This window comes from Coregonus clupeaformis, chromosome 14, assembly GCF_020615455.1.
Source record: "Coregonus clupeaformis isolate EN_2021a chromosome 14, ASM2061545v1, whole genome shotgun sequence".
In the NCBI taxonomy this organism is placed as follows: domain Eukaryota; kingdom Metazoa; phylum Chordata; class Actinopteri; order Salmoniformes; family Salmonidae; genus Coregonus; species Coregonus clupeaformis.
In genome coordinates this window covers 27,878,615-27,996,663 of record NC_059205.1, presented here as the reverse complement: position 1 = coordinate 27,996,663, position 118,049 = coordinate 27,878,615, and the positions used below count along the sequence as shown (strand labels likewise).

Genomic DNA, 118,049 nt, shown 5'->3' with positions numbered 1-118,049 from the left:
TCCTTACACAGCTCTCTGCTCTTGGCCATTGTGGAGAGGTTGGAGTCTGTTTGATTGAGTGTGTGGACAGGTGTCTTTTATACAGGTAACGAGTTCAAACAGGTGCAGTTAATACAGGTAATGAGTGGAGAACAGGAGGGCTTCTTAAAGAAAAACAAACAGGTCTGTGAGAGCCGGAATTCTTACTGGTTGGTAGGTGATCAAACACTTATGTCATGCAATAAAATGCAAATTAATTACTTAAAAATCATACAATGTGATTTTCTGGATTTTTGTTTTAGATTCCGTCTCTCACAGTTGAAGTGTACCTATGATAAAAATTACAGACCTCTACATGCTTTGTAAGTAGGAAAACCTGCAAAATCGGCAGTGTATCAAATACTTGTTCTCCCCACTGTATGTTTATGCACACATAGCAGCCTACACTAGCTTGTGGGCATACTTTATTTTGCTCATTCCCTATGCACCCAACCTGGTCCCAGAGCATTTTGTATTATTCTGTACGTAAAATCCGAAATATTACATTTAGTATGATATTGTCACGACTTCGGCCGAGGCTGCCTCCCCTCCTTGTTCGGGCTGACTTCGGCGTTCGTCGTCACCGGCTTACTAACCACTGCCGCCCCAATCATCATCACAATTGTCTTGTCTTGTCAATCACACACACCTGGTTCCTATCCCCTAATTAGTCTGTGTATAAGTATTCCCTCTGCCCCCTTGTCCTTGTGGGTGATTGTTATTTGTGAGAGTAGTGTAGCTCGGTGGAGCTACTCATAGCATATTGTTGCCAGGGTAGATTTCCCCCTGTGCCTATGTATTATTGGATATCCATTACAGTGTATTTGCCAGGGATGATAGTTTCCCCTGTGCCTGTTTCGTTGATCGCTATTTGAGCGCATTTGTGTGTCTACGAAGGAATAAACTCGGTATTCAGTGATTACCCTCCTGCGCCTGACTCCTTTCCATCACACTCATCACAGAATCACCCACCCGCTATGGAGTCAGCGGGAGAAGAGCACATGCCTGGAGTCGTGGCACGGGTCCAAGAGCATTCCACGATGCTGGCCAGCTTGGGGGAAGCGATGGATCGGGTTCTTCAAGTCGTCCAATGCCTGGAGAGGAGAGGACCCGATCTGTCGAGACCAGCTGGCCAACCGGATCCAGCCACCTACACCCCAGCACCCGGAGGGATCCCGATATCCCGACCACGGGCGTTTGATGGGACGGCGGCGCTGTGCCAGGGATTCCTCCTCCAAATGGAGCTGTACTTCTCCAGCATCAGGCCGGCGCCATCGGAGCGGGAGAAGGTGTCCGTCCTCGTTTCCTGCCTCTGTGGGAAAGCCCTGGAGTGGGCCAACGTGGTGTGTAACAAAGGAGGAGCCGCGTTGGAGGACTACGGGGAGTTCGCTCGCCTCTTTCGGGCGGTCTTTGATCACCCGCCCGAGGGACGAGAGGCGGGCAAGCGGCTGGTCCACCTGAGGCAGGGGACGAGGACCGCGCAGGACTTCGCGTTGGAGTTTCGGACGCTGGCAGCGGGGTCCGGGTGGATGAGCGGGCCCTGATCGTCCATTTCCGGTGCCATCTGCGGGAGGACGTCCGACGGGAGCTAGCCTGCCGGGACACCATGTTGTCCTTCAATAAACTGGTGGACATGGCCATTCGTTTGGACAACCTGCTGGCAGCCAGAAGACGTCCTGGTAGGGGTCTGCCCGTTTCCACCCCGGATGACTCGGATCCCGAGCCGATGGAGCTGGGTGGAGCCGCCAGCCGAGAGAGCGGAGGAGGACAGCGACAGTGCCACCTGGTGGCACGAAGGGACAGTACACCACACATCGTAGTCAACGTTCTTTTGGGCCTGGAGGCGGCAGGCAGGGCACTCACGCATCACCCCAGGTATCGAATACCCACACTTGTTCAGAGCCCTCTGCTGCACACTGTACCCTACCTATCCACTTTCCCGATCACATACTCGTTCCCCAGTGTAAGGCGCTAGTCGATTCAGGCGCAGTTGGGAAATGTATGGACAGGGCATTCGCACGCCGTCAAGGCATTTCATTGGTTCCCCTATCCATTCCATTCCCCATCAGAGCACTCGATAGTCGACCATTAGGGTACGGGTTTGTTACGGAAGTCACTATACCAGTCACCATGATCACCCAGGAGACACATTATGAGCAGGTTATTTTTTCGATTATTGAGTCTCCTGCTTTCCCTGTGGTATTAGGTATCCCTTTGCTAGCACTCCACAACCCCACCTTCTCATGGCCGCAGAGGGCTCTCACGGGGTGGTCGCAAGAGTGTCAGGGTAGGTGTCTAGATGTTTCCGTTGGTGCAACCACGGTGGAAAGTCCAGACGGTACCCCCCGAATACCTCGATTTGGCGCACACGTTTTCAAAGACGCGTGTGACAACATTACCACCTCATCGGGCGGGGGATTGCGTGATAAACCTTTGGGTAGACGCTGTACTTCCCAGGAGTAATGTGTACTCCCTGTCGCAGGCTGAAACGGAGGCTATGGAAACATATGTGTCCAAGTCCCTGGGCCAGGGGTATATACGTCCCTCCACTTCACCTGCCTCCTTGAGTTTCTTCTTTGTGAAGAAGAAAGACGGCAGTCTGCGCCCGTGCGTTGATTATCAATCACTGAACAAGGAGACGATTAGATTTAGTTATCCTCTCCCCCTCATTCCTTCAGTGATTGAGTCAATGCATGGAGCGCGGTTCTTCACTAAGCTAGATCTCAGGAGTGCATACAACCTGGTGCGTGTTCGGGAGGAGGATGAGTGGAAGACAGCATTCAGCACAACCACGGGGCATTATGAATACCTGGTGATACCCTACGATTTGATGAATGCTGCATCCGTCTTCCAGTCCTTTGTGAACTAGGTATTTCGGGACATGCTTGGTCGCGGTGTGGTGGTCTACATCGATGATATCCTGGTGTATTCCGCTACTGGCGCCGAGCATGTGTCCCTGGTTCGCAAAGTGCTGGCCCGACTGTTGGAAAATGACCTTTATGCCATGGCAGATAAGTGTATGTTTATCCAGCAGTCTGTCTCCGTCCTCGGACACCGCATTACCACCATAGGTGTGGAGATGGAGGGAGATCGCATTTCAGCCGTGAGTAATTGGCCGACTCCAACCACGGTTAAGGAGTTGCAGCACTTCCTTGGCTTTGCCAACTACTATCGGAGGTTTATCCGGGGCTTTGGCAAGGTGGCAGCTCCCATTACATCCCTGTTGAAGGGTGGGCTGTCCCGGCTCCGCTGGTCTGCTGAGGCTGACCTGGCCTTCAGGAGACTGCAGGGTCTGTTCACCTCAGCTCCGGTACTGTCCCACCCCGATCCATCACTACCGTTCGTAGTGGAGGTGGATGCATCCGAGGTAAAGATAGGCGCTGTCCTGTCCCAACGTTCGGGCACGCTACCCAAGCTCCACCCCTGTGCCTTATTCTCTAAGAAGCTCAGCCCGGCGGAGCAGAACTACGACGTTGGTGATCAGGAGCTGTTGGCTGTTGTCCGAGCTTTGACCGTGTGGAGGCATTGGCTCGAAGGGGCGAAACATCCTTTCCTCATCTGGACGGACCACCGCATCCTGGAGTACATCCGGACAGCGAGGAGACTGAATCCTCGCCAGGCCAGTGGGCCCTATTCTTCACCCGGTTTGATTTTACACTGTCATACATTCCGGGTACGAAGAACGTGAAGGCAGAGACACTGTCCCGGCTGTATGACACAGAGGAGAGGCCCAGAGACAACACTCCCAGCCTCCTGCATTGTGGCGCCGGTAGTATGGGCGATGGCCGCGGATATAGAGCAGGCATTACGCACAGAACCATCTCCACCGCAGTGTCCAGCTGGGCTGCGGTACGTTCCTGCTCTTATCCGTGATCGTCTGATCTTCTGGGCACACATGCCACCCTCCTCTGGTCACCCAGGTATCGGTCGTACAGTGCGCTGCTTGATCGGAAAGTACTGGTGGCCTACCTTGGCTAAGGACGTGAGGGTGTACGTCTCCTCATGCTCGGTGTGCGCCCAGAGTAAGGCACCTAGGCACCTCCCAGCGGATAAGTTACAACCTTTACCTGTTCCACAACGACCATTGTCTCACCTTAGTATAGATTTTTTGACTGATCTCCCCCTCTCCCAAGGTAACACCACTATCCTAGTCGTTGTGGACCGCTTCTCCAAGTCCTGCCGCCTCCTTCCTCTGCCTGGTCTCCCCACGGCCCTGCAGACTGCAGAGGCCCTGTTTACTCACGTCTTCCGGCACTACGGGGTACCAGAGGATATAGTGTCCGACCGAGGTCCCCAGTTCACGTCCAAGGTTTGGAAGGCGTTCATGGAACGTCTGGGGGTCTCGGTCAGCCTGACCTCTGGGTTCTACCCCGAGTCAAATGGGCAGGTGGAACGGGTAAATCAGGATGTGGGTAGGTTCCTGCGGTCCTACTGCCAGGACCGGCCGGGGAGTGGTTGGTGTTCTTGCCATGGGCAGAATATGCCCAGAACTCTCTCCGCCACTCCTCTACTAACCTAACACCATTCCAATGTGTTTTAGGTTACCAACCGGTTCTGGCAACGTGGCACCAGAGCCAGACCAAAGCTCCTGCGGTGGACCGTCACCGCAGTGAGGCCCCGGTCTTCGTACCGGGGGATCGGGTCTGGCTCTCGACCCGGAATCTGCCCCTCCGCCTGCCCTGCCGGAAGCTGAGCCCGCGGTTTGTGGGGCCGTTCAAAGTCCTGAGGAGAATCAACGAGGTCACGTATAGGTTACCGTATTAACCCCTCGTTTCATGTGTCTCTCCTCAGGCCGGTGGTGGTTGGTCCGCTCCACAAGTCTGAGGTGCGGGAGGTTCCTCCACCTCCTCTGGACATCGAGCGGGCCCCGGCGTACTCTGTCCGTTCCATCCTGGATTCGAGGCGTCGGGTGGGGGGGCTTCAGTACCTTGTGGAGTGGGAAGGGTACGGTCCAGAGGAACGGTGCTTGGTCCCGGTGAGGGATATCCTTGATCCCTCCCTGTTGCGGGATTTCCACCGTCGCCATCCGGCTTGCCTTGCTCCGCGTCCTCCTAGCCATCCCTGAGGCCGGGGTCGGCGCGCTGCTGGAGCTGCACGTCAAGGGGTGGTACTGTCACGACTTCGGCCCGAGGCTGCCTCCCCTCCTTGTTCGGGCAGGCTTCGGCGTTCGTTGTCACCGGCTTACTAACCACTGCCGCCCCAATCATCATCACAATTGTCTTGTCTTGTCAATCACACACACCTGGTTCCTATCCCCTAATTAGTCTGTGTATAAGTGTTCCCTCTGCCCCCTGGTCCTTGTGGGTGATTGTTATTTGTGAGAGTAGTGTAGCTCGGTGGAGCTACTCATAGCATATTGTTGCCAGGGTAGATTTCCCCCTGTGCCTATGTATTATCGGATATCCATTACAGTGTATTTGCCAGGGATGATAGTTTCCCCTGTGCCTGTTTTGTTGATCGCTATTGAGCGCATTTGTGTGTCTACGAAGGAATAAACTCTGTATTCGGTGATTACCCTCCTGCGCCTGACTCCTTTTCATCACACTCATCACAGATATGTATGTTACGTTTCGTATGGTAAGTATTAATTTGTGGATGTCCATCACCCATTTCGTATATGTTACGAATTACAATTCGTATTATATGTCATGAATTTGCACTACGTACAATATGTTACTAATTTGCTAAATGTGTTATATGTTAAGAATTTGCAAAAAGTACAACATGTTACGAAATTGCCAAAACGTATTATATGTTACAAATTCAAGCTAGGTGGCTAACGTTAGCTAGCTCGCTAAGGTTAGCTAGACTAGGGGTTAGGGTTAAATTTAGGAGTTAGGTTAAAGGGTTAAGGTTAGGGGAAGGGTTAGCTAAAAGGGTAAAGGTTAGGGTTAGGGGAAGGGTTAGCTAAGTAATTGCAAAGTAGCTAAACAAGTAGTAAGTAGTTGAAAAGTTGCTAATGATGTCTGTGATGAGAATCGAGCTCGCAACCTTTGGGTTGCTAGACGTTCGAGTTATATACCCACCCATCCATCCTACTTTCGTTTTTGCCTTAAGAAACCATCTGTCTTACACTATATATATATATACAGTGAGGGAAAAAAGTATTTGATTCCCTGCTGATTTTGTACTTTGCCCACTGACAAAGACATGATCAGTCTATAATTTTAATGGTAGGTTTATTTGAACAGTGAGAGACAGAATAACAACAAAAAAATCCAGAAAAACGAATGTAATTTTTTTTATAAATTGATTTGCATTTTAATGAGGGAAATAAGTATTTGACCCCTCTGCAAAACATTACTTAGTACTTTGTGGCAAAACCCTTGTTGGCAATCACAGAGGTCAAATGTTTCTTGTAGTTGGCTACCAGGTTTGCACACATCTCAGGAGGGATTTTTTCCCACTCCTCTTTGCAGATCTTCTCCAAGTCATTAAGGTTTCGAGCCTGACGTTTGGCATCTCGAACCTTCAGCTCCCTCCACAGATTTCCTATGGGATTAAGGTCTGGAGACTGGCTAGGCCACTCCAGGACCTTAATGTGCTTATTCTTGAGCCACTCCTTTGTTGCCTTGGCCGTGTGTTTTGGGTCATTGTCATGCTGGAATACCCATCCACGACCCATTTTCAATGCCCTGGCTGAGGGAAGGAGGTTCTCACCCAAGATTTGACGGTACATGGCGCCGTCCATCGTCCCTTTGATGCGGTGAAGTTGTCCTGTCCCCTTAGCAGAAAAACACCCCCAAAGCATAATGTTTCCAGCTCCATGTTTGACGGTGGGGATGGTGTTATTGGGGTCATAGGCAGCATTCCTCCTCCTCCAAACACGGCGAGTTGAGTTGATGCCAAAGAGCTCGATTTTGGTCTCATCTGACCACAACACTTTCACCCAGTTCTCCTCTGAATCATTCAGATGTTCATTGGCAAACTTCAGACGGGCCTGTATATGTGCTTTCTTGAGCAGGGGGACCTTGCGGGCGCTGCAGGATTTCAGTCCTTCACGGCGTAATGTGTTACCAATTGTTTTCTTGGTGACTATGGTCCCAGATGCCTTGAGATCATTGACAAGATCCTCCCGTGTAGTTCTGGGCTGATTCCTCACCATTCTCATGATCACTGCAACTCCACGAGGTGAGATCTTGCATGGAGCCCCAGGCCGAGGGAGATTGACAGTTCTTTTGTGTTTCTTCCATTTGCAAATAATCACACCAACTGTTGTCACCTTCTCACCAAGCTGCTTGGCGATGGTCGTGTAGCCCATTCCAGCCTTGTGTAGGTCTACTATCTTGTCCCTGACATCCTTGGAGAGCTCTTTGCTCTTGGCCATGGTGGAGAGTTTGGAATCTGATTGATTGATTGCTTCTGTGGATAGGTGTCTTTTATACAGGTAACAAACTGAGATTAGGAGCACTCCCTTTAAGAGTGTGCTCCTAATCTCAGCTCGTTACCTGTATAAAAAGACACCTGGGAGCCAGAAATCTTTCGGATTGAGAGGGGGTCAAATACTTATTTCCCTCATTAAAATGCAAATCAATTTATAACATTTTTTACATGCATTTTTCTGGATTTTTTTGTTGTTATTCTGTCTCTCACTGTTCAAATAAACCCACCATAAAAATTATAGACTGATCATGTCTTTGTCAGTGGGCAAACGTACAAAATCAGCAGGGGATCAAATACTTTTTTCCCTCACTGTATATATATATATATATATATATATATATGTATATATACACAAAAGTATGTGGACACCCCTTCAAATGACTAGATTGGGCTATTTCAGCCACACCTGTTACTGACAGGTGTATAAAATCGCAGTGGTGGAAAAGTACCCAGTTGTTATACTTGAGTAAAAGTAAAGATAACTTAATAGAAAATGACTGAAGTAAAAGTGAAAGTCACCCAGTAAAATACTACTTGAGTAAAAATCTAAAAGTATTTATTTTTAAATATTTAAGTATCAAAAGTAAATGTAATTGATCAAATATACTTAAGTATCAAAAGTAAAAGTAAAAGTACAAATCATTTAAAATTCCTAATATTAAGCAAACCAGATGGCGCCATATTGTTTTTTATATTAACAGAAAGCCAGGGGCACACTCCAACACAGACATAATTTACAAATGAAGCATGTGTGTTTAGTGAGTAAGCCAGATCAGAGGCAGTAGGGATGACCAGGGATGTTGCCTTGATAAGCGTGTGAATTGGACCCTTTTCATGTCCTGCTAAGCATTCAAAATGTAACGAGTACTTTTGGGTGTCAGGGAAAATGTATGGAGTAAAAATTATATTATTGTCTTTAAGAATGTAGTGAAGTAAAAGTAAAACTTGTCAAAAATATAAATAGTATGTGTCCTGAGTGGCGCAGTGGTCTAAGGCACTGCATCGCAGTGCTAGCTGTGCCACTAGAGATCCTGGTTCGAATCCAGGCTCTGTTGTAGCCGGCTGCGACCGGGAGACCCATGGGGCGGCGCACAATTGGTCTAGGGTAGGGGAGGGAATGGCCGGCAGGATGTAGCTCAGTTGGTAGAGCATGGCATTTGCAACGCCAGGGTTGTGGGTTCCATTCCCACGGGGGCCAGTATAAAAAAATAATGCACTAACTAACTGTAAGTCGCTCTGGATAAGAGCGTCTGCTGAATGACTAAAAATTGAGAAGTAAAGTACAGATACCCCCAAAAATTACTTCAGTAGTACTTTTAAGTATTTTTACTTAAGTACTTTAAACCACTGTAAAATCAAACACACAGCCATGCAATCTCGATAGACAAACATTGGCAGTAGAATGGCCTTACTGAAGAGCTCAGTGACTTTCAACGTGGCACGGTCATAGGACGCCACCTTTCAAACAAGTCAGTTCGTCAGATTTCTGCACTGCTAGAGCTGCCCCGGTCAACTGTAAGTGCTGTTATTGTGAAGTGGAAACGTCTAGGAGCAACAACAGCTCAGCACGAAGTGGTAGGCCACACAAGCTCACAGAACGGGACCGCCGAGTGCTGAAGCGCGTAGTGCGTAAAAATCGTCTGTCCTCGGTTGCAACACTCACTACCGATTTCCAAACTGCCTCTGGAAGCAACTTCAGCACAAGAACTGTTCGTCAGGAGCTTCATGAAATGGGTTTCCATGGCCGAGCAACAACACACAAGACTAAGATCACCATTCGCAATGCCAAGCGTCGGCTGGAGTGGTGTAAAGCTCGCCACCTTTGGACTCTGGAGTAGTGGAAACGCGTGCTCTGGAATGATGAATCACGCTTCATCATCTGGCAATCCGACGGATTAATCTGGGTTTGGTGGATGCCAGGAGAAAGCTACCTGCCCCAATGCATAGTGCCAACTGTAAAGGAATAATGGTCTCGGGCTGTTTTTCATGGTTCAGGCTAGGCCCCTTAGTTCCACTGAAGGGAAATCTTTAACGCTACAGCGGCATTCTAGACGATTCTGTGCTTCCAACTTTGTGGCAACAGTTTGGGGAAGGCCCTTTCCTATTTCAGCATGACAATGCCCCCGTGCACAAAGTGAGGTCCATACAGAAATGGTTTGTCGAGATCGGTGTGGAAGAACTTGACTGGCCTGCACAGAGCCCTGACCTCAACCCCATCGAACACCTTTGGGATGAATTGGAATGCTGACTGCAAGCCAGGCCAAATCGCCAAACATCAGTGCCCGACCTCACTAATGCTCTTGTAGCTGACTGGAAGCAAATCCCCACAGCAACGTTCCAACATCTAGTGGAAAGCCTTCCCAGAAGAGTTGAGGCTGTTATAGCAGCAAACGGGGGACCAACTCCATATTAATGCCCATGATTTTGGAATGAGATGACTATACCAAACGTAACATATCATACTTAATGGAGTGACTTGGATTTACGTACAGAAAAATACAAAATGCTCTGACACCAGGTTGCAACCATGCACATGCTTCCACTTCATATACAGTACCAGTCAAAAGTTTGGACACACCTACTCATTCAAGGATTTTTCTTTATTTTTTACTATTTTCTACATTGTAGAATAATAGTGAAGACATCAAAACTATGAAATAACACATACGGAATCATATAGTAACCAAGAAAGTGTTAAACAAATCAAAATATATGATTTATTTGAGATTCTTCAAATAGCAACCCTCTTGGCATTCTCTCAACCAGCTTCACCTGGAATGCTTTTCCAGCAGTGTTGAAGGAGTTCCCACATATACTGCTTTTCCTTCACTCTGCCGTCCGACTCATCCCAAACCATCTCAATTGGGTTGAGGTTGGGTGATTGTGGCACTTCATCAGTCTCCTTCTAGGTAAAATAGCCCTTACACAGCCTGGAGGTGTGTTGGGCCATTGTCCTGTTGAAAAACAAATTATAGTCCCACTATAAGCCCAAACCAGATGGGATGGCGTATCGCTGCAGATTTCTGTGGTAGCCATGCAGGTTAAGTGTGCCTTCAATTCTAAATAAATCACAGACAGTGTCACCAGCAAAGTGTCACCATAACACCTCCTCCTCCATGCTTTATGGATGGAACTACACATGCGGAGATCATCCGTTCAACCACACAGCGTCTCACAAAGACACGGCGGTTGGAACCAAAAATCTCCAATTTGGACTCCAGTCCAAAGGACACATTTCCACCGGTCTAATGTCAATTGCTCGTGTTTCTTGTCCCAAGCAGGTTTCTTCTTCTTATTGGTGTCCTTTAGTAGTTCTTTCTTTGTAACAATTCGACCATGAAGGCCTGATTCACACAGTCCCTTCTGAACAGTTGATGTTGAGATGTGTCTGTTACTTGAACTCTGTGAAGCATTTATTTGGGTGCAATTTCTGAGGCTAGTAACTCTAATGAACTTATCCTCTGCAGCAGAGGTATTCTCTTGTCTGATGAAACCAAGATTGAACTCGTTGGCCTGAATGCCAAGTGTCACGTCTGGAGGAAACCTGGTACCATCCCTACGGTGAACCATGGTGGTGGCAGCATCATGCTGTGGAGATGTTTTCACCCACAGGACTGCCGCTCACTGGAAGTTTTTTTTTTTGTAGCACCATTCTCTGTAAACCCTAGACACTGTCATGCGTGAGATACTGGAACTAGCGTGCCTGGCACCTATGATGATACCATGCTCAAAGTCGCTTTGGCCACTCATTTTGCCCATTCTAATGTTCAATCGAACAGTAACTGAATGCCTCAATGCCTGTCTGCCTGATTTAAATAGCATTGCACGGCCACGTGACTCACTGTCTGTAGGAGCAAACCATTCTCGTGAACATGGTGGTGTACCTAATGTACTGGCCACTGTATATCATAAGCCCACGCATAGTCCTACAAAGAGTGGAAAAACATTAGGCTAAAACAGAGGAAGTGCATTTAGGAAGAAATTGGAGGCATGCGTTCAATAAAATAAGTAATAAAACCCCTCGTTTTGCATTTTGAGAACTTTTGCATATTGCATTTTCAACATTTTCTTTAGCCCCACCTAGTGTTTTGTCAAATTACGCCACGAGCTAGCCCATTGTCGCGTTCATGTGCTGGTTGGAACAAGGAAACTCAGAAATTTCCGACATGGAATTGTTGTAGTTATACACGTGCCGCGTTCAGCGAATCAGTAAGTCGGAAATGTCCGAGTTTCCTTGTTCCTACTACCGTTTGAACGCGGTAAAACCCTCGTTTTCCAAACCAAACATCTTCGTCGTCAAACCGAAGATTTTTATAACTAAACCAAGATAGACCACAGCCTGTCCTTTCCAATGGGAACAAATGAGTCATAGTGGGCAGAACAAGCAAGGAGGTAGGCAGAGCCAAGCGAGATCCTATTGGCGTGTTCTAGCGTTATCTGCATGTTTACGTTAGGGAACGCCTACTCTGTGAAGTTCGCGTGTCAATAACTAAATTCGCCTTTGCGCACCTGCTTAACAGCGATTTTTTTGTTGACTTTTACAAAGGGCAAAGTCTACAAAACTTAGTCTACTCTGTTCATGATTCTAGTTTTGGGAACAGAAAACTGTATTGAGAAAATTTGCAGAATGTCGGCCAAAAGCCATCTCGTTCCATCTTCTCCCACTGCCCGCCAGTGGGCTTCCTCTCACTACCATATTTGGTAGTGAGTGGAAACACCAAGAGGATGCTTCACATTTATACATCCAATGAAATATCTGTCTCATTGTTATATTTGTGGTCAACCTCCATCTGCTCGATGATTGACAATAATGGCGACGCGTTTATAGTGAATTTACTTCTGCAAGCCATTTGACAAAAATAAAAACATTTCAGACAGAAATCCAATACATAGGATAAACGTATTTACGAATGAAACAATTATCCCAACAAAAAGGACACATCTACGCTAGCTGTTTAACGTTAAGTTGTGGAGGTGGCATTCTTGCAGAGGCACAAGCTAGCTAGCTAACTAAATAGCTAGCTAGCTAACAACGGTCTACCATTTCGTGACGATGTGGCTACTTTACACGCTCTTGGGTGACAATTTATTGTGCTCTTGGGACGAAAAGCACATGAAAGGGGATACTGAAACATACCAGTTATTTCCGTAACATTGCAGACGAACAGCTGTGGAGTGGAAAGTGCGTGCCATTCAACAGCTTACTTTGGCAGCTAACGTTAGCCAGTTGCTAACTGGCTAAGCTAGTTAGCTAACAGTTAACGTTAGTGAGTTAGCTTGGCTTTGAATTCCACTACATCGTGTTGTTGTTTTATCGAGCAAGTTAGCTAAACGTTTGTTACGTTCACACTACGATACATTTGACTAGCAATGTATATTTGCCTTTGCAACTAACTGTTGGCTTGTGTCTGCTATCTTGTTTTGGAACTTTACAGCAAGCAGGCTAGCCTAGGTAACGTAACGGGTAACGTTAGTGTTCTAGCGTTACTTACAAGCTAACAATATATTGCTAACTTGTGTTTTTCTGCACAACAGAACGGTTTTGCTTTTCAAAATTATCCTGCTAACACACAGGTAGTTAGCTAGTTAGCATATTCTGCTAGTTGGCTATATATTTTTTGTGTTACGTTATTTGCGAGACCTTTTCGTAAATGACTACTGGCAGGAATAACCGTGTGATGATGGAAGGAGTTGGTGCGAGAGTGATCCGTGGACCCGATTGGAAATGGGGAAAACAGGATGGTGGAGAGGGACATGTCGGCACTGTCAGGAGTTTCGAAAGTCCGGAAGAAGTGGTTGTTGTCTGGGATAACGGGACTGCGGCCAACTACCGGTGCTCTGGTGCATACGACGTGAGGATATTTGACAGTGCTCCCACAGGTAATGTTTCCCTACTGGTGCTGTGATCGCTAAACATATCGTATGTCCTGTTTTTGTTCATCATTTGTTTCAATTAGCCTATGCATTTGGGTGTTGATGTGTACAAGGTTGTTTGTCATACCGCCACGTTACACGTTATTGCATTGCATCAAGTGTGCTACTTGGAGCACGTTGAGTTTGATTGAGTTAGACGTGAGGTTAGACGTGAGGATGACTACTTAAGATATCATCATCAAAGCAAGCTGTGTGAATAACTTTTCCCCCTGAGTTTAGACCTAGTGTACTGTATGCTCACTTTTATTTTGTGTTGGTGAAGATGGCAAGTCAAGAGGCCACAGAGCAGCAGGCAGAGGCATCATTGCTTCACACTTGACACCTAAAACATTTACATTTTAGTCATTTAGCAGATGCTCTTATCCAGAGCGATTTACAGGCGCAAATGCTCATCGTCGTCTCTGGGATTTGAACAATCGACCGTTCGGTTACTGGCCACCTTTTTTTCTCCCCGATTTTGTGACTACGATCTTGTCTCATCGCTGCAACTCCCCAACGGGCTCCGAAACATGACCCGCCAAGCCGCGCTTCTGAACACCTGCTCGCTTAACCCGGAAGCCAGCTGCACCAATGTGTTGGCGGAAACACTTCAACTGGCAACTGAAGTCAGCCTGCAGGCGCCCAGCCCGCCACAAGGAGTTGCTAGAGAGCGATGAGCCAAGTAAAGTTTCCTAACTGCCTTGTTACTTCTCCATCTCAGGTATCAAGCATGACGGTACCATGTGTGACACCTGCCGTCAGCAGCCTATTATCGGTATCCGCTGGAAGTGTGCCGAGTGCACCAACTATGACCTCTGTACCACCTGTTACCATGGAGACAAGCACCACCTGCGACACCGCTTCTACAGGATCACCACCCCTGGTAGCGAGAGGTGAGTACCATCAGCTGCCCTGTGAAGCCAATGATTGCGTTCCAGGTAATCTTCAATGCAGTCACGTTACTCATTGTGAGATCTGATTATCTGCACAGTGTGACCGCAATAAAGACAACCTGGAACTATACAAATATGTAGGGATGCTTTGTCAACTCAGCCCCACCTCTATGACAAACTCTATTGTTTAGTGATGAGTTAAATGATAACAATTCTAATCTACATCCTTTGGTTGGTTATATGGTTGGTTATATTGAGCGACCCACCCATTTTCTCTCTGTTTTGCGGCTTTCTGTTTCTCCCTGGCTGTCTCTGTCTGACATTTGAGAAGTGGTGCCTGAGCCCAGCCTTGTAGGCAGACTCAACATGTGGCCACCGATCATGGCTCTCTGTTGCCAGGCGACTGCTCAGACTCTATTTCAGAAGCAGCGATGTTGTTGGGGCCTCAGCCAATCCCATGTTACTGGCCATGTGTCTGTCTTATCTGCTTCCATGGAAGATTTACAGATAAAAGACAAAGCACAATTGCATAAAATGTCAAATCATAACAACAGTCCTGTCAAATCATAACAACAATCCTGTCAAATCATAACAACAATCCTGTCTGGAGAATGTTATGATCAAGGGGCCATGATTCCAGTCTAGAAACACGGTTTTCGACTGCTCCAATAGTTCTGCTTCGGTACCGCAGTTTAACTGATGCCCGGCCCAGAAATACTATTTCCATAGACGGCCACATAGAGAAGTCAGATTTGAAAATTCCTAATAAAACACTTTAGTCATCATCTTTGTGCACAAAACATCCATTGTATTATTCAAAAAATTGTCGTGGAGGCCAATTTGTTTTCCATCACTCACAGCCGAAGATATTAACATTTTACCTCAATGGTTATGATAGGACAGGAATGTAAAAGTCTGAAATAATAAAAGGAGCTGAAAAGTTTGTTTATGAAAACAGCAATTAGTTTATTTCTGTGGTTTTCAAAATGAACTGACTGAAACATAACTGTATGAAACATAACGTGCAGAGAGTGCAACCAGGACAGTTATTGCGTCATTACATACAGTGGAGATATTTTCTTGCTATAGCAGTCCCTCCAACTGCTTCAAGCCCTTTGTTAGATCCAAAGGGACAAACCAAACGCATGGCGCAACCGCTGGCACCCTTTCAACGATGTGTGACTTCAGTTCCCCTGAGACCGTTAATGGTCCCCATCCCCCCACAGACACTGCTCTGAACTGAAGGCATGATGGACTTTATTTTGTTATGCCGCATTAGATTCTTTCACTGACTGTCGGGAGTTTGTGGCTATGAGTCTGTGGCTTCTCTCTTGACCAATTACCATTTCAAGTGGAACTGACAGCATTTTAGGAACATGAACATTAATAAAAAAGGGAGCACTTAGATATGGTCGTTTTCAGAAATTCATACAACGTTTGGGAGTGACATAGTAAGGCATTTGTAAAAATTCTATAGCAATATAGAGTGGGAAAGCAGGCGTGCGTTTGGATAATTAATAGACACTGCCGTAAATAAAACCTAATAAAAAAGTTTGTCTTGTCCAGGAACGAGTCTACGCAGACCGGTGTGTCATAGCCAATCAGGGCTACAGTAGGCCTATATGCAAATAAGTCATTTGCCACACTGGCCTGCCATCATTCACTTTGAACTGGACTGTGTGTTTACAGGCAGTAGCAATAGCGCGACTTCACATCATTAGAATGCATTAGCCAAAATACACCTGAATGGATTTCTGCCCATATGTAAATACCACGGAGTCCTCTTATGTTTGGGAACTTCAGTCCTATTGATCAAACAACCATGAAAAGGTAGGCTCTCTCTCACAAGATCAACAACTAATGCTAGCCAGAGCGAGATGAGCTAAAATCTAACAAGGGAACGTTTGTTAAACCCTCTCAAACCTTTTCAGCTAGTTGGCCGTCAAAGTTGCACTGATAAACGATGGGGAATAGTAGCCTGCTCATCCTTCTGCCGCTTGATTGCCAATGCATGCTTGTCCAAACCCACATTTTGACAACTGAATGGGAACTTCCCTGCCCGCCCATTTGATCGATGCCAAATACATTTGATTGACAACTAAGAGATGCTAACTGTTGATAAGTCGTTCAAGTTCAGCATAGCTAGCTAGCAAAGTGATTCACATTTCTTGCTAGCTAAACAAATGACACCTGCATCTCTAGCCACCGAAAAACGATATGAGGAGAAAAAGTTGGTCACTCAACCACTCCTCCAATTACATGACATCCTCCCAGCAGCTAGCTAGCTAACGTTAGGCTCCGTGTTTTTGCGTTGCTAAATAAATAGCAAGCTACATAAATACGATCAGTGTTGTCAAACTCAATCAGCGCACGGGCCATATTGAAAAAACACAACATTCGCAGGCCAGAGATAGCCTATTTGGTTTTACAAAAAAAAATGTGCTACTTTATAATGTCCACTTATGTACATAGGATGCTGTATATAGCATTTTAACATATTAAAACAAAGGGGATACATCCTATTTGTCCAGCCTTTGCTGCTATGCTTGCAGATGTGCATAATATGCAGCGACCATAATCAAAAGTATTTAATAACTCCAAAGAACAAAAACGTAGCTATAGGTTGTTGTAACATTTAAACTTAAAACATGTTTTTCATTTTTTTGCACTGCATGGATCACTGGTGCGGTTGAGTGCAGCATTGCTGTATGGTGCACTCAAAATGTCTTGTAGTTGAGTAGCCGGCTACTGCTCAAATGTTGCTGTAATAGGCCTACATGTTTCTCCTTTGCATGGTGTTGAAGGTTCTGTTTTTTGGTTATTCATTGTCAAGCTTTAAAAACCGAAGCCAGACTGTCACATTTTAGTAGCCTAGCTAGAACTGTGGCATGTGTCTGTACACTTTCCCTCCGCTGCACGCTGTAAACGGGACACACGAAAGCAGCGCAATTGAAGTCGAATTCACTGATGCATCAGGCTGTAATTTCATAAAGTAGATGACTCAACTGTTGACTCATTTATACTTGCTTGTGTGTCCTATTCGACCCGCAGGCCTTGTTTGACACGTGCGCTAGCCTATTTGCCACGTTATGACTGACTTGTCATCATTGCCCTTCCTAGTTTGATTGTATTGACATTCCCAGCCTTAGTTACAGTTGTCTGGGTTTTTTTGGTCAAAATATTGAGTATTTGAAACTGAAACGGTGCATCCCGAATGGGTGGAGGCAGCAAACAATGTACCAGGCCAGCTGTGATTTACAACTTGATAGCTACCAAGAAATGCATTGGTGAATTATGCATTGAACTGCATCCATCTATTCTGCCAACAATGCTTTACTGTACGTCATGGAATTTTGAGTCAAATATAACCTATTTTTAAAACCTCTTATGAAGTTGGTTTTGAAGCATAAACTGGGAATTTTATATTTTTTACTGATTATGATTGTCTGTTTCATATCTGCAAAGTAGTTAAAACGCAGTCAGTTCCACTTTAAAGGAGTCTGGATGCATGCCTCGTCGGTCAAGTAATAACAATTCTATGGAGCAGACAATTTCATGATGCATTTGATACTTTTCCATATATATGTGTTATAGGCTGTTCATTCTTTTGGTTTACTCTCAATAGACAAAGTGTGCAAGGGTTAACCCAGGATGACCCAGAGTCTGAAAGATGCATGCCAGCAACTAGTAAATCAAACAAGCCAAATCCTTTTTATTATTTTGAAGTGCTGGAATATCCAGGTCAAAGACGACAAGACAAGGTTTCTGGAAATGTGATTATCTGCTGATGCCCAAATAGAGGTTTGACACAAGTAATTGTGCAATTTTCTGAACCAGATGCCCTCAATCTTTTTGAAAATGTCTGTAGACACTATGGATTAGGGAACTTTAGGGTATCCTACTCCATTGATGGGCTGTAGAGTTAAAGGACTGTCATGGTGTAAAATGAAGTGTATAGCCTAGCTATGTTGGTAGTGTTGCTATGATGATCAGACGGGTCCATCTGGCAAGCCAGCTGCACTGCTCACTGTTTTTGTAATGCTTCAGTCTGTTTTCATGGCTAGCTAAGCATGGCTTTTCGTCCCCATAATCAAAACTGGGAACATTTTTAGTACATTGAGCAGTTAAACATGCTCGCTTAGTCTCCTCTCAAATTAGTTAGTAGATCTAAGTCTGCATCAAAAGAGATGGAGTTGAGGAGTCTTGATTTGTTGTTGACAGACATCTTGAAATATTCTACCGATCTAACGTTAGCGACCAAAGATGCTCAGTTCTTGAAAAGGTCTAAAATGGCATATCAACCAAATTAGTTTTGGGCTAATAACAGTGAATGAACATTTTAAAAACTGATATAGCTAGTACAGTGGCTTGCGAAAGTATTCACCCCCCTTGGCATTTTTCCTATTTTGTTGCCTTAAACAACCTGGAATTAAAATGGATTTTTGGGGGGTTTGTATCATTTGATTTACATGCCTACCACTTTGAAGATGCAAAATATTTTTTCTTGTGAAACAAACAAGAAATAAGACAAAAAACAGAACTTGAGCGTGCATAACTATTCACCCCCCCCAAAGTCAATACTTTTTAGAGCCACCTTTTGCAGCAATTACAGCTGCAAGTCTCTTGGGGTATGTCTCTATAAGCTTGGCACATCTAGCCACTGGGATTTTTGCCCATTCTTCAAGGCAAAACTGCTCTAGCTCATTCAAGTTGGATGGGTTCCGCTGGTGTACAGCAATCTTTAAGTCATACCACAGATTCTCAATTGGATTGAGGTCTGGGCTTTGACTAGGCCATTCCAAGACATTTAAATGTTTCCCCTTAAACCACTCAAGTGTTGCTTTAGCAGTATGCTTAGGGTCATTGTCCTGCTGGAAGGTGAACCTCCGTCCCAGTCTCAAATCTCTGGAAGACTGAAACAGGTTTCCCTCAAGAATTTCCCTGTATTTAACCCCATCCATCATTCCTTCAATTCTGACCAGTTTCCCAGTCCCTGCCTATGAAAAACATCCCCACAGCATGATGCTGCCACCACCATGCTTCACTGTGGGGATGGTGTTCTCGGGGTGATGAGAGGTGTTGGGTTTGCGCCAAACATAGCATTTTCCTTGATGGCCAAAAAGCTCAATTCCAGTGTCATCTGACCAGAATACCTTCTTCCATATGTTTGGGGAGTCTCCCACATGGCTTTTGGAGAACACCAAATGTGTTTGCTTATTTTTTCCTTTAAGCATTGGCTTTTTTCTGGTCACTCTTCCGTAAAGTCCAGCTCTGTGGAGTGTACGGCTTAAAGTGGTCCTATGGACAGATACTCCAATCTCCGCTGTGGAGCTTTGCAGCTCCTTCAGGGTTATCATTGGTATCTGTTGCCTCTCTGATTAATGCACTCCTTGCCTGGTCTGTGAGTTTTGGTGGGCGGCCCTCTCTTGGCAGGTTTGTTGTTGTGCCATATTCTTTCCATTTTTAATAATGGATTTAATGGTGCTCCGTGGGATGTTCAAAGTTTCGGATATTTTTTTTATAACCCAACCCTGATCTGTACTTCTCCACAACTTTGTCCCTGACCTGTTTGGAGAGCTCCTCGGTCTTCATGGTGCCGCTTGCTTGGTGGTGCCCCTTGCTTAGTGGTGTTGCAGACTCTGGGGCCTTTCAGAACAGGTGTGTGTGTATATACTGAGATCATGTGACACTTAGATTGCACACAAGTAGACTTTATTTAACCAGTTGTGTGACTTCTGAAGGTAATTGGTTGCACCAGATCTTATTTAGGTGCTTCATAGCAAAGGGGGTGAATACAAATGCACGCACGAAAAAAAGAAAGAAAAAATTAGCACGTTATTTTTTAAATTTCACTTCACCAATTTGGACTATTTTGTGTATGTCCATTACATGAAATCCAAATAAAAATCAATTTAAATTACAGGTTGTAATTCAACAAAATAGGAAAAACGCCAAGGGGGATGAATACTTTTGCAAGGCACTGTAGACCTAAATCATAGATGGACTAATATATCAACTGCCACCATAAATACATGTCCAGCTTTAACCTATATTGGTTGAATATTGCTAACTTTCACACCCATCAAATGACAACTACTATTCACCCACCCACTCAGAGTAAAATAAACGTACATTTTCTTGTTTATTTTGACAGAGTCCTGTTGGAGTCTCGCCGCAAGTCGAAGAAGATCACAGCCCGAGGCATCTACACAGGTGGCCGGGTGGTGAGGGGAGTGGACTGGCAGTGGGAGGACCAGGATGGAGGCAACGGCAGGAGAGGAAAGGTACTCGTTCTGTTGCAAAACATTTAACATGAAAAAATGTTTTGCTATGGTGTGCCTGTTTGAACCTGTACCTTGTTCAGTAGGCCAAGCTGTAGGAAAATGTTCTGCAAATGAAGATTGAAATCTGTGTTCCTATTGGACCGCAAGTTCAGGTTGCAGCCTACCTCCCCGTTTCAATTTTTTCTTCACTTTCTGCCCACTGAACATGACCCAGGCTTCTCATCAAATATAAAACGTATTACTATAAAATGTATGGGAGTGATGAGAATGAGCATCTGATTGGTCCCAGAAGGTGATGAGGAGGAAGTGTGAAGAATGTGGGGACCAGCCTAGTTCCTTTGGTCTGCTCTCTTGGTTCCATCGCAGTCAGTCCCCTACATTAGTGTAATTGTGAACAGACATGCATACTTCCTCACCACAGACTTCCTCACTACAGAATTCACTTCGAGGTTGCATTTGTTTAAAAAGGGATTCTGCAGTAGGGGAAACAGCACCACTGTCCGCCCCACGGCTGTTCTTGCATTTGTTTTGTTGATGGAGCAGAGCTATCGTGCATCGTGGCAAAAACAATTGCAGTACATATGATGCTGTTCTATCGCTCGTGCAAAGTGTTCGTCGTTTGCTAAAAATGTGTTGTAATATTCCAAACGACCGTGGCAGTTTCGCCATTCCAGCTTTAACATTCACCATGTAGATTTATAAAGGGAACAGCTCCGTAGCGCTCTAGAAGTTTGACTCCGGTCCAGGGCCGGCGTTATGGGCGGGCTTTAAGGGGCTGCCGTACCTACTTACCTGTCCAAATAAAATATTTAAATATTGATCATTTATTTGACCAAGACGTGCACAGACAGAAAGACTCATCAATCTCAGATAAAGCATCCAAGTGAGCAAAACAGCACCCCTCTGTCTCAGTATGTGTAGCCAATGTATGGCATGTCATAATCTTTTTAGCCAGACAGAATCAGATACATGGGCTACATATAGTAAGACAGAGGGGGGCTGTTTCACTTGCTCAGATGCTTTCTCCGGTGCAGGGCATAACATTTACTTTTTGGTCCACCAGCCGCTGTGGCAGGTAGATAAAAAAAATCTACCAGCCACTCCAATTTTTTTTTTTTAACCAACCAAAATATTTTTGGGCTGCTAAAATTACACCAACAAAGCACAGAAAAACTGATGAGCATGCTTTGTAATATTTCTAAAACAAGACATGTATTGCTAGTAAGAAGTAACTAATGTGGTATATTGAATAATTACATTTTTTTGTGACCGTAGTCTTTTAACCAACATTTCACCTGCCCCTTTAAGGGCGGGAGGTTACCGTGGTAGTGTGACTCAGTCATGTTTGTGCCTGACTAGTAGAAGCGTTGTCTTTTCCCTAGCAGTTGAAACTGAAACAGAATAACAACCTAGCTTGTGAACAAAACAATGTAAATAACCAAGAAACACAAGGACAAAGTCTCACTTCAGTAGACTTTTGTTTCAAGTAGATTAGACCAACTTTTGTGCCTGTGCACAGCTCTTCTAAAAATGAATCTTTCACTCAGCTCTTCACATACGCACAGCCCCCAGCCAGGCAGTGTTGCAGCACGAGGTGGAATAGGCTATATAGGATTCGTAGTTCTTTGACTTTGTGCGATTTCATTGACCAGCAGCTATTTACATTTACATTTTAGTCATTTAGCAGACGCTCTTATCCAGAGCGACTTACAGTTAGTGAATACATATTTTTTTATACTGCCCCCCCGTGGGAATCGAACCCACAACCCTGGCGTTGCAAACGCCATGCTCTATCAACTGAGCTACATCCCTGCCGGCCATTCCCTCCCCTACCCTGGACGACGCTGGGCCAATTGTGCGCCGCCCATGAGTCTCCCGGTATTGGCCGGCTGCGACAGAGCCTGGATTCGAACCAGGATCTCTAGTGCCTTAGACCACTGCGCCACTAGAGATCTTGCATTCCTCCTCCTTCAGACGGCCCTGTATATGGGCTTTCTTGAGCAGGGGGACCTTGCGGGCGCTTCAGGATTTCAGTCCTTCACGGCGTAGTGTGTTACCAATTGTTTTCTTGGTGACTATGGTCCCAGCTGCCTTGAGATCATTGACAATATCCTCCCGTGTAGTTCTGGGCTGATTCCTCACCGTTCTCATGATCATTGCAACTCCACAAGGTGAGATCTTGCATGGAGCCCCAGGCTGAGGGAGATCGACAGTTATTTTGTGTTTCTTCCATTTGTGAATAATCCCACCAACTGTTGTCACCTTCTCACCAAGCTGCTTGGCGATGGTCTTGTAGCCCATTCCAGCCTTGTGTAGGTCTACAATCTTGTCCCTGACATCCTTGGAGAGCTCTTTGGTCTTGGCCATGGTGGAGAGTTTGGAATCTGTTTGATTGATTGCTTCTGTGGACAGGTGTCTTTTTATACAGGTAACAAGCTGAGATTAGGGGCACTCCCTTTAAGAGTGTGCTCCTAATCTCAGCTCGATACCTGTATAAAAGACACCTGGGAGCCAGAAATCTTTCTGATTGAGAGGGGGTCAAATACTTATTTCCCTCATTAAAATGCAAATCAATTTATAACATTTTTGACATGCGTTTTTCTGGATGTTTTTGTTGTTATTCTGTCTCTCACTGTTCAAATAAACCTACCATTAAAATTATAGACTGATCATTTCTTTGTCAGTGGGCAAACATACAAAATCTGCAGGGGATCAAATACTTTTTTCCCTCACTGTATATACTCCATCCTTTCTACTCTTTAGGCTCTTTTTGTTGTTTGAGGCTCCATATTAAATTATATATATTATTATATATATTTGTGCCATTATTTGTTGATTTGCCCAAATGCACAGAATACATTTTACATTATATCCAACAGATTGTATTAAAACCCAAACGCATGCCTTTAGCATGACTCTTAGATGTGAATGCCTTCACTAGCTTCTTCTCTTTTCAAATTTCCCTCTCTCATTCTTCCTCCCCAGGTGACAGAGATCCAGGACTGGAGTGCAGCCAGCCCCCACAGTGCAGCCTACGTCCTCTGGGACAACGGGGCCAAGAACCTCTACAGAGTGGGCTTCGAGGGGATGGTGAGAAAAGCACCACTCACAAAATATCAGCTGTCAGGTGGTCTTTGTGTTTGACCACAGAGCCTGGGGTCTTTCTTGTGCTGCCAATCCTTTGTGGTGGAGAGCCAGCCAGCAGCCAAGGCCCCATTGTGGCAGGCAGCTGGAAAGAGGGAGGGGATCTACATAAGAAAGGCAATCTGTTCCCTTCTTTCTTTATGATGAGGGGAGCGAACATGAAGGTCAGCTTCAGTGGGAGGGGAGGAGAATGCGGAGGGGTCCCACACGAGCCACAAATGACAGGCAGGGTGCTGATTGGTGCGGAACACTCCTGCTTTTTTACGAACGCGGCCAATCAGAGCGCAGGGTTGCGTAACAGATTTGTCCTTTGTTATTCTAATAGGTCTGGTAGGTTTGAGGGGTTGAGGTATACGGCATCTGATTAAATAAAGCAAGGTTCTTAAACTTTTTCAGCCTGTGAACCAAATGAGAAATGATATGTTTTCCTGGGACCCATGCCCCCTTTTGGGGGGCCCTAAGCGAGATTTGGTTGGGGGGGGGCCCTCACCTCACGGGCAAAACATTTAGTGCCCCCCCCCATCCCCTTGACCGTGGAGAGAAATTGAAGTTTTATTTAATTTCCAGCAATTCTACCATTATGCGATGGAGCATAGAGAAAATGTTGCTGTTTTGATGCAAGTTTTCTGCAATTCTACACATTTTGCCTTGACTTATGCCATGTTAATATGATATCTTTGTGAGACTGAATAATAAAATAAATGTGGGCCCCCTGGAGGTTAAGGCCCCTGGGCACGTGCCCTGCATGCCCGGTCGGTGTTCGGCCAAGATTACAAGTTTAGATCGCTGGCTAGACTAACTTACCAAGCAATTTTGTTTTGTTTTGCTGACATGGCTAATTGAGTGACTGTCAGTGACTGACATAACAAGAGAAAAAGTGATGATGCACAACCACATTTCAAAATTGCACCTTGTGTATTCTACTATTCTAACTCAACAGTAAGCTGAAACTCAGACTGAGTTCCTAAAAATAAAAAGTTTATTACATTTTTTTACTCACTGGGTCGCGATCCATAATTCAAGAAGGGCTGAACTAAAGCATGGATTATATATGCTGCTCCCCCCAAAATAATGAAAAACCGAAGCCTTTGTGGTAAAAAAAAAATCAGTTATACGATGTCCCTTGATGTCCTGGTCATTGGTTAACCTTGCTGTTGGTGTTTCTATAATTTGTTACTTTTAACACTTTTTGTAACACGCTTTGAAGTTATTGGTAATAAGACTGCAAATGAGCGCTGTTGACAAAGTCAGACACTGCATTTTACAAAGTAGTTTAGTTCAAATAGCATTAAAAGGCCACAGTCTGGTCTCTTGGCTTCACACATTTAGCAAATACTATGTATTTCTCTCTTTTTCCTTTCCTCAACATGTTTTCCTTTTCCTTAGCTGTTTGTGCATAATGGCATCAAAAAGAGTGAAGTTTGTTGATTTCACACATCTATAAACATGGCTTGTATCCCAAATGGCACTTTATTCCCTTATAGTGCACTGCCTTGGACTAAAAGTGGTCAAAAGTAGTGCACTATACAGGGAATAGGGTGCCATTTGGGACAGAGCCACTGTTCGTGAACCCTGATGTGTCCCTTCATCTGTCAGAGGAGCGGGATGGATGTCTGCACTGCCGTGTAATCAGCACGGCTGCCCTCTAACTATGTCACAGTGGATGCACATCCACATCTGAGTCATCACAAATGATATGATGCAGTGCCTGCCCTGCCGAGCCAGAGCCAGAGCTTTGTAATGTAATGTTTCCATATCCTTCAGAGCCATGAGGGGTAATGCTATTGTTGCCACCCTTACCCTGCAGTAACTTTAACACAATGTCACTGCAGTAGTAAAGCAGTGGGATTTTACTCTGTCGCATTTTTCTGCTGCAGTTCTAATAGATTGAATCAAGTAGATAATTAGCTAATACTTTGTCCCACGCCTCTCCTTTTCAGTCGGATTTGAAATGTGTCCAGGATGCCAAAGGAGGCTCTTTCTACAGAGACCACTGCCCTGTTCTAGGTGAGTACAGTATTAGTAATCCGTGGCACTACACTACACCTACCGTCATTATTGCACCAATTTCTCCCCAGCACAGTGTTCTGCAGTGGAGTCCAAGGGCATCAGGAGCACGTCCCTGCAAGGCTGCTGTTACTGCTAATGTCCACTAGGTGGCAGCACCACACAGAAATTGACAGAACCAGGCTGCATGGAGACAGCCTGGGTGCAGTCACAGGTCACACTGGCACAGCATTCCCACAATCCCATCTCCTTGGCTGGGAAAATTATTCTCTTCTCTCAGATTTACCTGGGTTGTGTTAGGCACCCGATGCAGCACTGCAGAAACCAAATTAAGTGATCAGATAAGGCTCTCCAGTATCTGATTAGTCCACCCAATGTCTCTTAATGACACTAACCTAGATAAATAAAGGTTACATAGCATAAGGAATGTACCCCCCTAACTGTGTAACCAGGATGTATTCCCCCTGCCGTCTCTCCACAGGTGAGCAGAATGGCAACAGGAACCCAGGCGGTCTGCAGATTGGAGACCTGGTCAACATCGACCTGGACCTGGAGATAGTCCAGTCCTTGCAGCACGGCCACGGAGGCTGGACAGACGGCATGTTCGAGACCCTCACCACCACTGGTACCGTGTGTGGAATCGACGAGGACCACGACATTGTGGTGCAGTACCCCAGTGGGAACAGGTGAGCTCTACCAGTTCATGATTCAGACTAGTGCACAAGCATAGGGGTGTCATGTCAATCCAGTCATAACACAAGCAGCAACGTCTGTGTCATAAGAGTATGACACGGACTATTTGGCTTAATGAAAGATATTTATGACACTGTAATTTCCATGTCATAGAGGCCATCTCAAATAAAGTGTTAGCAACATTTCTGTGTTACAGGTGGACGTTCAACCCTGCGGTGCTGACCAAGGCCAACGTTGTGCGTAGTGGGGAAGGTGTTGCGGCAGGGGCGGAGGGCGGCAGCTCCCAGTTCCTGGTAGGAGACCTGGTCCAGATCTGCTACGACATCGACCGCATTAAGCTGCTGCAGAGAGGACACGGGGAGTGGGCCGAGGCAATGCTGCCTGTAAGACAGACACACACACACACACACCCCTTAAACCTCACAACTGGAGGGCCTATGCCATGGTGCCTATAAGAGACAAACACACTTTTAAAACGCTTACACTGACATTTTGTGTTTTTCTGACTAGGGTTTCAAATAAGCAATAAAAACTAAAAACCAGAACTTGCAGCATCAGTGGTCAAAAGGAAGTGTTTCCTTCATCAGCGTAAAGGCATTTTTCATTCCTCTCACCTCCCATGTAACAATGACCGTATCAATGGGGTGTAACGTTATGTAATGACTATGGCATAAACTAGGCTGTTGTGATTTTAGGCTGAAAGTCTGTAAATTGGCATAATCATGGATAGTCATTGCTTCCTCTCATCAAACTGTTACATCGCACTACAATGGTCCAACACTCCACTAAAACCAACACCCTCGGCAGCTAACGAGCCTTAAAACCCAGTGATAGGTACTTACTTTGATCACTACCCACTGATGGTGCTGCTCTCTGCCTGCCTGCCTGCTGCAGCCCCCTATAGACGGGTTAGCAGACAACGTTCGAAAACCATGCGCCTTCTTCAAAGGGGCAGAAGGCTGTGTTATGGTTCTGGATGGGCAGATAGCTAGCAACAATGACAAGAAACTAGTATGTGGGGAATCGTAAGTAGCTCGTTTGATCTTGTTCTTGATACCATGTCTTGTTTTGACTGTCACGTCTATGCTAATATGGCAAGAATTTGCTTGCTAGCAAACCAACAACTGTAACGATGTATTTGAGAGACTAGAGCTCATTGTGCAATTTTATGTTTTCAATGAATATTGGAGATTAAATATAATTGACAAGTTGTCAACAATCTAAGCCAACCCCGTGTGTTTTGCCCCATGGTTGCGCACACAATCGTTTTGTTCTAAACAGAACCATTATTTATTTTGTTCTGTAAAATAAAGTTCTGAACCAGTTCGAACCCAAAAAAGTACCGGCTTATATTGTTCCTTTCTGTTCCTTTTGAAACCTCAAGTCTTATTTGTATTAATTTTGTACATTTAGCTCAACATTAAATGACTTCACCAATCAGTGCGGATAGAGCAGCTTGCTATGGAGTGAGCAAGCTATAGTTGTTTACATGCATTGGACAGACAAGTGTAGGGCGACTGAAATTGTGCGTGTGGGGAGAGAGCGAGAGAGGAGAGGAGACTTGGCTTGAAGCGCTGGACATCTTGTTATGTGACAAGCATTATCTGAATTAGGCCCACAGAATTATAGCAACGGAGAAGTGGCTTCTATGGAGGAACTTTGAATGTCTTTGAACATCCGAGATTTGGCTTAACGTTGGACCAGAGCTAGCTAACAAGCTAACAAAGAGTTAATCCATTCTAATAAAAAAATCTGTCTCCCTAATTTCTGAATCACGCTTAACGTCAGTAGGCTACAGTAGCCTATACTTCGAGGGGGGGAGGGCCTACACACGCGCACACACTGGCAATGATTTCCAGCTGGCAGGCTGACACTGGAATACGTTTCTGAGTGACATTGAGGGCTTTGCATTTACTTTGTTGCGTTTTTTTGTGGGACTGAAAAACAAATGCCCAGAACCTAAAAGAACAAGTTGTTTTTCTACTCCAGTTGTCCAGTGTTGGTGATCGCTTCTTCTTGTTTTTAGCTGATAGGAGTGGAACCCGCTGTGGTCGTCAGCTGCAATAGCCCATCCGTGACAAGGACCGACGAGTTGTGCGTTCCGAGATGCTGTTCTCCACACCACTGTTGTATTGCGCCGTTATTTGACTCTTTGTGGGTCGCTTATTAGCTTGCACGATTCTTGCCATTCTCCTTCGACCTCTCATCAACAAGATGTTTTTGCCCACAAGAGTGCCGCTGACTGGATGTTTTTTGTCTGTTGCACGATTCTTGCTAAACCGTAGACACTGTGAAAAGCTCAGGAGGCCGGCCGGTTCTGAGATACTGGAACCGGCGTGTCTGGCACCGACGATCATACAACGCTCAAAGTTGCTTAGGTCACTTTGTTTTGCCCTTCCTAATGTTGAATTGAACTGTAACTAAATGCCTTGATGCCCGTCTGCCTGCTATATATAGCATGCCATGGCCACGGGACTCACTGTCTGTTGGCGCGAACCATTTTCGTGAACGGGGTGTATAATAAACTGGCCAGTCAGTGTATATTGCAATGTAGTGTTGGTCTGTTTCAATATTGACAATAGCATACTATGTAGAAAAAATCAGTGTGTCGGGCATGCATTCTATCTAGTATGCTGGAGACTGTGGATATTGGAACGTAGCCTTAGTCTTATCAAATAACCAGTGAGACAGCTACCAAATGCCTTTCATTACTCAACTCGTACGGCGTTTCAGTGGAACTATTTTCTGGTGTGTGTCCCTTGACGGACATCAATAAGGTCCCAGATAATTGGCTGTATAGATGAGAAATAAGTCCTGCTCTCGCTCAGCCGTTCAACTGCCCTTCCCTTTGAATGAATAATCAGAACAGTGCTTTAGTCTCATCTGTGATTATGCTTTCCTGTCATGTTTTTGGAAAGGAAGGACCGAGTCTTTCTTCCTGAAAGAGGAATGGATGGTTTTGTAGAAATTAGATGCACAGACACACGGCATCTCTTTCTGTTGTGTTCCATTTCTGGGGGGGATTTTGCCTGTGTTTTCTATACCTTTGTTATATTGCAGATAATTTACCCTCCCTGTGTTAGACACCAGAATGCTCAAAGGTGTTTCAGAATTACCTTCAATAATCTTTAGTACATATTTCTGAGAAAGCTCCATCACAGCACTGGTTTGTCTTCAAAGACAAACTAACAATGAATCTCTAACAATATGATGTGTTTATGCTCTTTGAGATTGTAATGAAACGCTATAGCAATGTAATGAATGTATTGTTTTCCTCAGACCCTGGGCAAGGTGGGCCGCGTGCAGCAGATCTACTCCGACAGCGACCTGAAGGTGGAGGTGTGCGGAACGTCATGGACCTACAACCCCGCTGCCGTCACCAAAGTGGCCCCCGCTGGCTCCGCTGTTTCCAACGCCTCCGGAGGTAGGCAGGACACACACACACACAGTCAGAACAGACACAATTACACATAGTGGGTGTTCGTGCACACATATATACACAGACCATAAACAAATATTTTTCTTCTAGCCCGTTTATAAGTGGGCATGCACATTCACTGACCACTCGTACACACCACACACATTCTTCACTCCTTGGATCTAGAGGATGAACTTGTAACGTTTTTCTCCATCTGTGTGTGTGTGTAGAGCGTCTTTCTCAGCTGCTGAAGAAGCTGTTTGAGACCCAGGAGTCTGGTGACATCAATGAGGAGCTGGTCAAAGCAGCAGCCAATGGCGACCTGGCCAAGGTGGAGGACATCCTCAAGAGACCTGACGTGGACGTAAGTGATCCCTGCATTCACAGCTTCAGGGTTTAGTTTAGTCCCAGGGAACTGTTTTTTCCCTAAGATATATTTATTGCAAATTGAGATTGCAAAAAAATGCTATTAAGAAAGACATTTCTCCAGGGCACAGTTAAACATTCAGAAAGATGTGCCCTTCTATACAGCACCATTTACTGCAGTCAGTAACACCCATTTACTGCACACCTCACATGTTAAAAACATTATGCTTCAGCCCAATGCAAGCATCCAGGGCATTGGAGTGCACTGCAGTGCTTGCTTCGTTCACTGTCTCGACATGGTGAATATACACCATGTATGGTCTAGGGTCAATTTTCCACGTGACTAGGAAAACTCTGGGACCAAGCTATAAGTGGGGCACAGAGTTTTTCCTGGTCAGGTGGCCACAGTCAGGAAAAACTCCTGTCCCTTGTGGTGATGTATCCTTACATCACCTGCCCCAAAGGAGAGCTGTCTGCACTCTCCTATTTCCTATTGCCTCAGAGAGCTGCTTAGTAGAGCGTCTTAGCCCCCCCCGCCCCTTCATTGGAAGCGTTCTGCAGCATTGTCTCAGCGGCTGTGTGTGTGTGTCAGTGCGGTGAGGGCTGGCCAGGTGCCCCGGTGCCTTTCAGTGGAATTATTGCTTAAAGCTCGGTGAGCTGTGCCAAGTCATCTGCCCGCCAGGACAAGACACGTTCTGTGACTCCCAAAGGAGCCTGCATTCATATTTATGCCCCAAGTATTGCAGTACTGCACTTGGCAATGAAATACACACACATTTGTATTTTGTTTGCCAGTGACAAGGCAGTGCACTGGTCCTCTGTAGCTCAGCTGGTAGAGCACGGCGCTTGTAACGCCAAGGTAGTGGGTTCGATCCCCGGGACCACCCATACACAAAACTGTATGCACGCATGACTGTAAGTCACTTTGGATAAAAGCGTCTGCTAAATGGCATATTATATTATATTATAAACAAAAAATACAAAAACACACTAACAGTGCTATATTGTGTGTTTGTAGGTGAATGGTCAGTGTGCTGGACACACAGCCATGCAGGCGGCCAGTCAGAACGGACACGTGGACGTCCTCAAGCTGCTGCTGAAACACAACGTGGACCTGGAGGCTGAGGTTTGTACATCCAACAGTCCCTCCTCAATACTATAGTCCCCTCTCAATACTGATATATATTTTTATGTACCCAGTCTACCTATACAGGTCTCACGTCATACTCTAAAAAGCTGTCCGTGTCAGTCATAGTTGGATGCTCACTGTGATGTAAACAGTGGAGACATTTGGTCAGTGTGTCGGTCTGTATATAATATCCCTCCCAGGACAAGGATGGAGACCGGGCGGTGCACCACGCGTCCTTCGGAGACGAGGGGTCTGTGATCGAAGTGCTGCAGAGGGGTGGGGCCGACCTGAACGCCAGGAACAAGCGCAGACAGACCCCCCTGCACATCGCTGTCAACAAGGGCCATCTGCAGGTGGTCAAGACCCTGCTGGACTTTGGCTGCCATCCCAGCCTCCAGGTAACCACTCGGAACACACACACACACGAGTGAGTACATGTATACATGAGTAGACAGACTCTGGTGTTTTTAGAGTCTTCAGCTGTAAACCGTGTACTCAGAAGGGAATTTCATGCTGGTGCGGTGGTGGCAGGTACATTTGCATTGATTTTGATTCACTCATAAATTGTACATCTTGTTTTCTTTTGGTCTGTGATAAATTGTGGTTGACCCTTAAATGATAAATGCTCTGTAGGGCATTGGATATTTCTACACAATTTGTCCCAGATTTTTAGCATGGAGTCTGGTTGGCTGTCGCGTCTGTGAATGCACAAACATTTAGGAGATTTTGCAGATACCTACTTTGGAGCACTGTCATGTATCCAATCTCTAACCAAATATTTGGGTGGCTCTCGCTGCACTCAAGGGTTTAGGTGAAATCTAAACTTCTTCACATGAACAGTATATACCTATTGTTAGTGACAATGGGGGTGGCGCAGGTGGTCATAGTGACGTTGGTATAATCTCGCCCCCTACAGGACTCGGAGGGTGACACGCCCCTACATGATGCCATCAGTAAGAAGAGAGACGACATGCTGTCTGTGCTGCTGGAGGCGGGAGCAGATGTCACCATCACCAACAACAACGGTTTCAACGCCCTGCACCACGCTGCCCTCCGAGGGAACCCCAGGTACGACCCTGATACTTACCTGGCCCTAACTGCCAAGCTAGGGCTGGTGATGAAAAAGATGGAAAGACTTGGGTCACTCAATGTGGAAATCTGCCTTTGGCGTCACTGGAAACCGAGTGAATGGAATGGGAGGCCCTGGCCTCCATACAGTTGGGTTTGTGGCTTGCCAAGTTGTGTTTCAAACTTGTTTTACTCTCATTGATTGCAAATGAACAAATTTAATGGTACTGCTAGTAAATGGATTATGACCACACTGAACTCCATATTACTTTTGAGGTTTATGTGTTTGTTTCTGACTGCTAGACTAGGCAAGCCTACAGCCTCTATCAGTAGTCTGCCTCCTCGTCCTTGGCCACGTTTATTTCTAGCTCCACCTGGTTGCTGCTGCTCCACTCTGTAGCGATGGGCTATTCTCGTCTCTCATACATGAGACACACATTAAGGCAGGTAGCTAAGAGAGACTACAATATACCGATCAGTTTGAGAATCCTGGGGTTTTGGACATAGACATCATGTTCTCTCTGGACTGGAGTAGAGTGTCCGCCACACACACACACACACACACACACACACACACACACACACTAGCAGCTGCCCTTGTGGCTGGGCTGTAGGTCTGGCTCGTGGTATGTGGTCTGGTCAGGGCCGGCTAGGGGACATAATCATTCCCCTTAGCTGACACACATTCCATTGGCACAGGGACAGAGGGAATTGGGGTCAGAGGACTCTGGCGCACCTGCTATTTCAGCCCACCATGCTATGTAATGTTTCTAAACCCAGAAATATATTAGTAAGAGTATTGTGGTAAATTGCGCAATTTCATAATTTTCGTGACCCGAGTCTTTTAACCAACATTTTATCAGATGAGAAAATGTTCAGCTGCCCCTTTAAGAGCGGGAGGTTACCGTGGTAATGGGGCCACTGAGTCGTGTGTGTGTGTGTGTGTGTGTGTGTGTGAGACACACCGACTAGTAGTAGACGGCGACTCTTCGCTTTCAATTGAAGCAGCAGACTCAAACTAACATTGAAAAGCAACTGAGCTTGTGAACAAAACAATGTAATAGCCAAGAAACACGAGGACCAAGTCTCACTTTATAGACTTTTGAGTAAATTAGACAAACTTTTATGCCTGTGAGCAGAGCCACCAAAAATGAATATATCAGCATTGAGAAGGGTGCAATTGCAGCCCGGTACACAGCAGGAGGGAGGCGGTGTCAAACTAGCTAGTACACAGCAGGCGGGGGCGACACCTTGTGCTAACTAGCAAGCCAGTTGGGGTGGTTCAGGAAGGAACCAATGGGATACTCGTGGGTGGGGGTCAGATGCAGGAATGCCCACATGCAGGAATGCCCCGAATTGCGGGCTGCAGTTGCACGCTATTGTCAGCACTTAACTCAGTGCGCATAGCTCCCCAGCCAGGCATTGTTGCTGCGTGAGGTGGGCTACAGGATTCTTATTTCTTTGTGCGATTAGCAGTTATGAAACAAAACGGCAGAAACTAGCACGTGCTCATACTTTGACTTTAATTTGCAAATGTGAATGTAATGCTCACACTGTAAATTGACCACCAGCCTACGTGGCTGGTGAAAGGACATTCCTACCCGCCAATATCTAAATCTACCCGCATTTGGCGGGTGGCGGGTGTTCATTTTATGACCTGATTCCCTCCGTCACCAGTGTGTAACAGTGCGAGTTGGACTGTACAGTGAAGGTGAATAGTGCTGGAGTCAGTATTTGTTGCCGGGCCTGTGTTGTTGTGACGTGCTGCCTTGCTTTCCACCCAACCTCTGTCCCCCTCGCCTTCAGAGAAACCAAGATGTATGTCGCTCTCTTCAATCTAGCCATTTACTTTTATTTCACGCTCAAGCTCCTCCACAATATTACAGAGAGAGAGAAAGATGGCCTTCTGGACTCTACCAAGTCTTAAACCCCTTGAAAAAGACGTCTCCCTTGGTTGAAGTGAAAGTATTTATTTTAGGAGTCTTTAAGTGCAGTGGCATTTGATTCCTGATAGAGTGCTTGGGACTGGGAGTAGGTTCTGACTGCAGTAGTAGTGTTGTATTCCTGAAAAGCACCCTAGGTGGTTGTCAGAAAGACAGAGTTTAGTGGCAGTCAGTGGCGATGCCAAACCCTTGAAAATAGGTTGTGAAATAAAATCCTTTCCCTCTAAATATCTGTTGGGTGGTGTGTGTTCAGTTGAAATGATTATTGTTCAGTGGTACATGACTCAAGCTTCTGTTCAGGCTATTTATGTTCAGTTATGGAAGAATACTTCCTGCCACAGGATGTTTGTGTATTGATTGTACATATAATACAAGTTGCACGTCTTGTGCATCATCTGGGATCAGAGAAAGAAATCTGACAATCCCTCCATGTCCACTAAATAGGCTACCCCTCAACCATATGTTCAGACAGTAATGGCGGCAGCCAGTGTGTGTGAGTGTGGTAGTGTCTTCCAGGTGTGGGTAAATGTTGTTGAGGATGAAAGGGGACACAGGAGGAGTTGAGGTGACAGATGAGTCTGGCATCTGGCAGTATGTGTGGAGTGGAGACCCAAACACGGAGACAAATTAACTCTACCAGCAGGGGCGCCTGCTAATGTGAGAGCTAAACTATATATCACCTCTATCATTACTCACACATACCTCGTCACGTTTTGTATGTGCTTGTGTGAGAGATGGAAAGGGAGAGAGGGATGAATAGAAAGGAAGAGAGATTGAAAGCAGATGGAAATGGTCGTGTCTCCATATAAAGCAACAGGTTTTGTGAGTCCGTTATTGCGTCTTTTACATTTAGTGTGTAATTTAGGCTACTTGGTCAATAAATTACACCCTTAAATTGTGTATGGAGGGTTAAGCTTGCATGTGCGTGTGTACGTACTGTGTGAGTGTGTTGTGTATGTCTACATGTGTGTGTTTACCGCTGCTTCTGCCCTTGACGGGGGGGACTGGTTCCTCTCAGCAGCTCTGGCTCTGTCTGGCTGCAAGGCTGGAAGGCGCTATCTTCTACAGCACTGTAAACAATACGATTAATAGCCCGTGAGTCATAAACAGTACAGGGCTCCAAACAGAGCAGGCCCTGCGGTGGCAGACTGCACTGCCACCCTTTTACACGCCTCTCACCGCTTTTAATACAGCTCTCAACATCCCCTTTAATGCTACAGTCTGGGATCTGGGAATCTGTTAAATTGTCAAGTAGCAGGGACCCTGTATTATAATACTTTTTTCAAACAGCAAAATGTAGCTTTAACTCACCAACAAACGGATAGGACACTCTGTATAGTACTAATTAACTCACCTGCTGGGTTACCAGGCGCACGCACCGTTGTGAAAAACAACCGTCATGATTGATGGTTCTCTGCCAGAACTAATAGAAACTAGAGAGAAGTTGTAACGGGTCATAATTACAGAAACAAATATTTATACAGAGGCCTGTAGAGAAGACTGCTGTGAAATGGTTGTGTTGGATGTTTGTTTGGTTTCTGGGATCGCTGCTGCTGCAGGGCAGACATTTCAGGAATTGCAATGAGGGTTTTACCATCCTGCCCTGACTGAAGTAGGTACTCTGAGATTAGCTTAATCTGACTGGGAGACAGTTGGGATTGAGACTGTTATGCTATGTACCTTATTACCAGGCTAGGTTCACCTCCAGGGTTGTTGTTTTTTTATCGAAAGGGGGCTTAGGTGGTGAGCGTGGCAGGGGGCGTGGCAATGAGCGTTGTCAGCCTGTCGGCGCGCCTAACTTTTGAGTACATTTTAGAGGCCCCCATCTTGATTGTCACTTTTTAAGACAATTTCCTGCTATCCCAAAAATGTATACATGGAGCTGAGACCTTTTTTTGCAATTCTACATTAGAGCTGAGAGAAATTTTCAGTTTTAAAACTAGTTTCCTATTATATGCATTTTGCCATGGCTAAGGCTGTGTTATTTTGCTCAAACATAATAACCAAATGAATACTGCTAAATTCAATGTTTTTGGAATGTTTTAATTCTCCCTGGCAGTCTAGCTTTTATTTTGGTCATAGTTAGTTCTTAAAGATTATATCCCCCAAAAATATTAGGGCTGTCCCTGACAAAAAAAAAGAAGTATTGGTCGACCGAAGGTCGTCTGTTCTTTCGACCAATCGATTGTTCAAGTATTTAAAACGTATATTTTTCCATATATACAGTGCCTTAAGGAAAGTATTCAGACCCCTTGACTTTTTCCATATTTTGTTAGGTTACAGCCTTATTCTAAAATTGATTAAATTGTATTTTTCCTCATCAATCTACACACAATACCCCATAATAACAAAGCAAAAACTGTTTTTAGAAATGTTTGCTGATTTATTAAAAATAAAAAACGGAATTATCACATTTATATAAGTATTCAGACCCTTTACTCAGTACTTTGTTGAAGCACCTTTGGCAGCGATTACAGCCTCGAGTCTTCTTGGATATGACGCCACAAACCTGGCACACCTGTATTTGGGGAGTTTCTTCCATTCTTCTCTGCAGACCCTCTCAAGCTCTGTCAGGTTGGATGGGTAGCGTTGTTGCACAGCTATTTTCAGGTCTCTCCAGAGATGTTCGATCGGGTCCAAGTCCGGGCTCTGGCTGGGCATCTCAAAGACATTCAGAGACTTGTCCCGAAGCCACTCCTGCGTTGTCTTGGCTGTGTGCTTAGGGTCGTGGTCCTGTTGGAAGGTGAAACTTCTCTCCAGTCTGAGGTCCTGAGCACTCTGGAGCAGATTTTCATCAAGGCTCTCTCTGTACTATGCGCCGTTCATCTTTGCCTCGATCTTCACTAGTCTCCCAGTCCCTGCCGCTGAAAAACATCCTCACAGCATGATGCTGCCACCACTATGCTTCACCGTAGGGATGGTGCCAGGTTTCCTCCAGACGTGACGTTTGGCATTCAGGCCAGTTCAATCTTGGTTTCATCAGACCAGAGAATCTTGTTCCTCATGGTCTGAGAGCGGGCTGTCATGTGCCTTTTACTGATGAGTGGCTTCCGTCTGGTCACTCTACCATAAAGGCCTGATTGGTGGAGTGCTGCAGAGATGGGATAACCTTCCAGAAGGACAACCATCTCCACAGAGGAACTCTAAAACTCTGTCAGTGTGACCGTCAGGTTCTTAGTCACCTCCCTGACCAAGACCCTTCTCCCCCGATTACTCAGTTTGGCCGGGCGGCCAGCTCTAGGAAGAGTCTTGGTGGTACCAAACTTCTTCCATTTAAGAATGATGGAGGCCACTGTGTTCTTGGGGACCTTCAATGCTGCAGAATTGTTTTGGTACCCTTCCCCAGATCCGTGCCTCAACACAATCCTGTCTCGGAGCTCTACAGCCAATTCCTTCGACCACATGGCTTGTTTTTTTTTTCCTCTGACATGCACTGTCAACTGTGGGACCTTATATACAGTGGGGGAAAAAAGTATTTCGTCAGCCACCAATTGTGCAAATACTTATTTTCCACCATAATTTGCAAATAAATTCATTAAAAATCCTACAATGTGATTTTCTGGAATTTCTTTTCTCAATTTGTCTGTCATAGTTGACGTGTACCTATAATGAAAATTACAGGCCTCTCTCATCTTTTTAAGTGGGAGAACTTGCACAATTGGTGGCTGACTAAATACTTTTTTCCCCACTGTCAACCGGTGTGTTCCTTTCTAAATCATGTCCAATCAATTGAATTTACCACAGGTGGACTCCAATCATGTTGTAGAAACATCTTAAAGATGATCAATGGAAACCGGATGCACCTGAGATCAATTTCGAGTCTCATAGCAAAGGGTCTGAATACTTAACTACCGTTCAAAAGTTTGGGGTCACTTAGAAATGTCCTTGTTTTCGAAAGAGAAGCTATTTTCTGTCCATTAAAATAACATCAAATTGATCAGAAATACAGTTTAGACATTGTTATTGTTGTAAATGGCTATTGTAGCTGGAAACGGCTGATTTTTAATGGAATGTCTACATAGGCATACAGAGGCCCATTATCAGCAACCATCAAGTCCTGTGTTCCAATGGCACGTTGTGTTTTCTAATCCAAGGTTATCATTTTAAAGTATGAAATATTCTGGGCCCTCAGTTTCCCTGCAGTGAGCTCGGGACAGACACAGCTGTAGGCTATTTGCTCACCGGCGCTGAGTCCCGCACCTCAAATTTTCTACTGCTTGAGCTCCCGTTCCTCTTATAGAATATTAACTCAAAAATATTGTAGAGGTCCTGCAACTAAATATAAACAGTACCAGCATCCAAAATGTGTACCGGAACCTATTTCAGTCCAAGTCAAGCACTGATCAGAAGTTATCAGGCGGGCCTATTTTATGACGTTTCCCCTCGATCAGAGCATGACATTTTTCACTTTCACGCTGAGTGGTTATCTAAAGGTTTTTCAGGTAGCCTATAGGCCTACTTCTATGTGTGTGCGTCCTTACTCAAAATTGACAGGAGCGCTCCAAACAAAAGACAATGACTAAATTGACAAAATTGAATGAAATAAACCAAAACTTGTTTCTTACAAGTGTAGCATAGGTTGTGCACTCTGCAAACAATGTGTCCACTCAGACAATGAGAACGGGAAGACTGGAATAATAATATTGATTGCATAAAAATAATTACCGTAACCAAAGCAACAGACATTGTAGAATAGAAGTTATAGGAATGAACGAGAAATGTACTACTGGTGAGATATGTAATGGGGAATTGATATACACTAACAATCAAGCGCAAACAATTCACACAATGAGGTTATGAAACAATGAATGCGCACAAATTGGCTGGAGAGAGACGTGCATTCTGGAGAGAGAAGTGCATTCTGGAGAGAGAAGTGCATTCTGGAGAGAGAAGTGCATTCTGGAGAGAGAAGTGCATTCTGGAGAGAGAAGTGCATTCTGGAGAGAGAAGTGCATTCTGGAGAGAGAAGCGCATTCTGGAGAGAGAAGCGCATTCTGGAGAGAGAAGCGCATTCTGGAGAGAGAAGCGCATTCTGGAGAGAGAAGCGCATTCTGGAGAGAGAAGTGCATTCTGGAGAGAGAAGTGCATTCTGGAGAGAGAAGTGCATTCTGGAGAGAGAAGCGCATTCTGGAGAGAGAAGTGCATTCTGGAGAGAGAAGCGCATTCTGAGAGAGAAGCGCATTCTGGAGAGAGAAGTGCATTCTGAGAGAGACGTGCATTCTGGAGAGAGAAGTGCATTCTGGAGAGAGACGTGCATTCTGGAGAGAGAAGCGCATTCTGGAGAGAGAAGCGCATTCTGGAGAGAGAAGTGCATTCTGGAGAGAGAAGCGCATTCTGGAGAGAGAAGCGCATTCTGGAGAGAGAAGCGCATTCTGGAGAGAGAAGCGCATTCTGGAGAGAGAAGCGCATTCTGGAGAGAGAAGTGCATTCTGGAGAGAGAAGCGCATTCTGGAGAGAGAAGTGCATTCTGGAGAGAGAAGTGCATTCTGGAGAGAGACGTGCATTCTGGAGAGAGACGTGCATTCTGGAGAGAGAAGTGCATTCTGGAGAGAGAAGCGCATTCTGGAGAGAGAAGCGCATTCTGGAGAGAGAAGCGCATTCTGGAGAGAAGCGCATTCTGGAGAGAGACGTGCATTCTGGAGAGAGACGTGCATTCTGGAGAGAGACGTGCATTCTGGAGAGAGAAGTGCATTCTGGAGAGAGAAGCGCATTCTGGAGAGAGAAGCGCATTCTGGAGAGAGAAGTGCATTCTGGAGAGAGAAGTGCATTCTGGAGAGAGAAGTGCATTCTGGAGAGAGAAGTGCATTGTGCATCTGGGTGCATGGTCAACACCCTCCATATGGAGCCTCTGACCACATTTTCGGATCAAGCATAAATTGGCTTTTAGTCTAGGCCTCCGCAATGACTTAGTTCACGGAGATGGGCGCAAATATATATATATATATATATATATATAGTACCAGTCAAAAGTTTAGACACACCTACTCATTCCAGGGTTTTTCTTTATTTTTTATATTTTCTAAATTGTAGAATAATAGTGAAGACATCAAAATTATGAAATAACACGTATGGAATCATGTAGTAACCAAAAAACTGTTAAACAAATCAAAATATATTTTATATTTGAGATTCTTCAAATAGCCACCCTTTGCCTTGATGACAGCTTTGCTATTTGAAGAATCTCAAATATAAAATATATTTTGATTTGTTTAACAGTTTTTTGGTTACTACATGATTCCATACGTGTTATTTCATAATTTTGATGTCGTCACTATTATTCTACAACAAAGAAAAACCCTGGAATGAGTAGGTGTGTCTAAACTTTTCACTGGTAGTGTATATATTTGTTACTGCTCGACTAAAACAATCTCGGTCGATCAGCAGCCTATCGACCCAACAATAGACCAGTCGACTAATTGGGGTCAGCCCTAAAAAATATATAGGTCCATTATATTTTCGACATACTTTATCTCCAGTTTTAGTCATTTTAAGTTTACACTGAATGTGTTTTTCCATCCTGAAAATATATAAAAACTTTACAATGTTTGGATTTAGGCAACACCGAATAAACACTTAGGCGGACTGCGCAAGGATTACAATGGCAGAAAAATCCCTGACCTCAAGGTGTAACAAGGCTACTCGTAGTTCAAGGACAAAGTATAACGTTTTGCTTTAAATGATGGTCTCGGACCATGACGTACAGTGGGGGAAAAAAGTATTTAGTCAGCCACCAATTGTGGAAGTTCTCCCACTTAAAAAGATGAGAGAGGCCTGTAATTTTCATCATAGGTACACGTCAACTATGACAGACAAAATGAGAGAAAAAAAATCCAGAAAATCACATTGTAGGATTTTTTATGAATTTATTTGCAAATTATGGTGGAAAATAAGTATTTGGTCAATAACAAAAAGTTTCTCAATACTTTGTTATATACCCTTTGTTGGCAATGACACAGGTCAAACGTTTTCTATAAGTCTTCACAAGGTTTTCACACACTGTTGCTGGTATTTTGGCCCATTCCTCCATGCAGATCTCCTCTAGAGCAGTGATGTTTTGGGGCTGTCGCTGGGCAACACAGACTTTCAACTCCCTCCAAAGATTTTCTATGGGGTTGAGATCTGGAGACTGGCTAGGCCACTCCAGGACCTTGAAATGCTTCTTACGAAGCCACTCCTTCATTGCCCGGGCGGTGTGTTTGGGATCATTGTCATGCTGAAAGACCCAGCCACGTTTCATCTTCAATGCCCTTGCTGATGGAAGGAGGTTTTCACTCAAAATCTCACGATACATGGCCCCATTCATTCTTTCCTTTACACGGATCAGTCGTCCTGGTCCCTTTGCAGAAAAACAGCCCCAAAGCATGATGTTTCCACCCCCATGCTTCACAGTAGGTATGGTGTTCTTTGGATGCAACTCGGCATTCTTTGTCCTCCAAACACGACGAGTTGAGTTTTTACCAAAAAGTTCTATTTTGGTTTCATCTGACCATATGACATTCTCCCAATCCTCTTCTGGATCATCCAAATGCACTCTAGCAAACTTCAGACGGGCCTGGACATGTACTGGCTTAAGCAGGGGGACACGTCTGGCACTGCAGGATTTGAGTCCCTGGCGGCGTAGTGTGTTACTGATGGTAGGCTTTGTTACTTTGGTCCCAGCTCTCTGCAGGTCATTCACTAGGTCCCCCCGTGTGGTTCTGGGATTTTTGCTCACCGTTCTTGTGATCATTTTGACCCCCACGGGGTGAGATTTTGCGTGGAGCCCCAGATCGAGGGAGATTATCAGTGGTCTTGTATGTCTTCCATTTCCTAATAATTGCTCCCACAGTTGATTTCTTCAAACCAAGCTGCTTACCTATTGCAGATTCAGTCTTCCCAGCCTGGTGCAGGTCTACTATTTTGTTTCTGGTGTCCTTTGACAGCTCTTTGGTCTTGGCCATAGTGGAGTTTGGAGTGTGACTGTTTGAGGTTGTGGACAGGTGTCTTTTATACTGATAACAAGTTCAAACAGGTGCCATTAATACAGGTAACGAGTGGAGGACAGAGGAGCCTCTTAAAGAAGAAGTTACAGGTCTGTGAGAGCCAGAAATCTTGCTTGTTTGTAGGTGACCAAATACTTATTTTCCACCATAATTTGCAAATAAATTCATAAAAAATCCTACAATGTGATTTTCTGGATTTAATTTTTCTCAATTTGTCTGTCATAGTTGACGTGTACCTATGATGAAAATTACAGACCTCTCTCATCTTTTTAAGTGGGAGAACTTGCACAATTGGTGGCTGACTAAATACTTTTTTCCCCCACTGTACATAAGATGATTAGAATCATGTACAGTGCTATGAAAAAGTATTTGCCACCTTTCTAATTTTCTCTACTTTTGCATATTTGTGATACTGAATGTTATGTTATCAGATCTTCAACCAAAACCTAATATTAGATAAAGGGAACATAAGTGAACAAATAACACAACAATTACATATTTATTTAATAAACAAAGTTATGCAACACCCAATTCCCCTGTGTGAAAAAGTAATTGCCCCCTTACACTCAATAACTGGCTGTGCCACCTTTAGCTGCAATGACTCCAACCAAATGCTTCCTGTAGTTGTTGATCAGTCTCTCAAGTCGCTGTGGAGGAATTTTGGCCCACTCTTCCATGCAGAACTGCTTTAACTCAGTGACGTGTGGGTTTTCAAGCATGATCCGCTCGTTTCAAGTCCTGCCACAACATCTCAATTGGGATTAGGTCTGGACTTTGACAAGGCCATTCCAAAACTTCCAATTTGTTGCATTTTAGCAATTTTCATGTAGACTTGATTGTGTGTTTTGGATCATTGTCTTGCTGCATGACCCAGCTGCGCTTCAGCTTCAGCTCACAGACGGATGGTCTGACATTCTCCTGTAGAATTCTCTGATACAGAGCAGAATTCATGGTTCCTTCTATTAAGGCAAGTCATCCAGGTCCTGAGGCAGCAAAGCATCCCCAAACCATCACACCACCAAATCAAATCAAATACAATTTTATTGGTCACATGCGCCGAATACAACAGGTGCAGACATTACAGTGAAATGCTTACTTACAGCCCTTAACCAACAGTGCATTTATTTTAAACAAAAAAAGTAAGAATAAAACAACAACAAAAAAAGTGTTGAGAAAAAAAGAGCAGAAGTAAAATAAAGTGACAGTAGGGAGGCTATATATACAGTAAAATAAAGTGACAGTAGGGAGGCTATATATACAGGGGGGTACCGTTGCAGAGTCAATGTGCGGGGGCACCGGCTAGTTGAGGTAGTTGAGGTAATATGTACATGTGGGTAGAGTTAAAGTGACTATGCATAAATACTTAACAGAGTAGCAGCAGCGTAAAAAGGATGGGGTGGGGGCAGTGCAAATAGTCCGGGTAGCCATTATTAGCTGTTCAGGAGTCTTATGGCTTGGGGGTAGAAGCTGTTGAGAAGTCTTTTGGACCTAGACTTGGCACTCCGGTACCGCTTGTCGCGGTAGCAGAGAGAACAGTCTATGACTAGGGTGTCTGGAGTCTTTGACAATTTTGAGGGCCTTCCTCTGACACCGCCTGGTATAGAGGTCCTGGATGGCAGGGAGCTTTGCCCCAGTGATGTACTGGGCCGTACGCACTACCCTCTGTAGTGCCTTGCGGTCAGAGGCCAAGCAGTTGCCATACCACCACCATGCTTGACCTTTGGTATGATGTTCTTACTGTGGAATGCAGAGTTTGGTTTTCGCCAGGCATTACTGGAACCATGTCGTCCAAAAAGTTATACTTTTGAATCATCTGTCCATAGAACGTTCTTCCAAGAGTCTTGATGATCATCCAGGTGCCTTTTGGCAAAACATTTTTGGACGAGATGGGTCCCATTATGCCTGGCTTTATTGTCCTTGAGAGGCTGCAGCTGAAAACTTTACCAAATGTTTTTATACTACTTGTGGTTATAATAGTATGATGGCACAGTTGCAATATCCACTCGATTACACCTGCTAACCTTCAGGTTTTTCATAGGCTTATATATTTTTTATTAATTTAACACGATTTCCCTTTTAGGTCACCATTTCATCCAGATGTTAGCCCATTTGAGTCATTTATATCCGTGGTTTTAGGGTGTGTGCAGTCACAGCTAAAGTACAGGTCAGATTGATATTAAACATGAAAGCCAAATGTGATGCAATGCTGTATGTGAGAGACAGAGAAAAGGAAAGAGGGAGGAGGAGGAAGAGGGGGGAAGATGCAGAGAAATGGTTTGATTTGATCTGCCTGCATGTACTGCGGCAGTGTGTGTCAGTCTGCGAGGGGTCTGCTCCTTGTGATTTGTGCGTTTTACCTCCCGTCCTCTGGAGCATCTGGCCCTTATCTCCCCCTCTTCTCGCCCACACACACAGGAAGCTGCTCCTAGGAGGGGGTCCGGAGCAGGCTTGCGTGTGTCCCATTCAGCACAACTGTGAGCAGTAGCTGGTCTGCTATTCCCCTGTCCCCTTCGCTCTCTTTAAAACGTTCCCTTAGATCTGCACTTTCAAACTGTTTTATGTGGCCCCACTGTGCTGCATTGGCTTGCCTCCCCACATCCCAACCCCTCAACACCAATTGTCTGTTGATATCATATCATCCTGTGCTAGTCAGTTGGAGGAGCTAGTTGTCGCGTGGCCCCTGGGCTGCTGCAGCATTCTTTACACAGCCATGTGAGTTAGCTCAGCGCAGAATGGTGTATGTGTCTGCAGCGCACTGCATACAGGTAACTGCAAAAATACAGGAAACACCAACATAATGTGTCTTAATAGGGCGTTGGGCCACCTCAAGCCGCCAGAACAGCTTCAATGCGCCTTGGCATAGATTCTATAAGTGTCTGGAACTCTATCGGAGGGATGCGACACCATTCTTCGACGTGAAAATGCATAATTTGGTGTTTTGTAGGTGGTGGTGGAAAACGCAGTCTCAGGCGCCATTCTAGCATTTCCCATAAGTGTTCAATTGGGTTGAGATTTTGTGACTAAGAGAGCCATGACAGATATGGTGTACATCGCTTTCATGCTCATCAAGCCATTCAGTGACCACCTGTGCCCTGTGGATGGGAGCGTTGTCATCCTATGGGGTCATATCCATGGTAGCCAAAATAATGTCCTGCCCAGCATTTTTATACATGGATGATGGGATGTTAATTGTTTAATTCACTTAGGAAGCACACCTGTGTGGAAGCACCTGCTTTCAGTATACTTTGTATCCCTCATTAACTCAAGGGTTTCCATTGTTTTGGCAGTAACCTGTATGTCCCCTGCTATTTTTAAAACAGCCGTTGAGTCGAGTATCTGGTTGGAATATCAATCTTGTATATGCATTCTACGGTAGAGTCGGAGTAAGGGACGCTACAGCGGTTTGTTGAATCTCTGTTGGGTTCTTTTTATTAGTCAAGATGGAAGAAAGGTAGACAGATATATATATCAATGAAACATGACACTTGATCTAGAATCACTTCCTGAAGATGATGAGAGCAGATGAGAACGATGTGTCTAAGTCAAGGCATCTCGCTACACCTGATCATTGACACTATCATCCAGTCAGTCAGAACATTGTAGAAGAGAGAGGAGCTCCGGTAGGATGGTATGTAGTCATCAAAGCATAGCTACAGCTGGTTGAAGGGGACCAAATCCATTCAAGAGGTGATTTGGTTCCTTTTTACCAGCTTTAGCAAAGCATTAGGGGTTCATTGTGTCAGGGACTGGAGTGTAGACAACCCAGATAGAACAAGCTGGAAACATGAACATACAGTATAATACAGTACAGGGAAGTGTGTGGTGTACTACTACTGCAATTAGGACATCAGCCATCAAGACCCAAGGTGGAGAATTATGTCTGTCCGCTCCATTAACTAAATTCGCTACTCTTTCCCACACCACAGCCATATTATTGACTACCCCCCCCCATCTCCCTCATGCTCTGCTCTTTAAGTTGCCTTTTCAACCTGTCTCTGAGAGAGTGAGGAAAAATGGTTCCCTAAGAAAAGGATAGTAATAATCTGTCGCAGTGCACTTGAGTCAAATGTCCAGGAGTCATGTAGCAATTACAGCCTGTGACGGATGGGACCTGCTGCGTGTATGCGCGCCAGGTGACTGAAACCCATACCTCCGCAGTCAGCCTCACACACTCCTAATGCAGCACTCAAGGGGGCATTCGGTTGGCCCAATCATTCATATCAGTCATAGACTGATTACAAATAGTATGTATATAAATGATGAGCTGAGTCCTTTCTCATGTCTTCCATGGTGGTCCTTTCGGTAAATGTTATAGGCCCGCTGGTTAAGTGTGATTTTGAAAAATTATTTAGTTATTATACAATGTGTTTTGATGTGAATAGGTTCTTCTATGAGTGCACCTAAGAGCCACTTTCTAAAAAAGCAGAGCAGCAGCTGAGAGACAGATCGAGAGAGGGTAGAGATCAGCACAGGGGCAGCTCGGAATGGCACAGGAGAGAGGCTATTTGCAACACACACACACTAGTTGAGTCAGATGGGTGGGGGCCGGCTGCACCATTTCGTCCACTGTCCATAACAGGGCAAAAGCAAGGGGTCGACAGACCGACAGGCAGGCACTGAGCATTTGATAATGTCAGCATCTGCCGTGTGGTGTCAGTCAGGCAGCAGGTTATGGCCAGAGGGAGAGAGACCCCATAGACAGTTGGTGGTTTAGCTGCTATGGCTTTACAGAAAGAGAGAGAGGGGGGGGGGGATAGACGGATGGCGACATATGCACATGGTTATTGACAGAAAGACTGAGCAAGGTTAGAGACTGAGGGGGGTAACAGAAGAGCAATACATGCATTTAGTAGCCTAAATCTTCTGTCCAGATAATCTCTTGAAATTACATTTTGAGCTTGACGTAACCATTTTACCCTACCCTCATTGGAATGTCTCTTATACTGTTCTTTAAGTTTTCTAATTTCTAAGTTCCAAACCCCCTCCTTGAAGCAGTAATAGCTTAGCTTACCCTAAAGCGTAGCTGCACCCTAAACTAGCCTGGACTTAATAGAAAAAGCAAAGCAGGTCTCTCAATCTTCAAGCCTACTAGCAGTTTAGTTTAGCAGCACAGAGAATCTGAGTGCCTGTACCATCTGTTTTATCTTCATGAATCAAATATGACTGCACTGAGGTAAAAAGAAAAACCAGAATGTATTAAGATGGGACAAGTAGGTTACAAATTCCACCTCTCTCTTTCTGAAGTCTGAAAACGTTTTTCTTGTCTTGATGTCGATGGAATGGCACTGGTGCAGATTGTCAAAGACCGAATTAAGAATCTTCCTTCTGCCCTACCTCCTTTCGCTTTCTCTCACGGATGGCAAATGGAATACGTCTTCGCAGCACCATCCTCAGCATATTCATCAAACCACAATGGAGTGTCATTGTGTTGTATTTCATTAGAATAGTCCCATAGCACACAGGTGTCCCAGACGGAGCACTAGATTTTTCCATTGCTTGACTGCTCTGCTCTGCTTTAGCATGGTCTGGTTTACACTGTGCTGCTGTTAGCAGATTTTGTGTAAGCGCACCGCTCAGTTCAGCTCACTACAACAACTTCCACAAGCCTTTGTTTTCCACTGCAGAAAAAAACTGCAATGGAAATGCTTTCTTAGTTTTGTTACACCTTTTTCGGCAGCCACAGCCCTCTCCCCCCTACTCTCTCTCCTGTGGGCCTTTATTTGTTTGAAGCAGTGATACAATTGGAATCGTTTGACAGGTCCGAAACCATCCCTGATCCTGCATTGTCACTTTTCGACAGTCCTAAGCTGCGCTGCCAACTGCCGTGTGGCGCAGCAATGCATTTGACAAGCATAGCAAACTGAACAATGAGGCCAGGAATCAGGGGAGGGGGAGTGGGGGGGGCAGAGGTTGTTTTTCAGAGGGGTCGGGGGGTATGTTGGGAGAGACGGCTAGTGCTATAGCTGGACAAGGACACACATTAGGGTTAACGCCACACACCATGCCAGCCATGATCCAGCACTGTGGCAGAGCCAGCAGCTTTTTAAACGGCAGCAACTGCCTGCCTTCCTTTCTGATCTGCCTCCTCAGCAACTCTCCTCTCTGCTGCGTTTTCATCCCATCGCCACTTTTATAAAACAAAGATGCCATAATTCACCTTCGTTATTTTCCCATCCCCAGGGACCTTTGGAAAAGATTACAGTATTAATGGTGGAGCTCTGGCCTGGCTCTCTGGCATACCAATTGTTTTCTCTCTCTGCTGTACTGGTGCAAGCTAAGTTGCGGCTGGCTGTGATTCAAAAAGGCCATAATGCAGTAAAACCCACCAATGTTGAAAGGAGGCCCTGTTCGTATGGCGATGTCACAGGGTGATTATTACTTCTGAGTTTGCCGAGGTGACGGTATGAAAATATATGCACTCACTAACTGTAAGTCACTCTGGATAAGAGCGTCTGCTAAATGACTAAAATGTAAATGTGACGAAACTAACTCACTCCTTACTAACTCTAACCAAGTAATTGCTTCCTAACTAGAACTAATGCATTCCTTACTACGGAGAACTAACTATTTCCTAACTGACTGGAACAACTCATTCCGCCACACAGGAGAATACAAGCCAAGCACACTAACCCTATATCTCAACTCTGGTAGACACATATAGGCTAAATAATCGTTTCTGGAAATATTCGGATTGCTTGGTTAATAGTGTGGATCATATTGCCAGTTAGAGCCAAGCCAGCCAGTTAGAGAAAGCAACATTAACTATGTCCCTACAGCAGTTATATTGCTGCAGTGAGACTGCCCCAAAACAGTATAGCTAATGTATTCGCTCCTCTCTCCACTCCTCCCACTATTCTAATTTACACCCCCGAAATCGCAGTCACGTTCACAATCATCTCCACACACAGCGACACAGATCGTCAAAAAACAGCGATTCTCATCAATCAAGAAATATTCCCCGTCGCTCCGCCAGTAGAGGATCCGCACCTCACCAAGAATACATACTTCTTTACATTCCATAGCTATCATATGTTCATATGGGTACATAAAGAAGTATGTACACCAAGTAGGCAATCCCAGTGAATTCACAAGGTCGCACAGAGCAGCTAGTAGTAGCAGCACAGATTTTCTCTCACCGTTTTCCCCCTCCTAAGAATGCAGTGTGAGTCTGCACCGTAAGGTGACTTTGAGCGTGATTTCAGATCAACACTCAAGGCTGCTTTCCTTTAGCCACCCAGTAAAGTTAAACCAGTCCCCCCCATTTTCAGAAGTGTTCCAGTCCAGTCGGTGCTGTTTGTCCCAGTGATCCCATCGGTCCTCCAGAGAACTGGGACAAACCATTGGGAACAAGGAGGGGTTCTTTTTTTCTCGCTCTCATTTTACAGCAAGTCCTTGTCTTCGTCCAGAAAAGAGAAAAGAAAGTGGAGGACGAGTGTAGAGGGGTGGGTCAAAAATTCAAAAGCGGTAGAGACTGAGGGTAGTTGACTTGTTCGTTGTTGGTAATGCGTCCTTGGTAGGTGGTTAGCCTCTGTGCACCTTGTCTTGTATGAGGCTTGATCCTACTGTCCTGGAAATAGGGGTGCACTTTCAAGTTAAGTAGGCTACATGGTATACTTTTACACCTTCCTGATCCTCCCCCTGCTCTCTCTCTCTCTTTTACTCCAACCCTCTTCCCCATATCCCTAACCGGTTATGCACCTCCCTCTCCCTTACTCTTGTCCCATACATGACTCTGGTGTCACTGTCTGCCCCTCGTCCCCCAGCTAGCGGTGTGTCCAGTGTCCACCCAGCTCCCTACTGGCCCGTTGCCTCCTGCTGATGTTTGAAAACGAGGGTGGTGATCTATCCAAGTGGAACAGGAAGCTATTGTGAGCAGGATTTGGGTTTTAGGCTCATACACAGGCAGGCAGCACAGAACAGGCAGGCCAGAGGTCACATGCAAGTGCTAATACTACTGGCCTGCCCACTCAGCACTTGTATGTTGATTGGCCCTGGGCGGCACTGCTCTTTTTTTTTTCTCCCCTCTTTTCTCCACCTCTTTCTCTCTGTTCCTCTGTTCTGTGGGGGTTTCACTCCCTTTTTGTCACTCTTTCTACCTATTTACCTGCCCGTGCCGTGTGTACGGTGGCAGCAGATGTTCTGTTGTAGGGGGAGGAGGAGAATTTGAGGGATGGGAGGCGATAGATCAATAATGATTTGCGTGGTGGCGTGAAATGTTCAGTGAGTCTCTAATGAATCTTTAACCCAGCTCAACACATTCCACAAGTCAACACTGCCTGGTGGCAGCTTGTACTCCCAACCCCCCTCTCTAAACCACTAGCAAGCTAGCTTAGGTGCTGACTGGCCAACTGAGGCTATTGCTGTGTGTGGGGGGGTTCGTTTACATGTTACCTCTAAACACTTATGTTTGTGAATGTGGATGACGAGTGTGGACATTTACTGATGCCATATGTAGTGAAATGTATTTGCGAGTTCTGGTTCTGGAAATGGGAATGAATGAAGAATTGGCCATCGAGTATTGGAGGTGTCCTGTCCAGTTGTCCTCAGCATAAAGGTAGGGCTGGGCAGGGCTGGCTAGGGGGGTGGATGAGCCAGCTCTGCTGTGTTGGTGTGACGTCCCTTTTAGGAAAAGTCACAGCCGCCCGAGAGGATGAGCGAAGGGGGGTCAATTCCTCCTGGTGGACTAGCTAGCTAGCGACTGACTGACTGACTGGGGGAGGTAAAGCGAAGGAGTGAATGAGCAGAGTGGGTACCTTGCTGTCTGGCCCTGCCCCGGCCTGCTCTGGTGTGGCCTGAGATATACAGTAGCACTGCAGTATTGTGCCCTGCCTGCCTGCCCCTAGCAAGTGTGAGAGCGAGGGAGGGAGAGGGGAAGAGAGAGAGAAACTGGGTTACTACCACCAGTGCGTGGGTTCAGCCGGCCAGTGACACACATCCACTCAGTCAGCCATAACCCCCCTCACCCCTCCTCCATCCTCCTCCCCCTGTCCCCACCCCTCTACCTCCACTTCTGTGTTAATTCACTGACACAGCTTTGTGCCGTCAATCCGCTCCATTTCATCCTGTTCTGTTTAACACTCAAGTCCCGTCTGTTCACCACGACAACCGACGGCGTTCGTTATTGCTGCTGACACCTCGTCATCATCCACACCGACGATATCATCCACATTCCAACCGTCCGTCCAACCATCCTGCCGTCATCCTCTGGACTATTATGTCTTCAAAACGTACCCCTACGATTAAAGAAAAAATGCAGACGATGATGACCCCGTTCAAAAAATGTAGTCTTAGATCTTATCTTGGCTAGTGAATGAAACGGCAAGAGGGTAATCAAATACCCAGAAATGTTCAAACGCCATCAGATATCTCCTTTAGCAAGTGGGCGCAAAAAATGGAAGAGTTCCCAGTCAGGTAGATGAAGGACAAAGTGTGAAGAAGAAGAAGAGCGAATGGTTCAGTCTTTGGCTGTCTGTCTCCACGCCAGTGCGGGTTTGAGTTAACAAGTCCGTCATTAGATAGCAGAGGGGCTGCAACCGTGACACATAATGAGCCAGGCAGAGTGAGAGCTCTGATGCTGCTGCTGCTGCAGCATGTCCGGCCACAGCACAACCGGGTGAGTGCAGGAGGGGGAGAGAGAAGGAAGAGGAGAGAGAGAGAGAGAGAGAGAGAGAGAAGCAAAGCAAAAAAAATCTATGTGGACGTCAACTGAACAGACAGCAACTTTCCCCCCTCGTTCATTCCACATTCACCTGCTTATCTTTTTTTCGTTCCACACTCCTTCCTTGCCGGCCGGTGTTTCCTTTCTCTTTCTTCCCGTCGGTCTACCCAGGCAGCCAGCAAGAGAGACCCCAGCAGAGAGGGAGCGAGAGAACCCCCAAGGTGTTGGTTGGTTAAGTTATTTTCTGTCCTACTGACTGCTGCTACTGCAGAACAGTAAATTCCACTCCCCCTTCCGACTGACTACGCTACTCACAGCCAAGCCATGCGCTTCATAACGGATTGCGTCCCTCCGCTGAAAGAGAGAGAAGAAGAGGATGGAGGAGAGGGAAGAGACATCAGGAGATGTGAGGGGCCCGTCGGGTAAATTCCCTGTCCGAATGAAAAAGGGGTAGCATATATTACCTGTCAGATCAGTTTCTTAACTGGGGCTGCTCCTCTTCTCCCTCTCCTTCTCCTCTCCTCTTCTCTTCCGTAGTGAGGAGAACCATAATGACTTAGAGATCTTGCGCTCCAGCTGCTGCAGCCATCGTGTGCAGGGTGCACGCCTGACTCGCTGAATCAGCTCTCTGGTTGGGGAGGGAGGGGGGGGGGAGCGCCAGAGTCAGGGGGAGAGAGCTCACACACACACACACACACACACACACACACACACACACACACACACACACACACACACACTCAAGCCATACCTTTAGGAGGGGAAAGACATTGGTCTGACATGAGGAGCTAGCTGCCGTTTGAAAAGGAGGCAGAGGAATTAAAAAACTGCAGCATTCCTCTCTACCATGTGCGTTCTGAGAGAGAGATTGAAGGGAGGATTCCCTGGTCTGTAGGAGACAAAGGCAGAAAGTGTAGCACACATTCTTCCTCCCTCTCCCTCTTTCTTCTTATTCATATGACACACAGGCTCAGTGCTTTCGGTGCTGGGGATTTCTAAAACGCAACACTTTTATTATTCAGTGCAACTACTTCACAAGCAGTTGAAGAGTGAGGGAGTCAGCCAAGTAGTATTGAAAATATCTATGAAGTTGCCATAAAAAAAGGTCTTGGTAGCAATTTGCACCTTACAGTTACCTAACGCAGTCAAGCGAGGAAAAGGGTAGCCTGTTTTATTAACCCTTATTTAAAGCTGCAATGTGAAACTTTTTGGGCAATCTGATCAAATTCACATAGAAATGTGTTATGGACCTGTCATTCTCATTGAAAGCAAGTCTAAGAAGCGGTACATCTGTTCTATGTGTGCTATTTCTATGCTTCCCATTCTTAAGTTTTGTTTTTGCATCTTTTACTTTAGGTTTTGTACACCAGCTTCAAACAGCTGAAAATACAATACTTTTGGTAATGAAAATATATATCACAGCGGTTTAGATGGTACAATGATTCTCTAAACCAGGGATTCCCAAACTTGTTCACTCGGAGACCCCCTCCCAGCGCGTGTGCCATGTCTATTTCTATGGGCACAAGCACTGTTTATGACACAAACTTTTCACAACCCACCTCTTGCTGATGGAGAGAATTTTGCAGGTTTAAAGCTTATTTCCTGCAATTCTACTCATTCTTTTCAAGGGGTGCAGAGAAGATTTAGCAGATTTAAAGCAAATTTTCTTGCAATTCAAATGTGATATTTGAGTGACACAAAAATTACAAGTTCTAAATAACTCTCTAAGGTCTGCAATGACTAACATGACAAGAGGAACTGATGATGCACTACCCAATTTCAAACTATTTCTACTATTACAACTTTCAAGAGTACGTTTGAAGCCGGACTGAGTTTTTGGGGTGGGGTAAAAAATAGCCTCTTTTACTAGGGGTCACCTGGAGCTATTATGAGGCCGTTCATAGTTCACAGCTGAAGTCTTTACGGTAGAAGTGACACCCTCTTTAGGCCAAACCAACCCAGCAGGGGTCACCTCTTCAGGGGGAGAAGGTCACGGCCTAGAGAGGGTGGTAGTGGGAGGGAGGGCAGCTAACTCACAGTGAATAAGAGACAAGCTAACTGGTGGTGTCTCCTATAGAAATAGAATGACTAGAAAGGGCATTTCTATAAGTCTATTTCTATTGTGTCCCTTCCTCACAGTACAGAAAGCAAAGCTACCGTTCATTACTTGACTCTCTCTTTATGGCTAGCCAAGCATTTGAAGCACGCATTCAGAATTGGTCCCAGGTTGCTGGGCTGCTCCGCTGTCTCTCGTTCCACCACCACCTCCCTGACCATATTTAGTCAAGCAGTGCGTCTCCGCGTCACTCCCCCTTCCCTTCCGTAAACCCCTTTCAGCAACTGTTGGCCACAGGCTCCGGGAAGCCTCCATCCAGTTTCCCCGCCTATCGATTGCACCTCTCGTCCATCCATCCTGCGAGGCGAATAGTGTCGGTTGGTTCGGCCCAGCCGAGCAGGCAAGCCCCACACTGCCTGCTGCTTCTGCCATTTGCTGCGCTATTTTTAGTACCGCCAAATAAAGTGGTCTCCCTGTTATGGTTCCTCTTGTATATTCCTGAGTATTTTTTTCCCCTCCCCTGTTTTACTTCAACTCCCCCTCTTCTCTCTCTCTCCCTCCTTTTGAACCCCCCTTCACTCTCTCCCTCTCCTCTTTTTAAATAGCGCTGGAGCACACTGCTTATGGTAGAGCTCGCGTCTGCTCAAACTCTATACTTAGAAACACTGCGCATTTGAGAAATAGAGGAGGAGGAGGGAGGGAAAGAGATCGTGCTGGTGAGAAGTGGAAAGGGTACTGGAGAGCAACTGATATAGTTGTGTGCATGTGTCAGCCTCACCTCGAAGCTTAGTGCGAGTGTTACCCAAAGGCTTCGTCTTTTCTCCTTTTGAGCTTTGATTCATTTTCAAGTGGCTTTTTCTAGCTTTCCCGAGGCACTGTGGCCACTGAAGAATCTGTTTAATTAGTAGGTCTCATCATAGGGCATATCTACTGTACTGCCTGTCCTCTTCTCTCACTCTCTTCATCTCTCTCTTGCTCTGGAACGGTGCCCGTCTTGACTATTCCTGCTACCTCTAGTGACAGTGCACCAGCCCCACACCCCTTACCCTGCGTTTAACTGCATCGCCCGAGGATGTGTATTCCGTTATTCCAAGCCAATGTTTTTTCACACCATTTACTGTCATGTCCCCTGTAAGAAGTAATCATATGGAAATGTCTCTGAGGTATTTGTGTCATTTCTAAAAGAGAATGAAAACCAGTCGGAGACACAGTAGTTGAGAATGGAGAGGGGCTCATGTTGTGAGGAAAAAGAGGAGCCTAGCGTCTTGCTTTAGCCTAATGCTCTTCATTCCAAAGCATATCTGCTCATTTGATTTATATATCGTCGCTAACAAGCTCACTAGCAACACTGCCTCAACTCCACAATAGCAAAATTATATCCCTGGCTTTTTTATGGGGCGAGTGAGAGAAATCCTTGCATATATTTAAGTATGCAATTCAATTAATGTATTGTCAGTGCAATTTATAGCCATTCGATTACATTATCTTTATGGCTATTACAAGAATTGACTATTTGCCAGGTTGGAATGGATTCATTCCAGGCTAATGTTTCTGCTGAAAGCTTGACCTTACATGGCCAATGAAAGTGCAGAATTGCAACTGTATAAATGGCAGGCCCGGAACGTCCACCTGTTATTGGGCTCTAAAAAGGATTCCGCAGGCTGTCTCCACTTTCCTTTAGCAGACAATTCAAGGGGGCTTTAATTCAAACCAGTCATAACTCCACTGCTAACAGCCATAATTTCACTTAGTGTCATCAGATCAGAGATGGAGGGCTGTGTATGGTGGTGGGGGGGGGGGTGCTTAAGTTATTGGTCTTTGTTCTGCTCTCAACTGGTTTTGGCTCAAATCACCATCTCTGGAAGTCCTATGTTTATTAGGGATGTGTCCCAAATGGTACCCTATGTAGTGCACTACTTCTGTCCATAGCCCATTTATTACACTACATAACTTTACTCCTTACTTGACCATCTCCACTCAACCATCGTACTTACACCCCCCCGCTCTCAGCCACCCCTACACACTCAACATCTCTTCATTTCCACACTCCTCCAGTCAGGCACGTGTGTCATTCTGCTGCATTGCCCAGCCGCTACTTTATGAATGTGTGAGTAGGGCTGGGCGATATGTCCAAAATATCATATTACAGTATTTTACAAAAAAATGACGGTAATCAACAGTATTTTATGTTTTGGAAGAATAAAAGTTAAAAATGTTATTTATGAGTAGTGCGTGACCCTAGGGTGGCAACACATACACTACCAAAAGTATGTGAACACCTCGTCGAACATCTCATTCCAAAATCATGGGCGTTAATATGGAGTTGGTCCCCCCTCTTTGCTGCTGTAACAGCCTCCGCTCTTCTGTTAAGGCTTTCCACTAGATGTTGGAACATTGCTGCAGGGACTTGCTTCCATTCAGTCACAAGCATTAGTGAGGTCAGACATAAATGGTTTGTTGAGATCGGTGTGGAAGAACTTGACTGGCCTGCACAGGGCCCTGACCTCAACCCCCTCAAACACCTTTGGGATGAATTGGAACACTGACTGCGAGTCAGGCCCTGTGCAGGCCAGTCAAGTTCTTCCACACCGATCTCGACAAACCATTTCTGTCCGACCTCACTAATGCTCATGGCTGAATGGAAGCAAGTCCCTGTAGCAATGTTCCAACATCTAGTGGAAAGCCTTAACAGAAGAGTGGGTGATTAGGCCTGACTCGCAGTCAGTGTTCCAATTCATCCCAAAGGTGTTTGAGGGGGTTGAGGTCAGGGCCCTGTGCTGGCCAGTCAAGTTCTTCCACACCGATCTCGACAAACCATTTCTGTATGGACCTCGCTTTGTGCACGGGGGCATTGTCATGCTGAAACAGGAAAGGGCCTTCCCCAAACTGTTGCCACAAAGTTGGAAGCACAGAATCGTCTAGAATGTCATTGTATGCTGTAGCGTTAAGATTTCCCTTCACTAGAAATAAGGGGCCTAGCCCGAACCATGAAAAACAGCCCCAGACCATTATTCCTCCTCCACCAAACTTTACAGTTGGCACTGCATTGGGGCAGGTAGTGTTCTCCTGGCATCCGCCAAACCCAGATCCATCCGTCGGACTGCCAGATGGTGAAGCGTGATTTACACCACTCCAGCCAACGCTTGGCATTGCGCATGGTGATCTTAGGCTTTTGTGCGGCTGCTCGGCCATGGAAACCCATTTCATGAAGTTCCCGACTAACTGTTCTTGTGCTGACGTTGCTTCCAGAGGCAGTTTGGAAAATCGGTAGTGAGTGTTGCAACCGAGAACAGACGATTTTTACACGCTTCAGCACTCGGCGGTCCTGTGAGCTTGTGTGGCCTACCACTTCGCAGCTGAGCCGTTGTTGCTCCTAGACGTTTCCACTTCACAATAACAGCACTTACAGTTGACCGAGGCAGCTCTAGCGGTCAGAAATTTGACAAATTCACTTGTTGGGAAGGTGGCATCCTATGACAGTGCCACGTTGAAAGTCACAGCTCTTCAGTAGGCCATTCTACTGCCAATGTTTGTCTATGGAGATTGCATGGCTGTGCTCGATTTTATACACCTGTCAGCAATGGGTGTGGCTGAAATAGCCGAATCCACTAATTTGAAGGGGTGTCCACATAATTTTGTATTTTAGTGTACATACTAAGAAATTTCAATGGGTCTCTCGCCACTCTGATTTTTAGACTGTTCAATTAAACTAAAACCCAAATATTATTTTTGCGTTTTTAGATATTTATGCATTTCCTGCACTCATTTGAGATAATTTCCACACTGCTACGTTAGGGTTGCACGATATGGGCAAAACATCTAGGCCTTATTTTTTATCAAATGTTGCAGTTTGCGATTTGAGATTTAGATCAAAACACTTGGGTGAACTGTGGAATCATGGAAAAATAAGGATTATTCTAATTCTATAGTTAGAAAATGATAGTGGGCACTTTGAATACAGTGTTTGACATGACAACGGATGAAAATACCAGGGTAGGAACCAAAGTGTTGGTCAGTGTCTCCTAGGGGACTCTATAATCTTTGGAGACATTTAAATGTTTTCTCTTAGCTACTCCATGTAGCCAACATATTAATGCTTCGCCTATTCCTCTTTGATTTAGAAGATACTGTTACACAAACACCATGCTGATTTTAGGCTACACCATCACTGGTATCAGGCTGCATAGCTAGCTACATTTACTCTGACTCAGTAAATCTAGCCAGCTAACTAGCGATTAGCAATAGGGGCAAATACAACTTAGCCACAACTTGCTAAGAAAACACAAACTAGCTTTTTGCAGATGTAAGAAACACAAACTAATAGTGTAATTATAGAACACTTGTGGAAAGCAAAGTGGAAACCGCATCGTAGTGATCAACATTGTTGCATGTGCTGCATTGACCATGCAGACTGAATGCAAGTGTCTCGTGTTCGAACAACAACAAATGCACTCCTTGAGTGACGGGGCGGGGCTAGGTCTGTGGGGAGAGCGGCATGGAGAGAGCGAGCGGAGAGAGATGATTCGTAGCAGAGTAAATTATGAAAATGGACGTTACACACGACGTATCACATTTAACAAACCAAACATTCATATACTGTTATAGAAGGTAAAGTAAAATACGGTATTGCCCAGCCCTATGTGTGAGGGAGGTCTACTATGCAGTAAGTAGCAGGAAAGAGGAGGCTGGCTGTCCCACTGCCCAGTAGGGAGGCTTCAAGCAGGGCTCCACCAGTCAAACTAATGGTCGCTCTCTCTGCTGATTTTGAGTTCATTCGTTGACCAGCTCGTTTTTTTCTCAGAAAACGTTGTACGTCAACATTATTCTTTCATAATTTATTGACTATTGTCTACCACTTTAGGTCCCCCTGACTCTTGCTTGGCACACTTATTGGGGTGTTTTCACATATAGTCACCAATCACAGTAATCTTTAAAGTTAACTCTGGGGTAAAGAAATAAGCAACATAAGTGTTCTCTTTGTATTCACACTGCCCTCGCCTTTGAATGAGGACTCAAATCTTTTGCCAGTTCACTTCACCTATTTTGTGGTCCGAGTCCTCTTTGCATTCACATTGCTATGTTTAGAAAGGAAGTAAGATATTTTATATATTTCCAACATTCACTCTGGGTTTTTACAAAGTGCAGGATAAACCATTCCATCAGAACGTATTATCGCAAAGCTAGACATACCTACTTACATTTTGGAAGCTAATCGATTGCATTTAGTTAAAAGATGAGACAATAATTTTAATCAGAAGATACTGTTAACATGTAAATATTATTGGTAACAGAATAAATAGCTGCAGATTAACTGCAGATTAAATCAATTCAAACCCCACAATCTAATACAAAGTTTATGAAGCTGTCTTAGCCTATAGATAACATATTGCAAACAAATAATCTGAACTAAAAACTTCTGTGCATCCTTGACAATTGCTAATCTATATCCGAAAACGGTACACGTTTTTTCTGCAAATCTGCATGTCTTCTCTCTTTTGTGGCACCAATGTGAGGGGTTATGGCAGGGGAAACGGTGTTGCAGTTGTGTGGTGTGGGAATAATGACAAGTGAACCTGGGGAGCTTTGTGTTCACCTTTCCCTTTAAAAAGGGAACCGGACTGTGGAATTCAAGCAAAACAAACTCGTACCACCTCTCGAGATGGTCTCAGTTCGGTTAGCTTCTGGGCTCTTTTGAGGGGTCTGAGTTCCTTTTGGATTGTTCACACTGTACAAAAAATGTAGCTAATCGCACTGAGTTCACAAAAATTGGCTGAAAGGGACCAAGTGTAAAAATATTCTAGCCTTCAGCCTTCATATAGCGAGTTTCTCTGCCCTAGCCAACCCCAGCCGAGCCAGCAGCCATTTCCCCGACAATGTGTGGGGAAAGAGTGTGCTGCCGTTGAGTTAGCTTCGGCTGATGCGTCCCGCTATGAGGTACTGCTTTGCACACACAGACTTTGACCGAACAAAGTCAGGCCCCAAGTTAGAGGCTATAACTAGAGCTTGGCGTTTTCATGGTCAGCTGACCTGATCAGCCAGGGAAAAGCTTGAGTCCCTAATTCTAAACCCTCTGTGGTTTTTCTGACTTGTCCCACTCCACCCAACCCAGCCCAGCCAGCCCAACCTGAACCAAGCCCAGCAGTTTAATCAGAATTACCTCAAGACAGGAAAGCATCTGCCTCTGAAACCCCATCACAGCATCACCCAACCAGCCCCAGCAGCCTCACATGCGTCCTCCCTGCCTGGGTGATGAACAGTATGAGCTGGATTTTAAGCTGAGCAGCTAATTGATAAATATGCGAAGGAAGGGGCCAAATTGTTTTGTTTGGATTCAGGGAATATAACCTCTTATTTCTATTGAGTCCAGTTTGTAGCCTGGTCCCAGATCTGTTTGTGCTATTTTATCCAACTCCTATGATCATCGATGACAATGATGACCATAGGAGTTGGCAAGAATGCACACACAGATCTGTTACCATACAAGGCAGTTTGTGCTTTTGAGGTAAATCCTTCTCACTCTTCCTTTCATCAGCAAGGATCTTCATCCCTTTTACTTTATCACTCCCTCGTCAGCTCTCCCTCCTCCCTCAACCCTTAACTCTGCGAATCATTTGGAGGTTGAGGCTCTTCAGCACCAGATTGAATAAAAGTGATTTATGAATGGCCAACCTTACCAGGGGTTGGTGATGGTGGGGTGTGTGTGTGCATGGTGGAGGGGTTAGCCTGTGGCTGCAGCCAACCTCAGCCTCTGAACCTCTAGCCATTGTTCCCTCAAGCCACACTGCAGGGGAAGCTACACACACACACACACACACACACACACACTCTGATCTTACACGTGTCTTGGAAAACGCACACCGTTAAATACACGCAAACCCACAAAGGCAAGCACGCCCACACACACTTGCGTCTCACTGCACATGTACACGGAGTATACCCAACATTAAGAACACCTGCTCTTTCCATGACACAAACTGACCAGGTAAATCTAATTTAGTTGAAAAGCTATGATCCTTGTGAGTTGTTAAATCCACTTCAATCAGTGTAGGTGAAGGGGGGGAGACAGGTTCAAGAATCATTTTTAAGCCTTGAGACAATTGAGAGCATGAATGGGCAAGACCATATTTAAGTGCCTTTGAACGGGGTATGGTAGTAGGTGCCACGCGTACCGGTTTGTGTCAAGAACTGCAACGCTGCTGGGTTTTTCGTGCTCAACCGTTTCCCGTGTGTATCAAGAATGGTCCACCACCCAAAGGACATCCAGCCAACTTGACACAACTGTGGAAAGCATTGGAGTCAACATGGGCCAGCATCCCTGTGGAACGCTTTCGACACCTTGTAGAGTCCATGCCCCGACGAATTGAGGCTGTTCTGAGGGCCAAAAAAAGTGTGGGGCGGGGGTGCAACTCAATATTAGCAAGGTGTTCCTAATGTTAGTGTATATGGTATATGCACACTCTGTATGTTTGGCATTTTGACCTGATGGTTTTTCATATTATGGTAATGTGGGAGAGGACAAAGACAGGTGCTAGCACAGTGTCAATAAAGGGAGGTGACAGGGAAGGTGTTGTTTGATGAAAATAATGTATTACTACCACACAGTTACAATTCTCCTGAGCCACATTGAACATAGGAGCGTTTTCCTTGTTGCAGGATAAAACCAAGAGGGGATACATAGTTACGTAGGCTTTGTTTTGTATTTGTATTATGATACATTTGTTGTTTATCTGCAGTGTGTATGATCAGTCTTTCTTTACCCAGTGGATCTGGCCTAATTCCAGGCTACAGGATGCTGAGGATGATAAGGTGGCTGGAGGAGGAGTAGAAGTGCTCTTGTGTAATTCATTAAAAGATAAGTGATCTCACAGAGATGCGTTACTCCAGGTAACCTTTGGAATGCAGATGAGCTGCACTCATAGATCACATTTCACTTTGTGTGTAGAGCCTAATCGGACCATTTGACTCTTATATGCGGCAAAATATTTTTCTGTGCGACCTTGAATTTTAATTTAGGAGCACACATTGCGACTAGAAAAATTACATATTTTTTTGTGCGCCTACATTTTTCAGCTTAGGTGCACACATGCTCCTTGTAAAAAAGGTAAGTGTATTGCCATACCAAGAGCCAGTTTGGCCATACAGCTAAATGACACCACCTCAACCTGTTGTAACCCCAGTGACGTGCAGAGAGGGACTTTAATTCCCACATCCACAACCCAACCCAGCCGGTGTCCAGACTCTGTCCAGCGCTCTCTCTCTCGCTCAGCGCTGGGATCTGTCCAACAGATCAGCCAGAGGACAAGCTAAGACAAGCCTGAATCCCCCCCGTGTCCATTGTCCAATCAGAACTACCACATCTCCGGCGGCCGGGCCAGGCGTGGGTCTTATATAGACAATTGTGTGCCTTTCCAAATCATGTCCAATCAATTGAATTTACCACATGTGGACTCCAATCAAGTTGTAGAAACATCTCAAGGATGATCAATGGAAACAGGATGCACCTGAGCTCAAGTTCGAGTCTCATAGCAAAGGGTCTGAATACTTATGTAAATGTGGTATTTATTTTTTATTTTTATAGATTAGCAAACATTTCGAAAAGAAATGTATGTGTATGTATATATACAGTGGGGAGAACAAGTATTTGATACACTGCCGATTTTGCATGTTTTCCTACTTACAAAGCATGTAGAGGTCTGTAATTTTTATCATAGGTTCACTTCAACTGTGAGAGATGGAATAAAAAATCCAGAAAATCACATTGTATGATTTTTAAGTAATTAATTTGCATTTTATTGTATTACATAAGTATTTGATACATCAGAAAGCAGAACTTAATATTTGGTACAGAAACCTTTGTTTACAATTACAGAGATCATACGTTTCCTGTAGGTCTTGACCAGGTTTGCACACACTGCAGCAGGGATTTTGGCCCACTCCTCCATACAGACCTTTTCCAGATCCTTCAGGTTTCGGGGCTGTCGCTGGGCAATACGGACGTTCAGCTCCCTCCAAAGATTTTCTATTGGGTTCAGGTCTGGAGACTGGCTAGGCCACACCAGGACCTTGATGTTTCTTACGGAGCCACTCCTTAGTTGCCCTGGCTGTGTGTTTCGGGTCGTTGTCATGCTGGAAGACCCAGCCACGACCCATCTTCAATGCTCTTACTGAGGGAAGGAGGTTGTTGGCCAAGATCTTGCGATACATGGCCCCATCCATCCTCCCCTCAATACGGTGCAGTCGTCCTGTCCCCTTTGCAGAAAAGCATCCCCAAAGAATGATGTTTCCACCTCCATGCTTCACGGTTGGGATGGTGTTCTTGGGGTTGTACTCATCCTTCTTCTTCCTCCAAACACGGCGAGTGGCGATTAGACCAAAAAGCTCTATTTTTGTCTGATCAGACCACATGACCTTCTCCCATTCCTCCTCTGGATCATCCAGATGGTCATTGGCAAACTTCAGACGGGCCTGGACATGCGCTGGCTTGAGCAGGGGGACCTTGCGTGCGCTGCAGGATTTTAATCCATGACGGCGTAGTGTGTTACTAATGGTTTTCTTCAGGTCATTGACCAGGTCCTGCCGTGTAGTTCTGGGCTGATCCCTCACCTTCCTCGTGATCATTGATGCCCCACGAGGTGAGATCTTGCATGGAGCCCCAGACCGAGGGTGATTGACTGTCATCTTGAACTTCATCCATTTTCTAATAATTGCGCCAACAGTTGTTGCCTTCTCACCAAGCTGCTTGCCTATTGTCCTGTAGCCCATCCCAGCCTTGTGCAGGTCTACAATTTTATCCCTGATGTCCTTACACAGCTCTCTGGTCTTGGCCATTGTGGAGAGGTTTGCGTCTGTTTGATTGAGTGTGTGGACAGGTGTCTTTTATACAGGTAACGCGTTCAAACAGGTGCAGTTAATACAGGCAATGAGTGGAGAACAGGAGGGCTTCTTAAAGAAAAACTAACAGGTCTGTGAGATGCAATAAAATGCAAATTAATTACTTAAAAATCATACAATATGATTTTCTGGATTTTTGTTTTAGATTCCGTCTCTCACAGTTGAATTGTACCTACGATAAAAATTACAGACCTCTACATGCTTTGTAAGTAGGAAAACCTGCAAAATCGTCAGTGTATCAAATACTTGTTCTCCCCACTGTATATACACACACAGCTCTGTAAAAATTAAGAGACCACTGCAAATCTTTCTTAAATCAGCATCTCTACATGTATGACAGCCATTCCATTCCAGTGTCTGTTGAATTCCAACACAGGCACACCTCATTCTACTGAATTAGGTACTGATTAGGTGATCATCTGAACCAAATCTTATTTAACGGGGAAAAGTATAAAAACCACTGCTGTGGTCATCACTCTCCTCTTGCAATAGGAACAGCTGGATGGCAAAAACAGTGCTAATAGTACCTCAAAAGTAATATTAATCAAAAAAATAACTATTGACCATGCCTAAAGAGTTGAAAAGGAAAGTTTTGAGTGAGGAAAAGAAAGGTTCAATTCTGGCTTAACTGGCAGAGGGATACAGTGAGCGTCAGGTTGCTTCCATCCTTAAAATGTAAAAGATGGCGGTTCATAAGAACAAGGTCAAGCAGCAGACATTGGGGACAACAAAGCTACAGACCGGCAGAGGGCGAAAACGACTCTCTACTGACCGGGATGACCGCCAACTCATTCGAATGTCACTCAACAACCGTAGGATGACATCAAGTGATCTACAAAAAGAATGGCAAACGGCAGCTGGGGTGAAGTGCACGGCGAGGACGGTTCGAAACAGGCTCTTAGGGGCAGGGCTGAAGTCGTGCAAAGCTAGAAAAAAGCCCTTCATCAATGAGAACCAAAGAAGAGCCAGGCTGAGGTTTTCAAAAGACCATAAGGATTGGACCGTAGAGGACTGGAGTAAGGTCATCTTCTCTGATGAGTCCAATTTTCAGCTTTGTCCAACACCTGGTCATCTAATGGTTAGACGGAGACCTGGAGAGGCCTACAAGCCACAGCGTCTCGCACCCACTGTGAAATTTGGTGGAGGATCGGTGATGATCTGGGGGTGCTTCAGCAAGGCTGGAATCGGGCAGATTTGTCTTTGTGAAGGACGCATGAATCAAGCCAAGTACAAGGTTGTCCTGGAAGAAAAGTTGCTTCCTTTCGCTCTGACATTGTTCCCCAACTCTGAGGATTGTTTTTTTCCAGCAGGACAATGCGCCATGCCACACAGCCAGGTCAATGAAGGTGTGGATGGAGGACCACCAGATCAAGACCCTATCATGGCCAGCCCAATATCCAGACCTGAACCCCATTGAAAACTTCTGGAATGTGATCAAGAGGAAGATGGATGGTCACAAGCCTTCAAAACAAAGCCGAGCTGCTTGAAGTTTTGCGCCAGGAGTGGCATAAAGTCACCCAACATCAATGTGAAAGACTGGTGGAAAGCATGCCAAGACACGTGAAAGCTGTGATTGAAAATCAGGGTTATTCCACCAAATATTGATTTCTGAACTCTTCCTAAGTTAAAACATTAGTGTTGTTTAAAAATGAACATGAACTTATTTTCTTTAAATTATTCGAGGTCTGACAACACTGCATCTTTTTTGTTATTTTGACCAGTTGTCATTTTCTGCAAATAAATGCTCTAAATGACAATATTTTTATTTGGAATTTGGGAGAAATGTTGTCAGTAGTTTATAGAATAAAACAAACAATGTTATTTTTACCCAAACACATACCTATAAATAGTAAAACCAGAGAAACTGATAATTTTGCAGTGGTATCTTAATTTATTCCGCAGCTGTATATGTGTGTGTGTGTGTGTGTGTGTGTGTGTATATATATATATACGCAGGTACGCACGCAAAAGTATGTGGACACCTGTTCAAATTCGTGGATCTGTTGCTGACAGGTGTATAGACAAACATTGGCAGTAGAATGGCCTTACTGAAGAGCTCAGTGCCACCTTTCCAACAAGTGAGTTCATCAGATTTCTGCCCTGCTAGAGCTGCCCCGGTCAACTGGAAGGGCTGTTATTGTGAAGTGGAAATGTCTTGGTGCAACAACGACTCAGCAGCGAAGTGGTAGGCCACACAAGCTCACAGAACGGGACTGCCGAGTGCTGAAGCGCATAGTGCGTAAAAATTGTCTGTCCTCCGTTGCAACACTCACTACCGAGTTCCAAACTGCCTCTGGAAGCAATGTCAGCACAAGAACTGTTCGTCGGGAGCTTAATGGAATGGGTTTACATGGCCGAGCAACCGCACATAAGCCTAAGATCACCATGTGCAATGCCAAGTGTCGGCTGGAGTGGTGTAAATCTCGCCGCCATTGGACTCTGGAGCAGTGGAAACGTGTTCTCTGGAGTGATGAATCACGCTTCACCATCTGGCAGTCTGACGGATTAATCTGGGATTGGCGGATGGCAGGATAGCACTACCTGCCCCAATGCATAGTGCCAACTGTAAAGTTTGGTGGAGGATAAATAATGGTCTGGGGCTATTTTTCATGATTCTGTGTAGGCCCCTTAGTTCCAGTGAAGGGAAATCTTAACGCTACAGCATACAATGACATTCTAGACGATTATGTGCTTACAACTTTGTGGCAACAGTTTGGGGAAGGCCCTTTCCTGTTTCAGCATGACAGTGCACAAAGCGAGGTCCATACAGAAATGGTTTGTCGATCGTTGTGGAATAACTTGACTGCACAGAGTCCTGACCTCAATCCCATCGAACACCTTTGGGATGAATTTGAATGCCGACTGCGAGCCAGGCCTAATCGCCCAACATCAGTGCCCGACCTCACTAATGCTCTTGTGGCTGAATGGAAGCAAGTCCCCCGCAGCAATGTTCCAACATCTAGTGCAAAGCCTTCCCATAAGAATGGAGGCTTTATAGCAGCAAAGAGGGGGACCAACTCCATATTAAAGCCCATGATTTTGGGGGGGACGGGGATGCTTTCAATCTCAACTTAAACGACTAAAGCCAGATATAAATTATGTAGAAAGGATAATGGACTTACTGAGTATACAAAACCATTAAGAACACTTGCTCTTTCCATGACAGACTGACCAGGTGAATCCAGGTGAAAGCTATGATCCCTTATTGATGTCACTTGTTAAATCCACTGCTGAGTCTTTCACGCTCAACAGTTTCTTGTGTGTATCAAGAATGGTCCACCACCCAAAGGACATCCAGCCAACTTGACACAACTGTGGGAAGCATTGGCGCCAACGTGCCAGCATCCCTGTGGAACGCTTTCGACACGTTGTAGACTGTTCTGAGGGCAAAAGGGCGGGTGCAACTAGGGCTGTGGCAGTCACGAAATTTCGTCAGCCAGTGATTGTTAAGCAAATAACTGCCGCTCTCACGGTAATTGACAGTTAACATAAACACATTTAGCATCTACTGGCTTCCAGACACAGCCTACAAGCCACTGATGCAGGCAGATCTTTTGAAACATCTACATTTAAAAAAGTCTAATAAATTAATGTAATATAGCCTACACGTTCACAATAAATCCATTATTTATTGTAGACAAGTCTAAAATGTAGTCTATTTCAGAAGAACAGAATAGCATACTCGGAGTTGTCCTGATCTGGCTATGCCATATGGCTCTGGGCTACACTAGTTCATTTAGCAAACATGATTTGCTTAGAATTCCATGGCATTATTTTATGGTATGAAGAATACAATTGCACATGCAGCTATTCTGTGTTGAGCGGTTAACAAAGAAACAGCTACTGCTATATGCTTAATTTAGAGTTGTGTATGTAACTTTAGTTGTGATACAATCATTGGGCTATATGTTTAGATTTTTTATACATTCTAATGCTGCATGATGCGACTAATGATGATTTGATTAAAGTCGCATGAAAGGCATGAGCTCTGCTTAGTTTTTTGTGCATGCTATACACACTTCATCACTCTCTCATTCACAATTTGACAAGCACTTGATAATGCCTCTAACTTTCCCGCGGCATCCCCTTTCTGTGGCCGTAATGCCCCCTAAAAAAATCAATTCCTTTTGAGGCCAGTGGCCGTTGTGCCCTTGGGCTGAATATAGTAATTCTAATAACCTTCTCCCTGCGTGCTGCATGCTCCGAAGCACCTCTCACTCACATGGCTCTCCGTCACGTGATTGGGTCTTTGTCACAGGCTACAAGTGAAGAGAGACACATCGGGGACTCAACTGCGCATGTCCTTACCCAATTCTGAGGCGTATATTGAAGATATTGGAAGAACTGTCCACATTTACTTTTCGTCAGCCAACAAGATGAGTAGGCCTAACGAACAGCAAAACCACTAGCCTATGTCAATCTACTATCCCCCATAGCACAAAGTTGACCTATTATATTCTGTGCGAGAAATAAATATTCCAAACTTAGTCTGGGACAGTTGTGGGATGTGATAGATCCCAAATTAATACAACCACTAGCGTCAAAAAACGCAACAGATCAGAACGTTTATCTTAAAATGTTGATAAACTATTAGGCTATTTCTTCACATTATAAGCGCAGCAATGCGCACACGGCAGTAGGCTATAAGCGCAAATGTTCCATTAGCGGGAAAACACCATTATCAAAAGTGACCACAAATGCGATTATGCATGTAATGCTTTTATTATAAAGGTGCATTTTTATGGTGAAAATGATCTTCCCCAAACTTGAAACTCACACGCTGCATATGTATGCCATGGATAGCGAATGGAGGACACTTTTCCTGTGGTTCATTTTCATGCCAGCCAGGTAGGCTATACTTCTGTTGTAAAGAGAAGCAATGTGCTTAATTTTAGGAAAGTTGATAAATAAATATAGTAGGCCTAGCCTATAGAAAGCTGATGGGATCATCCTCTTTTTTAATAGAGGCCATCACTCTGTTTTCTCACACAATTGTATAGCCTAGAGAAATGTTCCGCAACATGAGCTCTTGGGCTCTCATGAAGTGTTTGATGAGATTTTCGATGACATTTGCATTGATGTCAGAGTGATTTAGAGGGGCAATTGAGTGCTGCGTACCAGGCAGTTAGCAAGTTTGGTAGGCTACTAATGACCATCAGCAGCATCAGAGCTTGGAGAAGCCTAATTACCGTGACTAAATGGTCACGTGGAATTTGACTGCCTTCATGACTCGTGACCGCCGATGAGGCGGTAATACGGTCACCGTAACAGCCCTAGGTGCAACTCAATATTAGGAAGGTGTTCCTATTGATTGGTATACTCAGTGTATTTGTAAATAATATAATATTTGAGAACTAACAATCACCAAAATAAAAGCTAGACTGTCAGGGAGAATTGAAAATTCCAAAAACAATTAATTTAACAGTATTGATTTTGTTTTGTTTGAGCAAAAGAACACATCATTAGCCATGGCAAAATGCATAGAATTGCAGGAAATTAGCTTTAAAAGTATAACATTTTCTCTCAGCTTAATGGCAGAATATGTAGAATCATAGGAAATTCGCTTTAAACCTAACAAAAATGCTTTGTTCCATTTGGAATTTTGTAGAATTGCATGCTTACAAATGTCTGTACACCGCCAGCAGCATACCACCCTGCATCCCACAGCTGGTTTGCCTCTGAACCTAAGCAGGGATGGTCTCTGGATGGGAGACCAGATGCTGCTGGAAGTGGTGTTAGAGGCACTCTTTCCTCTGGTCCCCCAAAAATATCCCAATGCCCCAGGGCATTGATTGGGGACATTGCCCTGTGTAGGGTGCCATTTTTCGGGACGTTAAACGGGTTTCCTGACTTTCTCGTCACTAAAGATTAAATTGCACTTATTGTAAGAGTAGGGGTGTTAACGCCGGTGTCCTGGCTAAATTCCCAATCTGGCCCTCATACCGTCATGGCCACCTAATCATCCCCAGCTTCTAATTGGCTCGTTCATCCCCCCTCCTCTCCCCTATAACTATTCCCCAGGTCGTTGCTGTAAATGAGAATGTGATCTCAGTCAACTTACCTGGTAAAATAAGGGTAAAATAAAAAATTAAATAAAAAATGTTCTCAAATTCAGCTGCGCCGACGGGCTGACCGCACCCATTGCCAAACCCACCACCCAAATCCCTTTTTGATCAAGAAAAAACACTGTGCTGTATATGAAGCAGTGGTACTATGTGTATACTGTGCCCTGCTCTTCTCTGCCAAACCTAGAAAGAGCAGGATTTATTTGTGTTGGTTCTCTTTTAAGTACTTCAGCAATGCAGGTGATAAATATAGGATATGAATGTGATATACTCCCTACTTACACGGCTGACAGGGGTCTATGAATATTTTCTCACTCCATTTAAAAACAAACGTTTATATAATTTATATTCGGGCACAACTTGATAGTGCTTTATAGTTAATTATAATGTTTTGGCGTGTGGTGTTGTGGAGCGAGTCCACTCATCTGTGGTAGGAGGACACTGTTGACTATGTTATCATTTGTATTTTATTCATGATTATTTTAGATGTAATGAAACCGAATTCTGACTTACACTCTTGAAGTTAAGTGCTCAAAGCTTCATAATGGGGATCTAGCCTACATCGTGTTGTGCACATGAACCCAATGCACCACACTGGTTTAGTAGTCCATGTTACATTAATGCAGAACTATTAGATCTTGATGGATGAGTCACCCCAGGACTGCAATACTGCAGCCTGCTACTGCATGGTACACATTCAAATCTAGTGTGTTCTTAGCCACCATGTTACTGCATGCATGGTACACACTCTGATCTAGTAAAGATATGGTTCTACAATGTTCATAATCTGACATCTGCTGAATAATTCACAGTGGGTTACCCGGGTAAATTGGACCGCTCATATAAATGCAGTGTGACAGGAGATTGAAGGGAAAAGTCTATGTGATGCATCGCGTGCAAGTAAAAGACAGCTTCCCCCTCAAAGAAGGCCCATCTTATTATATACATTATGTTATATATACAGTGCCTTCGGAAAGTATTCAGACCCCTTGATTTATTCCACATTTTGTTACATTACAGCCTTATTCTAAAATGGATTAAATAAAAAATAAAAATAAACAGGTTTTTAGAAATGTCTGCAAATGTATTACAAATAAAAAACAGATACCTTATTTACAGTGGGGGAAAAAAGTATTTAGTCAGCCACCAATTGTGCAAGTTCTCCCACTTAAAAAGATGAGAGAGGCCTGTAATTTTCATCATAGGTACACATCAACTATGACAGACAAAATGAGAAAAAAAATCCAGAAAATCACATTGTAGGATTTTTAATGAATTTATTTGCAATTTATGGTGGAAAATAAGTATTTGGTCAATAACAAAAGTTTCTCAATACTTTGTTATATACCCTTTGTTGGCAATGACACAGGTCAAACGTTTTCTGTAAGTCTTCACAAGGTTTTCACACACTGTTGCTGGTATTTTGGCCCATTCCTCCATGCAGATCTCCTCTAGAGCAGTGATGTTTTGGGGCTGTCGCTGGGCAACACAGACTTTAAATTCCCTCCAAAGATTTTCTATGGGGTTGAGTGGCTAGGCCACTCCAGGACCTTGAAATGCTTCTTACGAAGCCACTCCTTCGTTGCCCGGGCGGTGTGTTTGGGATCATTGTCATGCTGAAAGACCCAGCCACGTTTCATCTTCAATGCCCTTGCTGATGGAAGGAGGTTTTCACTCAAAATCTCACGATACATGGCCCCATTCATTATTTCCTTTACACGGATCAGTCGTCCTGGTCCCTTTGCAGAAAAACAGCCCCAAAGCATGATGTTTCCACCCCCATGCTTCACAGTAGGTATGGTGTTCTTTGGATGCAACTCAGCATTCTTTGTCCTCCAAACACGACGAGTTGAGTTTTTACCAAAAAGTTCTATTTTTGTTTCATCTGACCATATGACATTCTCCCAATCCTCTTCTGGATCATCCAAATGCACTCTAGCAAACTTCAGACGGGCCTGGACATGTACTGGCTTAAGCAGGGGGACACGTCTGGCACTGCAGGATTTGAGTCCCTGGCGGCGTAGTGTGTTGCTGATGGTAGGCTTTGTTACTTTGGTCCCAGCTCTCTGCAGGTCATTCACTAGGTCCCCCCGTGTGGTTCTGGGAATTTTTGCTCACCGTTCTTGTGATCATTTTGACTCCACAGGGGTGAGATCTTGCGTGGAGCCCCAGATCGAGGGAGATTATCAGTGGTCTTGTATGTCTTCCATTTCTTAATAATTGCTCCCACAGTTGATTTCTTCAAACCAAGCTGCTTACCTATTGCAGATTCAGTCTTCCCAGCCTGGTGCAGGTCTACAATTTTGTTTCTGGTGTCCTTTGACAGCTCTTTGGTCTTGGCCATAGTGGAGTTTGGAGTGTGACTGTTTGAGGTTGTGGACAGGTGTCTTTTATACTGATAACAAGTTCAAACAGGTGCCATTAATACAGGTAACGAGTGGAGGACAGAGGAGCCTCTTAAAGAAGAAGTTACAGGTCTGTGAGAGCCAGAAATCTTGCTTGTTTGTAGGTGACCAAATACTTATTTTCCACCATAATTTGCAAATAAATTCATTAAAAATCCTACAATGTGATTTTCTGGATTTTTTTTCCCTCAATTTGTCTGTCATAGTTGACGTGTACCTATGATGAAAATTACAGGCCTCATCTTTTTAAGTGGGAGAACTTGCACAATTGGTGGCTGACTAAATACTTTTTTTGCCCCACTGTACATAAGTATTCAGCCCCTTTGCTTTGAGACTCGAAATTGAGCTCAGGTGCATCCTGTTTCCATTGATCATCCTTGAGATGTTTCTACAACTTGACTGGAGTCCACCTGTGGTAAATTCAATTGATTGGACATGATTTGGAAAGGCACACACCTGTCTATATAAGGTCCCACAGTTGAAAGTGCATGTCAGAGCAAAAACCAAGCCATGAGGACGAAGAAATTGTCCGTAGAGCTCTGAGACAGGATTGTGTCGAGGCACAGATCAGGGGAAGGGTACTAAAACATTTCTGCAACATTGAAGGTCCCCAAGAACTCAGTGGGCTCTATCATTCTTAAATGGAAGATGTTTGGAACCACCAAGATTCTTCCTAGAGCTGGCCGCCCGGCCAAATTGAGCAATCGGGGGAGAAGGGCCTTGTTCAGGGAGGTGACCAAGAACCTGATGGTCACTTTGACAGAGCTCTGGAGTTCCTCTGTGGAGATGGGAGAACCTTCCATAAGGACAACCATCTCTGCAGCACTCCACCAATGAGGCCTTTATGGTAGAGTGGCCAGACAGAAGCCACTCCTCAGTGAAAGACACATGACAGCCTGCTTGGAGTTTGCCAAAAGGCACCTCCAAGACTCTGACCATGAGAAACAAGATTATCTGGTCTGATGAAACCAAGATTGAACTCTTTGGCCTGAATGCCAAGCGTCACGTCTGGAGGAAACCTGGCACCATCCCTACGTTGATGCATAGTGGTGGCAGCATCATGCTGTGGGGATGTTTTTCAGCGACTGGGAGACTAATGAGGATCGAGGCAAAGATGAACGGAGCAAAGTACAGAGAGATCCTTGATGAAAACCTGCTCCAGAGCGTTCAGGACCTCAGACTGGGGCAAATGTTCACCATCCAACAGGACAACAAGCCTAAGCACACAGCCAAGATAACGCAGGAGTGGCTTCGGGACAAGTCTCTGAATGTTCTTGAGTGGCCCAGCCAGAGCCCGGACTTGCTGTGCAGCAACACTCCCCATCCAACCTGACAGAGCTTGAGGATCTGCAGAAAAGAATGGCAGAAACTCCCCAAATACAGGTGTGCCAAGCTTGTAGCGTCATACCCAAGAAGAATCAATGCTGTAATCGCTGCAACAAAGTACTGAGTGAAGGGACGGACTAAGTCGATATACTTTAAAATGATTAAAACCAAATCGAAACTGTGTAGAAATAATGGACCTACATTTATACGGTGTTTTGACTGTTCAGCTAGCTAATAATCACTTAAATTAAAGCTAGACAGTCAGGGAATAATGAAATGGACGATGGCTGGACGACTATCTTTTGCAAATGTTGACGCTGAGGAAATATAGGCGTAAGCAATTTTCAGTTGAAGACCAAATGCGGCCCCTGGGGCAAAATGAGTTTGACACCCCTGCACTACATCACTGAATAAGGAAACATCAATAAGGAAAACCATACAGAAGTTATTTTAAAAAAAATCCATTATTTTGCCTGTGATTTGGACACGAAAAGCATGAACTTGAGAACCGTATTGTACTTTTATCTACGCACCCCGCTGACTACGGTTGGAATTTATTCATGTTTATATGGGCTCGTTCTTATCTGTACAACAATGTACATTTAAACAACCCAGCTCCCTCGTGAGCCACATTATACATATCCTCTGTATTGCGCTGGGCCTTGTGGCCCCGTTATTTAAGTGCTTTGGGGGGAGACCGTAGCGGATACACAGCCATTTACTCCCAAATTTTCCTCTGCAAACAATGGATGCATTTTAATTAGCTAAATGGACTCCTTTCTGCCCGAGTATCTTCCTTCCCTGTGGTGTAATTTGTAATAGGGAAGAGCATGAGAAGTAGGAATTCACCACAGGACTCTCATCCATCCCTGCAACACTACAGCAGCCTCTCTCTCCATTGGGATCTTCTACAACTACTGCACTTTACTTCTGTACAAAATCTGATAAAGGGTTGTTCCTCCTTTTGTTATTGGTTTAAAGGTGTTGCTTTATTATATTGTAGTGTAGCAGGTACCCCTGCAGCTCATCTACTACAGAGTGAACTCAGCCATCCGTCGGAGTGTAAACGGTGTGTGTGTGTGTACGGTATGTGTGTGTCGCAGGGGGCTGAGGCTGCCAGTGATTTAGAGTGATAGATTTACGAGCAGGCTGTAGATCATTGGTGCCTCTTAGACCATCTCCCCATATGTTGACAGGCAAGGAGGCTGCTTGACTGGCTGTCGATCGAAGGCCCTCGCTTCGAGGGGCTGAATTCTCCACGACTGTTCTGCTCTGCAAACCCCCAGTCAATCCCTCGAAGCCTGGCTTCTTTACCTCAGTGTGATACAGCATGAAACATCCCCAGAGGCAAGAATAGGTTTTATGTTATACTGTGTGTTGTTCATGCCATGTTTGATGGACAGAGTCATGGAAGTTGTGGTGAGAAAATGGTCAGGAAATCATGAGGGTAAGGATTGTAGTGAAAGAAATCGTAGCTATCTGGTCCTCTGTAGCTCAGCTGGTAGAGCACGGCGCTTGTAACGCCAAGGTAGTGGGTTCGATCCCCGGGACCACCCATACACAAAAATGTATGCACGCATGACTGTAAGTCGCTTTGGATAAAAGCGTCTGCTAAATGGCTTATTATTATTATTATTATCTCACTAGGCAGGGTCGGAGTAGTGAAAGCATGTTCTGGAATAGTTTACCAGCTATTTTGTCCATTAGTCCATGTGACTTGGAACGTTGTGTTGTCATCTACATACACAAACCCTTGTATTTCCCGTTTCAATATTTTCTGGATTCATTCCCCCACTAGAGGACGTGAATTATGCCAGGACGTGTATTATGGCAGGGGTGTGTATTGTGAGTATTATGGCAGGACGTGTATTATGAGTATTATGGCAGGACGTGAATTATGAGTATTATGGCAGGACGTGAATTATGAGTATTATGGCAGGACATGAATTATGGCAGAACGTGTATTGTGAGTTATGGCAGGACGTGTATTATGGCAGGGCGTGTATTGTGAGTATTATGGCAGGACGTGTATTATGGCAGGGCTTGTATTGTGAGTATTATGGCAGGACGTGAGTTTGAGTATTATGGCAGGACGTGATTTATGGCAGGACGTGATTTATGAGTGTAATGGCAGGATGAAAAATGTATGCGCTCACTAACTAAGTCGCTCTGGATAAGAGCGTCTGATAAATGACTAAAATGTAAATGTAATGGCAGGATGTGTATTATGGCAGGACGTGAATTATGCCAGGACATGTATTATGAGTGTATTGGCAGGATGAAAAATGTATGCACGCACTAACTGTAAGTCGCTCTGGATAAGAGCGTCTGCTAAATGACTAAAATGTAAATGTAATGGCAGGATGTGGATTATGGCAGGACGTGGATTATGGCAGGACGTGTATTGTGAGTATTATGGCAGGATGTGTATTGTGAGTATTGTGGCAGGATGTGAATTATGGCAGGATGTGTATTATGGCTGGTGCAGAGATGAGTGAGGCTTTTTTAAGGTGCTGAAGGGAATAAAGTGCCAGTGGAAGAGGCGCGTTGTGGGAAAATAATTGGGTCATATAGAACCAATGGGACATTAATGTGCCATTCAGGTCCCCCTCACTGTCTGCCTCTGTCTTCATAAATTGCTATGAATCAGGATGTTCCACAATGCAAAGTGATTTAAGGCTAATAAAAAAAATGAAGCATTATCATGCCTACTTCACAGATGGACAAAACCGGTTGCTTTAAAAAATGCACCAGCAAATTTATTTATTTATTTTATTTTGTCACAACAGAGAGGCACCACAAAAGTCATTATATTGCTTAGCAATTCAAGCCGAACCAAAACATCGTAGAAATGCACAAGTCAAGTCACTTTCTTCCCGTCCCGGTATATGCAAATAAATGGTGGTTAATATAAGCACACACACACAGGGCCTACGGCAGGTAGACATCGAAGGTCACATTGCAGGGAGAATTATTCCAGCCACGCCAGCCTAATTAAAGGCTTTTCTATGGAGCTGGAGCCTGGTTCCTCTGTGATGTGCTGCTTTGGCCTGCACTGGTTTATTTAGCCTTTCAGTCTACATTGAGATGCACTTCACCCTCTAGTCTATCTCAACGGTGGGACTGGGTCAGTGGGCATCCATCCCCCTTTTGATAGCCAAGACCAATCTGTGGGGCTCTATTTATTTATTTAGGCCACATCATCATATATTTACATCATCTAGCCTAGCTCTCACTGAAGACTGTCACTCCCCAGACCCACACCAGACAAAGAGCCAGGGTATGGTAGCCTGAGTGCCAGTCTGTTTCAATTTGTTTGGCATAAAATTCCATAAGGAGTTGGCAAGACAGCAGAAATAGACTGGCATCCAGGCTAATGGTATGGTGGTGGAGACTAAAGAGTGGAATCAGTGCATTAGGAGTCTGGCTTGGTGGCTTTTGTGAGTGATTTGATGGGAACGGGTCACTATTTCACTGTCTGAACATATTTATCCTGTCGTCATGTCCAGATTAGTCTGACACAGCTGTGTATCCTCTGAGGAAGCCCACCTGGGACAGGCATTCTGATAGGGCTTGGCTACACCACCACCATGCATCAAACACTACATGACTAGTAGGGTCGACATCGCAGTCAGTAGCCATGTTTCCATCTAACCATATTTATGCAATGAAGTACCTGTTGCAGAAAAGATTCATGACATGCGTGATGAAAACAGCACATTATCTGTAAACTTTCCTAAATATTGACAACTCTAAATATATTCAAGGCTGGAAAAAATGTTGTCAATTAAACATATTATGGAACACAATGTTCTTATTTAGCTCTGTCCTATTAGTTATTGTCCCCCTCACCTCCTGTTGCATTGTGGGTACCAGGTACTGACCACCAAACAGATGGCTGTCAGCTAGGCTAGGGCGGCAGAATTGCCCTGTCGACCATTCCACCCACCCATGCACACACACTCACTGTACAGGCTCCCAGTCAATAACAAATTGCAGCCCAAGACAACAGGCCATGGTAGAGTGCTCCTGAAGGACTCCTGAGATCTCACGCAGGGTGACCCAGTTCCATCACGCCTTCACTTCCGCTCTCTCTTCCTCCATCTCTATCCCTCTATCTCTCGATTTCACCCTCTCTCTTTCTCTCTTGCTGCCTGCAAGCTTTAACTCAGATCCTTAGAAAAGGAGCACTCCTTGATTTCTCCAGCTTGAGTGTCCATCACTCCTTTATCACTTTCTCTCTCCCTCCCTCCCTTCCTCCACTTGCTCCAGAATCTCTCTCCAAGCCTCCTTGGTGTTAACGCCCAGGTCAAGTCTATGTCCCGCTACTACTAAAGGTCCACAGGCTGTGCTGCCCATCTCCAATGCTCTCTCTCCCTCTGCCCTCACTCGATCTTCCCCTCTTTCCCACATACCCCCTTTCTCACAGTGAAAACCCACTCACACACAGCCAAGACAAAAAATTCATAAGTATTTGGTATTTATTAGGATCCCCATTAGCCGCTGCAAAAGCATCAGCTACTCTTCCTGGGGTCCACATGAAATAATACATAGTACAGAACATTATTAGTCAAGGACTGAAATACATACATTTAAAACTAGCTTCATCAATAAGTGCATCGATGAAGTCGTCCCCACAGTGACCGTACGTACAGTGGGGAGAACAAGTATTTGATACACTGCTGATTTTGCAGGTTTTCCTACTTACAAAGCATGTAGAGGTCTGTAATTTTTTATCATAGGTACACTTCAACTGTGAGACGGAATCTAAAACAAAAATCCAGAAAATCACATTTTATGATTTTTAAGTAATTAATTTGCATTTTATTGTATGACATAAGTATTTGATCACCTACAGTGAGGGAAAAAAGTATTTGATCCCCTGCTGATTTTGTACGTTTGCCCACTGACAAAGAAATGATCAGTCTATAATTTTAATGGTAGGTTTATTTGATCAGTGAGAGACAGAATAACAACAACAAAATCCAGAAAAACACATGTCAAAAATTTTATAAATTGATTTGCATTTTAATGAGGGAAATAAGTATTTGACCCCCCTCTCAATCAGAAAGATTTCTGGCTCCCAGGTGTCTTTTATACAGGTAACGAGCTGAGATTAGGAGCACACTCTTAAAGGGAGTGCTCCTAATCTCAGTTTGTTACCTGTATAAAAGACATCTGTCCACAGAAGCAATCAATCAATCAGATTCCAAACTCTCCACCATGGCCAAGACCAAAGAGCTCTCCAAGGATGTCAGGGACAAGATTGTAGACCTACACAAGGCTGGAATGGGCTACAAGACCATCGCCAAGCAGCTTGGTGAGTAGGTGACAACAGTTGGTGTGATTATTCGCAAATGGAAGAAACACAAAAGACCTGTCAATCTCCCTCGGCCTGGGGCTCCATGCAAGATCTCACCTCGTGGAGTTGCAATGATCATGAGAACGGTGAGGAATCAGCCCAGAACTACACGGGAGGATCTTGTCAATGATCTCAAAGCAGCTGGGAACATAGTCACCAAGAAAACAATTGGTAACACACTACGCAGTGAAGGACTGAAATCCTGCAGCGCCCGCAAGGTCCCCCTGCTCAAGAAAGCACATATACATGCCCGTCTGAAGTTTGCCAATGAACATCTGAATGATTCAGAGGAGAACTGGGTGAAAGTGTTGTGGTCAGATGAGACCAAAATGGAGCTCTTTGGCATCAACTCAACTCGCCGTGTTTGGAGGAGGAGGAATGCTGCCTATGACCCCAAGAACACCATCCCCACTGTCAAACATGGAGGTGTAAACATTATGCTTTGGGGGTGTTTTTCTGCTAAGGGGACAGGACAACTTCACCGCATCAAAGGGACGATGGACGGGGCCATGTACCATCAAATCTTGGGTGAGAACCTCCTTCCCTCAGCCAGGGCATTGAAAATGGGTCGTGGATGGGTATTCCAGCATGACAATGACCCAAAACACACGGCCAAGGCAACAAAGGAGTGGCTCAAGAAGAAGCACATTAAGGTCCTGGAGTGGCCTAGCCAGTCTCCAGACCTTAATCCCATAGAAAATCTGTGGAGGGAGCTGAAGGTTCGAGTTGCCAAACGTCAGCCTCGAAACGTTAATGACTTGGAGAAGATCTGCAAAGAGGGGTGGGACAAAATCCCTCCTGAGATGTGTGCAAACCTGGTGGCCAACTACAAGAAACGTCTGACCTCTGTGATTGCCAACAAGGGTTTTGCCACCAAGTACTAAGTCATGTTTTGCAGAGGGGTCAAATACTTATTTCCCTCATTAAAATGCAAATCAATTTATAACATTTTTTACATGCGTTTTTCTGGATTTTTTTGTTGTTATTCTGTCTCTCACTGTTCAAATAAATCTACCATTAAAATTATAGACTGATTTTTTTCTTTGTCAGTGGGCAAACGTACAAAATCAGCAGGGGATCAAATACCTTTTTCCCTCACTGTACCAACCAGTAATAATTCCGGCTCTCACAGACCTGTTAGTTTTTCTTTAAGAAGCCCTCCTGTTCTCCACTCATTACCTGTATTAACTGCACCTGTTTGAACTCGTTACCTGTATAAAAGACACCTGTCCACACACTCAATCAAACAGATTCCAACCTCTCCACAATGGCCAAGACCAGAGAGCTGTGTAAGGACATCAGGGATAAAATTATAGACCTGCACAAGGCTGGGATGGGCTACAGGACAATAGGCAAGCAGCTTGGTGAGAAGGAAACAACTGTTGGAGCAATTATTAGAAAATGGAAGAAGTTCAAGATGATGGTCAATCACCCTCGGTCTGTGGATCCATGCAAGATCTCACCTCGTGGTGCATCAATGATCATGAGGAAGGTGAGGGATCAGCCCAGAACTACACGGCAGGACCTGGTCATTGACCTGAAGAGAGCTGGGACCACAGTCTCAAAGAAAACCATTAGTAACACACTACGCCGTCATGGATTAAAATCCTGCAGCACACGCAAGGTCCCCCTGCTCAAGCCAGCGCATGTCCAGGCCCGTCTGAAGTTTGCCAATGACCATCTGGATGATCATTGGCAAGGAATGGGAGAAGGTCATGTGGTCTGATAAGACAAAAATAGAGCTTTTTGGTCTAAACTCCACTCGCCGTGTTTGGAGGAAGAAGAAGGATGAGTACAACCCCAAGAACACCATCCCAACCGTGAAGCATGGAGGTGGAAACATCATTCTTTGGGGATGCTTTTCTGCAAAGGGGACAGGACGACTGCACCGTATTGAGGGGAGGATGGATGGGGCCATGTATCGCGAGATCTTGGCCAACAACCTCCTTCCCTCAGAAAGAGCATTGAAGATGGATCATGGCTGGGTCTTCCAGCATGACAACGACCCGAAACACACAGCCAGGGCAACTAAGGAGTGGCTCCGTAAGAAGCATCTCAAGGTCCTGGAGTGGCCTAGCCAGTCTCCAGACCTGAACCCAATAGAAAATCTTTGGAGGGAGCTGAAAGTCTGTATTGCCCAGCGACAGCCCCGAAACCTGAAGGATCTGGAGAAGGTCTGTATGGAGGAGTGGGCTAAAATCCCTGCTGCAGTGTGTGCAAACCTGGTCAAGACCTACAGGAAACATATGATCTCTGTAATTGCAAACAAAGGTTTCTGTACCAAATATTAAGTTCTGCTTTTCTGATGTAGCAAATACTTATGTCATGCAATAAAATGCAAATTCATTACTTAAAAATCATACAATGTGATTTTCTGGATTTTTGTTTTAGATTCTGTCTCTCACAGTTGAAGTGTACCTATGATAAAAATTACAGACTTCTACATGCTTTGTAAGTAGGAAAACCTGCAAAATCGGCAGTGTATCAAATACTTGTTCTCCCCACTGTACATACCCCAACCAGAAGCCATGTATTACAGGCAACATCCGCACTGAGCTAAAGGGTAGAGCTGCCGCTTTCAAGGAGCGGGACTCTAACCCGGACGCTTATAAGAAATCCCGCTATGCCCTCCGACGAACCATCATACAGGAAAATAGTCAATACAGGACTAAGATTGAATCGTACTACACCGGCTCTGACGCTTGACGGATGTGGCAGGGCTTGAAAACTATTACAGACTACAAAGGGAAGCACAGCCGCGAGCTGCCCAGTGACACAAGCCTACCAGACGAGCTAAACCACTTCTATGCTCGCTTCGAGGCAAGCAACACTGAAGCATGCATGAGAGCACCAGCTGTTCCGGATGACTATGTGATCACGCTCTCCGTAGCCGATGTGAGTAAGACTTTTAAGCAGGTCAACATTCACAAGGCCGCAGGGCCAGATGGATTACCAGGACGTGTACTCCGAGCATGTGCTGACCAACTGGCAAGTGTTTTCACTGACATTTTATACATGTCCCTGACTGAGTCTGTAATACCAACATGTTTCAAGCAGACCACCATAGTCCCCATGCCCAAGGACACTAAGATAACTTGCCTAAATGACTACCGACCCGTAGCACTGACGTATGTAGCCATGAAGTGCTTTGAAAGGCTGGTCATGGCTCACATCAACACCATTGTCCCAGAAACCCTAGACCCACTCCAATTTGCATACTGCCCCAACAGATCCACAGATGATGCAATCTCTATTGCACTCCACACTGCCCTTTCCCACCTGGACAAGAGGAACACCTACGTGAGAATGCTATTCATTGACTACAGCTCAGCGTTCAACACCATAGTGCCCTCAAAGCTCATCACTAAGCTAAGGATCCTGGGACTAAACACCTCACTCTGCAACTGGATCCTGGACTTCCTGACAGGCCGCCCCCAGGTGGTAAAGGTAGGTAACAACACATCTGCCACGCTGATCCTCAACACGGGGGCCCCTCAGGGGTGCGTGCTCAGTCCCCTCCTGTACTCCCTGTTCACCCATGACTGCATGGCCAGGCACGACTCCAACACCATCATTAAGTTTGCCGACGACACAACAGTGGTAGGCCTGATCACCGACAACGATGAGACAGCCTATAGGGAGGAGGTCAGAGACCTGGCCATGTGGTGCTAGGATAACAACCTCTCCCTCAACGTGACCAAGACAAAGGAGATGATTATGGACTACAGGGAAAAAAAGAGGACTGAGCATGCCCCCATTCTCATCGACGGGGCTGTAGTGGAACAGGTTGAGAGCTTCAAGTTCCTTGGTGTCCACATCACCAACAAACTATCATGGTCCAAACACACCAAGACAGTCGTGAAGATTGCACGACAAAGCCTATTCCCCCTCAGGAGACTGAAAAGATTTGGCATGGGTCCTCAGATCCTCAAAACGTTCTACAGCTGCACCATCGAGAGCATCCTGACTGGTTGCATCACCGCCGGGTATGGCAACTGCTCGTCCTCTGATCGCAAGGCACTACAGAGGGTAGTACGTACGGTCCAGTACTGGGGCCAAGCTTCCTGACATCCAGGACCTCTATACCAGGCGGTGTCAGAGGAAGGCCCTCAAAATTGTCAAAGACTCCAGCCACCCTAGTCATAGACTGTTCTCTCTGCTACCGCACGGCAATCGGTACCGGAGCGCCAAGTCTAGGTCCAAAAGGCTTCTCAACAGCTTCTACCCCCAAGCCATAAGACTCCTGAACAGCTAATCATGGCTACCCGGACTATTTGCACTTTCCCCCCACCCCATCTTTTTACGCTGCTGCTACTCTGTTAATTATTTATTTATAGTCACTTTCACTCTACCTACATGTACATATTAACTCAACTAGCCGGTGCCCCCGCACATTGACTCTGCACCGGTACCCCCCTGTATATAAGCCTCCCTACTGTTATTTTATTTTACTTCTGCTCTTTTTTTCTCAACACTTTTTTGTTTTTTTTATTTTACTTTTTTATAAAAAAATTAATGCATTGTTGGTTAAGGGCTGTAAGTAAGCATTTCACGGTAATGTCTACACCTGTTGTATTCGGCGCATGTGACAAATAAAATTTGATTTGATTTAAAACATCTCACACAGCCTACATATCAGTACATACACACATTATCTAGGACTAATAAATAGTACAGTACAAATTACAATACAAGATATATAAAATTGCTTTTTTTTCTTCACAGTTCCCTTTGTACAGTAAGTTATTTTATCTTTTTTTTTTTAAACTGGTTTTATTGACCACTAGTTCGAATCCAGGCTCTGTTGTAGCCGGCCGCGACCGGGAGACCCATGGGGTGGTGCACCATTGGCCCAGCATCGTCCAGCGTAGGGGAGGGAATGGCCTACAGGGATGTAGCTCAGGCCAATAGACCACTGCGCCACTCAGGAGGTCAATAAAAACAGTTTTAAAAAACATTTCCAACGGGGGGCCAGTATGAAAAAAACATTTACAAAATAATGTATGCACTCACTAACTGTAAGTCGCTCTGGATAAGAGCGTCTGCTAAATGACTTAAATGTAAATGTATTGCTAGCTTGAGTTACCTGGGGTGGAAGAGTTACATGTAGTCATGGCTCTATTTAATAGTGTGCATTTCCCAGCCTCTGTTCTGGACCTGGGGACTGTGAAGAGACCATGTTGCATGTCTTGTGTTGTACCGATGACAGTTCGGTACCTTCAACACATCAATACCTCGCACAAAGACCAATAGTGATGCAGTCAATCTCTCATCAACTTTGAGCCAGAAGAGACTTACATGCATGTTACTGGCACTTTCCCTCTATTTACATCTAAGTGCGTTACATGCTGCTTTGTTCTGGACCAACTGCAATTTACCTATGGCCTTCTTTGCCGCACGTATTCCAGGTGCGACAAAACTAGGGCCTGTAGGACCTGTCTGGTTGACTGAGATGTCAAGAAGGCAGCGCAATGTCCTATCATGGACAGACCTCTATGTTTTAGCAACCACTGAGTCTATGCTTTGACCATGAAAGCTTGCTATCTAGGATTACACCTAGCAGTTTAGTCTCCCCAACTTGCTCAATAGCCACATTATTCAATAATGGATCTAAACGAGGTTTAGCATTTAGCGAATGATTTGTCCCAAAAATGGTGCTTCTAGTTTTTGAGATATTTAGTATGTTCTTTCTTTCGTCATTCATCCTCCCCTTCTTAAAAAAAAAAAAAAGTATTGCCTCTTCGGCAAATAGCTAACTGCATTGCAGCAGTGCCTGCCTGGCTGGGACATTAATATTAGTGTCCGCCCATTTCACCCAGCGTGGTAGGGAGCCTGTCAATCTAGTCAGCCTCATAGAGCTGGAAAGAGAGAATACCTATCTTTGGCATGATAGCTTCTGTAAAAGTCCTCGATGGCGCTGTCCATGCAGTGTGCAAGTGCGACCTCTATCTATCTTTATGGTCAGGCTTCTTCTTACTGGAGAGGCTCTCCTTTCTATCTCTCTCCACCCCAAGCAGCACTAATAGACCAGTGCAGCACAGTGCCGCAGTACCACCTAGCAAACACCAGAGGCCACTAGTCTGCTGCCAGGCCCTAGTCACTATAGTGGGGGACCCGGGACTGGGGAGAAAAGATGGGCTGTCATTGGTTAGGTTGTCTGTTGAGTAGATTTTTCGACCAATCCTGAGGGGGGAGAACTAAGGTTAGTGCTATCCGGGATCCTTGGAATGTCCCTACCCAAAACCTTAAGATTAACCCTTATCCTTACTGTAACTTTAAGTTTACCTTAATCCTGAAGTCTATTGACACACCCGTGCTTCAATCTAAGTAACATAAATGCCCATCAAAATCCGTCAGTTTAAGCTAGAGATGTTTTTTTTTGCACTGGCTGCGTCTCAATCCACCGCATCTGCCTCTGTTGGCCTTCCGCATCTGCAGTGGAAGGTGGCCGAGCTACAGCTGTGTTTGTGCATCGCACAGTTCTGCTCCCTAAATTCCCTTTCCCATCTGTGTCTCACTCACTCAATTGCGTTCTGACTGCTCCCTCTACACGCATGCTGAGTGCGCCTACAGAAATAAATGCCTATAAAAACGAACTGATGGGATACACAAGCTACATTCCTTGCCAAGTGAGGACAGTTGTATCACATTCTAAATGAACTGGTTGACTGAAGTAGGGAAATATGTGTTCCAACAATGAGCTGCAGTTTTGGAATAATTGCGTAATTTTCCACTTAGGCTACTTTGCGGTAGTCACTAGTTACCACAGACACAAAGTCAAAATAGGCTATTTTGGCAATGAGGCCCTTTTATCTACTTCCCAGAGTCAGATGAACTCATGGATACCATTTTTATGTCTCTGTGTCCAGTTTGAAGGACATTAGAGGGGTAGTTTTGCGTGCCAATGCTAACTAGCGTTAGCGCAATGACGAAGTCTATCGGTATCTGCTAATTTAAGTTTGTGCCTAAACAATGTATAGTGTAGAGAATCATTGTACTGTCTAAACCACTGTGAAATATATTTTCAATAACCATTTTCAGTTGTTTGAAGTGGGTATACAAAACTGAAAGTAAAAGACGCAAAAACTAAACTTAACGGGAAGTATAGAAATACTGCACATAGAACATATCTACTGCTTTTTAGACTTGCTTTCAATGCGATTGACAGATCTATAACTCCCATTTCTGTGAATTTGGTCGGGTCGCCCAAAAAGTTACATATTGCAGCTTTAACCATTTTACATTACAACTTCAATGGGGGGTAGGGACATCCCAAGGATCCCAGATAGCAGGGACCAGAGAACAAAGGCTTTTGCGTGGGATGGTTGCCTGTGGGTCTCATGAAAACCGTAGCAGTCAAGGAGAGTGCAATTCAGAAAGGTTGACTCTCAATGTCACGCTGTAGAGAGTTCTTGGGATGAGAACATTGTGTCTTCGCTCTCAACTCAAGTGTCTTTTTCCTGTAGAACAGAGTAAAAGAATACAGCAGTCAAATATTCATTACTTCATTGTGTTAGTTTATACAATTGTTTAAATGTTCTTGAGGGAAATTTCTAGAAAGTGTCCCACGTGATCATTATATCTACTTACGAACTACTGCACTATTTCGCAGTGACCGGTCTTGACTGTTAAGGAAATTGGTAGCAGTTGCGGCTGATTGGCATCACGTTTAAGCCACGCTCTCCTGCATTAAGCATTTTAAGATGGCTGTAAGCAATGCAGGTGTGCGTAAGACAGACGCTGTGCGGAGACAGACAGAGAGAGAGACTGGGGATCAGTGGATTCTGCAGCGCTGCAGTAGGACAGCAGCCAGCTCTGCTCTGTAAAGATATATACAGTACTGCTGCTGCAGCTAGGAGGGTTCCTATGCTGATGCTATTTGTAATTACTCTAAAGGAAGAGAGAGAGAGAGAGAGAGAGAGAGAGAGAGAGTGTTGGTTTAGCAGAATCCACCCTGCAGCTAACTGGTACTCCAGAGAGCTCCGAGCCCCAAAGCCTACTGTAATCCCAGCATGTGCGTGCGTGCATCTCTACTTTCTTTCTCTATCGTTCTTTCTTTTTGTTTCACTACTTACTACATGTGCACAAGGACCTAATATCTACCTAGCAACTACTGCACTCTCTTTTCCTTCATCCGCTTGTGCTCTACTGCTTGCCTTGCCAGGGCTTTTTCAGCCATGTCTAAAGTCTTTGTGAACTTGGCTGTTGCTTTTTTGTCGCAGTTCAAAGATACAACCTACGCCATTCAACAGCCAGGGCTGGCCAAGGTGAAAAGTTTCCCAACAGAAAGTCAGTAGATATAGCCAGGTTTAGTCTTTTTGACAATAGTGACCTGGTTGACTGTATTAGGTCGGTTACGGTATTGCCTCACTACATGCAGTGTGTGTTGGGATAAGAGCCACTTGACTGGTCCGGGGACTGGGCTCTTCTAGCCCAGGCTGCTTACCCAGGGCTGGGCAGGGCAGGGCAAGAGGAGGTGGAGAGATAATTGGATGTGTGTTGGCTAGCTGAGGAAGTTTGATGGAAGACCCAGTCTGCTCAGCAGGGGGTTTGTCGCATGCGTCTCTCTGTCCTTCTACCTCTCTGCCTCTCTCTCCCACGTTCAAATAGGGTCTGCCCATATAGGCTCGTTTTCCATTGTAATTTTGCTCTCTCCAGTCCAATGTTCTATCCCTTTTCCGTTTTGGTGTGGCATCATTGCATAGTTGGCTCTCTTTTGCAAGTGCTCTGCAGATTGTCATTAAGCTTTATTCCAGTCCAGACACACTACTACTTGCCTTCTTCTCATGTCATGCAGTTTCTCATGCAGCAGCCATCTCTCTATAAGGCATGTAGCCTCCAAATGACCTTCAAACAGGAGCATAACTACTCGCTGCTGCCTCGCAACGCATCCCTCTTAAACAACCCTGTTTAAACAATAGATTCTCTCTCACACACACACACCCCATAAGGAGAGCTGACAGAATGCAGCTAAATATGGTGTAATTACCAGTTTGCATCTCAATAACGGGTTATTTTGTAGAGCTTCACCGGGAGAAGTCTTACTCTCCTCTTTCAACTGGTTTTGACTTGAGGATGTGGGTTTCTAAAATGCCATCAAGCACTTCTACAGTACTCCTCAAATATTAGCCTAAATAGAAGCTGTGGTTGTGCTACAAGCCCAAGCCCAACTTTAGCATTCAAGTAATTACCATGTAAGAATGAATGTGCTGTGGGGAAAAAACAAACCGGTGTGTGATGTTTTGGTGCACTACCATATGTCTGTAGTGTGTGTTGGTCCTCTGTGGAGTGATGCCTTTCAAGGGGCGTATCAGACTTTGAGATATAGAATGTTATATTTCCAAAATGTATCCTGGCCACGTGACTGGACCATGACTGTCTTATCCCATAGAGCCGTTAGGGGTCTAATCAAAGGTAGTGCACTAGATAGGGCATAGGGTGCCATTTGGGATGCATCCCCTAGTCATTCAGCACTGATCAATTGATTGCGCCCCCATGACCTACCTTCCTTCCTTCCTTCCTAGGATTCTGTTGTCATGCACCCACCGCCACCTTCCACTCATCCCTCTCTCTCCCTCTCGGTTTCGCTCTCTCGTTGCAGTGCCATGCGTGTGTTGCTGTCCAAGCTGCCGCGGCCCTGGATTGTTGACGAGAAGAAGGACGATGGTTACACCGCCCTGCATCTGGCCGCACTCAACAACCACGTAGAGGTGGCCGAGTTGCTGGTGCACCAGGTAGGACACATACTAACACACCACTGCTTTCAAACAGATGGTCCATAGCAGCTCTAGTCTCTCCCTCTAGGCACTCACACTCACAATAAGTGCTGGCCTCGTTCCTAATAGTCAACGCTGTATAGGTTTGTGCAAGTATAGGGGAGTTATAACTGACGTTTTTTTATTTATTGAATCGCATATTGTCCTTTTGGGTCCCTAGTGGCTCACAAGCGCTGTTAGCCTATATAACCTACTTCCTCATAGGATCATACTCGGTCTATTTCCCATCTGAGATGACAGTATTGGTGCAGACTTCTATCTTTAACGGGGCCAAAATGTAGGAAGTGGCGCTCCACCGAGCAGAGCAGGAACTGTGTTAATGAGGCCGCTATATGGAAACAGCGTGACACGAGCATTGCAGCAATGTTGTGAGAATGCTGCACTAGCTGTGGGATGGGAGAACGCCTCATGCCCTGTGTTGGTCGGGCTTAAGCTATAGCCAAGTGATATGGCCTAAAAATCAGATCTTGATTCTTTCAAAATAATGGTCAATTAACAATATACAGTATCTCTGTTTTTCTTTTCTTTTATTCTCTAAATATGCTTTGTTGCACAATTAAATATCAATACACTGCATTTCAAACAGTCAGGAATAAACTAATGAATTATGGGCTTGTAAAATTATACCTAGGCTAGATTATAAGCCTTCCACAACCTTAAGACCATAATTTTATTATTTTATCATAATAGGTTAACCTGCTTTTTTGCAGTAGTCACTGATCTGGCTATAAAAATGCCCTTTTTGTTACAAATTGAACCAGAACCATGCACATCCCCACTAATAATGACCAACGTCCTGTAGCAGGCATTATAGAAAATGTCTCATAAACAATCTCTGAAGCACAAGCCCACGTGCTAGTGAGTAACCAGCTAATCTTTATATGTAAAGTCTAGCCAACTTGGATCTATTTGCTTGCTAACAAGGCAGAACAGTTGAACTGTTATGAACACCCTCCTGTCCATATCCAACTGTTTGAACAACATGCTAGCCTGTCCACTTTGTTTAGATGTTGAAATCAAGTCACCTACCTGGATAAGAAGAGTTGCCAGTTCCTTAGATAAATGCACATTTATAAAACACAGACTAGACCTAGCATATAACCTCTGTGGCTACAATGCTGCTAGCGGTACGTGGTATCGCGTGACAGAAACTGAAGATTCATGTTCATTGACACTCCTGTTTTAGTAGGGTCTGCTCTCCGTCAATTTGAGGAGTTGAGACAGAAAAAGGGTATTGTTAGAAAGGTTAAGTTCTCCTCTATTACAGTAAGGCAATGTGTTTCGGTGTCCATATGACCGATTCTGTTGGACCAAACCTCGAATGCAAATACCGAGTTGAACCTGCTTGTTGTCAGAGGAAGAAGTGATCTTTCGTCTTTGTTGTTGTGAGTGACAGGGGGAGGGGCTTGGTGTGAGCAAGTGGTAAGATGTACACGGCACAAAAGGAGCGAAGGAGACAAGACCGAGACAACGTCATGAGAACAAGCGGACAGAAACGCGCATAAAAATGAGAAAAACAACCTTTATTCTTGACAAAGGCGTTTGGAACGTCGCGCTAAAGTATGAATTCGAATGTATTCAATAAATTGCCCAGCCCTAGCTTAAAACATGCAGTCATGCACCAAAGTACTGTAGAATACAGTAGCAGGTACACTGCAGAACCAGTGTGTGCATGTTCTACTGGAGAGTTTATACCGGAATATTTGAATGCTAACGCTCTTTCTCTCTCCTCTCGCTCTCCCCACCCCGTCTCTGTGTATTCCGTCTGTTTCCTCCTCTCAGGGCAGTGCCAGCCTGGACATCCAGAACGTAAACCAGCAGACGGCCCTGCACCTGGCCGTGGAGAGACAGCACACACAGATAGTCAGGGTCAGTCTCTCCTCACTCCTCCCTCTTTTCTACTCTCCTTACTCACTCGCTCCTCTCCTCACTCCCTCTCTCCAACCACTAATTGAAGATCTGTAGTTATCTCACTATCTGTGCCCCTGACGGTGCACTAAAGGCTGTTGAGAACATCAAAGACAGTAACCCATGTTTCATTTAAAATGGAGGATCTCCTGCTGTAGAATTAGCCCGCTATGTCCAAACTGACGTAGTGCCAAGGAAAGGAGAATGCTTTCTGGGAGGGACGTGTGAGAGGAGTAATATGGGTCCTGTCTGGGAATGGTTGTTACGTCGCCATCTTGTGGAGTGGTTGGGAAGTGCAGCTTCAGACTGGCGCAGCAGGACCACAGTCATGTGCAGGACCTTTAGCTATGATATGATGCTACACTCATTTGAATGATGATCGTACTGAAATGGGTACTGAACTGTTATACAAATAAATGCTCATTTTTATTTGGCACCATGTTCATTTGGAATGCTGTGTGTCTGTCTCCAGCTACTGGTGCGAGCGGAGGCCAAGCTGGACGTGCAGGACAAGGACGGGGACACTCCTCTCCACGAGGCGCTGCGTCACCACACACTGTCCCAGCTCCGCCAGCTGCAGGACATGCAGGACGTCAGCAAGGTGGAGCCCTGGGAACCATCCAAAAACACGGTATGGGATTAAGCATTTATATTGTATTTAATTCTTTAGAGTCTAAGACGTTGGGGGGGGGGGGGTGCGCTAAGTTGACATATGGAATTGTTTTAAGATGGTCATACTGTGGATCATTTAGCTATTTGATTTTGAATTTTAGGACCCCTTTTAGGTATAAAAAAAATATATACAAAAATGATAAAATATTGATTTTGGCCTTTACTACTAAAGCCCATAGAAACGCATTGAATAACACATTCATAAATGGCAAAAAGGACAGTCAAAAAATAAATCATAAGAAACAAGGTTTTAAAGTGTCTGCCCTAAATCTAGGAGATATATATTTTACACATATTTAACGCCTTTTTTGGGTAGGCACAAAACTACCTTCGTACTTCCATTTGTTTTTTTTAAACCGGTACCGGTTACCTTCAGACGAGTCCCGTGACACTTGTGGGGTAGTAGAGAAAAATGGAGCACACCATCGTGTTTGTGGCAGTCTCCCCTTTCCATAGAGTGGTCATAATAGTTTGTAGGCCAAACCGTTCGGACGCTACAGACGGTTAAGTGAGAAGACCAATTTTTGGGATGGCTCATGATCTGACAGACAATGCTCTAGCTCTGCCACCTTTCACCGCAGATGTGGAAGTGCGACACTGCGTCAATCGACTCTAGGGGGTTAAACAGGAAAGTCCCATTTGAGAGATATACATAAGGGGGCGGGCTTCATTGTGATTTTAACCAGCATTTCGGCTCATTACTATGCCGAGACAGCTCCTCACTCGGCTGGCTGGGCCATTTCAAAGCCCCTGTCTCCCCAGTAATATATCCTCAACATGTCTGACTCTTTCTAACCAGTGGCTAATTCAATTGTCATCTTGTAAAGTGATGCTATGGGAGAGTGACCCAGCCTCAACTTGTACAGCCCTACACACTACTTCACACATTCCAATTAGACACTGTCTGCTCTGCTCTCCTCTGTCTGGTGGAGCTGGAATGGGACAAAGACAGAGAATGGCTGAACGAATAAGGGAGACACAGAAAGAGAGTTACTGACTCGTGTGTTGGTCCTCCTCCACAGCTGATCATGGGTCTGGGCACCCAGGGAGCAGAGAAGAAGAGTGCAGCGTCCATCGCCTGCTTCCTCGCGGCTAACGGAGCAGACCTTACCATCCGCAACAAGAAGGGCCAGTCTCCTCTGGACCTCTGCCCCGACCCCAGCCTCTGTAAGGCCCTGGCCAAGTGCCACAAGGAAAAGACCAGGTAAGAAACCCTAGCCCTTTTACCAAGCCCCCCCGCCCAAACCTTACAACCCACAGTATAACATGGTTTAGACTATTTTAGATTGCGTTGTTGCGCTTCAACTAGTTGTCTCCCTATCTTCCATTTGTATCCTGTCTCCTCTTTCTCAAACGCCCTCTTCTCTCCCCCTCTCTCTCCCCTCCAGTGGCCAGGTGGGTTCTCGCAGCCCGTCTCTGAACAGTAACAGTGAGACCCTGGAGGAGTGTATGGTGTGTTCTGACATGAAGAGAGACACCCTGTTCGGACCCTGTGGACACATCGCCACCTGCTCTCTCTGCTCCCCACGCGTCAAGAAGTGTCTCATCTGCAAGGACCAGGTCCAGTCCAGAACCAAGGTACTGTTGCACACCCACCCAGCCTCAATAAAGTGATTATGTCTGTATTGGAACATTTAGGGCGGTATTCTGACTTGGGATCTGCGAGCTTTTAACTCCCATTTTCGCTCGAAGTCTCCCATTGATGTCCCTTAATGATTAAGGCAAACTGTTGTAGTGCCTCGGTAAGTATCAAGCTGTATAAGTTGCTAATGAGAGAATCAATTGATAGATGTTTTCAATCTGTTTGGGGGGTAAAGACATCCTCCAATCAGAGGTAGGACTTTCTCTTCTCTTTCCCTTCATTGACATCAGTTTTTTTGTCTCCATACAGATCGAGGAGTGTGTCGTGTGTTCTGACAAGAAGGCTGCCGTGCTCTTCGAGCCCTGCGGTCACATGTGCGCTTGTGAGAGTAAGTATATTGAGTGAACCAGCCTAGGTTGCTTCCGCTGTGCCCTGCTGAACGGGACCCTGCCTCGCTGCAAGAACTTAAGGATTTTCCAGAATCTTTGACCCGTTCTACCGGGCCTTACTGTCCTGTGATTCTGTGTTTGTTCCCTCCCTCGCTGTAGACTGTGCCAGCCTCATGAAGAAGTGCGTACAATGCCGGGCTGTTGTGGAACGCCGCACGCCCTTCGTCCTGTGTTGTGGAGGGAAAGGTATGGAGGATGATGCAGCTGATGATGATGATGATGATGAGGATGATGAGGACCTTAGTGAGTGAATCTTCCACACGTTCCCTTTTAATTCCCTTTTTTTTATCCTCCTTTTCTTTCTTGTCATGACTCACCATCCTTTTGTTTTCCCCTCCTTGTTCTGTCTGTGTTGGCTTTGGTTTTCTGATTCACGTCAGTCTTGCTCATGCATTATTTAAATGTTAATGTTGTCATTGTTTTGTGTATTTTAGTTGAATGTGTTATGTTCCCAGACTAGGACACACAGCTTCCTAATTGAGGTCATTAATGCATAATCTATGATCGTTAATTTACTCAGACAGGAACTGGCTTACCAAGTGTTATGGAATGTGTTTTAATCATAACATGTAATTCCTTCATGTCAGTTTTATAACATTTTAGCCGCATGCACTAATTTCATTAGCAGAAATTGGCCTCCATAACTGGCTATTAATTCTCCCTTAGCTGGCTCCTAAATGTATATTTGGCAAACTGCTTTCAATATCACCATCAGTCCATTTCTCCATCCAAATCAATCTGTTAGCTAAGCAGTGATGGTACAGTGTTGGTCATTTTAATGTGTGTATTTTGGGTTATGTTCACCATCCCTAGTGGTGTCTTTAAGTTGCACACAGTCTTCTATCACATTATTGTCCCTCCTTTATGACTGCACCTCACACGCAGTTCCCTTTATTTTGTTGTCCTTATTCTTTTATGTTGAGTTAAAGGGGAAACTGTTGTAAGTTCACTGATTTTATATTGATTTGCCAAAGATTCGCTTGTCGAAAGATCTTTCAGTGTGTTGCCACACAAAGTCACATATCACACACACCGATCTCTTCAAATACAAAGTACATCGTCTATCACACACAATGCCCACATGCACATTCCCCTATGTCCCTTGACATTTGAAGAGGGATGCCAACCTAGACGAGACTCTCCTAGCCTTAGTGTTAGTTAGTGTTTAATGGGGAGCACTTAAGAGTTGTCAGGTTACCTGCTGGGTACTGCTGACCCAAACAGCTTTTCTCCTGGTAGCTTTTGTCCAATAATACTACTTAGTGTGTTTGTTTTTCGACTTGGAAGGAAGCGGTTGCCTTACTCTATCTAGAAAAGACTCCTCTCCCCACACCTCCCACCTAACATCTATTTCTGATTTAATAACCTCATTTTCCTTGCCCTCCCTCTCTCTCTCGGGGCCTTTAATAGAGAGTAGACTGCTCCTCCTCAGGCCTTGTCTTGTGGAGTTGTATCTGGGGCTCCTGCTATAACACTGTGACTGGTTATTCTCAGCAGGTAGCTCTAACTCAGCTCTAATGGCAGGGGGGTCGCAGCAGGATCTGCTCCAGCCCAACAATCTGGCGCTAAGTTGGTGTAAGTATCTCATCCTCTGCCCTGGTTCAAAACTCCCCACTGCTGTCTGCCCTGCCTGGCCTAGGCCCTGCTGCCTAAACCCCCTTTCCTTTGCAGCGATCCTTCGCTGACCGCTCCACACCACACACACAGAATCGCACACGCATACAAGTACACAATTACACTGATTTTCACCATTCAGACAGGTTGTGCCCTCAAGCACTGGGCCTCGGACCATTTTCAGCCGAACACTGTCTGGGGAAGTGCATGTGTCGAACTCTGAAATCCCTGCTTGTTAAAAAAGGCCTGGATTAAAGTGTAGAACTCTTCCCAGTATGGCCCACATAGACAGGGCTGTATGATTGCTTGATTCGTTTGGCCTTTAAAGCAGCATGTCAATAAAAGGGAGGTTTGCGTTGACATTGCCACCAACAGAATGAAAGGCATCTCAATCTCTCCCGCTTGCGGTCTCTCTAGGCCGCATTAAAACGGCTCGGGGGCCACGAGTTTAAGAGCCTGCATATGTTGGTTGTTGGTTAGTTTCTCAACGTTGTGTGCGTTCTATCCTTGTTTCCCTCCTACAGCCAGCGGTAACATCCCGGCCATGCAGAGAGACAAAGACAACACCAATGTCAACGCTGACGTTCAGAAGCTGCAGCAACAACTGCAGGACATCAAGGAGCAGGTAAGCGTGGTGGTATGTACGAAAGACATGGTGATATGTACTAAAGACATCATTAAACGACATGCATCATTTTAGTTTATATACTTGGTTCAGATTTGGTTGAATTGTAATAACAAATGTTAAACAGTCCACTTTGTGTGTGTGTATGCTAGGCACATCCAATAAACGTTCACTTACAATGCCTTCAGAAAGTATCCACACCCTTGGACTTATTCCACATTTTGTTGTGTTACAGCCTGAATTTAAAATGGATGAAATTGAGATTTTGTGTCACTGGCCTACACACAATACCCCATAATGTGAAAGTGGAAGTATGTTTGGGGCAAATCCAACACAACACATCACTGAGTACCACTCTTCATATTCATATTTTCAAGCATGGTGGTGGCTGCATCATGTTATGGGTATGCTTGTCATGGGCAGGGACTAGGGAGTTTTTGTGGGGGGAAATGAATAGAGCTAAGCACAGTAAAAATCCTAGAGAAAGACCTGCTTCAGTCTGCTTTCCAACAGACACTGGGACACAAATTAACATTTCAGCAGGACACTTAACCTAAAATACAAGGCCAAATATATACTGGAGTTGCTTACCAAGATGACATTAAATGTTCCTTAGAGGCCTAGTTACAGTTTTGACTTAAATCGGTTTGAAAATCTATGGCAATACTTGAGAATGGCTGTCTAGCAATGATCAACAACCAACTTGACAGAGCTTGAAGAAAATATGCAAAAATTGTATAATCCAGGTGTGCAAAGCTCTTAGACTTATCCAGAAATATTCACAGCTGTAATCGCTGCCAAAGGTGATTCTAACATGTATCGACTCAGGTGTGAATACTTGTGTAAATTAGATTTGTGATTAGTTTCAATGATTTTGCAAAAATGTCTAAACTTGTTTTCACTTTGTCATTATGGGGTATTGTGTGTAGATGGGTGAGAGAAAATGTTGAATTCAGGCTGTAACACAAAAAAATGTGTAATAAGTCAAGGGTTATGAATACTTTCTGAAGGCACTGTAGTGTGTGGATATTAAACACCTTTTCCTTGCCCTGAGACATGGCTTTAGACTCTTTTGGCATCTATAGCCATGTCTTAGAGCAACCATTTTCCAAATACAATATGTTTATATCAGAACTGGGATGACTCCGCTGAGAGATGAGTACTAAGTGTTACTGTGTGTGTCTCTCCAGACCATGTGTCCAGTGTGTCTGGACCGGCTGAAGAACATGATCTTCATGTGTGGCCACGGCACCTGCCAGCTGTGTGGTGACCGCATGAGCGAGTGCCCCATCTGCCGCAAGGCCATCGAAAGACGCATCCTCCTCTACTAGAGTCCCAGGCTTCAGTCTCGGCCTACTACAACACCACCCCCCATCTACAACCAACCACACCAGCTGCTGCTCTCTCATCTATCTTATCTTCACTGCTCCCCTCTGTGTCTGCTAGCCCAGCCCAGCGTAGGGCGTCTTTACGTCTTACAACCAGAAAACATAGACTTTAGCATTACAATTGTGGCTCCTCTTAAAAATGGAAACCTTGTTACAAAAAAAAGCTAACATATTGTTTTGAGAGAACCTTGGTGTGGTTGTATCTCAGCTAAAAGCCTGTAGCAGACTGTAGTCTCTTGATTCCCTTGTGTCAGGAAAATTGCTTTGTTCCTCAGAATGCCCTTTCGCCTTTCTTTCTCTCTCTCTCTCGCTCTCTTACTATTCCTGTTATCATGATATCTGCGGTGGGGTTCTTGGCACACAGCCCTGTCGTGTTGGACTCTTGGCCTTGGGAAATGTAAATGCCCGGAAGACTCAACTCTTCTTCTGTTGAAGGACTGCCTCAAGCTAAATCTGAAGGCCATTTATCATTGATTCTACAACAAAACAATTTTTAACATTGTACTGAGAACATTGGTGTTGTATCTCAGCTAAAAGCCTGTAGCAGACTAGTCTCTTGATTCCCTTGTGTCAGCAAAAACTGCTTTGGGCCTCAATGCCCTTTTCTCTCTCTCACACTCTCTCGCTCTGTGTCGCGCTCGCTCTCTGTGTCGCGCTCGCTCTCTGTGTCGCGCTCACTCTGTGTCGCGCTCACTCTGTGTCGCGCTCGCTCTGTGTCGCGCTCTTTGTGTCGCTCTCTCTGTGTCGCTCTCTCTGTGTCTCACTCTCTTGCTCTGTGTCTCTCGCTCTCACGCTCTCTCACGCTCTCTCTCTGTCTCTCTCGCGCTCTCTCTGTGTTTCTCTCGCGCTCTCTCTCTGTCTCTCTCTGTGTCTCTCTCGCTCTCTCTGTGTCTCTCTCGCTCTCTCTCTGTCTCGCTCTGTCTTTCTCTTGCTCTTTCTCTTGCTCTCTCTCGCTCTCTGTGTCTCTCTGTCGCTCTCTGTGTCTCTCTCGCGCTCTCTGTGTCTCTCTCGCGCTCTCTGTGTCTCTCTCGCGCTCTCTGTGTCTCTCGCGCTCTCTGTGTCTCTCGCGCTCTCTGTGTCTCGCTCGCTCTGTCTCGCTTGCTCTCTCTCGCTCTGTCTCGCTCGCTCTCTCTCGCTCTGTCTCGCTCGCTCTGTCTCGCTCGCTCTCTCTCGCTCTGTCTCGCTCGCTCTGTCTCGCTCGCTCTCTCTCTCGCTCTGTCTCGCTCGCTCTCTCTCTCTCGCTCTCTCTCGCTGTCTCGCTCTCTCTCGCTGTCTCGCTCTCTCTCGCTGTCTCGCTCTCTCTCGCTGTCTCGCTCTCTCACTCTGTCTCGCTCGCTCTCTGTCTCGCTCGCTCTCTCTCTCTCTCTCTCTGTGTCTCTCTCTCTCTCTGTGTCTCTCTCTCTCTCTGTGTCTCTCTCTCTCTGTGTATGTGGAGAGAAACTCGTCCTTTTATCATGATATTTGTGGCGGGGTCCTTGGCACACAGCCCTGTCATGTTGGACTCTTGGCCTTGGGAAATGGCCCAGAAGACTGCCTCTGATGCTGAATCTAAAGGCCATTTATCATTGGTTCTATTATATTTCTTATGCAAGCGTATTCATAATAGAAGCTGCTGACTGGGATATTCCGTACTTTTGGAGTTAACTCAACATTATCAATGATAATTACAGTATGATGGCATGTTTGTAAAAATGCTATGTCTGTTTTAAAAAAGTTCAACTGGTCTCCTGCTATACATGCATATTTGAGGTAGGGTTATTGTTGTGACATGCTCCTCTATTGCGTGTTTAAGACCAATCAACAGCACAGGACAGGCTTCCACTAGTTGGCATGCTCTCAAGGTAGAAAAACGTCAGATTGAACGCTGTTCTTTCTGTCATGACTTTGGAGGTCCACCTCAACTCTGATAACGTAGTGATACGGCGGTAGTCCAATCACCAGGTAACACCTCATCAGCTGTACCTTGTTTACCAACCTCTCTCACTCAGTGGGGAAACGCAGCCAGGCAGCACATGTTTAGTATTGCATCACCTTTGGGCTGCAATGGTTAACTGTTAAGTACTGTAGACCCAGTAGAGATGCAAGTCAAGACAAGTTTCATTCAGCCTACTTCCTTCTCTAAGTGAATAGTATCCATCATGTACAGTCGTGGTCAAAAGTTTTGAGAATGACACAAGTATTGGTCTTCACAAAGTTTGCTGCTTCAGTGTAATGTGATATTTTTGTCAGATGTTACTATGGTATACTGAAGTATAATTACAAGCATTCCATAAGTGTCAAAGGCTTTTATTGACAATTACATTAAGTTTATGCAAAGAGTCAATATTTGCAGTGTTGACCCTTCTTTTTCAAGACCTCTGCAATCCGCCCTGGCATGCTGTCAATTAACTTCTGGGCCACATCCTGACTGATGGCAGCCCATTCTTGCATAATCAATGCTTGGAGTTTGTCAGAATTTGTGGGTTTTTGTTTGTCCACCCGCCTCTTGAGGATCGACCACAAGTTCTCAATGGGATTAAGGTCTGGGGAGTTTCCTGGCCATGGACCCAAAATGTCGATGTTTTGTTCCCCGAGCCACTTAGTTATCACTTTTGCTTTATGGCAACGTGCTCCATCATGCTGGAAAAGGCATTGTTCGTCACCAAACTGTTCTTGGATGGTTGGGAGAAGTTGCTCTCGGAGGATGTGTTGGTACCATTCTGTATTCATGGCTGTGTTCTTAGGCAATATTGTGAGTGAGCCCACTCCCTTGGCTGAGAAGCAACCCCACACATGAATGTTCTCAGGATGCTTTACTGTTGGCATGACACAGGACTGATGGTAGCGCTCACCTTGTCTTCTCCGGACAAGGTGTTTTCCGGATGCCCCAAACAATCAGAAAGGGGATTCACCAGAGAAAATGACTTTACCCCAGTCCTCAGCAGTCCAATCCCTGTATCCTTTTGCAGAATATCAGTCTGATGTTTTTCCTGGAGAGAAGTGGCTTCTTTGCTGCTCTTCTTGACACCAGGCCATCCTCCAAAAGTCTTCGCCTCACTGTGTGTGCAGATGCACTCACACCTGCCTGCTGCCATTCCTGAGCAAGCTCTGCACTGGTGGTACCCCGATCCCGCAGCTGAATCAACTTTAGGAGACGGTCCTGGCATTTGCTGGACTTTCTTGGGCGCCCTGATACCTTCTTCACAACAATTGAACCTCTCTCCTTGAAGTTCTTGATGATGCGATAAATGGTTGATTTAGGTGCAATCTTACTAGCAGCAATATCCTTGCCTGTGAAGCCCTTTTTTTGCAAAGCAATGATGACGGCACGTGTTTCCTTGCAGTTAACCATGGTTAACAGAGGAAGAACAATGATTTCAAGCACCACACTCCTTTTAAAGCTTCCAGTCTGTTATTCTAACTCAATCAGCATGACAGTGATCTCCAGCCTTGTCCTCGTCAACACTCACCTGTGTTAACGAGAGAATCACTGACATGACGGCAGCTGATCCTTTTGTGGCAGGGCTGAAATGCAGTGGAAATGTTTTGGGGGGATTGAGTTCATTTTTATGGCAAAGAGGGACTTTGCAATTAATTGCAATTCATCTGATCACTCTTCATGACATTCTGGAGTATATGCAAATTGCCATCATCAAAACTGAGGCAGCAGACTTTGTGAAAATTAGTATTTGTATTCTCATAACTTTTGACCATGACTGTACATGCTGGATGGATGAATTCACACATTATTGAGCATTTGTACAACAGTATGTCATCAGGTATGTCACAAGTTGCTGTGGAGCTGTTCTGAGACTATAGATGGTATTGTCTGTCTGTCTATTCATCCATCCTATGATTCATATAAGCATCGCTAATAACCATTGATTATTCCTGTGCCATTGCTTCCAAAAATTATTTACCTGTTAAAGACATGTTGTTTGGGGATAAGGTGCTCTTTACATTGTATTTTATTTAAATGTATTTTCTTTAAAAATATATATATAATATTGTATTGTGCTAGTGTACAATCTAATGGAAAGCTAAAACGATATAGAGGAAATGATTTTGTATTGCTGCCCACAAATAGGATTTAGAGATGTAGCTCTAACGTCTCACCTGTAATGTAGCCTCTCCCTCACACCCACACATCCTGCTTCAATATCAATGTTGAAATTGGTCTTTTATTTTGATAGACTTCCAGCAAAAAAAAAACATTATCAAAGTATTATTTTATATCTTGTTTTGTCTCTGCAAGTCTAACATGTTCTGAGTCAATAGTAAGATTGATGATGAGGATATATTTTTGTCAAGTTCTTCATGTATCATTCATGTTTTTGGGGGGTAAGAAGAAAAGGGTTCCCCTGGCAAAGTTGACACTAATACATCAGATCCCTCTGTGGAGGGAAAAAAAGGTGACCACCTCCCTCGTACATGGGTTTGCCAATGCAAACAAGCTATTTTTTAGGAAAGAAAGAAATGTACCTACCAGTTTTTATTCCTTTCACTGATCACGTTAACATTTTAAAAGCTTGAAGCACTAATATTGCTTTATGGTAGTATTGTCTTGATGCAGTTGTTATAAAGGCCGATTTTTTACCTTATTTTCAATACTTATATCTGTTCAGCTATTAAAAGGTTTCAGTAGTATTCCTTTTCCTTTTTTTGGCATGAATGTTTGATGTATGCAGTACAACATGTATCATGAATGCTGGTCACTGTATTGCTTAAAAGTGCTTTAAAAAACAAACGTATAGCTGAAATAAAGTTATAAATGAACCTTGGGACATCTACCCACAGGGACTTGTTTTTATTTGTTGTGAATATAAATTAACTGAAGGACGACAGTGTCAACTTGTTTGTTTATAAATGTTTGATGGACAACTAATTAGCATGTTGCCTTTCCCCTGCTGTGTAGGCTGGCGTCGCACCATTTTTGTATTTGTTTTTGACAAATTTACAAACATTTAAAGGCATTTGGCTGAGCATATCAATATACAAAACAATTTACTAAACAAAATTGAAGGGCTGCAAACTAAGGTAAATCAGCAGACACTAGGGATGGTTCTATGATCTCCCTCACTGATCACAGCACAGTCCTGGGGGGTCAAAGACAAAGTCAGTGTCCTCCATGTCCTGTGGTGACTGTCGTCTCCATCCCTCTCCTGCCCGGGCTGGACTAATGGGCTCCTGTCACTCACACCCAGCAGAGGTTAACTGACAAACTGACTGCCTGGTGCGGGAAGAATGACCCCCGACCCCTCACGACCCAGTCAGCAAACAGCATTCTCCCCAGGCAGCTCAGCCATGCTCCCCACTCCTCAGGCCAGGGAAGATAGTGCTGTCTCCAGCACCCCGACAGGATAGCAATGCTGCAGTCAGAGTGATGGATGATTGAATGGACGGCTGGGTCTAAGCCATGCTAGGTGATCAGCAGACTGCCTGGCTGGGCCTATCTGCTGCTGATCACAGACCCACGGCTCAGGACAAGGACCAGGCCCTCTAGGGCTTGCCACATAACATGGAACATAACATACTGTATAACACAACAGAAACAGCAAAGCTCTGTTTAAAGGCATAGTTCATCCAACTGTCTCACTTTACCCTCACAGTGGTCTTTTTTACCCAGCACACAGGAACAGAGATCGTCTGTATATATAACTAAGTGGTGTCTTTTCCCTCCGATGGTCTATGTATACAGTGCTTTCGGAAAGATTCAGACCCCTTGACTTTTTCCACATTTTGTTACGTTACAGCCTTATTCTAAAATTGATTAAAAATAAATACATTCTCAGCAATCTACACACAATACCCCATAATGACAAAGCGAAAACAGTTATTTAAAACAAATGTATTATAAATAAAAAACAGAACCTTATAAGTATTCAGACCCTTTGCTATGAACTTGAAATTGAGCTCAGGTGCATCCTGTTTCTAATGATCATGCTTGAGATGTTTCTACAACTTGATTGGAGTCCACCTGTGGTAAATTCAATTGATTGGACATGATTTGGAAAGGCACACACCTGTCTATATACAGTTGAAGTTGGAAGTTTACATACACCTTAGCCAAACACATTTAAACTCTGTTTTTCACAATTCCTGACATTTAATCCTAGTAAAAATTCCCTGTCTTCGGTCAGTTAGGATCACCACTTTATTTTAAGAATGTGAAATGTCAGCATAATAGTAGAGAGAATGATTTATTTCAGCTTGTATTCCTTTCATCACATTCCCAGTGGGTCAGAAGTTTACATACACTCAATTTGTATTTGGTAGCATTGCCTTTAAATTGTTTAACTTGGGTCAAACGTTTCGGGTAGCCTTCCACAAGTTTCCCACAATAAGTTGGGTGAATTTTGGCCCATTCCTCCTGACAGAGCTGGTGTAACTGACTCAAGTTTGTAGGCCTCCTTGCTCGCACACGCTTTTTCAGTTCTGCCCACACATTTTCTATAGGATTGAGGTCAGGGCTTTGCGATGGCCACTCCAATACCTTGACTTTGTTGTCCTTAAGCCATTTTGCCACAACTTTGGAAGTATGCTTGGGGTCATTGTTCATTTGGAAGACCCATTTGCGACCAAGCTTTAACTTTCTGACTGATGTCTTGAGATGTTGCTTCAATAAATCCACATAATTTTCCTTCCACATGATGTCATCTATTTTGTGAAGTGCACCAGTCCCTTCTGCAGCAAAGCACCCCAACCGCATGATGCTGCCACCCCCGTGCTTCACGGTTGGGATGGTGTTCTTTGGCTTGCAAGCCTATCCCCTTTTTACTCCAAACATAACTATGGTCATTATGGCCAAACAGTTCCATTTTTGTTTCATCAGACCAGAGGACATTTCTCCAAAAAGTACGATCTTTGTCCCCATGTGCAGTTGCAAACCGTAGTCTGGCTTTTTTATGGCGGTTTTGGAGCAGTGGCTTCTTCCTTGCTGAGCGGCCTTTCAGGTTATGTCGATATAGGACTCGTTTTACTGTGGATATAGATACTTTTGTACCTGTTTCCTCCAGCATCTTCACAAGGTCTGCTGTTGTTCTGGGATTGATTTGCACTTTTCGCACCAAAGTACGTTCATCTCTAGGAGACAGAACACGTCTCCTTCCTGAGCGGTATGACAGCTGCGTGGTCCCATGGTGTTTATACTTGTGTACTATTGTTTGTACCGATGAATGTGGTACCTTCAGGCGTTTGTAAATTGCTCCCAAGGATGAACCCGACTTGTGGAGGTAAAAAAATTAAATAAATCTGAGGTAATTTTTTGATTTTCCCATGATGTCAAGCAAAGAGGCACTGAGTTTGAAGGTAGGCTTTGAAATACATCCACAGGTACACCTCCAATTGACTCAAAGGATGTCAATTAGCCTATCAGAAGCTTCTAAAGCCATGACATCATTTTCTGGAATTTTCCAAGCTGTTTAAAGGCACAGTCAACTTAGTGTATGTAAACTTCTGACCCACTGGAATTGTGATACAGTGAATTATAAGTGAAATAATCTGTCTATAAACAATTGTTGGAAAAATGACTTGTGTCATGCACAAAGTAGATGTTCTAACCAACTTGCCAAAACTATAGTTTGTTAACAAGACATTTGTGGAGTGGTTGAAAAATGAATTTTAATGACTTCAACCTGTGTATGGAAACTTCTGACTTCAACTGTAAGGTCCCACAGTTGACAGTGCATGTCGGAGCAAAAACCAAGCCATGAGGTCGAAGGAATTGTCCGTAGAGCGCCGATTGTGTCGAGGCACAGCTCTGGGGAAGGGTACCAAAACATTTCTGCAGCATTGAAGGTCCCCAAGAACACAGTGTCCTCCATCATTCTTAAATGGAAGAAGTTTGGAACCACCAAGACTCTTCCTAGAGCTGGCCGCCCGGCCAAACTGAGCAATTGGGGGAGAAGGGCCTTGGTCAGGGAGATGACCAAGAACCCGATGGCCACTCTGACAGAGCTCCGGAGTTCCTCAGTGGAGATGGGAGAACCTTCCAGAAGGACTACCATCTCTGCAGAACTCCACCAATCAGGCCTTTATGCTAGTGGCCAGACGAAAGCCACCCATCAGTGAAAGGCACATGACAGCCCGCTTGGAGTTTGCCTAAAGGACTCTCAGATCATGAGAAACAAGATTCTCTGGTCTGATGAAACCAAGATTGAACTCTTTGGCCTGAATGCCAAGAGTCACGTCTGGAGGAAACCTGGCACCATCCCTACGGTGAACAATGGTGGTGGCAGCATCATGCTGTGGGGATGTTTTTCAGCAGCAGGGACTGGGAGACTAGTCAGGATCGAGGGAAAGATGAACGGAGCAAAGTACAGAGAGATCCTTGATGAAAACCTTCTCCACAGCGCTCAAGACCTCAGACTGAGGCGAAGGTTCACCTTCCAACAGGACAACGACCCTAAGCACACAGCCATGACAACACAGGAGTGGCTTCGGGACAAGTCTCTGAATGTCCTTGAGTGGCCAAGCCCGGACTTGAACCCGATCGAACATCTCTGGAGAGACCTGAAAATAGTTGTGCTGTGACGCTCCCCATCCAATCTGACAGAGCTTGAGAGGATCTGCAGAGAAGAATGGGAGAAACTCCCCAAATACAGGTGTGCCAAGCTTGTACCCAAGATGACTCGAGGCAGCAATCGCTGCCAAAGGTGCTTCAACAAAGTACTGAGTAAAGGGTCTGAATACTTATGTAAATGTGATATTTCTGTTTTTTTGTTTTTAATACATTTGCAAACATTTCTATAAACCTGTTTTTGCTTTGTCATTATGGGGTATTGTGTGTAGATTTAAGAGGGGGGGGGCGATTTAATCAATTTCAGAATAAGGCCGTGACGTAAACAAAATGTGGAAAAAGTCAAGGGGTCTGAATACTTTCCGAATGCACTGTATACAACTTTACTGTTGACTCATCTCTCGGGACGCCCAACACAGGTGTCTGCTCTGATTGAAAAGCTGCAGAATAATGCTGATAAGGTGGTGAACATCTATGAGAAGGTACAGAACCTCATAGAAACTAATAGAACAGTATATCACCTCACCGTTTCCCTTTAAGAAAATGTAGATGTTGAGTTGAACTTTCCTTTTTGTGTAAAGTTAGATTTTGAGGTGAACTTTCCCTTTGAAGTTATTGTGTAAGCACCACGACGAAGGCTTACCAGGCTAAAATAATGTTTGGTGAGGAAACCATTCTATTGAAGGTTTCAGTATCCCAGCACTTCAAAACGTTGAATTATATTTTTTTAAACTAATGAAGGGTGAGTGGAACAACATTGTTGAAGTGCAAGTTGTAGAACACACCACAAGGTGGCAATATATCCAATGCCCAGTCAGTTTATTGGCCTGTTGAACATAACTCAGAGAGGCTAAATGCATATAGTCCTGCCAGAACATTATGAAGGGAAATCAATTGCCACCATCTTTGAAAATAGTATTTCCCCTAGATATGTTCAGAATAATGTATTTGTTAGTTTCAATTCAAATCTGCCATGTTGGAAGGAATTGATTCCTTCCTCTTTATTTGGGACGTTGACACGTCATCCCAGTTCCAGGTAAGAGTCATGTATTTTCATAACTGTTTGTGTGTGTTTGGCAATTGGCAGTGTATATGCCTGTCTTGGGTCTGAGTGCCGTGTTGGAGGCATTGATCACTCTCCGTCTGAAGGTCCTCTCACATGTCATCCAGTTCAGAAGTAGAGCTATATTTATGGTCAGGCTTTATGGTTGGCCTGGGCAAAGTGCACTCTGATGTCTGGACATGCACTTCTTGGACCAGAGAGGGGGGAGGGGCTGTGCGTGTGTGCGTGTGTGTGCGCTCGTGTGTATGTGTGTTTGTTTGCGTGCACACACTCGTGTGTGTGTGTGTGTTTGTTCATGGAGTTCAGCCTGAAACCACCACCCTCCCCACCTCCACAGTAAAGTCGTAAATGAGCTATATTATTTTCCTTCTCACCGACCCCACCTCCATACACCTCCATACATACAGCCCCTGACTGACAAACTGATTGCTTTATTGCTATTGATCAGGGCAAAGTGTCCTGGCCCTCTGTGGGAAATATATGACATATGTAACATAGAGGGGGGAACAAATGAGTAAACAACTCGTGACTTGATGTGATGTTCATATGTTACCCAATTAGTTTGAACACTCAAGTTACACTTTCTTAGCCTACACCTATGGTTGCATGTGCACCACAATTAAATTCAACACAGTATACTGCACTGTATCTGTACAGTAGATATCCAACTACAGTATTATTAACTCTTATCTGTTGTGGGGACTGATATCGTTGCATGATATCATATTCATTTATGCTTTCTTAACGATGGCAGATAGTCTGTATTGTTGTCATATGGTGTGAGTGTGAGAATTGTCCTATCAGACTCATTTTATACGTTTTTACATTTAATAATGACATCCTAGTCACCCTCTGTGTAGGTTGAACCAGTGGTAGGATTTTAACAGTGAGGAGGCTGACAATGAAGATCGTTTTTTCTGCCCAGAGTTAGGCTTCTATTGGCAAACGTGAAGATAGCTGGCGAACTGTACAAGGATTTACAAAAACAAAATAAGAAATTGGTTGTTGCAACAAAAGGAAATACTGAACCAAATAGAGCTTTGCAAACAAAACCCAGGCTTCAACTATACCTGTAATCTGGCAGCATGTGGACCTGTTCCCTGTCCTGTCTCCCAAACAAATAAATGCCAAGGTTTAAATAGCAATAGGCCTACCCATATTTCAGATATATATTTCTTTATAAATTTGCAAACATTTCTAAAAACTTGTTTTTGCTTTGTCATTATGGTTGTATTGTGTGTAGATTGATGAGGGGGAAAAAAACAATTTAATCAATTTTAGAATAAGGCTGTAATGTAGCTAAAGGTGGAAAAAGTCAACTAATTTCCGAATGCACTGTATGTCCCCACAAAGGTTGTGTCACTTTTTACCTTATTGATGTGTGTAGGGCTGTGGCCCACTAGACACCATGCTTATCACCACCACAGCCTGATTGGAGCTCTGAAAGCCCAGGGTTGGAGCCTGTAGGGCCACATTTACAGTACAAATGTTATTGTTGAGATGACACTTTAAATAGTCTTTATCAATATATAGTCATTCAAGGTTTATGAGCTTTGATAAAATGCCACTAGCTAAGCAGGGTCATTACAAAGTGTTGCTGACCAAGGTTTTTTTACAGTGCCTCTCTCAGGTACATTTCATACTCGACCTGAAAGAGGAGAGGACAGCATGGCATCTGTGGAGAAGCGATGTATTTTCTTACAGGGAGGGAGAGCAGCGTTATAGTGCAAACTACACCACAGTGTGACTGGCAGAACCTTATCATTGTATTATCTTTAAAACAGTGGGTTAACATGATTGCTTACTTAATAATTATATAAAGCTGTGGAAGTGCAACCTTTGGCTGGGCAGTAAACCAAAGAGCCTCAAGTGCTTTTGATGCAGAGAGATATTGAAGAGACAGACTTCTAAGAACACATTGAGGCTGTAAATGCTGTAACACCACGTTTCAGCTGTAAGAAATATATAATATTTTTGTTATGTAGCCATATTAGAGAAATTATAATCTGTTAAGAAATGGAACGTAGTACATTTTTTTTACTAATATTAAAGAAGTGTGTGTAGGACAGCAATTGGCCCAGCGTCATCCAGGGTAGGGGAGGAAATGGCCTGCAGGGATGTAGCTCTGTTGGTAGAGCATGGCGTTTGCAACGCCAGGGTTGTGGGTTCGATTCCCACAGGGGGCCAGTATGGGAAAAAAAAAAAAAATTAATGTATGCACTCACTAACTGTAAGTCGCTCTGGATAAGAGCGTCTGCTAAATGACTAAAATGTAAAATGTAAATGAAAGAGCAGCAACAGAGCAGAGAACCGTTCCAGGTACAACCAAAGCAAAACACTTTCTTAAACATGTTTTTTTACATTTTAATATTGAAAAATACATGTATTTTGAAATATATTTCAATATTTGAAAATGTTTGCAAAATCAAGAATTTGTGTCATAATCTAAATACAAGCCTACTGTGCAAGAGAAACAGCTGTAGTAATACTGAGACAAAGAGAGTAGCCTCCACACACCAACTGTGTGCTCTAACTTTCCCATCATCATGATTAGGTCCACTCTACAAGTTATGTTGAACAATGGAGTCGTGCCTAAGAGTTGATGTGAACCAATCATGATGTACCTTTCACACAACATGTGAAATATACACATGCAGGTTATTAGCACTGTGGTGCCGAACGGTACATTGTGTATAAGAGAAGTTTCATCACACCCCACATTTCATGCACTGCAGTGCTAGCTAGCTGTAGCTTATGCTTTCAGTACTAGATTAATTGTCGGATCCTTTGATTGCATCGACAACATGTCAGTTCATACTGCAAGAGCTCTGATAGGTTGGAGAATGTCCTCCGGAAGTTGTAATAATGACTGTGTAAGTCTATGGAAGGGGGTGAGAACATTGAGCCTCCTTGGTTTTGTATTGAAGTCAATGTACCCAGAGGAGGACGGAAACTAGCTGTCCTCCGGCTACACAACGGTGCTACCCCAGAGAGTGCTATTGAGGCTACTGTAGACCTTCATTGCAAAACAGTGGGTTTTAATACATTATTTGGTGACATGAATATATACTGAACAAAAATATAAATGCAATATGTAAAGTGTTGGTCCCATGTTTCATGAGCTGAAATAAAATATCCCAGAAATGTTCCATTTGCACAAAAAGCTTTTGTTTACATCCCTGTTAGTGAGCATTTCTCCTTTGCCAAGATAATCCATCCCCCTGACAGGTGTGGCTTATCAAGAAGCTGATTAAACAGCCCCTTCCTCCTCTGAGTAGCCTCCACTGGTAGGATCCATAACTGCAGTGCTTCGTCGCAAAACATATTTTTGAGGGAGCACTGTTGGCCAAATTCATCTTTACATTCATGATGTGTTTATCTTGTGTATTTATTCCCTAAAATTTGATAAATGATCATGATGTATGCATATGGTTTTAAATAAGCTTGCACACAATGCATTGGAAACAGGTCCTGCATTTAGAGCTGTCACTGTGGTGTCTGTAAGGGTTTGTGTCCCCGGTCTGGCTGGCACAAGATGAGGGACATCACCTCAACTAAGAACTAACTATTAAAGGTGAACTGCACTCACCGATTCCGCTTCTGTTTCTTCCGGTGCTCATTAGGCCTTTTCACACTGCATTGTTTTTAGCCTGGGCTATAGGCTAGACTGGCCCTGGGCTAGCTTAGCCTGTGTTCAAACAAGCATTTGTTAACCCTGGGCTAAGCTTTAGCCCAGGGCTAAGGATTCACACTTGTTGATCGCATGTTGTGTTTGTCTGTTAGCCCAGGACTTTGGAATACATTCTATCTCTGACACGTGACCAATGTTACAAGCAACAAGACATTTATTAACACATCATACCATGGCATTGTTGAATACTCCTTTCTGATTGGCTTGAAGGGCATTCTAGAGTGTGCATTATTTCCCTATAATGCACAGTATATTTGCATGGTAGAATTCAATGGCTATAGATCATTTTTGCATGTTTTGTTAGAACTGCTTTTGAAAGTTGAAAACAGTATCAGTATTGTTGAATTCGATTTTGATAATAGCAAGCTAGGGCTGATGTTTTGGTTAGCTAAACTAGCAAGTGTGTTTGTTTGGTTACCACGGCAACTACTGTAGCTATCTAGTAAACTTGCTAGGCTACTTCAGTGGATGTTGAACACATTTCTACCAGCAAATGAACACATTTCTAGTGGCAAATGTGTTTAAATTATAGCCATGGTATAAAGGGGATAATCAGGGGGCTCTATGCGTTCTCTGGTAAATAAGGCAACTCCATGGAACACATTCCACGTCATTGATTATTTTCCATAGAACGCATAGCCCCTCGTTGATTATGCCTGACTTATTTCATCTTGCTTCTAGGCTAGCGTTTGATTTCCGACAGTGATGGTTTGTATCAACCTTGCTGTCTGCCTATCTGGCCTCGGAAACAATGTTTCACTTTTGATATTCGATCTTGCCCCTGTACAGAGAACGTTGCACGAACGAGACATAAACTTTTCTGATCCAGGCGAAATCATGCAACAATATTATTATCATGGATATATCCAATTAAATGTAAATAGAAAATCTATGAAAATAGACGAACATGTTGCGTTTGCTGGCTGCCCTTCCAACTGTAGAGTTTGTAGCTTTAGTCGGCTAAATGAGCCTGCCTGCTGCATATAAACCGTTTTTGTTACGCATAGTAACCAATGTTTTTGCTTTGGCTTTCGTCCTCATATGGAAGGATAAAATAGTATGAATTTACTTATCAAAATAACGTGCAGAACGTATTACTGTGAGGGCTGGTGTGAGGTGTGACCCAGGTGTGGTGCAGGATATACAGTAGGCAGTGATGGTGAAACAAGGATCTTCACTGGTGGTCCCGAAGCCAGAATACAAAATTACGGACTTATCACGATAAAAGAAAGGCAGAGCAAATTAGTCTCCAAAAACCGTCTGACAGCCAAAATACGAAATACTACCTACGACTGAAACAAATAACGAAACAGGAGAACACTTCTCAAGTACCTGTGCATACAGTTGAAGTCGGAAGTTTACATACACCTTAGCCAAATACATTTAAACTCAGTTTTTCACAATTCCTGACATTTAATCCTAGTAAAAATTCCATGTCTTAGGTCAGTTAGGATCACCACTTTATTTTAAGAATGTGAAATGTCCGAATAATAGTAGAGAGAATGATTTATTTCAGCTTTTATTTCTTTCATCACATTCCCAGTGGGTCAGAAGTTTACATACACTCAATTAGTATTTGGTAGGATTGCCTTTAAATAGTTTAACTTGGGTCAAACGTTTCGGGTAGCCTTCCACAAGATTCCCACAATAAGTTGGGTGAATTTTGGCCCATTCCTCCTGACAGAGCTGGTGTAACTGAGTCAGATTTGTAGGCCTCCTGGCTTGCACACGCTTTTTCAGTTCTGCCCACACATTTTCTATAGGATTGAGGTCTGGGCTTTGTGATGGCCACTCCAATACCTTGACTTTGTTGTCCTTAAGCCATTTTGCCACAACTTTGGAAGTATGCTTGGGGTCATTGTCCATTTGGAAGACCCATTTGCGAACAAGCTTTAACTTCCTGACCGATGTGTTGAGATGTTGCTTCAATATATCCACATCATTTTCCTTCCTCATGATGCCATCTATTTTGTGACGTGCACCAGTCCCTCCTGCAGCAAAACACCCCCACAGCATGATGCTGCCACCCCCGTGCTTCACGGTTGGGATGGTGTTCTTCGGCTTTCAAGCATCCCCCTTTTTCCTCCAAACATAACGATGGTCATTATGGCCAAACATTTCTCCAAAAAGTACAATCTTTGTCCCCATTTGCAGTTGCAAACCGTAGTCTGGCTTTTTTATGGCTGTTTTGGAGCAGTGGCTTCTTCCTTGCTGAGCGGCCTGTCAGGTTATGTCGATATAGGACTCGTTTTACTGTGGATATAGATACATTTGTACCTGTTTCCTCCAGCATCTTCACAAGGTCCTTTGCTGTTGTTCTGGGATTGATTTGCACTTTTCGCACCAAAGTACGTTTATCTTGAGGAGACAGAACACATCTCCTTCCTGAGCAGTATGACGGCTGCGTGGTCCCATGATGTTTATACGTGCGTACTATTGTTTGTACAGATGAACGTGGTACCTTCAGGCATTTGGAAATTGCTCCTAAGGTTGAACCAGACATGTGGAGGTCTACAATTTTCACCTCAGCACCTACGGTGGAGGCGATGGAATGTTGTTATCAGCCCTGGGTCCAGAATGTCCCTCATGGGCACCCAGGACCGCTCCTCCGGCCCATAACCCTCTCAGTCCACCAGAAATTGGAGACCCCTCCCCACCCGCCGGCAGTCCAGGATCCGGTCCACAGTAAAAGCCGGCTGTCCTCCGACGAGGTGCAGCGGGGGAACAGGACGAGGAGGGGGAGCAGGGGACAGGTGGCGACGGGTTTGAGGAGGGACACATGGAATGTTGGATGCACCTGCATGGTGGGGGGAAGTTTCAGGCGGTAGGCCACTGGGTTGACTCGCTGGACCAATCTGAATGGCCCGACGAACCGGGGGGACAGCTTCCTGGACTCCATGCGGAGTGGAAGATCCTGCATGGAGAGCCACACCCTCTGTCCCGGGCGAAAGACCGGGGCCGGCCTGATTTTGAGACCTGACCGAGGCCTGCTTAAGCGTGACTCCAGGTGCAGCGACTGATGTGGGACCGACGGAACCGCTGCCTCCTCCTTGCTCGGGGAATAGGGGAGGTTGGTACCGTATTGGCACTGGAAAGTGGACAGACCGGTGGACGAGCAGAGAAGGGTGTTGTGGGCGTACTCCGCCCACGCCAGTTGCTGACTCCACGTAGCTGGGTTGCTAGAGGCGTAGCACCTCAGCACCCTCTCCAGATCCTGGTTGACGCACTCCGTCTGCCCGTTCGACTGGTGATGGAAGCCGGAAGACAAGCTGACGGAGGTGCCGAGGCAGGTGGCGAACCCTGAGGGCCCCGATCCGACACCACATCTTGGGGAAGGCCGTAGACCCGGGAAAACGAGCTGCACCACCAACTTAGCCGTCTCCCGGGCCAACGGGAGTTTGGGAAGGGGAATGAAGTGGGCAGCCTTTGAGAACCGGTCCACAATGACCAGGATGACTGTGTATCCATCAGAGGGGGGTAGGGCAGAAATGAAATCCAGAGAGATCTGGGACCAGGGACGCTTGGGGATAGGCAGGGGTTGGAGCAGCCCTGCCGCGGGCTGACATGAGCTCTTCGTGCGCGCGCACACCGGGCAAGCAGCCACGAAGGCGCACGTATCCCCCTCAGCAGATGGCCACCAGAACCTCCTACGCAGGAACTCCAACGTCCTGGTGCCCCCCGGATGGTTGGTGAGGTTGGACGCGTGCTCCCACTGAAGCAGTCGCAAGCGCGCAGCCTTGGGTACGTACATGCTCCCTGATGGACTTCTGCCCGGATCGGGCTCCCGCCATAGCTCTGCTCTGACCAGCCTATCGATTACCCACGAAACTAGTGCAGCAATCAGGGCTTTGGGGACAATGAGATCAACCCTCTCCACCAGGTCCACGGGGAGAGCGCGTCAGGCTTGGTGTTCTTCGACCCCAGACTTTATGAGATGGTGAACCGGAACCTGGCCTAGCGCGAGTTGAGCCTCTTGAATGTAGGCTAAGTTCATCCATACAACAAATGGATGGGCGGCCCCCTCTAGCCAATGCCTCCACTCCCCCAGGGCGAGCTTGACCGCTAGCAACTCACAGTTCCCCACGTCGTAATTCCGCTCCGCCGGGGACAGCCGACGGGAGATAAATGCGCAGGGGTGAGTCTTACCATCCGTGAGGAACCGCTGGGACAGGATTGCACCGCAATGTCTGAAGCATCCACCTCCACAATGAACGGCAGGGACACATCAGGATGCCCTAGGACCGGGGCCGATGTAAACCGCCGCTTAAGCGCATCAAATGCGTTCCCCGCTTTCAGGGTTCAAGCGAAGGAGCACACGCTCGTCTGGGTGAGGGCTGTCAGGGGAGAGGCTAGGGGCTAAAATTGCGAATAAATCGGCTATAAAAATGTGTGAACCCTAAAAACCACTGTAGTTGCTTGAGGGACGAAGGCTGGGGCCAATCCAGTACCGCGCTGACCTTGGCTGGGTCCATCCGTAGGTCCCCATGGGTGACGATGAACCCCAGGAAGGAGACTGTCTCTGTGTGGAACACGCACTTCTCCGCTTTGACGTAGAGCTGGTGATGGCAAAGGCATTGGAGGACCTGCCGAACGTGCTACTGGTGTTCACTCATGTCCTTTGAGAATATTAGGATGTCATCCAAATACACAAAGACGCTGTAGTTGAGGAGGTCCCGGAGCATGTCATTGACCAACGCCTGGAACACCGCAAACGCGTTGGCTAGATCGAACGGCATGACTTGGTACTCGTAATGCCCACTGGGTGTGTTAAAAGCCGTCTTCCACTCGTCCCCCTCCCGAATCCTCACCAGGTTGTAGGCATTGCGAAAGTCCAGCTTGGTGAAGACCCGGGCTCCCTGCAACGACTCGAATGCCGTCGTCATCAGGGGGAGTGGGTAGCGATTCTTAACCGTGATGTCGTTGAGCGCCCGGTAATCAATGCACGGCCGCTGCCCACCATCCTTTTTCCCCACGAAGAAGAAGCCTGCGCCCGCGGGTGAGGTAGAGGGACGGATGGGACCCTCGGTGAGTGCCTCGTCAATATACTCCCTCATGGCCAGCGTCTCTGGCCGGGACAAGGAAAACAATCGCCCTCGTGTGGGCATGGCGCCCAGCAAGAGATCGATAGTGCAGTTGTATGGCCTGTGAGGAGGTAGGCCCTTGGCACGCCTCTTACTAAACACCTCCCCCAGATCCCAATACTCCCGGGAAACGCCTGCCAGGTCTGGGCCGGTGACGGTTCGGAGTGCGATACCTAGGGAAGAGGTGAGGACTGGTAGGTGGTTTGGGACGGTGGTTTGGGCTGATGAGTGGTCGGTGGAGTGCGGAACAGGACGGGGGCGGAGCCTCCCTCCAGGATGAGCCGCCCCATGGACCAGTCTATTCGGGGTTTGTGGGCGACCAGCCAGGGGTACCCGAGGACGAGGGGACACTCCGGAGAGCCCACAATGAAAAACTAGATATCCTCCCATAGCCCCCCCGCCACCCGGACACGCACGGGGACAGTGCGCCGGGTGATGAAGCCCGACCCCAATTACAGGCATCACAATCATATGTCAATTAAGTGACAGTGCAGCTATTGTGATTGGACAGTGAGCATTCTAGGCGTTGTTCTTGACCCTGTTTCACACAGGCTATTTTGGCACCATGTTTCTGGGGCTAACCCTGAAAAGTCGGTGCTAATCCTGCTCCGGAGCAGGGCCAGCTATCTCTGGGCTAAGGTTGGTGCTAGCCCCACTTTAGAATGTGCAAGTGTGAACACTCGCATAGTCCTGGGCTAAAATCTCCCTTAGTCCAGGGCTAAGGAGGCTCTTAGCCCTGGGCTAAGGTGCAGTGTGAACATGTCTATTAAGAAATGCAGCGGCCATTACTGAAGCCCAAATGAGAGTTGTCTGCCAGTCTGGGATGTAGTTTAATGTGGGTGTTCTTGGGTGTCTGCCATTCAATCACAACAAACAAAAATTGCAGCAGTGAGTTAGTGACAGAGGTAAGCTAAGCTAGCTTTGCTATGGAGAGCAGTTTTGAAGATGAGGACTTCTCCCCTCCTGACTGACTCACCATCTCAAGATGATCTATTAAGTTCTATGTGTAGGCTAAAGCCTGCGCTGACCTTGTGTTTAGCCAACCTGACAGCAGCTAGCTAGCATAGCTACAGCTGGCTGGCCTATCTAGCTAGCTGATATGTCTCTGTCAGTTATGCCATGATAGCAAAAAGTTCAGTGTCTGGAATATGTTTCATGAGACACTCGTTCTACAACACCTTGATACGAAAGTAGCGTGCAACTTGAAGTTTTATCACGTCACATGAAGACGTGACCATGGAATCAACAACTGCAAGTTGAATGCCCGATCTTCAGTCAGCTCTGCTGTCAACACAATATTATATAACTTGCTACAGCCAGCAGATCTCCTTCGGTGAGGTTTAGCGGCGGTTGGCATCCAATATATTTTGCATTACCGCCACCAACTGGGGTATATATCCATTATACTTTGTGATACTAAATGTGAAAAGGGAAAAGGAAAAACCCACCACCCTTTTCCACTATTTAACCCTACCTGATCCTATCCCAGGCCAACGGGACAGGACAAACCCACTCGACACACCCTGAAACTCTTCTGAAGTTAAATCTCATACCCCCAAGTACTTCACTGCCACTGCCATCACAACATTTATTTTCTGTGACTTACAGTGGGGAAAAAAAGTATTTAGTCAGCCACCAATTGTGCAAGTTCTCCCACTTAAAAAGATGATAGAGGCCTGTAATTTTCATCATAGGTACACGTCAACTATGACAGACAAATTGAGAAAAGAAATCCAGAAAATTACATTGTATGATTTTTTATGAATTTATTTGCAAATTATGGTGGAAAATAAGTATTTGGTCACCTACAAACAAGCAAGATTTCTGGCTCTCACAGACCTGTAACTTCTTCTTTAAGAGGCTCCTCTGTCCTCCACTCGTTACCTGTATTAATGACACCTGTTTGAACTTGTTATCAGTATAAAAGACACCTGTCCACAACCTCAAACAGTCACACTCCAAACTCCACTATGGCCAAGACCAAAGAGCTGTCAAAGGACACCAGAAACAAAATTGTAGACCTGCACCAGGCTGGGAAGACTGAATCTGCAATAGGTAAGTAGCTTGGTTTGAAGAAATCAACTGTGGGAGCAATTATTAGGAAATGGAAGACATACAAGACCACTGATAATCTCCCTCGATCTGGGGCTCCACGCAAGATCTCACCCCGTGGGGTCAAAATGATCACAAGAACGGTGAGCAAAAATCCCAGAACCACACGGGGGGACCTAGTGAATGACCTGCAGAGAGCTGGGACCAAAGTAACAAAGCCTACCATCAGTAACACACTACGCGCCGCCAGGGACTCAAATCCTGCAGTGCCAGACGTGTCCCCCTGCTTAAGCCAGTACATGTCCAGGCCCGTCTGAAGTTTGCTAGAGTGCATTTGGATGATCCAGAAGAGGATTGGGAGAATGTCATATGGTCAGATGAAACCAAAATAGAACCTTTTGGTAAAAACTCAACTCGTCGTGTTTGGAGGACAAAGAATGATGAGTTGCATCCAAAGAACACCTTACCTACTGTGAAGCATGGGGGTGGAAACATCATGCTTTGGGGCTGTTTTTCTGCAAAGGGACCAGGACGACTGATCCGTGTAAAGGAAAGAATGAATGGGGCCATGTATCATGAGATTTTGAGTGAAAACCTCCTTCCATCAGCAAGGGCATTGAAGATGAAACGTGGCTGGGTCTTTCAGC

The 118,049-nt window shown here is 45.0% G+C and overlaps 1 protein-coding gene across 3 annotated transcripts; it reads left to right on the top strand.

Moving 5' to 3' along the window:
• Window positions 1-12,186: 12,186 nt before the first annotated feature.
• Window positions 12,187-97,687, top strand: LOC121581063 (E3 ubiquitin-protein ligase mib1). 3 transcript variants are annotated; one of them, XM_041896428.2, is made up of 22 exons: window positions 12,187-13,281; window positions 14,036-14,207; window positions 20,362-20,491; window positions 23,477-23,581; window positions 25,576-25,642; window positions 26,124-26,328; window positions 26,532-26,718; window positions 29,615-29,759; window positions 29,984-30,117; window positions 31,138-31,245; window positions 31,449-31,646; window positions 32,165-32,316; window positions 88,606-88,738; window positions 90,563-90,649; window positions 91,161-91,319; window positions 92,383-92,564; window positions 92,749-92,938; window positions 93,252-93,330; window positions 93,491-93,577; window positions 94,886-94,966; window positions 95,530-95,630; window positions 96,821-97,687. In XM_041896428.2, the coding sequence occupies exons 1-22, from the start codon at window positions 13,053-13,055 to the stop codon at window positions 96,959-96,961; spliced, it is 3,072 nt and encodes a 1,023-aa protein (XP_041752362.1). In that variant the 5' UTR covers window positions 12,187-13,052; the 3' UTR covers window positions 96,962-97,687. The 3 variants fall into 3 exon arrangements, with proteins under 3 accessions (XP_041752362.1, XP_041752361.1, XP_041752360.1); XM_041896427.2 differs by having other exon boundaries at window positions 93,491-93,634; window positions 94,889-94,966; XM_041896426.2 differs by having other exon boundaries at window positions 93,491-93,634.
• The last annotated feature ends 20,362 nt before the right edge of the window (window positions 97,688-118,049 follow it).

Coding starts and splice junctions, on each gene's coding strand:
- LOC121581063 (XM_041896426.2), top strand. CDS start 13,053: ATGACTACTGGCAGGAATAACCGTGTGATGATGGAAGGAGTTGGTGCG. Junction 31,246..31,448: donor ACGTGGACCTGGAGGCTGAG/GTTTGTACATCC, acceptor TATCCCTCCCAG/GACAAGGATGGAGACCGGGC. Junction 88,739..90,562: donor CCGAGTTGCTGGTGCACCAG/GTAGGACACATA, acceptor TCCTCCTCTCAG/GGCAGTGCCAGCCTGGACAT.